The 144,179-nt window shown below is 48.0% G+C and overlaps 2 protein-coding genes across 3 annotated transcripts; both read right to left on the reverse strand.

Moving 5' to 3' along the window:
* Nucleotides 1-30,178: 30,178 nt before the first annotated feature.
* LOC147119698 (targeting protein for Xklp2-like) lies at nt 30,179-78,299 on the reverse strand. The gene is made up of 7 exons (XM_085984136.1): nt 78,292-78,299; nt 74,536-74,610; nt 41,967-42,062; nt 39,401-39,540; nt 36,020-36,171; nt 32,398-32,575; nt 30,179-31,562 (listed from the first exon to the last, which is right to left on the reverse strand). The coding sequence occupies exons 1-7, from the start codon at nt 78,297-78,299 to the stop codon at nt 31,510-31,512; spliced, it is 702 nt and encodes a 233-aa protein (XP_085840262.1). The 3' UTR covers nt 30,179-31,509.
* A 14,904-nt stretch (nt 78,300-93,203) lies between these two features.
* LOC147119699 (targeting protein for Xklp2-like) lies at nt 93,204-112,695 on the reverse strand. 2 transcript variants are annotated; one of them, XM_085985201.1, is made up of 7 exons: nt 112,605-112,695; nt 111,968-112,112; nt 109,731-109,836; nt 101,718-101,857; nt 98,396-98,547; nt 94,754-94,931; nt 93,204-93,907 (listed from the first exon to the last, which is right to left on the reverse strand). In XM_085985201.1, exons 2-7 carry the CDS (start codon nt 112,071-112,073, stop codon nt 93,855-93,857), a joined length of 735 nt encoding a protein of 244 aa, XP_085841327.1. In that variant the 5' UTR covers nt 112,074-112,112; nt 112,605-112,695; the 3' UTR covers nt 93,204-93,854. The 2 variants fall into 2 exon arrangements, with proteins under 2 accessions (XP_085841327.1, XP_085841326.1); XM_085985200.1 differs by lacking the exon at nt 112,605-112,695 and adding an exon at nt 112,530-112,592.
* Nucleotides 112,696-144,179: the final 31,484 nt, after the last annotated feature.

Consider the following 144,179-nt stretch of genomic DNA (forward strand, 5'->3'; position numbering starts at 1 on the left):
GGAAATGCATCTCTGTTTCAACCTCGCTGGCCAGACATTGATCGCATATTCTATTCTCTCTAGGCTGCCAGGATTTCTTGTATCTGCCTTTTTCAATTTCCAGTTGGTGGTCGCTTAGTCTGTACCTGGTGAGGGTCTGTCTCTGTTTTGTGTCTCTGATGGTCGTGAGGTAGTCTGCCAGTTTATATTCTCTTTTTAGGGCCCGGTAACATTCTAATCTGCTTTGGCTTTCGGTTATTTTGTTCCAATGTTCCAGGTAGGTTTCTTTGCATTTTTTAATGATTTGGTTCACTCGGATTGGTGTTTGGACGGCTGTGTTGGTCTGGGGCTGGTCAGGGTCCGGCTGAGTACTTAGTTTCAGTAGCAGCTGACTCAGGAGACTTTTTTCTGGGTTTAGCTCTTGGGTCTGAAAGGCTTTGAAATGAAGGGTGTCTGGGGAGCTAGATTTGAGGTGATTTAGGAAGTTTAGTGCTCGTTTTTGGATGTTTATTATCAGTGGGTATCTGCCTAGTTCGGCTCTGCATGCATTTGTTGGCGTTTTTCTTTGGGTGCGAAGGATGCTTCGGCAGAATTCTGCATGTAGGGCTTCTATTGTGTGTTTTTCCCATTTAGTGTAGCTTTGGTGATTTAGCGGGCCCCATACTTCACTACCGTACAGTGCAATGGGCAGGATTATGCTGTCAAATATTTTGAGCCAGATTTTGATTGGGATTTGGATGTTGTAGAATTTTCTTTTTATTGCATATAGGGCTCTTCGGGCTTTTTCTTTTAGTGCATTCACTGCTATGCTGAAGCTCCCTAATGCTGTAATAGTTAGACCAAGGTAGGTGTAGCTCATAGTGTGTCCTATAGTGGTATCACTGAGGGTAAACTGGTATTTGTTTTCCTGACATCTGGGTCTTTTTTGAAAAATCATGATGTTGGTTTTCTTTAGATTTACTGTTAGAGCCCAATTTTGGCAGTATTTGTCGAGTAGGTCCAGTTGTTGCTGTAATCCCTCTCTCTCTCACACTCCCAATCTCTCTCTCTCACAACCCCAATCTCTCTCTCTCTCACTCCCAGTCTCTCTCTCTCTCACTCCCAATCTCTCTCTCCCTCACACTCCCAATCTCTCTGTCACACTCCCAATCTCTCTCTCTCACACTCCCAATCTCTCTCTCTCTGACACACCCAATCTCTCTCTCTCTCACACTCCCAATCTCTCTCTCTCACTCCCAGTCTCTCTCCCTCACACTCCCAATATCTCTCTCTCACACTCCCAATCTCTCTCTCACACGCCCAGTCTCTCTCTCTCACACTCCCAATCTCTCTCTCTCACACTCCCAATCTCGCTCTCTCACACCCCCAATCTCTCTGTCTCTCTCTCACTCCCATTCTCTCTCTCTCTCACACTCCCAATCTCTCTCTCTGACACTCCCAATCTGTCTCCCTCTCACACTCCCAATCTCTCTCTCTGACACTCAAATCACTCTCTCTCTCTCACACTCCCAATCTCTCTCTCTCACACTCCCAATCTCTCTCTCTCACACTCCCAATCTCTCTCTCTCACACTCCCAATCACTCTCTCTCTCACACTCCCAATTTCTAACTCTCTCACACTCACAATCTCTCTCTCTCACACTCCCAATCTCTCTCTCTCTCACTCCCAGTCTCTCTCCCTCACACTCCCAATCTCTCTCTCTCTCTCTAACTCCCAATCTCTCTCTCTCTCACACTCCCAATCTCTCTCTCTCTCACACTCCCAACCTCTCTCTCTCTCACACTCCCAATCTCTCTCTCTCTCACACTCCCAATTTCTCTCTCTCTCACACTCCCAGTCTCTCTCTCTCACACTCCCAGTCTCTCTCTCTCTCACACTCCCAATCTCTCTCTCACACTCCCAATCTCTCTCACACTCCAAATCTCTCTGTCTCTCACACTCCCTCTCCCTCTCTCTCTCTCACACTTGCAATCTCTCTCTCTCTCACACTCCCAATCTCTCCCTCTCTCACACTCCCAATCCCTCTCTCTCTCACACTCCCAATCTCTCTCTCTCTCACACTCGCAATCTATCTCTCTCTCTCACACTCCCAATCTCTCTCTCTCTCACACTCCCAATCTCTCTCTCTCTCACACTCCCAACCTTTCTCTCTCACACTCCCAATCTCTCTCTCTCTCATACTCCCAATCTCTCTCTCTCTCACATTCCCAATCTCTCTCTCTCTCACACTCCCAATCTCTCTCTCTCTCATACTCCCAATCTCTCTCTCTCTCTCTCACTCCCAGTCTCTCTCTCTCACACTCCCAATCTCTCTCTCTCACTCCCAATCTCTCTCTCTCTTACACTCCCAATCTCTCTCTCTCTCACTCCCAGTCTCTCTCTCTCTCACACTCCCAATCTCTCTCTCTCACTCCCAGTCTCACTCTCTCTCACACTCCCAATCTCTCTCTCTCTCACTCCAAAACTCTCTCTCTCTCACACTCCCAATCTCTCGCTCGCTCACACTCCCAATCTCTCTCTCTCACACTCCCAATCTCTCTCTCTCTCACACTCCCATTCTCTCTCTCTCTCTCACACTCCCAATCACTCTCTCTCTCTCACACTCCCAATCTCTTTCGCTCTCACTCCCAGTCTCTCTCTCTCTCACACTCCCAGTCTCTCTCTCACACTCCCAATCTCTCTCTCTCACACCCCCAATCTCTCTCTCATTCATTCCCAGCCTCTCTCTCTCTCACTCCCAGGGTTATAATCCCCATGTTCAGTCCCAGGGTTAGAATCCCCATATACAGTCCCAGGGTCGGAATCCCCATGTACAGTCCCAGGGCTGGAATCCCCATGTATTGTCCCAGGGTTAGATTCCCCATGTACAGTCCCAACGTTAGAATTCCAATGTACAGTCCCAGGGTTGGAATCCCCATGTACAGTCCCAGAGTTAGAATCTCCATGTGCAGTCCCATGTTTGGAATCCCCATGTACAGTCCCAGGGTTGGAATCCCCATATACAGTCCCAGGTTTGGAATCCCCATGTACAGTCCCAGGGTTAGAATCCCCATGTACAGTCCCAGGGTTAGAATCCCCATGTACAGTCCCAGGTTTAGAATCCCCATGTACAGTCCCAGGGTTAGAATCCCCATGTACAGTCCCAGGGCTGGAATCCCCATGTACAATCCCAGGGCTGGAATCCCCATGTACAATCCCAGGGTTAGAATCCCCATGTACAGTCCCAGGGTTGGAATCCCCATGTACAGTCCCAGGGTTGGAATCCCTCAGCAACACTGATTGTGGTTCTCAGGCCCCGAGTCAGAGCCAGCGAACGTGTGCCCAGGATACTGGCACCATTAACCCCAGGGTGCAGCGCCTCCCCCAGACAAGAAACACGCCAACTTGCATTTATACAGCAGAGGGAGCAACTCAGAGCCAGTTAGCATCACGGTGGGTGGTGGATGTGGAACTCGGTCCCTGGCCTCCTGTGTGGGGCTTTCTTGTTGCAGCAGTTTGAGCTGGAGTGGAGAGGGGGGAGAATCTGCTGGGTTTAACCCCCAGTACCTCTGAGCCCAGTGGGACCCAACAATTTCCAATGTGAGACTGTAAAGGGAGTTGGATTCTAGGGGAGATTAATTTGCTAAACAGACATTGTCTGTACAGTGTAAAAGATTATCGTTTTAGGAACAAGTATTTCTGTAGAGGCCTTCAATCCATTTTATATGTACAGATTTTTAAAACTAATTCGATATGGGTGTCACTAGCAGGGCCAGCAGATATTGCCAGTCCCCAGTTGCCTGTTGAGAAGGTGATGCTGGGCCTTCTTCTTGAACCTCTGCAGTCCATGTGGTGAAGGTACTCTCAGAATGCTGTTCGGTGAGGAGTTCCAGTATTTTCACCCAGCGACGATGTAGGAACGGCGATATATGCCCAAATCAGGACAGTGTGTGACTTGGAGTGGAACTGGGAGATGATGATGTTCTCATGCAGCTGCTGCCCTTGTCCTTCTAGGTGGTGGAGGTCACGTGTTTGGGCGGGTCTGTCAAAGTTCTAGTCGAGTTGCAGATGGATAAAGTTACTCTCCTTCACCCCACCCCCTCCCACCTCGCTCTCTCTCCTCCCATAGAGGCCAGAGTCTTGTGTAGGCCCAGACCGGGTGACGGGTTCCCTTCCCTGAAGGACATTAGTGAACCAGTTGGGTTTTTACGACAATCCGGCAGCTTTCATGGTCACTTTTTTCTAATGCCGGACCCACAAATTCCCAGATGCATTGAGCTCAATTTCACAACCTGCTTTTGTGTTTTTGTGGATTCTCTCTCACCCTCCGTTTTTCCTCTTTGAAATTAATTCTACAGGGTATTAGAAGAGGTGGCTTTTCAGACGGAAAACTCAAACCAAACTTCATTTCAAGATCTGACAGAGTCGCTTAATTCATCAGGACCTTTGAGCATGGAAGCAGAAAGCACCGTTCAGAGCAGGGAGAAACTGTACACGTGTTCTGTGTGTGGACGAGGCTTCAGCCGATCCTCCGGCCTGTCGAGACACAAGCGCAGTCACACCGGGGAGAAACCATATAAATGTGGTTCCATGGGAAGCAATTCAACTACCCGTCTGAGCTGAATACACCAGGGAGAGGCCATTCACCTGCACTGAGTGTGGGAAGGGATTCACTAATTCATCCCACCTGCTGCACCACTGGCGAGTTCACATTGACGAGAGACCTTTTAAATGCCCGGACTGCGGGAAGTGCTATAAAAGTTCCGGGGAACTGATGTGCCATCAACATGTTCACACTGACGAGAGACCGTTCAGGTGCTCTCATTGCGGAACTGGGTTCAGGCGATCATCTGACCTCACTGTACACCAGCGCACTCATACTGGGGAGAGACCGTTCACCTGCTCCGAGTGTGGAAAGGGATTCACTCAGTCATCCTCCCTGGTGACACACCAGCGAGTTCACATTGGGGAGAGGCCGTTCACCTGCACTGATGTGGGAAGGGATTCACTCCGTCATCCAACCTGCTGCAGCACTGGTGAGTTCACACTGACGAGAGACCTTTTAAATGCCCGGACTGCGGGAAGTGCTATAAACGTTCCAGGGAACTGACGTCCTATCAACATGTTCACACTGACGAGAGACCATTCAGGTGCTCTCCCTGAGGGACTGGGTTCAGGCGATCATCTCACCTCACTGTACACCAGCGCACTCACACTGGGGAGAGGCCATTCACCTGCTCTGAATGTGGGAAGGGATTCACTCAGTCAGCCACCCTGCTGACACACCAGTGAGTTCACAGTCGGGAGAGGCTGTTCACCTGCTCTGAATGTGGGAAGGGATTCACTCAGTCATCCAACCTGCTGAAACACCAGCGAGTTCACAAGTGACTGCAGGGGTTGGATTCTGATGTTTTTGCAGCTGTTAATCACATCCAGGACTGAACCATGTTCATTCTGACAGTTGGGGTTTGTTTCTGCTGATATTAAACTCCAGCCCAGTTACAGGGGTTATTAATATTCTGGAATATGTCAAATAAATCAGCTTTGCTTTAAAGACATTTTTGTAGATTTTTGTCATTCCCACCTGAGTGTTTAGCATCACCTGGCTGGAGCTCAGAAAGGACAATCTGGGGGGAGGATCTTACGGCGGGAACAGAACTACAGCTTGGACACAGTCCTTCAGGGCCACACTGAGAGGGGCAAACGGCACTTTGGTCTTTCTCGTCTCTCTTCACTGACAGCAATGTCCCTGTGTGGGTTAATCTTGAGGCCTGTAATGAATGTGTCATTGTTCCATTACTGTTTTGCTGCTAATCTTTGATTGCAGTTTACCCAGGCCAGATCCGTTCTCATCCCACTGAAATAGGTCTTCCCCCAGTTAAACATTTTTACTCTAGATTGCTCCCTATCCTTTTCAATAGCTAATCTAAACCTTATGATACTCTGATCACTGTTCCCTAAATGTTCACCTACTGACACTTGCTCCACTTGACCCACCTCATTCCCCAGAACCAGATCCAGCAATGCCTCCTCCCTCATTGGGCCAGAAACATACTGATCAAGAAAGTTCTCCTGAACACACTTCAGAAATTCTTCCCCTTCTCTGCCCTTAACACTATTATGATCCCAGTCTATATTAGGATAGTTGAAGTCCCCCATTATCACTACTCTATAGTTGTTGCACCTCTCTGTAATTTCTCTGCAAATTTGCTCCTACATATCTTTCCCACTATTTGGTGGTCTATAGAATACACCTAGTAGTGTAATGGCACCTCTATTTCTTCTTAACTCCAGCCATATAGATTATGTCCTTGACCCCTCCAGGACATCCTCCCTCTCCAGCACTGTAACATTCTCCTTAACCAATACTGCCACACCAGCAAACCTTCCCACGAGGATATTGGTCCCGGCTCTGTTGAGCTGCATCCTGTCCGGCCTGTACAGATCCCACCTCCTCCAGAATCGGCCGCAATTCCTCAGGAATCTGAAGCCCTCCATCCTGCACTGTCTCTCCAGCCACATATTCATCTGCTCTATCCTCCTATTTCTATACTCACTCACGCGTGGCACTGGGAGTGATCCAGAGATTACTACCTTTGAGATTCTGCTTTTTAATCTCTTTCCCAGCTCCCTAAAATCTATTTGCAGGACCTCATCCCTCTTTCTACCTACGTTGTTGGTACTGATATGGACAACAACCTCTGGGTGTTCACACTCCCCCCCTCAGAGTGTCCTGCATCCACTCAGTGACATCTTTAACCCTGGCACCAGGGAGGCAACATACCATACTGGAGTCAGGTCTGCAGCTGCAGAAACGCCTGTCTGCTCCGCTAACTATTGAATCCCCTCCCACTATTGCTTTCCCTGTCTTCCTCCTCCACCCCTTTGCAGCTGAGACACCTGTGGTGCCATGGACTTGGCTCTGGCTGTACTCCACAGAGGAACCATCGCCCTCAACAGTTCTCAGCACAGAATACTGGTTGGAGAGCGAGATGCACTCCAGGGACTCCTGCACTACCTGCCTGGTCCTCCTCTTCTGTTTAGCAGTCACCCATTCCCTCTCTGCCTGCAGACTCATTAGCTGCGGGGTGACCACCTGCTGAAACATGCTATCCACACAGCTCTCAGCCTCATGGATGCACCGCAGTGACACCAGCTGCTGCTCATGCTCCGAAACCCAGAGCTCGATCTCCTCCAGCTGATGACACCTCCTGCACACGTGGTTGTCCAGGACATGGGAAGCATCCTGGAGTTCCCACTATTTTGTTTTATTCGTTCATAAGATGTGGGCTGCGCTTGCAAGGCCAGCATTTATTGCTCATCCCTAGTTGTCCTTGAGAAGGTGGTGGTGAGCCACCTTCTTGAACCGCTGCAGTCCGTGTGGTGAAGGTACTCCCACAGTGCTGTTAGGGAGGGAGTTCCAGGATTTTGAAACAGTGACGATGAAGGAACGGCCGATATACTTCTAAATCAGGATGGTGTGTGACTTGGAGGGTAACTTGGAGGTGGTGGTATTCCCATGCACCTGCTGCCCTTGTCCTTCTAGGTGGAAGCGGTCGCGGGTTTGGGAGGTACTGCCAAAGAAGCCTTGGCGAGTTGCTGCAGTGCATCTTGTAGATGGTACACACTGCAGCTACGGTACGCCAGTGGTGGAGGGAGTGAATGTTTAAGGTGGTGGATAGGGTGCCAATCAAGTGGGCTGCTTTGGTGTCGAGCTTCTTGAGTGTTGTTGGAGCTGCACTCATCCAGGCAAGTGGAGAGTATTCCAGCACACTCCTGAATTGTGCCTTTTAGATGGTGGAAAGGCACAGGATGTGCATCCGCTGGACCAAGTTACTCTGCCGTGCCTTTAATTATTCGACTATTAACTAACTTTTTTTAAATAACTTAACAGTGGAAAGGGTTAACTCCTTTGCAGGCTTTTGAAGGTGGAGCAAAACATTATCAGCCTTACGCATTTGCGTCACTTCACGTAAATAAAAAAAAAACTTTCCCGATCGAATAAGACAGTTGTGTTTTCACACTTTAACTAAACACGAACACCTGGGCTTCATTGGTCAGATTCCCTTTCTCAGCTGCCCGCTTGGCTGCCTCGTCTGCCCATGCATTGCCCTGTTTCTTGGATTGCTTTAATGTACGGTTCATGCGTTCCACCATGCCCGAACTTTGCGGACGATAGGGTATGTTGAACTTTTGTTTAATTCCCATTAGTTTACATATATCCTTCAGTATTTTGCCCGTGAAGTGCGTTCCTTGGTCGGAATCTATTTGTAAGGGCATCCCCCTTTTATCAAATCCTGTATAGTCGGGCCATTTCTGCATATTCTACTTGACCCCCCTCCCCTCTCTGGCGCGGTCCCTTCCTGCTGCCATCTCTAGCTGCTTGTAAGTACGGGATATTAATTGTACCATGGAGGCCTTAGAGGCGGATTTAAAACCCGGAAAGGGTGAATATTGCGTTACAACTAATTTGAAAATGTTTAAATATGCCAATCTAACTTGTGATATTCCAAGTTCAGAGTTCTGCTCCACTCCGGAAATCCCGGTACGGATTGGACACGAGGAATTGGTGGAGATACACCAGCATAACCTCACCACCTTACAAGTTTCTGAAGATATCAAGAAAGACTTAAAAGACTATCAGAACACATTTGGGTATCCGTTACCCTGTTGCCCGAACACTTGAAAGTATTGAAAATGGAGATATGCCTCTCCCAGAAGGTTTATTATAACCTACAACAGAACAATAAAAACATTAAGCATGACATTGATCAAATTAAAGTCACCGCTTGGTGGGATGACCTTTGGAGTTGGGGGCTGAATATACAGATCCATCCTTGGATTAGATTAATCTCACATGTATTAGTAGTAGTGCAGTTTGTTATAATGTGCTTCTTGATTTTCATGGCCTGTAATAAATGTCATAGGCAGAGGATGAAAAGGTTGGCTAAGGCACTAAAGCAGAGACTGGGTGAGAATGTCCCCAGTGCCTCTTTGATCTCAACAAAGGACACGTCTGAGTGGTACCGGGAGTAGTATATACCGGGGTAAGGTGCATATAAAAGGGGAGACAATCATAGTTTGATAGGACTTTCAGATGTTCTGTCTCTCTTCCACCCGGACTGGTGGCCACCATGAAGGGAACCTGGTTAAGATGAGGTACAGCATCCTGCATATAGGTGACAGATAGGGGTTGGCTACCTTGGGCTTAGCCAAGGGCCAAAAGAGGGGATTGTTCGGATAAAATTTGGTTTAAAAGATATAAAGGGGTCCTCAATATTCAACCGGTATAAAACTGTCTGAAAGGTACCATTTAGTCTTGTTAGCTGGAAAACAAAATGCAAAGCACCATGGGATACTTGGCTATATTAATTCTTTTTAAACTAACAAGTAGATGACCAAGGACATTCCAAAGCTCCGCTCGTAAATTACTCCGAGTACATGTTTGGAGGAGGCCTCTTGAAAGAGATAAGGCACAAAGGCACATTGATGAGACCTTTGCAGACAGGTCTTAGAGAATAGTCAGCTGGCCCTATTTGACGAGGGCTTTGTTCAGCAAGGCCATGTCGTGCTGAAGATGCCTGCCTCCCTATTTTGATAACAAGAATAAGAGATAAGCTAATGAATGCGAAGTTAGAATGATGCCTTTGCAGCCCATAAGCTTTTTACTGATGTATTCAGGGGGTACTCGAGTTCGAAGGACAGGCTTAGTAGTTGATTGATTAACCATGTAAACCAATGAAGTATCAATATTCCCATGTATACGCCCCCCATTAGTAATAAGTGGGTGTTGTCTAAGAAACTGTATAAACTAAGCTGTATTGTCACTTTTCCTCTGAGAACGGAGCCTCCAGCTGGGGTTGGCTGAGGTGGTTCTCCCATGTGCACTCGTAATAAACTGGGTAACACCTGAGTCTGTTAGTTCTGTTTTACCATCCAGATTTTCCTCACTTACACTAGGGTAAAGGGAAAGGATGGGGAGGGGATTTCTGAAATGTGTTCATGAGAATTTCCTGGAACAGTATGTTCTTGGCCCAACTAGGAAGGAGGCATCGCTGGATCTGGTGCTGGGGAATGAGGTGGGCCAGGTCGATCAAGTGTCTGTGGGAGAACACTTGGGTACGAGTGATCATCCTATCATAAGATTTAGATTAGCAATGGAGAGGAGCAAGGAACAATCTAGTGGAATAGGGCTAACTTTAATGGGATGCGAAAGGATCTAGCCAGGGTAAAATGGAACTAAAGAGTGACAGGAAAAACTGTAATGGAACAATGGGTGGTCTTTAATGAGGAGATGTTCCAAGTACAATTTCAAAATGCACATCATTATAAAATACATTTCCTGATTCAATTACTTCTAGTCCATATAATCAATTTTAATTTCACAAACAAATTATGCCCAGACTATGTGATTTTACAAAGAAGTCAAAAGTAACAATTGTGTTTGGATGCGAGTCATTTATCCTCCCCTTCGAGCAATGTGTCTTGGAAAATAGGATTACACAGGATATACGGCACAGAAACACACCATTCGGCCCAACCAGTCCATGCCGGCGTTTATGCTCCACTCGAGCCTCCTCCCGTCTTTCCCCATCTAACTCTATCAGCATAACCCTCTATTCCCTTCTCCCTCATATACTTGTCTCGCCTCCCCTTAAATGCATCGAAACTATTCGCCTCAACCACTCCCTGTGATAGCGAGTTCCACATTCTCCCCACTCTCTGGGTAAAGAAGTTTCTCCTGAATTCCCTATTTGATTTCTTGGTGACTATCTTATATTGATGGCCTCTAGTTATGCTCTTCCCCACAAGTGGAAACACTCTCTCTCTATCTACTCTAGCAAAACCTTTCATAATTTTAAAGACCTTTCATGAAATTAGGTCACCCCTCAGTCTTTTTTCAAGAGAAAAGAGACCCAGCCTGTCCATCCTTTCCTGACAGGTATACCCTCTCATTTCTGGTATTACCCTTGTAAATCCTCTCTGCACCCTCTCCAGTGCCTCTATATCCTTTTTATAATATGGCGACCAGAATTGTACGCAGTGCTCCAAGTGTGGTCTAACCAAGGTTCGATACAAGTTTAGCATAACTTCACTACTTTTCCATTCTATAACAATTCAATTCTATAACAATCGATCCCAATAATTTAACCCAATAGGTTAAAGTCTTAAGTCCAATTTTGTCAGCACGCTGCGACATTCGATGTCTGCAGATGACGGGAGATAAATTCTTAAAACTGCTGGATCTCTTGCTCTGCCATCAACCTCTTATCAAACTGGAGCTGGCATTGCCTAATATGGTCGTCTCTGGCTACTGCACAGTCCAGAGACACAAGTCTGCATTTTCTTCAACACACATCAACAACGTTAGAAGCAGTAAAAACACTGGCCTTCCTGGGGCAGCACAAACCACTAGTCTCCAGACTTTTCTTATCCCAACATCATATTTCTGATCGAAACATTCGATGATGAAAATATCCAAGGCCAGTTGGTTGCAAACACCAGCTGTTGCTCAGTGAAATCTCTCTCTCTCTCTAATGATACCAACCACATTTTCCCCAATATCAAATGAACTAAACATGAACACCTTCCAGAAGCTGAATTAACCGAGGTCCATATGTCAACACCCCTCTCATCTTCCATTCACTTCAATTGAAAGGAAACCGACGGATTGGACCAGTCAGGATTTGAAAGATATTTACAACAGATTCTAGATGTTCTTAGAGTCGGGATCTTTCTCTATTCTGTCCACTCGAGGAGTTAGATAACAGACTTTCTCCTGTGAATATAGAGCTGGGGTTTTGGGCCATGATGTGTTCACTTGTTCATCTTGTTGACTCTAAATCTTTGCCAATTATTTGATGTGATCTGTTTAATTGTACGTAATTTTAAAAAATACACTTACTGAGAGGATTCAAATTTAAATTGAAAGCAGGTTTGCAGGCGTGATGCTCTATTCACACATCAAAGGTGAGAGAGATGCTGTTGGACACACGCTAAGTCCAGTAGCTGAACGTGATTAACAGACTGGGTTTTGTGTTTAGTGATCCCGGGCGTGTTACCGAGACCTTCCCTGGATACCAAGGCTAGGAGAGGCACTCTGGAAGGTATGGGGAGCTGGGACTTGTCCATGAGAGTAACCGAAGGTAGGAGAACTGAAATAATCTCGAGTTAGAAAGGAGAAAAGGTCCAAAAATGGAGCAGTTGGTAACAGGACATCAATTAGTCTGCTCTTGGAGACATCAAATATCGCCACACTGTGTTATTTGAAATATCAAAATACTAAACTCCAGCCCAGTTATAGGGGTTATTAACATCAGCAGAAACAAACTCCAACTGTCAGAATGGACATGATTCAGTCGGGATGTGATTGAAAGCAGCAATAACAGCAGAATCCAACCCCGGTCACTTGTGAACTCGCTGGTGTCTCAGTAGGTGGGATGAAGTAGTGAATCCTTTCCCACAGTTGGAGCAGGTGAACGGCCTCTCCCCAGCGTGACTGCGCCGATGAATTTCCAGATTAGACGACAAATGAATTCCTTCCCACAGTGCCCACATTTCCACGGTTTCTCCGTCGTGCGGGTGTCCTTGTGTCTCTCCAGGTTGGACCATCAATTGAAGTCTCGTCCACACACAGAACGTGTGAACGGTTTCTCCCCGCTGTGAATGGTGCGATGTTTTTCCAGGCTGTGTAACTGGTTAAAGCTCTTTCTACAGTCAGTGCACTGGAACACTCTCACTCGGGTGTGTGTGTGTCTCGGTGCTTTTCCAGTCACATTGATGTTTGAAATCTTTTCCCAGACAGAACAGACAAACAATTCTCCTTCCAAATTCAAAGGCCGACGATATTCAGGTCCTGATGAATCGAGTGACTGACAGATCTTGACATGATGTTTGGTTCAAGATTCCGTCTGCAAATCCTCCCCTTCTAATACCCTGTAAAAGGAGTTTACAACACTCATCACTGTAAGTACAGGACAGAAATTCAGAACAGACAATTCTAGTTTCTATGGAACATTCTTTCCTCTCTTGTTCCCCCAAAGCTGTAAATCACGGTCCCACAAATTGTCCCGCCTCCCTGTGCTAAAATACAAAACAATCACACATCTCAGGACAGTTTGTCTTTTGCTCCACTCTCTCTACTCGCCTGAAGGTGCTTACTCTGGCTGGGTTCAGTTCTACACTCACTGGTTCCCCTCCCTCTCCTCCCCTGAAGGTGCTGACTCTGGCTGGGTTCAGTTCTTCACTCACTGGTTCCCCTCCCTCTCCTGCCCTGAAGGTGCTGACTCTGGCTGGGTTCAGTTCTTCACTCACTGGTTCCCCTCCCTCTCCTGCCCTGAAGGTGCTGACTCTGGCTGGGTTCGGTTCTACACTCACTGGTTCCCTTCCCTCTCCTCCCCTGAAGGTGCTGACTCTGGCTGGGTTCAGTTCTACAGTCACTGAGTCCCCTCTCTCCCTCTGGTTAACAAAATGGAGGCTCGTGGAACAGGTTGGTTAGTGGCAGCTTGGATAAGGAATTGGCTTAAGGACAGAAAACAGCGAGTTGTGGTAAATGGCTGTTTTTCAGCCTGGAGGATGGTAGACAGTGATGTTCCCCAATGGTCATTACTATATATAAATTACCTGGATATTGGAATACAAAGTAGAATTTCTAAATTTGCCAATGACACCAAACATGGGGGGTCTGGCAAACAGTGAGGATGATACCAATCGACTGCAACGGACATACATAGAAAGGGTAACAGAATGGGCAGACAAGTGGCAGATGGAATTTAATACAGAGAAGTGCGAGGTGATGCACTTTGGTAGCAGGAACAGGGAGAGGCAATATACACTTAATGGCACAATTTTAACGAGTGTGCAGGGACAGAGGGACCTGGGAGTTAATGTGCATAGGTCCCTGAAGGTGACAGGACACATTCAGAGAGTGGTTAACAAAGCATATGGGATCTTGGGTTTCATAAATAGAGGTATTGAGTACAAAAGTAGAGAAGTTATGGTGAATCTGTATCTTTATAAAGTGCTGGTTAGGCCACAACTGGAGTATTGCATTCAGTTCTGGTCACCACACTTTAGGAAGGATGTGAAGGCCCTTGAGAGGGTGCAGACGAGATTTACCAGAATGGTTCCGGGGATGGGGTATGTTAGCTACAAGGACAGGTTGGAGAAGCTGGATTTGTTTTAACTGGAGCAAAGGAAGTTGAGGGGTGATTTGATAGAGGTGTACAAGATTATGACGGGTTTGGATAGGCTAGACGGGGTAAGGCTGTTCCCACTAGTTGATGGTACAAGGACTAGGGAAGCCAGATTTAAGGTTTTGGGCAAGAGATACAGGGGGGATGTGAGGAAAAACTTTTTACGCAGCAAGTGGTGATGATCTGGAACTCGCTGCCAATGAAAGTGGTGGAAGCAGACACACTGAATGTTTTCAAGGGGTGACTGGATAGGCACTTGAGGGAAATAAACTTGCAGGGCTACGGGGATAGAGCAGGGCAATTGGACTGCTCTACAGAGAGCCGGCACGGACTCAATGGGCCGAATGGCCTCCTTCTGTGCCGTTATAACATTACTCCTCCCCTGAAGGTGCTGGCTCTGGCTGGGTTCAGTTCTACACTCACTGGTTCTCCTCCCTCTCCTCCCCTGAAGGTGCTGACGCTGGCTGGGTTCAGTTCTGCACTCACTGGTTCCCCCCCTCACCTCCCCGAAGGCAGATTTTATCTGAACGGCAATAGATTGGGGGAAGGGGAAGTGCAACGAGACCTGGGTGTCCTTGTGCACCAGTCATTGAAGGGAAGCATGCAGGTGCAGCAGGCGGTTAAGAAGGCAAATGGTATGTTGGCCTTCGTAGCGAGAGGGTTCGAGTACAGGAACAAGGAAGTCTTGCTGCAGTTGTACAGGGCCTTGGTGAGACCACATCTTGAGTATTGTGTGCAGTTTTGGTCACCTTATCTGAGGAAGGAAGTTCTTGCCATGGAGGGAGTGCAGTGAAGATTCACCAGGCTGATACCTGCGATGGCAGGGATGACGTATGACGAGAGATTGGGTCGATTGGGCTTATACTAGCTGGAGTTTAGAAGCATGACAAGGGATCTCATTGAAACTTATAAAATTCTAACAGGACTAGACAGACTAGATGCAGGAAGGATGTTCCCGATGGTCGGGGAGTCCAGAACCAGGGGTCACAGTCTAAGGATAAGGGGTTAGCCATTTAGGACAGAGATGAGGAGGAATTTCTTCACCCAGAGAGTGGTGAACCTGTGGAATTCTCTACTACAGAAGGCAGTAGAGGCCAATGCATTAAATATATTCAAGAAGGAGTTGGATATATTTCTTAAGGCTAAAGGGATCAAGGGATATGGAGAGAAGGCAGGAACGGGGTACTGAATTTGGTCAGCCATGATCTCATTGAATGGCGGAGCAGGCTCGAGGGGCCGAATGGCCTACTCCTGCTCCTATCTTCTATGTTTCTATGAAGGTTATGACTCTGGCTGGGTTCAGTTCCATACTCACTGGTTCCCCTCCCTCTCCTCCCCTGAAGGTGCTGCCTCTGGCTGGGTTCAGTTCACTCAGTGGGATGCTGAAGCCCCGTCCACTAATGGGTCCTTTACAAAAATGGCCGGGCACGCGCTCTACCGCTTGATGAAGCAAGTCTGTGACAAACATACCTGCAGCTTTCCTTTACAAAGATGGCCGCAATCAGCCTCGGCTTATTAGCAGGAAAAAGCCCCGGAGTTGCAAACGCGGAAACTGTAAGTTCTCATTCGAGACTTGCCGCCTACACCAGGTGTTTATGAAGCCCGCCCACCGACTGCGTTACCTCCCTGCGCCCCGCTGAATCATAATCGACGCAAAAATCGCATCTCCCGCCTTTGTCCACTTCTGGTACCCGCACAGCTCGTCTCAGTGACACTGCGCATGCGCCGAATATTGTCGGGAAGTGCGCCTGCGCACTGTGCTCTTCCAGTTGTTATCGGGCACATTCTCCCCCGGGGGGCATGCTGGGGACAAGCCCCGCCATTGAAAGTACCAATTCGTGAATGGAGAATGAGTTTCCGTGATCCGACAGAGAGAAAATTAATCAGTAATTCACACAGAAACCCACTTTGCCATGGTTCTGTCCTGGATGTGATTAAGAACAGAATCCAAACCCCTGCAGTCACCTGTGAACTCACTGGAGTCTCAGCAGGTGGGGTGAATTTCTTCCCACACACAGGATATTGAAACCGCCTCTCTCCAGCATCAATGCGCTGATCGTGCATCAACTTCTTGGAACTTTGAAAGCTTTTCTCACATTCAGAGTATTTACAGCAACAGTTCTCAATGTGGACACTCTGGAGTGTCAACAGGTGGGACAACGGAGTGAATCCCTTCCCACACGTGACATATCTAAACGGTTTCTCTCAGGTGTGACTGTGCTGGCGTGTCAGTAAATGGGATGGTCGATTGAATCACTTTCCACATACAGAGCAGTGAATAGATTCTCCCCCTTATGAACATGTTAGTGTTGGAATGGATGAGATAAGTGAATGACTAAAGATGCTGAGAAGAAAAGACAAGGAAGCAGTGCAGGAAAGTGATTGGGGTAAGGATAACCAGATTGTGTCAGGAAGGGACAGTGCGTACAGACAAAGGAGTGCATTAACAAATAGGGTCCGGGTAAGAAAAAATACTAATAAGACAAATAGGGCCACAGTACAAAAAAATGTTAAGATGTCTAAAAATGTTAAAAGGACAAATCTAAAGGCACTATATCTGAATGCACGAAGCATTCGTAATAAGGTAGACGAATTAACAGCGCAAACAGATGTAAACAGATACAGTATAATTGCGATTAATGAGACATAGCTGCAGGGTTACCAAGGCTGGGAGCTGAATATCCAAGGATATTCGATATTTAGGAAGGATAGGCGAAAAGGAAAAGGAGGTGGGGTGGCCTTGTTAGTAAAGGATGAATTCAGAGCAATAGTGAGAAAGGATATTGGCACAGAAAAATCAAGATGCAGAATCAGTCTGGGTGGAGCTAAGCAGCAGCAAGGGACAGAAAACATTGGTGGGAGTTGTCTATAGGCCTCCAAACAGTAGTGGTAATGTAGGGGATGGCATAAAACAGGAAATTAGAGATGCATGTAACAAGGGTACTACAGTAATCAGCGTGACTTTAATCTACATCGAGACTGGCCAAACCAAATTAGCAATACTACTGTAGAGGATGAATTCCTGGAGTGTGTACGAGATGTTTTTTTCGACCAGTACATTGAGGAGCCAACTAGGGAACAGGCAATCCAAGATTGGGTATTGTGCAATGAGAAGGGGTTGATTAATAATCTTGTTGTGCGGGGTCCTTTAGGGAAGAGTGACCATAACATGATAGAATTCTTCATTAAGATGGAAAGTGAAGAAGTCCAATCCGAAACTAGGGTCCTAAATCTAAACAAAGGAAACTACGAAGGTATGAGGAGTGAGTTGGCTATGATAGATTGGGGAGCTTCATTAAAAAGCATGATGGTGGATAGGCAATTGGTAACATTTAGGAACGAATGCATGAATTGCAACAGTTATACATTCCTTTCTGGCGCAAAAATCACAATAGGAAAAGTGGCCCAACCATGGCTAACAAAAGAAATTAAGGATGGTATTAGATCCAAAGAGAAGTCATATAAAGCTGCCAGAAAAAGTATCAAGCCTGAGGATTGGGGACAGTTTAGAGTTCAGCAAAAAAGGAACAAGAGATTGACTGAGAGGGGAAAGATAGAGTATAAGAGTAAACTTGCAAGGAACATAAAAGCAGACTGTAAAAGCTTCTACACGTATGTAAAAAGAGAAAGATTAGTGAAGACAAATGTAGGCCCCTTACAGTCAGAAACTGGAGAATTTATAATGGGGAACAAGGAAATGCAAGTGCAATTAAACAACTACGTTGGTTCTGTCTTCACAGAAGAGGACACAAATAACTTCCCAGAAATGCTAGGGAACCAAGGGTTTAGTGAAAAGGAGGAATTAAAGGAAATTAGTATTCGTAAAAAAAGTGTGCTGGAGAAATTAATGGGACTGAAAGCTGATAAATCCCCAGGGCATGATAATCCACATCCCAGAGTACCAAAAGAGGTAGCCATGGAAATAGTGGATACATTGGTTGTCCTCTTCCAAAATTCCATAGATTATGGAACAGTTCCTGCAGTTTGGAGGGTGGCAAATGTAACCCCACTATTTAAAAAAGGAAGAGAGTAAACAGGGAACTACAGACTGGTTAGCCTAACATCAGTAGTAGGCAATGGCTAGAGTCTATTATAAAGCATGTGATAACAGTACACTTAGAAAATATCAGCAGGATTAGACAAAGTCAACATGGATTTATGAAAGGGAAATCTTGTTTGTCAAACCTACTGGAGTTTTTTGAAGATGTAACTGGTAGAATAGATAAGGGAGAACCAGTGGATGTGGTGTATTTGGATTTTCAGAAGGCCTTTGATAAAGTCCCACATAAGAAGTTAGTGTGCAAAACTAAAGCACCTCGGATTGGGGGTAATATACTGGTATGGATTGAAAATTGGTCAACAGACAGGAAAGAGAGAGTAGGAATAAATGGGTCTTTTTCAGGGTGGCAGGCGGTGACTAGTGGGGTACCGCAGGGATCAGTGCTTGGGCCCCAGCTATTCACAATACATATCAATGATTTGGATGAGGGAAACAAATGTAATATTTCCAAGTTTGCTGATGACACGAAAATAGGTGGGATTAAAAGTTGTGAGGAGGTTGAAGAGAGGCTGCAATGTGATTTAGACAAGTTGAGTGAGTGGGAAATTACAAGGCAAATGCAGTATAACGTGGATAAATGTGAAGTTATCCACTTCGGTAGGAAAAACAGAAAGGCAGAGTTTTATTTAAATGGTGCTAGATTGGGAAATGCTGATGTACAAAGGGACCTGGGTGTCTTTGTACACCAGTCACTGAAAGCAAACATACAGGTTCAGCAAGCAGTTAGGAAGGCAAATGGTATGTTAGCCTTCATTACAAGAGGATGAGAGTACAGGAGCAAGGATGTCTTACTACAGTTATACAGGGCCTTGGTAAGACTACACCTGGAGTACTGTGTGCAGTTTTGGTCTCCTGACCTAAGAAAGGATATACTTGCCATAGAGAGAGTGCAGCGAAGGTTCACCAGACTGATTCCTGGGATGGCAGGACTGTCGTATGAGGAGAGATTGGGTCGACTAGGCCTGTATTCACTAGAGTTTAGAAGAATGAAAGGGGATCTCACTGAAACGTATACAATTCTGACAGGGCTAGACAGACAGGATGCTTCTCCTGGCTGGGGGGTCTAGAACGAGGGGTCACGGTCTCAGGATACGGGGTAGGACATTTAGGACTGAGATGAGGAGAAATTTCTTCACGCAGAGGTGGTGAACCTGTGGAATTCTCTACCACAGAAGGGTGTGGAGGCCAAGTCACTGAATATATTTCAGAAGGAGATAGATAGATTTCTAGACACAAAAGGCATCAAGGGGTATGGGGAGAGAGCCGGAACATGGTATTAGATAGAGGATCAGCCATGATCATATTGAATGGCAGAGCAGGCTCGAAGGACCGAATGGCCTACTCCTGCTCCTAATTTTCTATGTTACATGTCAAGCTTTAATTTGAGGGTCTATTTACCAAATACACTAACCATGGTGACAGACGGCTATTAGAAAATTGACAAATGCGTTTCTTTCACCCATTCCAGGACTCCCCAGATGAGCCATGGGGGATTTCCTGCTCTTTATTACAGGGGGTCACGGCTGCTAGCTGCCGGTGCAAAGATGAGGTCAAGACCCACCTTGATATTCGGCTCCCTTGTGCACATGACAATCCATCCTCCCGCAAGAAGCGAGACTCCCTCCTTAGCCAACCCCCGAAGGGATATTGTAAACGATTGAAAATTGACTACACAGGCGAGCTGCCTCAGACGGCATGGGCAAATAAATATCTTCTAGTTACTGTTGATTATTTCATTTCGTGGGTCGAAGCTATTCCTTTTCGTCACTGTACTGCTTTAGCGACTACGAAAGCACTTCTTGAACAAGCTCTTTCGCGGTGATGTATAACACAGGCAACAGACAGCGACTGAAATAAAACTGTGAGCCTCGCCATCTTCTGGAAGGACCTGTAAATGACTTGTAGGGACACGTACACCTAAAAGATTTATAGGGTGGATTGAAACTCCCGATTATTCCTACTGTTAAGCTTTTCTTCTGTATCTTTGCCTTTCTATTTATGTACTTGAATGTGTGTTGAATTTGTAGTCTGCGGTGCTAAGAGAAATGATACACGATTTTACTAATCACAAGTCAGGTGATTTAGATGAATTAACAGCGACAGTGCGTGAAGATGAAACAGTGCGTGAAGATGAAGAAACAGTGCTCTAACAATTACAGGGCTGGCCTAAAAGAATAAACAGGCAGACAGGGGATGGTGCTACAGAACAAGCAGGGTCAGTGACTGAACTGGCAGAAGGGGTCGGGCAGATTAGCAATAAAATTAATACAGTAATCATTCAGAACAACAAAGATTACAAGGAGCAACTGGTCTCACGGGCAATCACGTGCCGCATGTATGGAGGGTTTGCGCTGAATCAGGTTCAGAAAGAGGTGGATGTTGTAGAACACGATAGGATCCAAAATGTTATATTTGCCAAAGATATGAATATCTGGAAATCAGATGGGGATATGGATCGGGTAATTTGTGCGAAGATTCAGATCGGTGTATGATACCATGGAGCCTTGCAAGAGGAATGACATTATTTTGGGACTGAATCCTGGGACAACAGCAATACATAGAATTAGATAGAACAGAAACAGACCATTCGGCCGAACTAGTCTGTGCTGCTGTTTATGATTCACACCAGTCTCCTCCCATTGCATCGACCTCATCTCAACCTCTCAGCATATCTTTTTATTCCTGTTTCGCTCGTGTACTCGTCTCTTTCCCTTTGAAAGCATTTAAGCTATTTGTCTCAACTTCTTCCTGTGGCAGCGAGTTCCTCTTTCTAACCACTCAGTAAAGATATTTCTCCTTATTTCCCTATTTGATTTTATTAGTAGCTATCTTTTATTTATGGCCCCTTGTTTTGGATTCTCCCACAAGTGGAAACGTTCTCTCCACCTCTCACCAAGCCATTCATAATTTAAAGACGTCAATCAGGTCTCTTTTGAAGAGAAAACCACAACCTGTTCATTCTTTCCAATAGCTAATCTCAGTTCTGGTGCCATCCTTGCAAATCTTTTTGGCACTTCCTGAAGCGAGGACCATAAGAAATAGGAGCAGGAGTTGGTCATTTGACCCTTGGAGCCTGGTCCGCCATTCAAGAAGGTCATGGCTGATCTTCTACCTCATCTCCACTTTCCTTCACTATCCGCATATCCCTCGATTCCATTAATACTCAAAAATCTATCGATCTCGGTCTTGAATCTACTCAATGATGAGCCTCCACAGCCCTCTGGGCTAGAGATTCCCAAAGATTCACCACCCTGAGTGAAGACATTTCTCCGCATCTCAGTCTCCGAATAAGGGGTCAGCCATTTAGGACTGTGACCCCTGGTTCTAGAGTCCCCAGCCAGGGGAAATATCCTCCTGCATCTACCCTGTCAGACTTCAATGAGATCACCTGTGATTACAGCTTATGAGAAACTCTACACGCACGGGGCCCTTCATGTGGTCAACATTCTCGCTTACACCAACCAGAATGACTAAAATTGGAGATTAGATATTGCTGCCTGCAAGGGCCCACAATGTCACAGAAATTCAAGTAAACATTGCCCCCGACTGAAGCAGACTGTTGTAAGTGACGGGAATGTTAGCACGGACAGGAAAGTAGGCTTCGAGGATGCAACCAGGTTATTTCGGAGCCTCAAGTTGGGAAATGCAAGTATAGGTGTAGAAAGTAGAAAACCCATGGTAAGCTTTGTAAATATGTCCACATATTAACACGCATCAGCTACCGGTTATACAGGGACAGGCCTGGAAAAGGTGGAAACATTCTCATTAGCCATCCAATAGAAAATATAGCAAATCAGTCAGAGATAGGAGAACTTATAATGGGGAATGAGGAAATGGCAGAGAAATTAAATACTTTGTTTGTCTTCATCGAGGAAGACAAAAAAAAACTCCCAGAAATACGAGAAAACCACAGGTATAGCAAGAATGAAGAAATTAGTAAAAAAATATAGTACTAGCAAAATTAATGGGACTAAAAGTCGATAAATCCCAAAGGACCAGATGACCGACATCCTAGGGTTTTGAAAGAGGTGGCCGTCAGTATAGTGGACGCATTAGTTGTCATCTTCCAAAATTCTATCGATACTGGAACAATTCCTGCAGATTGGAGGATAGCAAATGTAACCCCGCTATTTACAAAAGGAGGGAGAGAAAACGGGGGAACTACAGACCTGTTAGCCTCACATCAGTAGTTGGGAAAATGCTGGAATCTGTCATAAAGGATGCAATAACTGTGCACTTAGAAACTAATAGTAAGATTGGGCAGAGTCAACATGGATTTATGAAAGGGAAGTCCTGTTTGGCAAACCTATTGGAGGATGTAACTAGTGGAGTAGACAAAGGGGAACCGGTAGATGTGGCGTATTTGGATTTTCAAAAGGCCTTCGATAAAGTCACAAGAGGTTGGTGAACAACATTAGGGCACATGGATTTGGGGGTAATATACTAGCATGGATTGAAAATTGGTTAACAGACAAAACAAAGTAGGGATAAATGGGTCTTTCAGGATGGCAGGCTGTGACTAGTGGGGTACCGCATGGAGCGGTGCTTGGGCCCCAGCTATTACAATCTATATCAATGATTTGGATGAGGGGGACAATCTATATCAATGATTTGGATGAGGGGGACTAAGTGTAACAATTCCAAATTTGCTGCTGATGAAGTTAGGTGGCAGTGTCAGTTGAGGATGTGAAGAGGCGTCAAGGGGATCTCGACAGGCTCAGTGAGTGGGCAAAAACATGGCAGATGGAATATAATGTGGATAAACCTTGGTAGAAAAAAAAGGCACAGTATTTCCTAAATGGCAAAAGATTGGGAAATGCAGATGCTCAAAAGGGACCTGGCTGTCCTTGTACATGAGTCACTGAAAGTGAATGTGCAGGTGCAGCAAGCCATTAGGAAGGCAAATTATATGTTGGCCTTCATTACAAGAGGATTTGAGTACAGGAGTAAAGAAGTCTTACTCCAATTATATAGGGCCTTGGTGAGACCACACCTGGAGTACTGTCTATAATTTTGGTCTCCTTACCCAAGGAAGGATATACTTGCCAGAGGAAGTGCAACGAAGGTTCACGAGATTGATTCCTGGGATGGTGGGACTGTCGTATGAGAAGAGATTGAGTAAACTAAGCTTGTATTCTCTTGAATTCAGAAGAATGAGGTGGGGTCTCATTGAAGCGTACAAAATTATTACAGGGCTTGATAGGGTGGATGCTGGGAGAATGTTTCCATTGGCTGGAGAGTCTAGAACCAGGGGCCACTCAGGACTGACATGAGAAAACATTTCTTCAGAGGGTGGTGAATCTTTGGAATTCTCGGGAGGCTCAGTCATGGGTATATTCAAAACAGAAGTCGATAGATTTCTGACTAGTAAGAGCATCAAGGGATATGGCGATAGGGCCGGTGAATGGAATTGAGGCAGATCAGCCATGATCTCATTGAATGGCAGAGCAGGCTCGAAGGGCTGAATAGCCTACTCCTGCTCCTATTTCTTCTCTTAAGTGACTGTGATGTGGGATGAATACGCTTGTTTTAGGAATTTACTGGGAAGAGATAAAATGGACATAACCGATCCACGGTTTCTCGTTAGTGATTAAACAGAGGTTACTGTGCAGGCGACATTGCATTTCCTACATTACAACAGTGACTAGACTTCAAAAAGTGTTTCATTGGCTGCGAAATTCTTTAGGACGTCCCGCGGTCGTGAAAGGCGCGATACAAGTGCAAGTCTTTAGGCCTGTTGGAGAGAAAGTACACTGACATAATAGCGTTAACCCAGGACCAAATTAACCATATACAAAAGGTAGAGCTCCTGGGGGGACTGTGTTAGTCTTAGCAGTTTATGACGACACACTGTCTAGCTGTTGACGGGAGTCACTGGTATGTGATTTATAATGTTAGAACTGGTATTTACCTCATACACGGCGTATAATGGGTTAGGTTATTATCTCAGTGACGATTTAATATACGGTGCTCACTAGAGTTTCAATGTTTCCTATTAGAGGTAAAGTATGTATAGCAATACTCCCCCCAATATCTCCCATAGTGACATTTTATCTGGAGGAAGTAAGTGGGAAGGAGAGTGGTTGGGCTGCTGATCAACCTGGAGACAAATGGATGTGGAGAGGGACTGTACGGTCTGACACCGCTCTCATTTACAGACGCTCCCTGAACCATAATTTCTGCTTTCCAAGTATTTATCTTAAAAAAAACTGCATTGAAAGCCATTGCGCTGTTCGGCAGTGTCGTGGTCATGTCACTAATAATCCAGATAACGGGTTTAAAATCGCACTAGGCTTGTGAATTTGAGTCCAGTTTATAATAAAATTTGACATCCGAAAAAAACTGACCACGATGCTGTCAGATTGTCGTAACTACCCAAATTGTTCGCTAATGTCTTTTAGGGAAAGGAAGCTGCCGTCCTTACCTGGTCTGGCCTATGTGATTCCAGTCTCACCAACACGGCTGGTCTCGGAAGTGCCCCAGCAAGCCATTCAGTTGCATCACATCGCGGCAAATACCACCGTCACTGGGTCAAACAGCGCTGTGGGAGCACCTTCACCACAGGGACTGCAGCGGTTCAAGGCGGCGGCCTATCACCACCTGCTCAGGGCAACATTTACCAGCCTTGCTTGTGACATCCTTATCCCGAGAATGACACGAACATAAGAAATAAGGGCAGGAATAGGCCATTCGGCCCCCGAGCCTGCTCCGTCATTCAATAAGATCATGGCTGATCTGATCTTGGCCTCAACTCCACCTCCCGGCCTCAACTCCCCATAACCCTCGACTCCCTTCCCATTCAGAAATCTGTATCTCCACCTGAAAAGAAATGCACCGACTCCACCACCACAGCTCTCTGGGGTAGAGAATGCCAATGATTCGCGACCCTCAGAAATTCCTCCTCAGTTTTAAATGGGCGACTCCTTATTCTGAAACTATGCCCCCTAGTTCTAGATTCCCCACGAGGGGAGCATCCTCGCTGTATCTACCTTGTCAAGCCCTCCATCTTAGATTTTAATAAGATCATGTAGGAACGGGCGTTCCTATCTGAATAAGGTGTTCGACTCGATGAATCAAATCAACAGTTTTTAATGAACGAAGTTAACAGGGAAACTACAGAAGAAACGGTACACAGGTCTATTCAGCTTGCTGGGCACTCGACGACTACTGGAAGCTGACGTCATGAGGTCATCGCATTCTTTGCGCCACTGGTGGTCATGTGATCGGCGTCATGACGTCATCACAGAGTGCAGGAAAACAATACAGTAGTTAACAGGCAGTTTAAAAAGGTGCAATCCGCGGCTGCAGTAGACTGTAGTTAAAGGGATTATTACTAATTGTAACAGGCGCCCCCCCCAGAATTCACTTTAACGGACATTGTCAACCGAGTAGGAGGCTTAATGATCCTGGCTGAACGGCGATGAAACTCCGGCAGCGGAAACGGGACGTTAGTAGAAGAAGCAGTGCCGGATTGCGGCAGAAACAGCGTTTCGGGCGGGGCAGAAATGGTAGGCAGAGGTGCAGCTGTGTCTGATGCCAGATCGGGCTATTCGACAGCGGGCTGGTGCACGGCTGGTCTGGCGGCCGGCCGGGGCGAGGTGGTTGGGCAGCCACGAGAGGCTCACTCCGATCCAGGTGGGCTGGTTTGAGCTGGTCGATAGAGACGGTATCAGACTTTCCACCGACTTCAACTGAAAAACTTTTCCCCCGATGAGATGACATGAAAAGGTCCGGTATATGGTGGCTTGAGTGGGTCTCTGTGACCGTCCTGTCGAATAAAGACATAGTCTGAACTCATGAGCTCTGTCGGGATGCGAGGCCTCTGCCCGTCATGCTGTGAGGTTGGGATGGGCAGGAAATTCCTAGCCGCCTCCTGATGAAGTAGGAGCTGTGGACCACGATTCGGTGTGCGGAGGGAGAAAATCACCTGGCACCCTGAGTGTCTGGCCATAAACCAGTTCAGCCGATGAAGACGAAAGATCCTCCTTTGGTGCTGTCCGGAGGCCTAGCATCACCCATGGGAGCCTGTCCACCCAGTTGGGTCTCCTCAAGTTGGCCGGATTTACAATAAGGCCGTGTTGGCTGAGTCGGGCGAAAAGTGTACGTAAATGTGCCATGTTAGCTGTCGTATCCTTGCTGGCTATTAGGATGTCGGCCAAATATACAAAAATGAAGGGCAGGTCCCGTAATAGAGTCCATCAAACGCTGGAATGCTTGCGCTGCGTTTTTCAGATCGAATGGCATGCGGAGAAACTCAAAAAGGCCGAACAGAGTGATGACTGCTGTTTTGGGGACGTCTGGAGGGTGCACCGGAACTTGGCGATATCCACGAACGAGATCCACTTTAGAAAATAGTGTTGCCAGCCAGATGTGCCGAAAAATCTTGGATGTGGGGAATAGGGTACTTGTCTGGTGTTGTGGCGTCGTTTAAGAGTCTGTAATCCCCGCAAGGCCGCCATCCGCCGCCTGGTTTGGGTACAATATGCAGTAGGGAGGACCAAGGACTGTCCGAACGCTGGATGATTCCCAGGCGCTCCATGGTCTGGAACTCAGCCTTTGCAGCTTCTAATCGCCGTGCCCGAGCATAAACGGGTGCTCCGGTCATGGAAATATGGTGCTCCACCCCGTGCCTTGTGCTTGCAGCCAAAAAAGTGGGCCTGGTGAGCTCCAGGAATTCGCCGAGCAGGCGCGTAAACCCGTCTTGCGACAGAACCGCACAGGCCATGGCGGTGCTGCGGTGGCAGTGCACTGCGTGGAAAGTGGACGCATTAATGAGTCAGCAGTGTTGGACGTCGACCAGCAGACCATTGGCGCAGGAAAAAAAAATCAGCCCCCAGGATGGCCTGCGAGACATTAGCTGTAATAAAGTCAGACAAAACGCTGACCGGCGAAGGTTAAGTTTACCGTCTGTTTCCCGAATGTACGCATGGCAGTGCCATTTATTGCCACGAGGGAAGGCCCCTGGCCGCCGGATAGTGGGTCCAGCTTTGAAGCTAGGAGGATGCTGCACTGTGAACTAGTGTTGCACAGGAATCGTTGGCCCATAACGGAATCCGTAACATAAATGAGTTTGCCCGCTGAGCCCGGCGCCATAGCTAACTTGCTATGCTTTTTAGACCTTGTTGTCCGTCCGGGAGGACGCAGGCTTGTTGGAGTGTTTTTTTTCCCCTTGAGGGAAACTGCAAGGAGGCCGGCAGCAGCGAGCTTTGGTGCCAAAACGGGCATGGTACGCGCACCATCCTGCTGGGGGAGGGCAGGGATTCACTCGCGTGGGGGGGACAGGCGCCTCGTGGCTCCACAACATTGCTGAGTAACAGTAAATATCTTGTCTGCCTGTGCAGCGAGTTCAGCACCGTCTGTGATGGCAGTGTGGGCCAAGGCCACCTGAACAGATTCGGGAAGCTGGCAGAGGAAAAGCTCACAGAATACAAAAATTGGGGTTCCGCGCCCAACAGCGTGAGCATTTGACTCATCAGCTCCGACGGTTTTGAGTCTGAGGCCGGGCATGGAAATAAGCTTGCGTGCCCGCTCCGACTTAAGATCAAATACCTGTAGCAAACGGGCTTAAAGTGCTTCGTACTTGCCCTCCTCCGGTTGGCTTCTAAGGATGCTGACGACCCCCGAGGCCGTGGCACTGTCGAGAGCGGCAACCACATAATAACGGGTCACGTCTGCTGTGACCTCCCGGAGAGCGCACTGCTTCTGCCTGGAAAAACCATGCTGTTGGATGCTGTTCCCAGAACTGCGGCAGTTTAAGGGCGACGGCGTTTGTGTTCATCCTCGAATGAAGTTATCTGCCAAGATCGGGCTCACCAATGTAGGAACAGAGGTTCCTATCTGAATAAAAGGTATTCAACTCGATGAATCAAATCAACAGGTTTTAATGAACAACAAAGTTAACAGGGAAACTACAAAGAGGAACGGTACACAGGTCTAGTCAGCTTGCTGGGTATTCGACGACTACTGGAAGATTCTGGAAGCTGACGTCATGACGTTCTTCACGGCACTGGTGGTCACGTGATTGGCGTCATGACATCGAGTGCAGGAAAACACAATACAGTAGTTAACAGGCAGTTTAAAAGGTGCAGTCCACGGCTGCACTACACTAGTTGAAGGGATTATTACTAATTGTTCTGAGACCCTTGGTGGCTCCGCCACAATCACATCTTTCTTGTAAAATCCAACGATTATAGACCCAAACTGCTGAAATTTATCAAGACAACCCCCTCAACTCAGGAATTAACCTAAAGAACCTTCTCCGAACTGCCTCCAATGCAAATATATCCCTCCTTAAATAAAGAGAGACCCAAATGCCATTAAAGTCAAACAATTTGCCTTTATATAGCGCCCATAACAGTCAAACGTCCCAAGGCGCTTCACAGGAGTGGCATCAAACAATTTGACTTCGAGCCACAGAAATATTAGGACACGTGACAATAGCTTGGTCAAAGAGGTAGGTTTTACAGAGCCGCTTAATCAATGAGAAATAACCAGAAAGGTGGAGGGGATTAGGGAGGGTGTTCCAGAGCTTAGGGCCTAGGCAACTGAAGGCACGTCCGCCAATTGTGGAAGGATAAAAATTGGGTGTACAAGAGCGCACAGATCTCAGTAGCAGAGAGGGGTTTTAATAAACAAGGGTGAGAATTTTAAATCGAGGCGTTGCCAGACCGGGAGCCAATGTAGATCAGAGGTCACAGGGGTGATGAGTGAAGGGGACTTGCTGCGAGTTAGGATAGTCAAAAGATTGTGGGTTCAAATCTAGGCTGATACTCCAGTGCAGGACTGAGGCATTGCTGCACTGTTGGAGGTGCTGTTAAACTGAGGCCAGGCCCGCTCTCAGATGGACGTAAATGATCCCATGGCACCATTTTGAAGAACGAGGGAGTAATCCGCGGTGTCCTGGTCAATATTTATCTCAGTCAAGATCACTTACGGATTATCTTGTAAATTATCACATTGCGGTGCGCAAATTGACTGCCGCATTTTCTACAATACAACAGCTCAAAAGCGCTTTTAGACTGTCCCGAGGTAGCGGAAGGCGCTATATAAAATGAAAGTCAAATAAGGCGCCGAGATTGCGAATGGTCTGGTTCCGCCTCATCCAAAGCCGTCAGGGGGAGTGATGGAGTGGGTTGGCAACCGCAGATTGGGGATTCAGTCTGGCCAGTATTACAGGAAAAATGTTTGAGCATATGCTTGATGTCAGACAAGCAGCGTGACAGCTCAGTCAGGAAGGTTCGAGGGGTACCGCTGCGTATCGTCAGGGTAAATGCGATACCGGCACATTTGACTGGGAATTGAATCTGGCGGTGCTGGGCCGGCAGGTGTCCACCTGTATAAAGGCCCACGCACACCAGGGGGCGCAGGCGGTTCGCAAGCGTCTCTGGGATCACCTGGGCCAGGCCAACCAATGACAAAGGGGGATTCCCATTGTGCTCATGGGGATTCCATTTACGTAGGGAACCCTCCACAAGCAGAAAAGAAATCCTCAAAAATAATTAAACACTGAAGTAAAAGTAAATCAGGTTCAAAATTTATTACCATGTAAACAAAAAAAACTTTAACCAGGAAAAAAAATTGACCTAATTTTAAATGTAAGCCAATGTAAATAGTTATAAAATTTGTATTTAACAATTATTTAAAGCCTTATGCAGTTGCAAGGCGGCGCAAGGGTTTGGTGGGTATGGGCTGGGCAGTTGTTGGGCGAATCAGAAAGTTACAGCACGGAAGGAGGCCATTTCAGCCCATCGTGTCCGTGCCGGCCAACAAAGCTATCCAGCCTAATCCCACTTCCCAGCTCTTGGTCCGTAGCCCTGCAGGTTCCAGCATCCCAAGTGCACATCCAAGTACTTATTAAATGTGGCTAGTGTTCCTGCCTCTACCGCCCTTTCAGGCAGTGAGTTCCAGACCCCCACGACCCTCTGGGCGAAGACATTTCCCCTCAAATCCCCTCTAAACCTTCCCCCAATTACTTTAAATCTGTCTCCCCTGGTTTTTGACCCCTCTTCTATCCACTTTTAGGCCCCTCAATTTTATACACCTCAATAAATGCCCAACCCTGTGCCAGCAGAAGTGAATTTCTAGCGGATGGGCACCATTGCATGTGGAAAGCTGGAACTTGTGGGGCGCTTATGACTCCATACGCACGCTGCCAGCCCTGTGAAATCCTGCAACATGTCGATGAGAAGGAGCGGGGGGCAAGGAGGTCCAGCACTCGAGGTAATAATGCTTCGTTATTAAAGGTTAAAGGCAGGTGGCAGCAGCGGTTCAGACTGATGATTGAATATGGAACACTGACCGTGCTGGGACTGGGGACCCGAGTCCTGAGTTAGCCCATTAAACTCGGTGAATCGGCTGGGCCTCCATTGCCAGCGGGGCGAGTCCGTGAACAGGAGGAGCGGCCTAATGAGGCCAGGTCCGCAGGAAAAGAGGGAGGGGGGCAGGAAAAAAAAGTCACATTATTCCAAAACTGGACATTCCCGAAATCTGTTAATGCACCACGGGATATTCGCAATACAACACGATCTAACCTAGAGTTTAACGAGCTCCGGCCCAGTCTCATTTGCTATTCCTGCGACAGCGAATTTCACTTCACCCGGAATAAGCTAGGCTGTTCAAGATCCAAACACCGGAGACCAGGACCTTACGTGGAAGGTCTTTATTAAGTACAAACAAGTATTAAACATTAAAACCAGATCCATACATGTACCGAGTTTGACAATCCCTGGCCACTTACTGCCCGGCTCCCCTGGGACCACAGTCCCGCAGTAACGGCCATCAGCATCTTCGAAACCAGATACAGGGAAAGGAGATTTGGATTGGGGAAGATTCCCCTCTGGGGGTCAGGAAGAGCAAATCTTGCAGATTAGAGACTCGTGCATCACTATTCAAACAAAGTTAAACATTTCTGATCCAATAAGGTCAGCGACTGATCGAATCGGCCGGGTGAGCGCCAGCGGAGGGCGGATCGGTCTGAAGAATGAATAAAATTTCACTGACCCGCTGAGACCCCGCGTGACCTTGGAGCAGTGAAATAAACCCCGGTCTTAAAATGTTACATCGCGGGCGCTGCCCCGTTTTCAAAATTTCAGCTTAGAAAACAGTTCCGCTGCCTGGTTGGGTTTTGACGAGACACTAAACCGTACCGGAATCATTCACTGACCGCATGATGAGGATTATACCGGCGGCAGTAGTAAAACTAAAACATGGAAGAGTTTTCACAAAGGAGGCCCTTGGATAAGACCGGACTGAGCAACGACAAACGGACACTGATCAGGAAATTCCGGCTCGACTGCTCACTGATCCCGGTTTCCACAGTCTCCCTTTAGCCTCAACCCGCCTTGTTCATCTGTAAAGTGCAGAGGGAAAGAGAAACGCGGAATTCAGTCTCAAGACAGTGACTTCTGACTAGCTGGACTCACCCCGGCCCCGCTCTAATAGTTTGTGTCCCGGACAGCCCGCGATAGACCGAGTCAGTCAGCAGGACCCGAGATCTTCCCGTTCATGTCGCAACCCGCTGGGAGAAGGGATATAAATCCAGGGTTTGATGGTTACCCGCGCCCACCGTTATTTCAGTCCAGTTTAAACAAGCTTCCCTTCACCCCGTTCTTTGTACGTTAATAGCACAAAGAGAGCAGATTGACAATGAGGAAGAGTGCGGGCCCGTTCATCCCCGACCTCCCTCCAATTACCCGTCAGGGAACGAGACTCCAATCCCCAGGGTCCTGTTGGGAAACAAACGGACGATTCCTGGGTCTCAATGTCCAGAGCCGGGAGCCATTAGTTGGCAGAGTCTCACAGCTCAGACGCTGTCAGTTTAGCTCTGGGGTCAGATTCAAATCCAGCCCGGAGTTGGCGAGGCCTCTCCCGGCTCGAAAAATACTTGGGCCTCAAGCCATTTCTCAACAGGCACAGCCCCGCCGGAGGCCCTGGTCAGAGCGGCAGATTCCGATACTAGCTCGGGCACCGCGTTGTTCGGGTCGGGCAGTAAGAGCTGGGCGTGTCCAGAGATGCTCGAACAGGCCAGTGTTTGGGGGATCAACGTTCAAATCGGTTCTCATTTCAAGGTTTATGAATTGAAGACTATGGGCAGAGAGCGCGGAGAAGGCGGGGGGGGCGGGCGCGGGTGGAGGAGAAGAGAGAGGGCCTCCGAGAATGGTCGGGAGAAGAGCCGACTATAGTACCTGGTGTCTCCTGGCGCCTGGCCCGCTTGCCGCCTCTCGCTTGTGTGCGATGTTCAAACACGTCAATGTACTCTGCCATCGAGATATACTGCCCGAGAGCCGCATCGTTGCACTCCCTTTTCCTGGGGCAAGACAAGTTGAACGGCCTTGGCACGGTGCATCCTCTGGTTGTGTGTGTCTGGAATGACAGTAGCGTTAGTGCAGAATCTCAATCTACTCTGCCAATCCCAGGATTGATATCAATGCATACAATGTCTTGCACCTTCTCCAAGCCCAATACATCCTTCCCGAGGCGCGTTGCCCAGAACTGAACCAAGTTCTCCAGAGGTGGTCCAAACAGAGCTCTGTACAACCAAGGACTTCCACTGATGGCCTTCACTCGAGGAAGCCCAACATCCCATAGCCTTGTAAAGTTATTTTGTACCTGTCCACTAGTTTAATGATCTGCTCATGTGCCTCAATCTCTACTCCTTCAGTTCCTAGCTGACCATTTATAAAAATACTCGGATCCAAGTTCCTCAGGGTCTAAAGTGGATGACCTCACTTCCCTACATTAAACTCCAGCTGGCCAGTTTTGCTCGATCAGCGACCTTTTGAAAATTGCTGCTCCCACCTACACTACTAACTGCACCATTAAACTTGCTCTCGTCAACAAACCTGGATATACGGATCTCTATTCCTTCATCCAACTCATTGAAAGCGAGAAGCTGACGCCCCAGTACGGATTCCCTAGGGCAACCGCCAATTTGAGTACATGTCCAGTAGCCCTACTGTCTCCTTTTCCATGTGCTTTCATTTATGCCAACAGTCTATTTCGTGAAACCGTAAACCAACGCCTTCTGAAGTCCATATAAATAACATCCGTAGAATTACAGAATCCCCAACGCAGGAACAGGCCGCTCGGTCCTACTGCTGTAAGCTACACAAGAGCTTCCTTCCAACCCTAGTTCATCAACTCCATGGGTAGAACCTTGTATTCCTTTCTCCCTCGTTAATGTAGCTGCTCCTTAAATGCATCTATACTATTTGCATCAACTACCCTCGTGATATCCAGTTCCACATTCTATCAAGTAGTTCTTGAAATCTTAGGGACGATCTTATGATCTAGTTTTGGGTTCTCTCCAAGCAGACACATCTGTCTAGTTGTTTCCCCCAAAGCCCCGCATAACTGGAGACTTCCATCAGGTCACCTCAACCCCAGCCAGTTAGTCTTTCCTGATGGTGCAAGAAATTGCATGGATGAGCCTTCTCTAGTGCCTCATTTTTCAATAGAGATCACGTGTACAGTACAGAAAGTCCTATACAAATTAACCAGAACTTCTGCTCTTCAATTATTTGCTTCTAGTGAAACCCAGAGTTTGGTTTGTATGCGCTCTTAAACCAACCGTGCTGTTGGTACTTCTGATTTGAGAATCTGTTCGAGAAATTCTCCTCTACTCCATTTCAATTCTTGTTTACCAAGGATTGCGGACTCATTTCCTTACCAAGAGGCACCAACTCATTTAAAATTAATTTCCATTCAAATACATTTACAACGTGACCAAGAAAAATAGGCAAGCCAATTACCCTTTACAACGCTATGGTGGCTCCGTTGTCCAAGTGCTCAGTCAATCTACCACTCATGTCGTAGAGATTTGTCAATCTTCAGCCTCCATTAGCATTCTTAGATTTAAAGGCAATTAATTCTACAGTTTCCTCTTATTATTTCGCAAGTCTGCCATTTCCTTATACTCAATTACAGCATGGGCTTCATCTGCTCAGATTATGGCACCAATCAATTATTTACGTTTATATTAGGAAAAAGCAGGTGGTCATGAGTGACGTGCGCCCCCTTGAAAATCGGTAAGTGAAAATACGGAAATAGTGGCCATGTTGAATAACGCCAGACATCAACGAAATGTGGACTCAATGAAAGCAAACACAACAGTACTGGGGAAATGAATGGCACTAAGTGACAAATTCCAGGACCCAATGGCTCCCATCCCAGGGATTTAAAGGGAGCAGATAAGAACATGCCAGATGCGCCAACTATGATGTTCCAAATTGTTCTCGATTCAACAACTATTCCTTTAGTGGGAAAACTGCATGATACTCGCTATTCAAGGAGTGTGAAACCAGGAATTAGAGCAGTTAGCCTAACACCTGTTGTGAAATTACTAGAATCCAAGGATGCAGAGACTAAACATTTGAAAAGTGGCAGCTGATCAGAAAGCCTACATGGATCTGTGAAAGGCAGGTCAAGCCTGACGGAGGTGGAGTCGGAGGAGGGTCTATGGAATGCCAAAAGGCATTCGATAAATTCCTCAAGACTGTTTGCTAAAAGTTCAAGCTCATGGAATTAAAGGCAAATCATTAACCTTGTTAGGAAATTGGATGAGTGGCAGGAGACAGTAGGGATCATTGGCAGGATGTAACTAGTGGTGTCCCACAGGAATGTGTTGGGCCTCAACTATTCACTATTTATTAACTAAATGGGATAGAAAGGCGCATGGGCAAATCTGTGGCAAATGGATTTCAAAGCAAGTGTGAGGTCGTCCACTTTTGAATGCAGGATAGATCAGAGTACTTTCCAAATGGTGAAAAGCTAGTAACAGTAGAGGTCTAAAAAAGGCCTCCCGCCATGTACATAGATCGTTAAAATTTCAGACAGCTACAGAAAATCAAAAATAGCTAATGAATGCTGGTCTTATATCTCGAGGATTAACCAAGGGGGAAAGAGGTAGAAGTTATGCTACTGTTAGACAAAGCCCTGGTTAGACTACACCTTTAGAACTGAGCACAGTTCTGGGCACCACACCTTAAGGATATCAAATCAACTTTTATTGTCATTGTTAGTGCACAAGTGCAGTACAACGAAATATAGGCTTGCGGTTCCTGAGTGTACATTTAGATTAAGACATTTAAGCATTCAACATACATTTGGCTTGTAATACATTAACAACCATAATAAAGTGCATTGGCAGATGTGCAGGCTTTAGAGTTTATTTGTGGAGTTCAGTAGGATGACAGCCCTGGGAAAGAAGCTGTTCCTAAATCTGGTACGTACGGGTACGTATATTGGCTTGGCCTTGGAGGGAGTGCAGTGTAGGTTTACCAGAATACCTGACTGCCAAGGGTTAACTTACGCGGAGAAATTATACAAACAGGAGTGGTATTAGCTGGCATTTAAGGTTAAGTGGATTTGGTCGAAGTTAGATATTAAAGCGAACTGAAGGTAAAGAGAAACTATTACTCCTGGTTGGAGTCTAGGACTAGGGGACATAGCCTGTTGGAACCATACCTTTCAGGGGTGAAGTTAGTAAACGCTTCAACATAAAATAGTGTTAGAAGTTTGGAACTTCTGTAAACGGCAATTAATGCTGGGATCAATTGTTAATTTTAAATCTACGATGGATAGATCGTTAGCCAAAGGTACTAAGGGATATGGGGCAAAAGCGAGTATATGCAGTTAGGTCAAAGATCAGCCATGATCTCAGAGCAGAACAGGTTCGAGGGGCTAAATAGTCTGCTCCTGTTTATGTAGGCATCAGGGCTTTGAATGAGAAACGGCTCAAGGTATCTTGGAATTCCTCAGCATTAAATGGATGGTGAAATGTTACCGTGGTTCTCGGTGTTCACTCACCGAGGGCGGGTACTTGCGGAGATCCTTGATGAAGTGCGACAGTTTGTACTCTTGGTCTGATCCGAACTCCCGGTGACCTTCGGCTGGCCTGTTTGTGTGGAGCTGTATATTGATCGGCCTGGTGAGCGGGATGGAATTCCTCATGTTCTGACCTGAGGAGATCACAAGATTGAAGGCGGCATCGGATAGCTCAGTCCGCTTAAAAACCCAACACGCATTTGCCATTTCCACACTACCGATAGGTACTTAACAGACACTGCTCCATCCAAATTCCCTCCGGTTTTTCCCCCCCCCCACACAAGCACCTCTTTACCCGGTCCCAGGTATAGCTACAAATTTGCCATTTTTACATTGAATTGATGAATCCAATGTCTTCCTGTAGATTAACCCAAGATGGGAAAGGCATCAGGCCTTCCCCAGTCTGCCCACAAGACCCGATACTCACCTTGGACCCTCAGCCTGACTAGCAAGTGCCCACTGTATCCTTCACCCAAGCTCGCATTCTCGAGATTCTGCTAAAAACAAACTGAACACTAATATGAGACATCATGGATGATTAAAGCCACAAGGGAAAAATGAGGGTAAGGAAAGAGGCATACATTACGTGGACAGCAAGGAGAGAGCATAAGGGAGAATACGGCGAGATTAGGAGAGAAGTCAACAATTAGGAAGGCAAAGAGGGACTATGAAATTAAATCAAGGCACATGTAGTAAAATATTTTAGACAAGCTAAAAAAGGGAGGTGGGAATGGGAATAGGGCCACTAAGATGGACAGGATAATACCACAGGCAGCGATAGAGAGATGGCAGAAATTAAATAATTACTTGGCTTCTATGTTTACCAGGGAGATAGAACAGGTGGACATGATGCTGGAAGGCAAAATTAGAAATGTGCATTGAGATATTAAATAAACTAATCAAACTAAGGAAAAACCTGGTTCAGATGGGTTACATCTGCACATTTTAAAATAATCTAGGGAAGAGATAGGCTCATACTACATATTTAGTAATTCGTTAAAAATGGTGGTGCCAGAGGACTGGTGGTTAGCTAATATACCTATATAGGAGAGATAGAACATGTCCAGGGAACTATAGACCAGTCAGCTTAATGGTGGTAGGAAATATAAATGGAATACCTACTAAAGGAGAAAGCAGAAAATCTAGAAACGCCAAAAAAAGTCAACATTGATTTCAAAAGGGAAAGCTTGTTTGTTCAACCTCTGAATTTTTTTGAAGAGGCAACAGGGAGAGCAGACAAGGGTGATGCAGTAGGTGTAATTTATCTAGATTTGCAAAAGGCCTTCAAATAAGGTACTACATAAGAGACTGATGAACAAAGTCAGAGAATGCAGAACAAGGCCAGAGAATGCAGTGTCAGGGGACAAGTAGCAAAATGGATAACTAGCTGGCTTGAGGAAAGGATGGACAGGCTGGGTCTCCTTTCTCTTGAAAAAGAGACAGCTGAGTAGTGACCCAAGAAGTCTTTAAAATTATGAAATGTTTGCTAGTGTAGATAGAGTGTTTCCACTTGTGGGGAAAGAGCATAACTTAGAGGCCATCAATATAAGAGTCAAGAAATCAAATAGGGAATTCAGGAGAAACTTCTTCACTCAGTGGTGAGAATGTGGAACTCGCTACCACAGGGAGTGGTTGAAGCAAATAGTATGGATGTACTTAAGGGAGAAGGGAACATAGGGCTACAGATGGAGTTAGATGACAAAAGACAGGGGGAGGCTCAAGTGGAGCATAAATGGACTGGTTGGGCCGAATAGCCTGTTTGCACCACAGCCTATAATGTAATCTCTGAACCTTTTAGTCAACCTACAGTTTGTCATGTGGAATCTTCGATGCATATTGGAAATCTGGGTGTCTCTCCTCATGGATATCCCTGCTTCCCACTTGCGATATCACTTCTCCAGTCACCGCCAAAATTTAAAAGTTGCGGGATTTTCACTTTCTGAACCCTTAACAGAAAGTCCACAGCAGGAGCTGAAGAGGTTGCTGTAGTGCAAGTGAAGACGAACAGCAAGAAACATTCTATAAAACTGGATACATCAGCAGAGCAAGGGGACCATTTCAGAATTAACAGGAGGGCGTTTGAAGTGACGCAGCTCAGGAGGGCACAAGGTCAATATTCAAGTTCTCCCAGAACTTGAGAAACGGGCCACCGATGTGGTGCTGATTAAGGCCCAGGACAGTCTCACGCCTTGGGGCAGAGTTGCTGGACTCTGGCAGAGCATCAACGACAGCAATTCACTGGCCATCATCCATCTCGGAAGAGGGCAACACGAGGGACACCACTTGACATGTCAGCAGCTCTACATTGGAATATGGCAATGATCAGGCTCAGTGATGTGCCCGCTCCTTCATAGAACCATCTCACAAACAACCACTTGGGCAAGATCCTGGAGGCCATTGATAGTGGGAGCCCCCACCCAATGTTTTCTCGTGGACGATCATTTATCCTAATAGATTTACGGTGATCCGGTGGCCCAAGTGTACTGCATGCCACTAGCCAGAAGATGGACCTGGATTGATTATATTCTGTGTTCCTGACAAAGATCCTAAACAAATGTGGAGCTGGACGCAACCCAACAGGGATGCAGCTGAAGTGAACTTGAAAGGATGAGCTGGAGTTAAAAGCCCAAGACAGAATGGAGCGGTGTCGTTTGGCTACTGCCTTATGTATCGGCACAGGAAGAATGATCCAGGGCCCCAGAAGGAATTGAGGCCACTCTGAAGTCACTCCGTGCCAGTGAAAGCATTCAGCGCTATCCATCCCCGGGATGCTCAGCAGGGATGTGGTGCCACGCCATCCTGCTGGGAAGAAACTTCCGAGTGGAAGAGACAATACAGATACAGACGACTGGTGACTCCAAACTCAGATTCAAGAAGCCGATCTTCAAACGGACCCAATTATTAGCCTCTGCCGCTGTGTTAAATACTAACCATCAGCCTCTGATCAACTAACTGATGGAATTGGCTAATGGTCCGGGATTCTTTCCCTTGTAGAACAGACTTTCAGATGAAACTGCTGACAGTGGCAATCATGAAAAATGAGCTTTTAGAATGGACAATGTTTGGAATCAAATTGAACTCTATAGATGATCGCAGGTAGCTCAAATCGAGATCATCGCAGGTAGAGCTCCAGTTGTAGAAACAGAATCTGAATTACTTAGAAGGCAATGCAACCTACGCACCAGCCTTCTCCCCATAGTTCAGTGGGTTACAAATAGCCTGTGGACTATCTAAGGCCAGCCTCACGAAATAGCATTAATGAACCTTGCATTTCATCTCTCCAACACTGGCTATAGACACCTCCCTACAAAAGGTACACCTGGAATCTCTTCCAAATCAGCCACGCGCAACCAACCAGTTTACTTGTGCCAGCAATCGCGAGATGCATCATTGCTTCGTTGAGCCGCCTGTGCTCTGCCGTCTCCCTTTGTAATCGAGCGATTGTCGACATTTCCCGCTCCTCCGAGCTCATTGGCCTCCAGTATACATGGCTCCTGGACCGCCTAGGGGGTAAAGGGAAGCACAGATGTGGTTAGTTCACCCAGAAAAGCGGAGTTGGCAGTTAGTTCACGCAGGCTGGCCAACACTACAAATTAGACAGTCTATTCTTCATGAACTTGATTCGCACCAACAATTCAAGCTCTCCAAAGAGAAAGAAAGTTTATTTTAAGACCTGTTTTATAAAGCTCACGTCCCAAAATGCTTTAAAACTCGGAAGTGTAGTCACTGTCGTAATGTAGGAAACGTGCCAGCCAATCTGAACACAAGCTCCCACAAATAGACGAGATAATGTTTAATCTGATACTTTGTTTAACTTGTCCCATTACCACCTCCTTTTGCCTTGAATATCTGAACCTCTCCTGCCTTGTATCCCATCACAGACCTTCCCCTTTGTTCTTTCATCCCCTCCCCACTTTCCCAGCCCCTGCAGTTGCTTAAAAGTCTTTTCCATTTCCTGCTTTTTTCCAGTACTGACGGAAGGTCATCGACATGAAACGTTAAATCTGTTTCTCAGATGCCACCTGACCTCCAGCATGGTTTTTATTTTATATTTCCAGCATCTGCAGTATTTTTAGATATCTGTTTCACTGACGTTGATTGATGGAATATTGGCCAGCACACCGCGGATAACTCCTGCTGTTTTAGTGCCATGGGAGATTTTACGTCCATCTGAGAACAGACAGAGCCTGGGTTTAATGTCTCATCTGAAAAGGTGAGCACCAGCAACAGTGCAGCACTCCCTCAGTACTGCACTGGTGTGTCAGCCTAGATTATTGTACAGGTTTTTGCAGTGAGACTTGAAACCACAACCTCCTCACTCAGGCGAGGTTGCTCCCAACTGAGCAGCAGCTGTCTCCTCCCTGCCTCACTCCCACAAAAGTGGCGAATTCCTAAGAAAATCCAGGTTCAATTAGCACCCCAACACCAGTAATTTACAATGTGCGCAGGAATTGGGACAGGTGCCAGGACCTGAACTATAGGGGGCTTCACTGGAGTCATGAGTCAGCTGGTGATCATCCTCTAGCCAGGTCTCGGGCTGTTTAACTTCAGGGTTATTCGGAGGGAAAATGTCCTCCAGCATCGAGTGAAGGCTCAAACCTTCGGGGTGAGCGAGACCAGCTCGGAGTCCTGTAGACTTCCTTAGCACAGGTCACCCATTAGCGGGGCTGCGATAGCTAATCTGGCTCTGAACTTCAAAAATCACCAGGTCGGCAATGGTCACTTCTATTCCCAGTCCTACTTCCCCCTCGGCCCCAGAGTCACTGGAAGGTCGCTAGTTCCTGGTTAGATAATTGAACTGCGCAGGTTTGAGCCTCACGCACAACAGACAGGGAGCCAACGCCTCAGAATCAGATTTACCAGACCAGAGGTGACACTACACTGGAGCCATTCCCCATCTCCACTTATTCTAAATGGATAGTGGGGACACCTGATGGTCCAACACTCCGCTGAAGCGGTAGAAATCAGGTCCAGACTAAGGAATTAAGCTTCGATCGGTTTTAATTATTAAGTGGTGCGTTTAACCCAGGGAATGACTGCAAGAAGCAGCGTGAATTTAGAAGCAGCATGAATTTAGAATTTACACAGGTCTCAAAAGGCAATATCCGGACACTGACTTTTGGGCGGCATGACTTCACTTAACTAATCCTGATGAATCCGAAACTCGAGGTTTGATTTGACAGGAGAGCAGTTAGCACGGGTGACAACAGCAGATAGAGGCTCAATGTGGTGAATCGGGATTGATGGAAATCACAATCCGAAGTTTACGGTACAGAAGGATGCCATTCGTCCCATCATGTAATGTCGAAATAGCCATCTAGTCTAATCCCACTTTACATCTTTTGGTTCGTATCGTTACAGGTTACTACACTTTGTGCATATCCAAGTACTATGTAATTCGATGAGGGGCTCTGCCTCTACCACCCTCAGGTAGCGAGTTCTAGGCCCCCCCACCCCACCACCCTCGGTGAACATTTCTAAACACCTCTAAAGACGACTTTCAATCTGTTCTAGTTATTGACCTCCAACTGCAATAGGTCCGTCCTATCCACTATCTAGACCCCAGTTTATACACCTCAATGCAAACCACCCCAGCCCATCCAATCATTCCTCATTGCTAAAGTTCTCCAGTCCTGTCAACATCCTGGTAAATCCCCTTGTACCTTCTCTAGTGCAATCACATTTCCTTTAATGGCGACCCCAAAGCTGTATGCAGGGCTCTAGCCCAACTATTAGCAAGGGAAACAAGGCAATCTTTCCCTGGCCCCCATCAGACCCGGGACCGCGAGAAAGAACAGTTGCAACAGGAGCCATGCATTTATCCCACTGATTCTCGGTTAAAATGCACCGCCTTAAAAAAGTCAAATCATTGGGGAAGCTGGACACTGAAGGAACAAGCCCAGTTCGGACCGACGTGTTCGCAACTTACTTGAGAACTGTGGGAGTTCGAGGTAGAGTCAGCTTGGGTCTCCGGGGGATCACCACGTGACCTCGAGCACCTCCCGATTGTTGGGCTGCAGCAAGCCTGCCGGGAGAGAAGGCGATTCATTTAACATCCAATTATCTATCAGAGGGAGACCATCTTCAGGCTGAAATAAGGAAGCGTTATATGGAACCAAGTGAAACCTGTTGGTTATTAATACCACATTCAGTTAGTCCTGACTGTGGGAGTTAACTACCTGGTGAATCGGCCACTGTTCTGGAAAGGAACTCGAGCTTAATTTACCGGACAAATTACTGGTGAAGTCTAGATATGAGCAACTGGCGGTGGGAGAAATTACGACCAAGACCAGCCAGTTCTCAAAAGGAGACCAAATTGGGCAGGTGGGAGAAGTCAGCCGATTTCTGGCCACAGTTTAAAGAGGCTCAATGAACCACAGCCCCGGCTCCCGGGATGTAACCAGGCTGAATTAACAAGGCGAGTCTTCAAACAGCATTCGAGCTGACTGTTCCACTTGCAGCCAGTGAACTGTGAAGTGAGGAGCCGCCAGAGCAAGGCCGACAGTCACGATATCCAGAGAGTAGTGAGAGTCTGCGCCTGTGCCTGTTCTTTCGGCGTGCAATCCATGCACTTTTATCCCTGCAAGCATTTATCCAGTTCCCTTTAAGGCTACTGTTCAGTCGGCATCCACCATCCCAGCAGGCAGTGCATGCCAAAGACTAACCACTCGTAAAGTTTCTCATGTCGCCTTTGGTTCTTTTGCCAATCACCTTAAATCTGTGCCCTCGTGAGCTACCCTTCAGCCATTGTAAGAAGTTTTCTAAACCCTTTGATTTTAAACACTATTAAACAGCCGATTAGCCTCCTCGGCTCCAAGGAGAACCGCCCCAGCTTCGCTATGCACGTAACTGCAATTACTCATCCCTGGAACCATTCTGGTAAATCTCGTCTGTACCCGCAAGGACTTTCATATCCTTCCTAAAAGGTGGTGACCAGAACGGGATGAAATACTCCCGTTGTGGCCTAACCAGCGCTTTATAAAGGTTGAGCATAACTTCTTTACTGAATACCTCTATTTATTAAGCCCAAGATCTCATATGTCCTGCCACCTTCAGGGGCCTATGCACATTAACTCCCAGGTCACTCTGTCCCTACACAAGTTGCGCCCTTAAGTGTATATTGCCGCTCCCTGTTCCTTCTGCCAAAATGCATCACCTCACTTAAATTCCATCTGCCACTTGCCTTCCTATTCTGCTAGCCTTTCTATCTCTTGTTGCAGTCGATTGGTTCCACCCTCATGGTTTGTCATGTCTGACATCAAGTCTTGCAACTCCATTTTACCCGGGCCAGATCCTAATCAATTCACTGAAAATAGCCCTCCATAGCTAGACTAAATCTTACCATACTATGATAAATATTCGAGATGCTCGCCAAATGTTACATTCGCCAATTGATCGAGTTAGTTCCAGGACTACATCCAGCAATGCCTCCTTTCCTCTTTGGCTAATAAACCTGAAATAAATTTCTCTTGAGCACACCTGAATTCCCTCCTTGAAAAAAAATCATTGCCCCATTCCGTAGAGGGAGTTAAAGTGTCCCATTATCACTACTATCGTTCATGCATCTCTAGTTTTTGAAAAATCTGCCCATGGAACTCCTTCACTATTTAATGGCCTATAAAATACACCAGGTAGCCCAATATCTCCACACTGTTTCTCAACTACAATCAAGGATTCTGCCTTTGCTCCTAAAGGACATTTAGAATAATTTCCTCAATCAAAACTGCTACCCTTCGTGCTTGGTCCCCTCCCCATCTCTCCTGAAGACTTGGGAATCACCATATGAAGCATCCAATCCTCACATTTGAGCCAGTTCTCATTAGTGCCACATATTCGTGGTTTTTAGCGCCTGCAGCTCACCAACCTGTGCACACATGTACTCCAAACCTAACTTGGACTTTATTTTCTATGATCCCACCCAATTCTGTATTTCTAACTAGAACTCCGTAGTGTACATCTTATTTCTACTTTATAAATACTACATATTGGTGCCCAACCATACTGCCGAATTAGTTTAAACCCTCCCAACATTTACAAACTTGTCCAGAAGTATTGGTCCCAGCTTTGTTCTGGTGCAAGCCGGCCTTCTTGAACAGGCCCCTCCCGCTACAGAACTGCTCCCAATGTGTCAGGGTTCTGAAGCCCTCCCTCCTGCACAATGTCTCTAGCCATTCATTCACCTCCCATTTCTACTCACAGGATGTGGCACTGGGAATAATCCAGAGATTGCTACCTTGGAGGGTCTGCTTTTTAAATTAATGCTATGTTACATTTCTGGCAGCAACAATCCCCCCTAAAATCCATGCTAAACCAGTTCGAACCCCAACTCAACGAAGCAAATCACCAATCCTTCGGTAGTCACCGGGCGGCGCAGGGGGAGTACAGACAAGCCAGATCGTATCAGGCAGGGTCTTCAGAGATCCTGGATAATTCCTGGAAACCCGAACTCATTCTTCACATTGAGCCTGGTCTTCACGGCCAGCGCGGAGACTGAATGGTGACACGGCTAATCTAAAGGACTCCGCCGCTGGAGGTTGAGGGAGACTCGGCATTACTTACCCGAGGCTGGGCCGGATCCTCAGCAGCGAAAAGTCGGCCGTCGGTGGACCGTCTCCTAGCCGCCAGCGAATTTACCGTGTTCGGGGGAGTGGTGGGGATTCCAGCGCTCGACGCTCCGCCCTCTGCACAGACAGGAGGAGAGAGGCAGGAGTTTAGGGGATGGTATATACAAGAGCTCTGACCGCCCCGTGATACTGAGGCCAAGCCGGTATTCTAAGCAGTCTACAGCCATTTTCACAAACTCCAGGATCCGAGTCGGGATTGAGCCCTCGATCCCACAAAAGACACGCCCCGGAGTAGGAATTCGCAGCCCTTCCTTGTACAGAGGGTGAGCGGTTAATAAAGGAACGGGGTAAATCCTCGGCCCCCAAACCTTCAAAATCACTCGCTCGGGTTCGCTTGATTTTAGGAGCATATATACAAGCACCAAACAGACCCATTCGTAACTCGTTATTAGGTTTAAACGGCGGGCGCTCACGGGGCATCGCAGGTTGTCGTCACAAAAGCAAGTTGCGCTGTAAGAGGATTCTACGATAGACACATCTTGCATCACAAGCCTTGAAAAGGGATCCCAGCCCAGCGTTAGAGAGACAATAACCCGAGTCAGAACAGTTCTTCATTCTCTCCCAATCCACTTCAGCAAAGGATGACGACATGTCATTCTAACCCAGCCGGTTATAATCCTCCGGGAACTTCCAGCCCAGAGACTATGCGGCAGGCAATGGGTTCGGTCCCAGTGAGAAGTTGAACAGTCTCCGGGCTCGGTCTGTTCACGGCAGTAATTTGAACCCAGCCTGGTCTGTGGGTTGTGAGCCCAGACTCCCGAGAGCCTGGATTGGAAAGATCACTCGAGTGGCCCACGTGAATAACCGGGTAGGTCACCGAGACAGAGGCGGGGAAAAGTTTGAAAAGTAAACGTCACATCGAAAGTGTCTAACCCGGCAGTACCAGGTTCGGTGCAGAAAGTGAAACATTATTCGGAGAGATGACAGTACACAGGGCGGTAGAATTTGGGAACTCATCCGCAAACAATTGATAGCACAAATGTTAAATTGAACTCAAAGATGTGTTAACCAAAGGTATTCGGGGATAAGGGGCAAAGGCCGGAATGAGTTAGGTCACAGATCAGCCATGATCTCATTGAACGGCAGAATATTGCTCGAGGGGCTAAATTGCCGCCTCCTCTTCCTGTTGTCCTATAGCATCGGTTCTGGTCAAAGTTCAGATTTTCTTCGGAAATAAAGACTTGCATCAGTATAGCGCCTCTTCGACCGCCAAGCGTCTCAAAGCGCTTTACAGCCAAAGCAGTACTTTTGAAGTGGAGTCACTGTCGTAGTGTGGGACACGCAGCAGCCAATTTGCACACAGCAAGCTCGCACAATGATAGTGCCCAAATAATTTGCTTTAGTGATACTGATTGAGGATAAATATTGGCCAGGACATCAGGAAGAACTCCCTGCTCTTCAACCACTGTTAGAATCTTTTAAATCTCCGAGAGCAGACAGGGCCTCGGTTCAACATCTCACCCTCCAGCCAATGCAGCACTCAGTCCTGCGCTGGAGTCTCAGCCTAGATTTTTTTATGCTCAAGTGTCTGTAACGGGAATTAACCCATAACCTTCAGGTGTGGGCGGTACCAGCAGAACCACAGCTCGACACAAGTTGATCAGTAAAGTGGGCATTAAACTCCGCTCATCATGACCGAGTTGCAGATGGACCGGGTTTAATTTGTTTTCTAATTAATTGACCCAGTTTGATTACAAATTAAATGGTACAATACCTTGATATATTTCTCACAGAAGTTTGCAAAGTATTTTCCAAATTTACCAAACCGTTAAGGCCCAGCAAGTGAACTAGTGCCCCGTCACAGCTCTTGAGAGCAAGGGCCCCTCCAACACCCAACTGGCAAGGTAAAAATTCTACTCACATCTAGTTCCTCTCTACAAACCCAGAGTAAGATTAGAGAGTGGAAAGATGTGGGGCAAGCCATTAGATCTGGACTGAGATTAAACTCCACGCTCACATCACAACTTAAGTGACTACACTTAATGTGTTATTGGGCACAAGGTGCTTTGGGACATCGAGGTCATGAAAGACGCTACATGAATGAAAGTTTAAGATTCTTAACACCATTAGAAAAGAGATCATTCTAATAGCCAGGAGACATTAAACATCCAGGACACCGAGTGAACCTTCTCCAGACTCGGCCGCTAAACCAGGGATCTCCCAAACATCTGGATTTCAGAGACCGAGTGAGTAGAAAGAAAAAGCAACTTACCGGAATCGCAGAGTTCTTCCCGTTCAATCAGAGGGCTCACCACAGCCTTTGGAACGCCACATCTCCAAGGTATACAAGGTAAATTGATTTTGGCACCACTCTCCATATCTGCTAGTTTTACACCGAATGACATTTAATCGGATCTGCATCAGAAGGAGACAATCAGCTCAGTTAGGAATGGCCATTAACATATCTTGAAGACACGGTAATGTGGCAGCAAATAGAGGAAGGTGAAGGAGGTTCAGAAATGATGGCGGAGCAGGCTCGAGGGGCCAAGTGGCCTATTTATGTTCTTCTGATTGCAGCGCTGCACTCCCGGCCGTACTTCAAGCAGCCGAGACCAGGAGACCACCCCAAGACCTGGAAAACCAAACACGCCGGTTAACCAGCGGCTTATAAATAATTAAATAAGAGATTACAGCAACTATCTCAAACATCATCAGCACAGAAACTGCTCCAACTTCAACCCGAAACTTTTGGGTCCCAACTAAACACAGAAGGAAAACAAACAGAGCAGGGAGAGAAACAATCGCCCGCTCACTAAAACTTGCTCTGCTGTAACTCCAGAAACTACTTCCAGAGAATATCAGGTCAAACCTCGCTGGGCGTCTCTCACCTCTGTGTTTACCTCTCTTCAGCCCACAGCTCTGCTTTATACGGGACTCTAACCGTGCGTTGACCAATCAAACCGCAGCTTTAATCAAATCCTTGTGACCAGTGACGTCGGCATTTTTCTCGTCCAATGGGTGTCCGTGCTGATTGAGAGACAGCATCTTGTCAGGTCGCATGGGATTGAGTGGAAAAGGCGCTGCGAATCGAAACCGATCCTCAGTCATTGGGTCTTTTTGATGGACCAATAAGGGTGAGACTGGGTTGCCCCCCACAGTTATCAAACAACAATCATCGCAACAAGTGCCTGTTGGGAAGCTAGCCGCAGATTTAATAACTTTTCGGTCCTTCGGGACGGGAAGTATGCGGTGTGCTTCCTGCAAGAAACCCACACCGTTCCGGGAGACGAGGCCACGTGGCTCCTGGAGTGGCAAGGAGGGGTCAGCATGAGTCACCTCTCCACTGTTTCCAGCGGGGTGGCTATCTTGCTGGCCCCGCATTTTCAGCCGGAGATCTTGGGGGTCAAGGAGCTCGTGCCGGGCCGCTTGCTTCAGGTCACTGTTCGCCTGGGGGGCGTGCCACTCCATTTAGTGAACGTGTACGCCCCTGGGGCCGGTGCGCAGCAAGCGCGCTTCTTTCAAGAAGTGTCCACTCTTCTGGGCTCCATCGACGCGGGCGAGTGCGTCGTCCTCGGGGGGGATTTTAATTGCACCCTCAATGCAAGGGACAGCACCGGTGGCCTGCAAAGCCCGGCGGCGATGGAGAAGTTGAAGGACCTGGTCGGGTCCCTCGACTTGGTGGATGTCTGGCGTAATCTCCATCCCGACTCCAGTGCCTTCACTTGCGTGAGGCCTGGGAGAGGAGCGTCCAGAATCGACGGCCTCTACATTTCCCGGGCATACGTCTCCTGCGTTCCGGCGGCTTCCATGCGGCCGGTGCTGTGCATGGACCACCACCTGGTGTGGGTGGAGCTCGTTCCGCTGCGCGCGCGGGGGGGGTCCGCTTACTGGCACTTTAACAGCCTGCTGCTGGAGGACGTACGGTTCCGGGATTCGTTTTGTCGGTTCTGGGCTGGCTGGAGAAGAAAGCAGGGGGGCTTCCCCTCCTTCAGGCTATGGTGGGACGTGGGCAAGGCTCACGTCCATCTCTTCTGTCAGGAGTATGCGAGGGGGTCGACCAAGAGGCGGGAGGCCTGGGTCGGGCGATTGGAGAAGGAGGTGCTCGACCTGGAGTCCCGTCTCGGTCAAGTCGGCGAGGACCCGGCCCTGCGGTTGGTGTACGAAGAGAAGAAGGGCGTGCTGAAGGACCTGCAGCTCGTCGGGTCCCGAGGCGCGTTCGTGAGGTCACGGATCCAGTTCCTGCGGGACCTGGACCGCGGCTCCCCCTTCTTCTACTCGCTGGCAAAAAGACGGGGGGTCCGTAAGCAGCTCTTGGAGCTGCTGGCCGACGACGGATCTCTGGTCTCGGATCCGGAGGGAATCCGCGTGGAGACCCGTGCCTATTACGGGGCTCTGTTCTCTCCGGATCCATCCAGCGAGGATGCGCGCAGAGTTTTGTGGGAGGACCTGCCGAAGGTCGGCCTGGAGGGCGCCGAAAAATTGGACGCTCCTCTGAGTCTGGAGGAGCTGTCCGGCGCCCTCCGCCAGCTCTCCAGGGGGAAGTCCCCGGGGCTGGACGGGCTGACCGTGGAGTTCCACAGGGCGTTCTGGGGCGTCCTGGGGGGCGACTACGTGCGGGTCCTGGGGGAATGTCTGGCGACCAGGGAGATGCCCCTCTCGTGGCGCAGGGCGGTGATCGTCCTGCTGCCTAAGAAGGGTGATCTCCGCCTCCTCAAGAACTGGCGCCCGGTCTCCCTCCTCAGCACGGATTACAAAATCTTCGCCAGGGCCATGTCTGTTCGCCTTGGCGCCGTGCTGGCCCGCATGATCCATCCCGACCAGTCCTACACGGTCCCGGGCCGGACCATTCACGATAACATCCATCTGGTCCGGGACCTGGTCCACCATTCCCAGAGGGCTGGTCTGTCGGTCGCCTTCCTTTCCCTGGATCAGGAGAAGGCGTTCGACAGGGTGGATCACGAGTATCTTTTCGGGACTCTGCGCGCTTTCGGTTTCGGGACGCATTTCGTCGCCCGGATCCGACTTCTGTACGCTGCCGCGGAGTGTCTGATTAAAGTTAACGGGTCCTTGACGGCGCCCCTTCGCTTCGGGAGGGGGGTGCGTCAGGGATGCCCCATGTCCGGCCAGTTATATGCCATTTGCGTGGAGCCTTTCCTGCGCCTCTTGCGGAAGAGTTTGGCGGGATTGGCTCTGCGAGGGCCGGGCGTGGAGGTGGTCCTCTCGGCTTACGCCGATGACGTGCTCCTCGTGGTCACGGATCCCGTTGACTTGCGGAGGATGCGGGAATGCCAGCAGATTTACTCGGACGCATCCTCCGCCAGGATCAACTGGGGGAAATGTTCTGGACTCCTGGTGGGTCAGTGGCAGGTGGACTCTCTGCCGGAGGAGTTCGGGCCCTTCGCCTGGAGTACCACGCACCTCCTCTACTTGGGAGTCTACCTCAGCCCGGCCGAGGACGCCTGGCCGGCGAACTGGCACGAGCTGGAGGCCAAAGTCACCGCTCGCTTAGGACGCTGGACAGGATTGCTCCGAGTGTTGTCCTACAGGGGTCGGGCGTTGGTCATAAACCAACTGGTGGCCGCCATGTTGTGGTACCGGTTGGTTACTCTGATCCCCCCCCCTGCGTTTGTCGCCAAGATACAGAAGAAGCTCGTCGACTTCTTCTGGAACAACAGGATACACTGGGTCGCTGCCGCGGTTCTGAGTCTCCCGCTTAGGGAGGGCGGTCAGGCGTTGGTGTGCCTCCGCACCCAGGCTGCGACTTTCCGTCTTCGGACGCTGCAGAGATACCTGTACGTCGAGAATCCTCCAAGATGGTGTGCGCTGGCGACGTATTTTTTCCGCCAGCTGCACGGCCTCAATTACGACACGCAGCTCCTGTTTTTGGAGGTGAGCGGCAGGCGTGAGAGCCTGCGGGAGCTGCCTGTCTTTTACCAGGAACTACTATGGGTTTGGAACTCCGTCGCCTCCAGGCGGAGCTCTCCCCCGTCAGGAGCGGCGGCTGTCCTCCGGGAGCCGCTGTTCAGGAATCCGCACCTCCACGTCCGCGAGTTCGGGTGGCTGGCGGAGCGCAGGGCTGTGCCTGGCAGGGTGACTAGAGTCGGGGACCTACTCGATGGCGGAGGAGCGGGCTGGATGGCGCCAGAGGAGCTGGCACGACGCATGTCGTGGGTCGACGTCCGGCTCGCGGTCGATGCCATCGGGGCGGTGAAAGCGATGTTGCCCCCCGGCGCCACGAGGTGCGTCGAGGCAGCTCGGGCATGTGGGGAGATCCCGTCCGAGCTTACTCCCGTTCGGATGGAATTCCTTATCGGCGCCTTGCCCCGAGACTCCCCTCGGGGATCGGCGCCTCACAACTTGAGCCGTCTCGAGGAAATACCCTCCGTGCTTTTTCATTCTGCGCGGAGGGGTTTCCTGTACGGGCTGCTCTTGCACACCTTCCACTTTGCCATCTTCGCCTGCCGTCCGGACACGCCGCGGCGTGCCGTTTTACCTCCGGACGGAGGCGGAGGTCCCCAATGGGGGGCTCTCCATGCGGGAGTCCTCCCCTGTTCTATCGGGGATTTGGCCTGGAGGGTGTTGCACAGAGCAGTTCCGTGCAATAGATTTTTAAGTAGGTTTACGGACTCCCAGACCGCTTGTTTGTTTTGCGGTCTGGAGGAGTCCGTTTTTCACGTGTACACGGGGTGTGAGAGGTTGCAGCCCCTCTTTCACTATTTGAAGGGGCTGCTCCTTAAATTTTGGTTGCACTTCAGTCCCACGCTCTTGATCTACGGTCACCCGGTGCGGAGGGGAGCGGCCAGGTCGGAGGACCTCCTCGTGGGCCTGCTCCTGGGCCTGGCCAAGAAAGCCATCAATTGGTCCAGGCAGCGGGCGGCCGAGGGGGTCGTCCGGCCGGATTGCCTCCCTCTCTTCCGCGGCCATGTTCGCGGCCGGGTGGCCCTGGAGATGGAGCACGCGGTGTCCGCCGGCGAGCTCGAGCTCTTTCGTGACCGGTGGGCGCCGCGGGGGCTGGAGTGCGTAATCGACCTAAGAGGCCAAATTTTAATTTGATTAATCGGGTTATTTAAAGGGTTTATTTGTTTAAGGGTTTATTTTTTTTTGGGTGTATACAAAAAAGAGGTGAGTGGAAAAGGCGCTGCGAATCGAAACCGATCCTCAGTCATTGGGTCTTTTTGATGGACCAATAAGGGTGAGACTGGGTTGCCCCCCACAGTTATCAAACAACAATCATCGCAACAAGTGCCTGTTGGGAAGCTAGCCGCAGATTTAATAACTTTTCGGTCCTTCGGGACGGGAAGTATGCGGTGTGCTTCCTGCAAGAAACCCACACCGTTCCGGGAGACGAGGCCACGTGGCTCCTGGAGTGGCAAGGAGGGGTCAGCATGAGTCACCTCTCCACTGTTTCCAGCGGGGTGGCTATCTTGCTGGCCCCGCATTTTCAGCCGGAGATCTTGGGGGTCAAGGAGCTCGTGCCGGGCCGCTTGCTTCAGGTCACTGTTCGCCTGGGGGGCGTGCCACTCCATTTAGTGAACGTGTACGCCCCTGGGGCCGGTGCGCAGCAAGCGCGCTTCTTTGAAGAAGTGTCCACTCTTCTGGGCTCCATCGACGCGGGCGAGTGCGTCGTCCTCGGGGGGGATTTTAATTGCACCCTCAATGCAAGGGACAGCACCGGTGGCCTGCAAAGCCCGGCGGCGATGGAGAAGTTGAAGGACCTGGTCGGGTCCCTCGACTTGGTGGATGTCTGGCGTAATCTCCATCCCGACTCCAGTGCCTTCACTTGCGTGAGGCCTGGGAGAGGAGCGTCCAGAATCGACGGCCTCTACATTTCCCGGGCATACGTCTCCTGCGTTCCGGCGGCTTCCATGCGGCCGGTGCTGTGCATGGACCACCACCTGGTGTGGGTGGAGCTCGTTCCGCTGCGCGCGCGGGGGGGGTCCGCTTACTGGCACTTTAACAGCCTGCTGCTGGAGGACGTACGGTTCCGGGATTCGTTTTGTCGGTTCTGGGCTGGCTGGAGAAGAAAGCAGGGGGGCTTCCCCTCCTTCAGGCTATGGTGGGACGTGGGCAAGGCTCACGTCCATCTCTTCTGTCAGGAGTATGCGAGGGGGTCGACCAAGAGGCGGGAGGCCTGGGTCGGGCGATTGGAGAAGGAGGTGCTCGACCTGGAGTCCCGTCTCGGTCAAGTCGGCGAGGACCCGGCCCTGCGGTTGGTGTACGAAGAGAAGAAGGGCGTGCTGAAGGACCTGCAGCTCGTCGGGTCCCGAGGCGCGTTCGTGAGGTCACGGATCCAGTTCCTGCGGGACCTGGACCGCGGCTCCCCCTTCTTCTACTCGCTGGCAAAAAGACGGGGGGTCCGTAAGCAGCTCTTGGAGCTGCTGGCCGACGACGGATCTCTGGTCTCGGATCCGGAGGGAATCCGCGTGGAGACCCGCGCCTATTACGGGGCTCTGTTCTCTCCGGATCCATCCAGCGAGGATGCGCGCAGAGTTTTGTGGGAGGACCTGCCGAAGGTCGGCCTGGAGGGCGCCGAAAAATTGGACGCTCCTCTGAGTCTGGAGGAGCTGACCGGCGCCCTCCGCCTGCTCTCTAGGGGGAAGTCCCCGGGGCTGGACGGGCTGACCGTGGAGTTCCAACGGGTGTTCTGGGACGTCCTGGGGAGCGACTACCCGTGGGTCCTGGGGGAATGTTTGGCGACCGGGGAGATGCCCCTCTCTTGCCACAGGGCGGTGATTGTCCTGCTGCCAAAAAGGGCGATCTCCGCCTCCTTAAGAACTGGCGCCCGGTCTCCCTCCTCAGCATGGATTACAAAATTTTTGCCAGGGCCATGTCTGCTCGCCTTGGCGCCGTGCTGGCCCACATGATCCACCCCGACCAGTCCTACACGGTCCCGGGCCGGTCTATCCATGATAACATCCATCTGGTCCGGGACCTGGTCCACCATTCCCAGAGGGCTGGTCTGTCGGTCGCCTTCCTTTCCCTGGATCAGGAGAAGGCGTTTGACAGGGTGGATCACGAGTGTCTTTTCGGGACTCTGCGCGCATTCGGGTTCGGGACGCATTTTGTCGCCCGGATCCGACTTCTGTACGCTGCCGCGGAGTGTCTGATTAAAGTTAACGGGTCCTTGACGGCGCCCCTTTGCTTCGGGAGGGGGTTGCGTCAGGGATGCCCCATGTCCGGCCAGTTATATGCCATTTGCGTAGAGCCTTTCCTGCGCCTCTTGCGGAAGAGGTTGACGGGACTGGCTCTGCAAGGGCCGGGCGTGGAGGTGGTCCTTTCGGCTTATGCCGATGATGTGCTCCTCATGGCCACGGATCCCGTTGACTTGCGGAGGATGCGGGAATGCCAGCAGATTTACTCGGACGCATCCTCCGCCAGGATCAACTGGGGGAAATGTTCTGGACTCCTGGTGGGTCAGTGGCAGGTGGACTCCCTGCCGGAGGAGTTCAGGCCCTTCGCCTGGAGCACTACGCACCTTCTCTACTTGGGAGTCTATCTCTGCCCGGCCGAGGACGCCTGGCCGGCGAACTGTCACGAGTTGGAGGCCAAAGTCGTCACTCGCTTAGGACGCTGGACAGGATTGCTCCGAGTGTTGTCCTACAGGGGTCGGGCGTTGGTCATATACCAACTGGTGGCCGCCATGTTGTGGTACCGGTTGGTTACTCTGATCCTTCCCCTGCGTTTGTCGACAAGATACAGAAGAAGCTCGTCGATTTCTTCTGGAACAACAGGATGCACTGGGTCACTGCCGCGGTTCTGTGTCTCCCGCTTAGGGAGGGCGGTCAGGCGCTGGTTTGCCTTCGCACCCAGGCTGCGACTTTCCTTCTTCAGACGCTGCAGAGATACTTGTACGTTGAGAATCCTCCAAGATGGTGTGCGCTGGCGACGTATTTTTTCCGCCAGCTGCGCGGCCTCAATTATGACACGCAGCTCCTGTTTGTGAAAGTGGGTGGCACGCGTGCCAGCCTGCGAGAGCTGCCTGTCCTTTACCAGGAACTGCTATGGGTTTGGAACCTGGTCGCTTCCAGGTGCAGCTCTCCCCCGACAGGAATGGTGGCTGTCCTTCGGGAGCCACTGTTCAGGAATCCGCACCTCCATGTCCGCAGGTTCGGGTGGCTGGCGGAGGGCAGAGCTGTGGCTGGCAAGGTGACTCGAGTCGGGGACCTGCTCGATGGCGGAGGAGCGGGCTGGATGGCGCCGGAGGAGTTGGCGAGGTGCATGTCTTGGGCCAACGTCCGGTTCGCGGCCAATGCCATCGAGTCGAAAAAGGCGAAAGTGCGCCCCGGCACGACTAGGCGTATCGAGGCAGGTCAGGCATGAGCGGCGATCCCGTCTGAGCTTTCCCCCATTCGGACGGAATTCCTTGTCGGCGCCCAGCCCCGAACCCCCCGTCGGGAACCGGCAACTCACAACTTGATCCGTCTCGAGGAAATACCCTCCGGGCCTTTTCATTCCGCACGGAGGGGTTTCCTGTACGGGCTGCTCCTGCACACCTTCCACTTTGCCATCTTCGCCTGCCGTCCGGACACGCCGTGGCGTGCCGTTTTACCTTCCGACGGAGGCGGAGCTCCCCAATGGGGGGCTCTCTATGCGGGAGTCCTCCCTTGTTCTATTGGGGACTTGGCCTGGAGGGTGTTGCACAGGGCAGTCCCGTGCAATAGGTACTGAAGTAGGTGGACTCCCAGACCGCATGTTTGTTCTGCGGTCTGGAGGAGTCCGTATTTCATATTTATATCGAATGTGAGAGGTTGCAGCCCCTCTTCCATTATTTGAAGGGGCTGCTCCTCAAGTTTTGGTTGCACTTCAGTCCCACGCTCTTGATCTACGGTCACCCGGTGAGGAGGGGAGCGGGCAGGTTGGAGGACCTCCTCGTGGGTCTGCTCCTGGGCCTGGCTAAGAAGGCCATTAATTGGTCCAGGCAGCGGGCGATCGAGGGGGTCGTCCGGCCGGATTGCCTCCCTCTCTTCGGTGGCCATGTTCGCGCCCGGGTGGCCCTGGAGATGAAGCAAGCGGTTTCCGCCGGCACGCTCGATCATTTCCGTGACTGGTGGGCGCCGCGGGGACTGGGGTGCATTATATGGTTGGATAACCAAATTTTGATTTGCTTCTTAGGATTTAATTGAAGTTTTGATGGTTTATTTACAGTTTTTATTTGTCTAAATTATGTTTTCACAAAAAGAGGATCAAACAACAATCATCGCAACAAGTGCCCGTTGGGAAGCTAGCCGCAGATTTAATAACTTTTTGGTCCTTCGGGACGGGAAGTATGCGGTGTGCTTCCTGCAAGAAACCCACACCGTTCCGGGAGACGAGGCCACGTGGCTCCTGGAGTGGCAAGGAGGGGTCAGCATGAGTCACCTCTCCAGTGTTTCCAGTGGGGTGGCTATCTTGCTGGCCCCGCATTTTCAGCCGGAGATCTTGGGGGTCAAGGAGCTCATGCCGGGCTGCTTGCTCCAGGTCAGTGTTCGCCTGGGGGGCGTGCCGCTCCATCTAGTGAACGTGTACGCCCCTCAGACCGGTGCGCAGCAAGTGCGCTTCTTTGAAGAAGTGTCCACTCTTCTGGGCTCCAACGATGCGGGCGAGTGCGTCATCCTCGGGGGGGATTTTAACTGCTCCCTCGAGGCAGAGGACCGCACGGGCGGCCTGCGGAGCCCGGCGGCAATGGAGAAGTTGAGGGACCTGGTCGGGTCCCTCGACTTGGTGGATGTCAGGCGAAATCTCCATCCCGACTCCAGCGCCTTCACTTGCGTGAGGTCTGGGAGAGGAGCGTCAAGAATTGACCGCCTCTACATTTCCCGGGCATACGCCTCCTACGTTCCAGCGGCTTCCATGCGGCCGGTGCCGTGCATGGACCACCACCTGGTGTGGGCGGAGCTCGTTCCGCTGCGCACGTGGGGGGGGCCGCGTACTGGCTCTTTAACAACCTGCTGCTGGAGAACGCACGGTTCCGGGATTCGTTTAGTCGGTTCTGGGCCGGCTGGAGAAGGAAGCAGGGGGGCTTCCCCTCCTTGAGGCTATGGTGGGACGTGGGCAAGGCTCACGTCCATCTCTTCTGTCAGGAGTATGCGAGGGGGTCGACCAAGAGGCGGGAGGCCCGGGTCGGACGGTTGGAGAAGGAGGTGCTCAACCTGGAGTCCCGTCTCGGTCAAGGCGCTGAGGACCCGGCCCTGCGGTTGGTGTACGAAGATAAGAAGGGTGCGCTGAAGGACCTGCAGCTCGTCGGGGCCTGAGGCGTGTACGTGAGGTCGCGGATCCAGTTCCTGCGGGACCTGGACCGCGGCTCCCCCTTCTTCTACTCGCTGGAAAAAAGACGGGGGGTCTGTAAGCAGCTCTTGGAGCAGCTGGCCGACGACGGATCTCTGGTCTCGGATCCGGAGGGAATCCGCGCGGAGACCCACGCCTATTACGGGGCTCTGTTCTCTCTGGATCCGTCCAGCGAGGATGCGCTCACAGTTTTGTGGGAGGACCTGCCGAAGGTCGGCCTGGAGGGCGCCGAAAAATTGGACGCTCCTCTGAATCTGGAGGAGCTGACCGGCGCCCTCCGTCAGCTCTCTAGGGGGAAGTCCCCGGGGCTGGACGGGCTGACCGTGGGGTTCCACAGGTTCTTCTGGGACGTCTTGGTGGGCGACTACGCGTGGGTCCTGGGGGAAAGTTTGGCGACCGGGGAGATGCCCCTCTCTTGGCGCAGCGTGCTGATTGTCCTGCTGCCTAAGAAGGGCGATCTCCACCTCCTTAAGAACTGGCGCCCGGTCTCCCTCCTCAGCACGGCTTATATTTTTTTTGCCAGGGCCATGTCTGCTCGCCTTGGCGCCGTGCTAGCCCATATGATCCACCCCGACCAGTCCTACATGGTCCCGTGCCGGTCTATCCATGATAACATCCATCTGGTCCGGGACCTGGTCCACCATTCCCAGAGGGCTGGTCTGTCCGTCGCCTTCCTTTCCCTGGATCAGGAGAAGGCGTTCGACAGGCTGGATCACGAGTATCTTTTCGGGACTCTGCGCGCATTTGGGTTCGGGACGCATTTTGTCACCCGGATCCGAGTTCTGTACGCTGCCGCGTAGTGTCTGATTAAAGTTAACGGGTCCTTGATGGCGCCCCTTCGCTTCAGGAGGGGGGTGCATCAGGGATGCCCCATGTTCGGCCAGTTATATACCATTTGCGTAGAGCCTTTCCTGCGCCTCTTGCGGAAGAGGTTGGAGGGACTGGCTCTGCAAGGGCCGGGCGTGGAGGTGGTCCTCTCGGCTTACGCCGATGACGTGCTCCTCATGGTCACGGATCCCGTTGACTTGCGGAGGATGCGGGAATGCCAGCAGATTTACTCGGACGCATCCTCCGCCAGGATCAACTGGGGGAAATGTTCCGGACTCCTGGTGGGTCAGTGGCGGGTGGACGCCCTGCCAGAGGAGTTCAGGCCCTTCGCCTGGAGCACTACGCACCTCCTCTACTTGGGAGTCTAACTCAGCCCGGCCGAGGAGGCCTGGCCGGCGAACTGGCATGAGTTGGATGCCAAATTCGCCACTCGCTTAGGACGCTGGACAGGATTGCTCCGAGTGTTGTCCGACAGGGGTCGGGCGTTGGTCATAAACCAACTGGTGGCCGCCATGTTGTGGTACCGGTTGGTTACTCTGATCCCTCCCCCTGCGTTTGTCGCCAAGATACAGAAGAAACTCGTCGACTTCTTCTGGAACAACAGGATGCACTGGGTCTCTGCCGCGGTTCTCAGTCTCCCGCTTAGGGAGGGCGGTCAGGCGCTGGTGTGCCTTCGCACCCAGGCTGTGACTTTCCATCTTCAGATGCTGCAGAGATACCTGTACGTTGAGATTCCTCCAAGAAGGTGTGCGCTGGCGACGTATTTCTTCCGCCAGCTGCGCGGCCTCAATTATGACACGCAGCTCCTGTTTGTGAATGTGGGTGGCATGCATGCCAGCCTGCGAGAGCTGCCTGTCTTCTACCAGGAACTGCTATGGGTTTGGAATCAGGTCGCTTCCAGGCGCAGCTCTCCCCCGACAGGAATGGTGGCTGTCCTTCGGGAGCCACTGTTCAGGAATCCGCACCTCCACGTCCGCAGGTTCGGGTGGCTGGCGGAGCACAGAGCTGTGGCTGGCAAGGTGACTCGAGTCGGGGACCTGCTCGATGGCGGAGGAGCGGGCTGGATGGCGCCGGAGGAGTTGGCGAGGCGCATGTCTTGGGTCAACGTTCAGCTCGCGGCCGATGCCATCGACTCGATAAAGGCGAAAGTGCGCCCCGGCACCACTAGGCGTATCGAGGTGGCTCAGGCGTGTGGGGTGATCCCGTCTGAGCTTTCCCCCGTTCGGACGGAATTCCTTGTCGGCGCCCAGCCCCGAACCCCCCTCGGGAGCCGACGCCTCACAACTTGAGCCGTCTCGAGGAAAAACACTCCGTGCCTTTACATTCCGCACGGAGGGGTTTCCTGTATGGGCTGCTCCTGCACACCTTCCATTTTGCCATCTTCGCCTGCCGTCCGGACACGCCGTTGCGTGCCGTTTTACCTTCCGACGGAGGCGGAGGTCCCCAATGGGGGGCTCTCTATGCGGGAGTCCTCCCTCGTTCTATTGGGGACTTGGACTGGAGGGTGTTGCACAGGGCAGTCCCGTGCAATAGGTTCTTAAGTAGGTTTACGGACTCCCAGACCGCCTGTTTGTTCTGCGGTCTGGATGAGTCCGTATTTCATATATATATCGAGTGTGATAGGTTGCAGCCTCTCTTCCATTATTTGAAGGGGCTGCTCCTCAAGTTTTGGTTGCACTTCAGTCCCACGCTCTTGATCTACGGTCACCCGGTGAGGAGGGGAGCGGGCAGGTTGGAGGACCTCCTCGTGGGTCTGCTCCTGGGCCTGGCAAAGAAAGCCATTAATTGGTCCAGGCAGCGGGCGGTCGAGGGGGTCGTCCGGCCGGATTGCCTCCCTCTCTTCCGTAGCCATGTTCGCGCCCGGGTGGCCCTGGAGATGGAGCACGCGGTGTCCGCCGGCGCGCTCAATCACTTTCATGACCGGTGGGCGCCGCGGGGACTGGAGTGCATAATTGGGTTGGAAAACCAAATTTGAATTTGATTCTTAAGGTTTATTTGAAGTTTTAATGGTTTATTTACTGTTTTTATTTGTCTAAATTTACGTTTTCACATAAAGAGGATCAAACAACAATCATCGCAAAAAGTGTCCGTTGGGAAGCTAGCCGCAGATTTAATAACTTTTCGGTCCTTCAGGACGGGAAGTATGCGGTGTGCTTCCTGCAAGAAACCCACACCATTCCGGGAGACGAGGCCACGTGGCTCCTGGAGTGGCAAGGAGGGGTCAGCATGAGTCACCTCTCCAGTGTTTCCAGTGGGGTGGCTATCTTGCTGGCCCCGCATTTTCAGCCGGAGATCTTGGGGGTCAAGGAGCTCGTGCCGGGCCGCTTGCTCCAGGCCACTGTTCACCTGGGGGGCGTGCCGCTCCATCTAGTGAACATGTACGCCCCTCAGACCGGTGCGCAGCAAGCGTGCTTCTTTGAAGAAGTGTCCACTCTTCTGGGCTCCATCGACGCGGGCGAGTGCGTCATCCTCGGGGGGGATTTTAACTGCATCCTCGAGGCAAAGGACCGCACGGGCTGCCTGCGAAGCCCGGCGGCGATGGAGAAGTTGAGGGACCTGGTCGGGTCCCTCGACTTGGTGGACGTCTGGCGAAATCTCCATCCCGACTCCAGCGCCTTCACTTGCGTGAGGTCTGGGAGAGGAGCGTCCAGAATCGACCGCCTCTACATTTCCTGAGCATACGTCTCCTGCGTTCCGGCGGCTTCCATGCGGCCAGTGCCGTGCACGGACCACCACCTGGTGTGGGCGGAGCCCGTTCCGCTGCGCACGCGGGGGGGGTCCACGTACTGGCACTTTAACAACCTGCTGCTGGAGGACGCACGGTTCCGGGATTCATTTAGTTGGTTCTGGGCCTGCTGGTGAAGGAAGCAGGGGGGCTTCCCCTCCTTGAGGCTATGGTGGGACGTGGGCAAGGCTAACTTCCGTCTCTTCTGTCAGGAGTATGCGAGGGGGTCGACCAAGAGTCGGGAGGCCCGGGTCGGGCGGTTGGAGAAGGAGTTGCTCGACCTGGAGTCCCGTCTCGGTCAAGGCGTCGAGGACCCGGCCCTGCTGTTGGTGTACGAGGAGAAGAAGGGCGCGCTGAAGGACCTGCAGCTCGTCGGGTCCCGAGGCGCGTACTTGAGGTTGCGGATCCAGTTCCTGCGGTACCTGGACCGCGGCTCCCCCTTCTTCTACTCGCTGGAAAAAAGACTGGGGGTCCGTAAGCAGCTCTTGGAGCTGCTGGCCGATGACGGATCTCTGGTCTCGGATCCGGAGGGAATCCGCGCGGAAACCCGCGCCTATTATGGGGCTCTGTTCTCTCCGGATCCGTCCAGCGAGGTTGCGCGCAGAGTTTTGTGGGAGGACCTGCCGAAGGTCGGCCTGGAGGGCGCCGAAAAATTGGACGCTCCTCTGACTCTGGAGGAGCTGACCAGCGCCCTCCGCCAGCTCTCGAGGGGGAAGTCCCCGGGGCTGGACGGGCTGACCGTGGAGTTCCACAGGGTGTTCTGGGACGTCTTGGGGGGCGACTACGCGCGGGTCCTGGGGGAATGTTTTGCGACCGGGGAGATGCCCCTCTCTTGGCGCAGGGCGGTGATTGTCCTGCTGCCTAAGAAGGGCGATCTCCGCCTCCTGAAGAACTGGCGCCCGGTCTCCCTCATCAGCACGGATTACAAAATTTTTGCCAGGGCCATGTCTGCTCGCCTTGGTGCCGTGCTGGCCCACATGATCCACCCCGACCAGTCCTACACGGTCCCGGGCCGGTCTATCCATGATAACATCCATCTGGTCCGGGACCTGGTCCACCATTCCCAGAGGTCTGGTCTATCGGTCACCTTCCTTTCCCTGGATCAGGAGAAGGCGTTCGACAGGGTGGATCACAAGTATCTTTTCGGGACTCTGCGCGCATTCCAGTTCGGGACGCATTTTGTCGCCCGGATCCGACTTCTGTCCGCTGCCGCGGAGTGTCTGATTAAAGCTAATGGGTCCTTGACGGCGCCCCTTCGCTTCAGGAGGGGGGTGCATCAGGGATGCCCCATGTCCGGCCAGTTATATGCCATTTGCATAGAGCCTTTCCTGCGCCTCTTGCGGAAGAGGTTGGCGGGACTGGCTCTGCAAGGGCCGGGCGTGGAGATGGTCCTCTAGGCTTACGCCGATGACATGCTCCTCATGGTCACAGATCCCGTTGACTTGCGGAGGATGCGGGAATGCCAGCAGATTTACTCGGACGCATCCTCCGCCAGTATCAACTGGAGGAAATGTTCCAGACTCCTGGTGGGTCAGTGGCGGGTGGACTCCCTGCCGGAGGAGTTCAGGCCCTTCGCCTGGCGCACTACGCACCTCCTCTACTTGGGAGTCTACCTCAGCCCGGCCGAGGACGCCTGGCTGGCGAACTGGCATGAGTTGGAAGCCAAAGTCGCCACTCGCTTAGGACGCTGGACAGGATTGCTCCGAGTGTTGTCCTACAGGGGTCGGGCGTTGGTCATAAACCAACTGGTGGCCGCCATGTTGTGGTACCGGTTGGTTACTCTGATCCCTCACCCTGCGTTTGTCGCCAAGATACAGAAAAATCTCGTCGACTTTTTCTGGAACAACAGGATGCACTGGGTCTCTGCCGCAGTTCTGAGCCTCCCGCTTAGGGAGGGCGGTCAGGCGCTGGTGTGCCTTCGCACCCAGGCTGCGACTTTCCATCTTCAGACGCTGCAGAGATACCTGTACGTTGAGATTCCTCCAAGATGGTGTGCGCTGGCGACTTATTTCTTCCGCCAGCTGCGCGGCCTCAATTATGACACGCAGCTCCTGTTTGTGAATGTGGGTGGCATGCGTGCCAGCCTGCGAGAGCTGCCTGTCTTCTACCAGGAACTGCTATGGGTTTGGAATCAGGCTGCTTCCAGGCGCAGCTCTCCCACGACAGGAATGGTGGCTGTCCTTCGGGAGCCACTGTTCAGGAATTCGCACCTCCACGTCCGCAGGTTTGGGTGGCTGGTGGAGCGCAGAGCTGTGGCTGGCAAGGTGACTCGAATCGGGGACCTGCTCGATGGCGGAGGAGCGGGCTGGATGGCGCCGGAGGAGTTGGCGAGGCGCATGTCTTGGGTCAACGTCCAGCTCGCGGCCGATGCCATCGACTCGATAAAGGCGAAAGTGCGCCCCGGCACCACTAGGCGTATCGAGGTGGCTCAGGCATGTGGGGCGATCATGTCTGAGCTTTCCCCAGTTCGGACGGAATTCCTTGTCGGCGCCCAGCCCCGAACCCCCCTCGGGAGCCGGCGCCTCACAACTTGAGCCATCTCGAGGAAATACCCTCCGTGCCTTTTCATTCCGCACGGAGGGGTTTCCTGTACGGGCTGCTCCTGCACACCTTCCACTTTGCCATCTTCGCCTGCCGTCCGGACACGCCGTGGCGTGCCGTTTTACCTTCCGACGGAGGCGGAGGTCCCCAATGGGGGGGTTTCTATGCGGGAATCCTCCCTTGTTCTATTTGGGACTTGGCCTGGAGGGTGTTGCACAGGGCAGTCCCGTGCAATAGGTTCTTAAGTAGGTTCACGGACTCCCAGACCACCCGGTGTGGAGGGGAGCGGGCAGGTTGGAGGACCTCCTCGTGGATCTGCTCCTGGGCCTGGCTAAGAAAGTCATTAATTGGTCCAGGCAGCGGGCGGTCGAGGGGGTAGTCCGGCCGGATTGCCTCCCTTTCTTCCGCGGCTATGTTTGCGCCTGGGTGGCCCTGGAGATGGAGCACGCGGTGTCCGCCGGTGCGCTCGATCACTTCCGTGACCGGTCGGCGCCGCGGGGACTGGAGTGCATAATTGGGCTGGAGAACCAAATTTTAATTTGATTTCCAAGGGTTTAGTTGAAGTTTTTATTTAACGGTTTATTTACAGTTTTATTGTTGATATTACTTGGTTCTTTAAAAAGAGGAAAAAATGCCCGTTTTAGGGCACTCTTTTAGTTTGGACCAAAAAAAACCCAAATTGGACTGTAAATGAACAAAAGTTCAACTAAAACTTAACAAATCAAATTAAAATTTGGTTTGTCCGTTTTAGGGCAACACTTATATTTTGTTTAATTTGTTTATGGGATGCGGGCATCACCGACAAGGCCAGCATTTATTGCCCATCCCTAGTTGCTATTGAGAAGGTGGTAGTGAGCCGCCTGCTTGAACCGCTGCAGTCTGTGTGGTGAAGGTACTCCCACAGTGCTGTTCCTCTTTTGATTGGACCAAGCAAAATAAACTGTAACTAATAAAACTTTAAATAAACCTTAACAAATCAAATTACAATTTGGTTGTCCAAATCAATTATGCACTCCAGTCCCCGTGGCGCCCACCGGTCGCGGAAGCCCACAGTGCTGTTAGGGAGGGAGTTCCAGGATTTTAACCCAGCAACGATAAAGGATCGGCGATATAATTCTCTGCCTGTTTAAAGGGGCAGTGTCTCTGTGCCTGTTTAAAGGGGGAGTGTCTCTGTGTCTGTTTAAAGGGGCAGTGTCTCTGTGTCTGTTTAAAGGGAAAGTGTCTCTGTGTCTGTTTAAAGGGGCAGTGTCTCTGTGTCTGTTTAAAGGGGCAGTGTCTCTGTGTCTGTTTAAAGGGTCAGTGTCTCTGTGTCTGTTTAAAGGGGCAGTGTCTCTGTGTCTGTTTAAAGGGGCAGTATCTCTGTGTCTGTTTAAAGGGGCAGTGTCTCTGTGTCTGTTTAAAGGGGTAGTGTCTCTGTGTCTGTTTAAAGGGGCAGTGTCTCTGTGTCTGTTTAAAGGGGCAGTGTCTCTGTGTCTCTTTAAAGGGACAATGTCATAGGGCCATAGAGACATAATGGCACAGAAAGAGGCCATTCGGCCCATCGAGTCCATGCCGGCTCTCTGTACAGCTGTCCAGTCAGTCCCATTCCCCCGCTCTATCACCGTATCCCTGCAAGTTTATTTCCCACAAGTGCCTATCCAGTCCCCCCTTGAAAACATTGGGTGTCTCCGCTTCCACCACTTCCGTTGGCAGCGAGTTCCAGGATCTCATCACTCGCTGCATAAAAAAGTTTTTCCTCACATCCCGACTGTAACTCTTGCCAAAACCTTAAATCTGTGTCCCCTAGTCTTTGTACCATCAGCTAGTGGGAACAGCCTATCCAAACCCATCATAATCTTGTACACCTCTATCAAATCACCCCTCAACCTCCTTTGCTCTAATGAAAACAAATCCCGCTTTTCCGACCTGTCCTTGTAGCTAACATCCCCATCCCCGGAACCATTCTGGTAAATCTCCTCTGCACCCTCTCAAGTGCATTCATGTCCTCCCGAAATTGTGGTGACCAGAACTGGACACAATACTCCAGTTGTTGCCTAACCAGCGTTTTATAAAGATTCAGCATAACTTCTCTACTTTTCTACTCAATACCTCTATTTATTAAGCCCAAGGTCCCATATGCTTTGTTAACCACTCTATCAATATGTCCTGCCACCTTCAGGGGCCTATGCACATTAAGTCCCAGGTCCCTCTGTCCCTGCACACACTTTATAACTGTGCCATTAAGTGTATACTGCCAAAATGCATCACCTCACACTTCTCTGTATTAAATTCCATCTGCCACGTGTCTGCCCATTCTGCTAGCCTTTCTATGTCCTGATGCAGTCGATTGTTATTATCCTCACTGTTTGCCACACCCCCAAGTTTGGTGTCATCAGCAAATTTAGAAATTCTACTCTGTATTCCAATATCCAGATCATTTATTTATATCATGAAAGCAGTGGTCCCAGTTCTGACCCTTGGGGAACACCACTGTCTACCATCCTCCAGTCTGAAAGACAGCTATTTACCACAACTCGCTGTTTTCTGTCCTTAAGCCAATTCCTTATGCAAGCTGCCACTGACCTACCTATTCCATGAGCCTCAATTTTGTTAACCAGCCTTCTATTTGGTACTTTGTCAAACGCCTTCCGAAAATCCATGTAGACAACTTCCAATGCATTCCCTTCAACGATCCTCCCTGTTACTTCATCAAAAAATTCAATTAGTGTAGTCAAACACGATCTTCCTTTTACAAACCCGTGTTGACTCTCCTTAAGCAGCTTAAACCTCTCCAAGTGCCCGTTAATATTTTCCTTGATTATTGTTTCTAAAACTTTACCCACTACTGATGTTAAACTGACTGGCCTGCAGTTACTAGGATTGTTCTTACACCCTTTCTTGAAGAATGGTGTCACATTTGCCAGGTTCCAATCCTCAGGCACCTCCCCCACATCCAGGGAAGATTGGAAAATTATAGCAAGCACTTCCGTTCTCCCCTCCCCCAATTCCCTTAGCATTCTGAGATGCAAGCCATCTGGACCAGGCGACTTATCCACTCTAAGCATAACCAGCCCTTCTAGTACATCCTGTCTGTCAATTTTCACAATTATAAGGCACAGAAACAAGCCATTCTATCCAACGAGTCCATTTCATTGTTTGTGCTCCACTAGAGCCTCCTCCCGCCTTTCCTCATCTAAATCTATCTGCATAATCCTCTGCTCCCCTCTCACTCATATATATGTCTGCTTCACTATCTGAGGAGTTGTGAATGGAGCTGAGTACGACAACTATTAGCGAACAGGCCCATTCCTGACGTTATGATGGAGGGAACATAGGAGCCGGAGCAGGCTGCTTAGCCCCACGAGCCTGTTCCTCCATTCAATGAGATCATGGCTGACCTGTGACCTAACGCTATAGACCTGCCTTTACCCCATAGCCCTTAATAGCTTTGGTTAACAAAAATATATCAATCTCAGTTTAAACTTAACAAATAACCTAGTAACAATTGCTGATTGTGGAAGGGAGTTCCTAATTCCTACAACCTTTGCATGTAGAAATGTTTCCTAACTTCCCACCTTGAAAGGCTTGGCTTTAATTTTTATGCTATAACCTTTTTCTATGACCGAGAACCTTAACAAATTAAATTAAAATTTCATTGGCCGGGGTGATAATGCACTCAACTGGTCCAGGCAGCGGGTGGTCGAGTGGGCCCGACTGCCTGCCTCTCTCTTCCGCAGCCATGTTCGCGCCCGGGTGGCCTTGGAGATGGAGCACGTGGTGTCCACCGGCATGCTTGAGGCCTTCCACGACCAGTGGGTGCCACGGGGACTGGAGTGCAACATCCCCTCGGCCAATTAAATTTTAATTTAATTTGTTAAGGTTCTTTTAAAGTTTTATTAGTTACAGTCTATTGGTTTTAATGTACCCATCAGAAGAGTACACACACCTCAGACACATCTCACAGCTCCTCAACCATGTGAGGCATCACACACACACACACACACACACACACACACACACACACACACACACAAAAACACGCCTGCCAATACACTCCTTCACAATCGCCAGTCTTTTTCTGTTCCAGGAAAAACAAGCACATGGCAAGCAACAGCAGGAGCCGACCGGGAGAGGGGAAGCAAGACTCCAGAGATCATTCCCTTTGAGGAGGCAGTGCTGGACGTGATCGGGAGGGGCTTGGCAGGCATTGGGGCCAGAGGCAGAGCAGAGGGCATCTCGCAGAGATGTAGGTGGCCACTGCAGCTTCCTTGCAGATGCAAGCCTATTCCTTATCTCCAATCGCCCAAAAGAGATCCTCGCTTCCCGCTTTACATTGTAGATTCCCAGGAATCTCACACCCCCAATCTCTCTCTCTCACTCCCAGTCTCTCTCTCTCTCACTCCCAATCCCTCTCTCTCTCACACTCCCAATCTCTCTGTCACACTCCCAATCTCTCTCTCTGATACTCCCAATCTCTCTCTCTCTCTCACACTCCCAATCACTCTCTCTCACACTCCCAATCTCTCTCTCTCACAATCCCAATCTTTCTCTCTCTCACACTCCCAATCTCTAACTCACTCACACTCCCAATCTCTCTCTCTCACACTCCCAATCTTTCTCTCTCTCACTCCCAGTCTCTCTCTCTCACACTCCCAATCTCTCTCTCTCACTCCCAATCTCTCTCTCTCTCTCACTCCCAATCTCTCTCTCTCTCACACTCCCAATCTCTCTCTCTCTCACACTCCCTATCTCTCTCTCTCTCACACTCCCAATCTCTCTCTCTCTCACACTCCCAGTCTCTCTCTCTCTCACACTCCCAATCTCTCTCTCACACTCCCATTCTCTTTCTCTCTCTCACACTCCCAATCTCTCTCTCTCTCTCATACTCCCAGTCTCTCTCTCTCTCTCACTCCCAGCCTCTCTCTCTCTCACTCCCAGTCTCTCTCTCTCTCACTCCCAATCTCTCTCTCTCTCACACTCCCAATCTCTCTGTCACACTCCCAATCTCTCTCTCTCACACTCCCAATCTCTCTCCCTCTCACACACCCAATCTCTCTCTCTCTCACACTCCCAATCTCTCTCTCTAACTCCCAGTCTCTCTCCCTCACACTCCCAATCTCTCTCTCTCTCACACTCCCAATCCCTCTCTCACACTCCCAGTCTCTCTCTCTCACACTCCCAATCTCTCTCTCTCACACTCCCAATTTCTCTCTCTCACCCCCAATCTCACTCTCTCTCTCTCAATCCCAATCTCTCTCTCTCTCACACTCCCAATCTCTCTCTCTGACACTCCCAATCTCTCTCTCTCTCACACTCCCAATCTGTCTCTCTGACACTCCCAATGCCTCTCTCTCTCTCACACTCCCAATCTCTCTCTCTCACACTCCCAATCTCTAACTCTCTTACACTCCCAATCTCTCTCTCACACTCCCAATCCCTCTCTCTCTCACTCCCAGTCTCTTTCACTCACACTCCCAATCTCTCTCTCTCACTCCCAATCTCTCTCTCTCTCACACTCCGAATCTCTCTCTCTCTCTCTCACTCCCAATCTCTCTCTCTCTCACACTCCCAATCTCTCTCTCTCTCATACTCCCAATCTCTCTCTCTCTCTCACTCCCAGTCTCTCTCTCTCAGACTCCCAATCTCTCTCTCTCACTCCCATTCTCTCTCTCTCTCACACTCCCAGCCTCTCTCTCTCTCACACTCCCAATGTCTCTCTCTCACACTCCCAAACTCTCTCTCTCACACTCCCATTCTCTCTCTCTCTCACACTCCCATTCTCTCTCTCTCACACTCCCAATCTCTCTCTCTCTCACACTCCCAATCTCTCTGTCACACTCCCAATCTCTCTCTCTCATACTCCAAATCTCTCTCTCTCTCACACACCCAATCTCTCTCTCTCTCACACTCCCAATCTCTCTCTCTCACTCCCAGTCTCTCTCCCTCACACTCCCAATCTCTCTCTCTCACACTCCCAATCTCTCTCTCTCACACTCCCAATCTCGCTCTCTCACACCCCCAATCTCTCTGTCTCTCTCTCACTCCCATTCTCTCTCTCTCTCACATTCCCAATCTCTCTCTCTGACACTCCTAATCTCTCTCCCTCTCACACTCCCAATCTCTCTCTGACACTCAAATCACTCTCTCTCTCTCACACTCCCAATCTCTCTCTCTCACACTCCCAATCTCTCTCTCTCACACTCCCAATCACTCTCTCTCTCACTCTCCCAATTTCTAACTCTCTCACACTCCCAATCTCTCTCTCTCACACTCCCAATCTCTCTCTCTCTCACTCCCAGTCTCTCTCCGTCACACTCCCAATCTCTCTCTCTCTCTCTCACTCCCAATCTCTCTCTCTCTCACACTCCCAATCTCTCTCTCTCACACTCCCAACCTCTCTCTCTCTCTCACACTCCCAATCTCTCTCTCTCACACACTCCCAATTTCTCTCTCTCTCACACTCCCAGTCTCTCTCTCTCTCACACTCCCAGTCTCTCTCTCTCTCACACTCCCAATCTCTCTCTGACACTCCCAATCTCTCTCTCTCTCACACTCCCAATCTCTCTCTCTGACACTCCCAATGCCTCTCTCTCTCTCACTCCCAATCTCTCTCTCTCTCACACTCCCAATCTCTCTCTCTCTCACACTCCGAATCTCTCTCTCTCTCTCTCACTCCCAATCTCTCTCTCTCTCACACTCCCAATCTCTCTCTCTCACACCCCCAATCTCTCTCTCTCTCACTCCCAGTCTCTCTCTCTCTCACTCCCAATCTCTCTCTCTCTCACACTCCCAATCTCTCTGTCACACTCCCAATCTCTCTCTCTCATACTCCAAATCTCTCTCTCTCTCACACACCCAATCTCTCTCTCTCTCACACTCCCAATCTCTCTCTCTCACTCCCAGTCTCTCTCCCTCACACTCCCAATCTCTCTCTCTCACACTCCCAATCTCTCTCTCACACGCCCAGTCTCTCTCTCTCACACTCCCAATCTCTGTCTCTCACACTCCCAATCTCGCTCTCTCACACCCCCAATCTCTCTGTCTCTCTCTCACTCCCATTCTCTCTCTCTCTCACATTCCCAATCTCTCTCTCTGACACTCCTAATCTCTCTCCCTCTCACACTCCCAATCTCTCTCTCTGACACTCAAATCACTCTCTCTCTCTCACACTCCCAATCTCTCTCTCTCACACTCCCAATCTCTCTCTCTCACACTCCCAATCTCTCTCTCTCACACTCCCAATCACTCTCTCTCTCACACTCCCAATTTCTAACTCTCTCACACTCCCAATCTCTCTCTCTCACACTCCCAATCTCTCTCTCTCTCACTCCCAGTCTCTCTCCCTCACACTCCCAATCTCTCTCTCTCTCTCTCACTCCCAATCTCTCTCTCTCTCACACTCCCAATCTCTCTCTCTCACACTCCCAACCTCTCTCTCTCTCACACTCCCAATCTCTCTCTCTCTCACACTCCCAATTTCTCTCTCTCTCACACTCCCAGTCTCTCTCTCTCTCACACTCCCAGTCTCTCTCTCTCACACTCCCAGTCTCTCTCTCTCACACACTCCCAGTCTCTCTCTCTCTCACACTCCCAATCTCTCTCTCACACTCCCAATGTCTCTCTCTCACACTCCCAAACTCTCTCTCTCACACTCCCATTCTCTCTCTCTCTCACACTCCCATTCTCTCTCTCTCACACTCCCAATCTCTCTCTCTCACACCCCCAATCTCTCTCTCTCTCACTCCCAGTCTCTCTCTCTCTCACTCCCAATCTCTCTCTCTCTCACACTCCCAATCTCTCTGTCACACTCCCAATCTCTCTCTCTCATACTCCAAATCTCTCTCTCTCTCACACACCCAATCTCTCTCTCTCTCACACTCCCAATCTCTCTCTCTCACTCCCAGTCTCTCTCCCTCACACTCCCAATCTCTCTCTCTCACACTCCCAATCTCTCTCTCACACGCCCAGTCTCTCTCTCTCACACTCCCAATCTCTGTCTCTCACACTCCCAATCTCGCTCTCTCACACCCCCAATCTCTCTGTCTCTCTCTCACTCCCATTCTCTCTCTCTCTCACATTCCCAATCTCTCTCTCTGACACTCCTAATCTCTCTCCCTCTCACACTCCCAATCTCTCTCTCTGACACTCAAATCACTCTCTCTCTCTCACACTCCCAATCTCTCTCTCTCACACTCCCAATCTCTCTCTCTCACACTCCCAATCTCTCTCTCTCACACTCCCAATCACTCTCTCTCTCACACTCCCAATTTCTAACTCTCTCACACTCCCAATCTCTCTCTCTCACACTCCCAATCTCTCTCTCTCTCACTCCCAGTCTCTCTCCCTCACACTCCCAATCTCTCTCTCTCTCTCTCACTCCCAATCTCTCTCTCTCTCACACTCCCAATCTCTCTCTCTCACACTCCCAACCTCTCTCTCTCTCACACTCCCAATCTCTCTCTCTCTCACACTCCCAATTTCTCTCTCTCTCACACTCCCAGTCTCTCTCTCTCTCACACTCCCAGTCTCTCTCTCTCACACTCCCAGTCTCTCTCTCTCACACACTCCCAGTCTCTCTCTCTCTCACACTCCCATTCTCTCTCTCACACTCCCAATCTCTCCCACACTCCAAATCTCTCTGTCTCTCACACTCCCAATCTCTCTCTCTCTCACACTTGCAATCTCTCTCTCTCTCACACTCCCAATCTCTCTCTCTCTCACACTCCCAATCCCTCTCTCTCTCACACTCCCAATCTCTCTCTCTCTCACACTCCCAATCTATCTCTCTCTCTCACACTCCCAATCTCTCTCTCTCTCACTCTCCCAATCTCTCTCTCTCTCACACTCCCAACCTCTCTCTCTCACACTCCCAATCTCTCTCTCTCTCATACTCTCAATCTCTCTCTCTCTCACACTCCCAATCTCTCTCTCTCTCACACTCCCAATCTCTCTCTCTCTCATACTCCCAATCTCTCTCTCTCTCTCTCACTCCCAGTCTCTCTCTCTCACACTCCCATTCTCTCTCTCTCACTCCCAATCTCTCTCTCTCTTACACTCCCAATCTCTCTCTCTCTCACTCCCAGTCTCTCTCTCTCTCACACTCCCAATCTCTCTCTCTCACTCCCAGTCTCTCTCTCGCTCACACTCCCAATCTCTCTCTCTCACACTCCCAATCTCTCTCTCTCTCACACTACCATTCTCTCTCTCTCTCTCACACTCCCAATCACTCTCTTTCTCTCACACTCCCATTCTCTTTCGCTCTCACTCCCAGTCTCTCTCTCTCTCACACTCCCAGTCTCTCTCTCACACTCCCAATCTCTCTCGCTAACACCCCCAATCTCTCTCTCATTCATTCCCAGTCTCTCTCTCTCTCACTCCCAGGGTTATAATCCCCATGTACAGACCCAGGGTTAGAATCCCCATGTACAGTCCCAGATTTAGAATCCCCATATACAGTCCCAAGTATGGAATCCCCATATACAGTCCCAGGGCTGGAATCCCCATGTATTGTCCCAGGGTTAGAATCCCCATGTACAGTCCCAACGTTAGAATTCCAATGTACAATCCCAGGGTTGGAATCCCCATGTACAGTCCCAGAGTTAGAATCTCCATGTGCAGTCCCATGTTTGGAATCCCCATGTACAGTCCCAGGGTTGGAATCCCCATGTACAGTCCCAGGTTTGGAATCCCCATGTACAGTCCCAGGGTTAGAATCCCCATGTACAGTCCCAGGGTTAGAATCCCCATGTACAATCCCAGGGTTAGAATCCCCATGTACAGTCCCAGGGCTGGAATCCCCATGTACAGTCCCAGGGCTGGAATCCCCCTGTACAATGCCAGGGTTAGAATCCCCATGTACAGTCCCAGGGTTGGAAACCCCATGTACAGTCCCAGGGTTGGAATCCCTCAGCAACACTGAAGTTTCTCCTGAATTCCCTATTTGATTTCTTGGTGACTATCTTATATTGATGGCCTCTAGTTGTGCTCTTCCCCACAAGTGGAAACACTCTCTCTCTATCTACTCTAGCAAAACCTTTCATAATTTTAAAGACCTTTCATGAAATTAGGTCACCCCTCAGTCTTTTTTCAAGAGAAAAGAGACCCAGCCTGTCCATCCTTTCCTGACAGATATACCCTCTCATTTCTGGTATTATCCTTGTAAATCCTCTCTGCACCCTCTCCAGTGCCTCTATATCCTTTTTTATAATATGGCGACCAGAATTGTACGCAGTGCTCCAAGTGTGGACTAACCAAGGTTCGATACAAGTTTAGCATAACTTCACTACTTTTCCATTCTATAACAATTCAATTCTATAACAATCGATCCCAATAATTTAACCCAATAGGTTAAAGTCTTAAGTCCAATTTTGTCAGCATGCTGCAACATTCGATGTCTGCAGATAACGGGAGATAAATTCTTAAAACTGCTGGATCTCTTGCTCTGCCATCAACCTCTTATCAAGCTGGAGCTGGCATTGCCTAATATCGTTGTCTCTGGCTATTGCACAGTCCAGAGACACACATCTGCATTTTCTTCAACACACATCAACAACATTAGAAGCAGGTAAAAACACTGGCCTTCCTGGGGCAGCACAAACCACTCGTCTCCAGACTTTTCTTATCCCAACATCATATTTCTGATTGAAATATTCTGTGATGAAAATATCCAAGGCCAGTTGGTTGCAAACACCAGCTGTTGCTCAGTGAAATCTCTCTCTCTCTCTAATGATACCAAACACATTTTCCCCAATATCAAATGAACTAAACATGAACACCTTCCAGAAGTTGAATTAACTGAGGTCCATATGCCAACACCCCTCTCATCTTCCATTCACTTCAATTGAAAGGAAACTGACGGATTGGACCAGTCAGGATTTGAAAGATATTTACAACAGATTCTAGATGTTCTTAGAGTTGGGATCTTTCTCTATTCTGTCCACTCGAGGAGTTAGATAACAGACTTTCTCCTGTGAATATAGAGCTGGGGTATTGGGCCATGATGTGTTCACTTGTTCATCTTGTTGACTCTAAATCTTTGCCAATTATTTGATGTGATCTGTTTAATTGTACGTAATTTTTAAAAATACACTTACTGAGAGGATTCAAATTTAAATTGAAAGCAGGTTTGCAGGCGTGATGCTCTATTCACACATCAAAGGTGAGAGAGATGCTGTTGGACACACGCTAAGTCCAGTAGCTGAACGTGATTAACAGACTGGGTTTTGTGTTTAGTAATCTCGGGCGTGTTACCGAGACCTTCCCTGGATACCAAGGCTAGGAGAGGCACTCTGGAAGGTATGGGGAGCTGGGACTTGTCCATGAGAGTAACCGAAGGTAGGAGAACTGAAATAATCTCGTGTTAGAAAGGAGAAAAGGCCCAAAAATGGAACAGTTGGTAACAGGACATCAATTAGTCTCCTCTTGGAGACATCAAATATCGCCACACTGTGTTATTTGAAATATCAAAATACTAAACTCCAGCCCAGTTATAGGGGTTATTAACATCAGCAGAAACAAACTCCAACTGTCAGAATGGACATGATTCAGTCGGGATGTGATTGAAAGCAGCAATAAAAGCAGAATCCAACCCCGGTCACTTGTGAACTCGCTGGTGTCTCAGTAGGTGGGATGAAGTAGTGATTCGTTTCCCACAGTTGGAGCAGGTGAACGGCCTCTCCCCAGCGTGACTGCGCCGATGAATTTCCAGATTAGATGACAAATGAATTCCTTCCCACAGTGCCCACATTTCCACGGTTTCTCCGTGGTGCGGGTGTCCTTGTGTCTCTCCAGGTTGGACTATCAATTCAAGTCTCGTCCACACACAGAACATGTGAACGGTTTCTCCCCGCTGTGAATGGTGCGATGTTTTTCCAGGCTGTGTAACTGGTTAAAGCTCTTTCTACAATCAGTGCACTGGAACACTCTCACTCGGGTGTGTGTGTGTCTCGGTGCTTTTCCAGTCACATTGATGTTTGAAATCTTTTCCCAGACAGAACAGACAAACAATTCTCCTTCCAAATTCAAAGGCCGACGATATTCAGGTCCTGATGAATCGAGTGACTGACAGATCTTGACATGATGTTTGGTTCAAGATTCCGTCTGCAAATCCTCCCCTTCTAATACCCTGTAAAAGGAGTTTACAACACTCATCACTGTAAGTACAGGACAGAAATTCAGAACAGACAATTCTAGTTTCTATGGAACATTCTTTCTTCTCTTGTTCCCCCAAAGCTGTAAATCCCCGTCCCACACATTGTCCCTCCTCCCTGTGCTAAAACACAAAACAATCACACATCTCAGGACAGTTTGTCTTTTGCTCCCCTCTCTCTCCTCGCCTGAAGGTGCTGACTCTGGCTGGGTTCAGTTCTACACTCACTGGTTCCCCTCCCTCTCCTCCCCTGAAGGTGCTGACTCTGGCTGGGTTCAGTTCTTCACTCACTGGTTCCCCTCCCTCTCCTGCCCTGAAGGTGCTGACTCTGGCTGGGTTCAGTTCTTCACTCACTGGTTCCCCTCCCTCTCCTGCCCTGAAGGTGCTGACTGTGGCTGGTTCAGTTCTACACTCACTGGTTCCCCTCCCTCTCCTGCCGTCTAGGTACTAACTCTGGCTGGGTTCAGTTCTACAGTCACTGAGTCCCCTCTCTCCCTCTGGTTAACAAAATGGAGGCTCGTAGAACAGGTTGGTTAGTGGCAGCTTGGATAAGGAATTGGCTTAAGGACAGAAAACAGCACGTTGTGGTAAATGGCTGTTCTTCAGCCTGGAGGATAGTAGACAGTGATGTTCCCCAATGGTCAGTACTATATATAAATGACCTGGATATTGGAATACAAAGTAGTATTTCTAAATTTGCCAATGACACCAAACATGGGGGGTCTGGCAAACAGTGTGGATGATACCAATCGACTGCAACGGACATACATAGAAAGGGTAACAGAATGGGCAGACAAGTGGCAGATGGAATTTAATACAGAGAAGTGCGAGGTGATGCACTTTGGTAGCAGGAACAGGGAGAGGCAATATACACTTAATGGCACAATTTTAACGAGTGTGCAGGGACAGAGGGACCTGGGAGTTAATGTGGATAGATCCCTGAAGGTGACAGGACATATTCAGAGAGTGGTTAACAAAGCATATGGGATCTTGGGTTTCATAAGTAGAGGTATTGAGTACAAAAGTAGAGAAGTTATGGTGAATATGTATCTTTATAAAGTGCTGGTTAGGCCACAACTGGAGTATTGCATTCAGTTCTGGTCACCGCACTTTAGGAAGGATGTGAAGGCCCTTGAGAGGGTGCAGACGAGATTTACCAGAATGGTTCCGGGGATGGGGTATGTTAGCTACAAGGACAGGTTGGAGAAGCTGGATTTGTTTTAACTGGAGCAAAGGAAGTTGAGTGGTGATTTGATAGAGGTGTACAAGATTATGACGGGTTTGGATAGGCTAGACGGGGTAAGGCTGTTCCCACTAGTTGATGGTACAAGGACTAGGGAAGCCAGATTTAAGGTTTTGGGCAAGAGATACAGGGGGGATGTGAGGAAAAACTTTTTACGCAGCAAGTGGTGATGATCTGGAACTCGCTGCCAATGAAAGTGGTGGAAGCAGACACACTCAATGTTTTCAAGGGGTGACTGGATAGACACTTGAGGGAAATACACTTGCAGGGCTACGGGGATAGAGCAGGGCAATGGGACTGCTCTACAGAGAGCTGGCACGGACTCGATGGGCCGAATGGCCTCCTTCTGTGCCGTTATAACATTGCTCCTCCGCTGAAGGTGCTGGCTCTGGCTGGGTTCAGTTCTACACTCACTGGTTCCCCTCCCTCTCCTCCCCTGAAAGTGCTGACGCTGGCTGGGTTCAGTTCTACACTCACTGGTTCCCTTCCCTCTCCTCCCCTGAAGGTGCTGACTTTGGCTGGGTTCAGTTCTGCACTCACTGCTTCCACCCCTCACCTCCCCGAAGGCAGATTATTATCTGAATGGCAATAGATTGGGGGAAGGGGAAGTGCAACGAGACCTGGGTGTCCTTGTGCACCAGTCGTTGAAGGGAAGCATGCAGGTGCAGCAGGCGGTTAAGAAGGCAAATGGTATGTTGGCCTTCGTAGCGAGAGGGTTCGAGTACAGGAACAAGGATGTCTTGCTGCAGTTGTACAGGGCCTTGGTGAGACCACATCTTGAGTATTGTGTGCTGTTTTGGTCGCCTTATCTGAGGAAGGAAGTTCTTGCCATGGAGGGAGTGCAGTGAAGATTCACCAGGCTGATACCTGCGATGGCAGGGATGACGTATGAGGAGAGATTGGGTCGATTGGGCTTATACTCGCTGGAGTTTAGAAGAATGACAAGGGATCTCATTGAAATTTATAAAATTCTAACAGGACTAGACAGACTAGATGGAGGAAGGATGTTCCCGATGGTCGGGGAGTCCAGAACCAGGGGTCACAGTCTAAGGATAAGGGGTTAGCCATTTAGGACAGAGATGAGGAGGAATTTCTTCACCCAAAGAGTGGTGAACCTGTGGAATTCTCTACTACAGAAGGCAGTAGAGGCCAATGCATTAAATATATTCAAGAAGGAGTTGGATATATTTCTTAAGGCTAAAGGGATCAAGGGATATGGAGAGAAGGCAGGAACGGGGTACTGAATTTGGTCAGCCATGATCTCATTGAATGGCGGAGCAGGCTCGAGGGGCCGAATGGCCTACTCCTGTTCCTATCTTCTATGTTTCTATGAAGGTTATGACTCTGGCTGGGTTCAGTTCTACACTCACTGGTTCCCCTCCCTCTCCTCCCCTGAATGTGCTGCCTCTGGCTGGGTTCAGTTCACTCAGTGGGATGCTGAAGCCCCGTCCACTAATGGGTCCTTTACAAAAATGGCCCCGCACGCGCTCTACCGCTTGATGAAGCAAGTCTGCGACAAACACACCTGCAGCTTTCCTTTACAAAGATGGCCGAAATCAGCCTCGGCCTATTAGCAGGAAAAAGCCCCGGAGTTGCAAACGCGGAAACTGTAAGTTCTCATTCGGGACTTGCCGCCTACACCAGGTGTTTATGAAGCTCGCCCACCGAGTGCGTTACCTCCCTGCGCCCCACTGAATTGTAATCGACGCAAAAATCGCATCTCCCACCTTTGTCCACTTCTGGTACCCACACAGCACGTCTCAGTGACACTGCGCATGCGCCGAATGTTGTCGCGAAGTGCGCCTGCGCACTGTGCTCTTCCAGTTGTTATCGGGCACATTCTCCCCCGGGGGGCATGCTGGGGACAAGCTCCGCCATTGAAAGTGCCAATTCGTGAATGGCGAATGAGTTTCCGTGATCCGAGAGAGAGAAAATTAATCAGTAATTCACACAGAAACCCACTTTGCCATGGTTCGGTCCTGGATGTGATTAATAACAGAATCCAAACCCCTGCAGGCACCTGTGAACTCACTGGAGTCTCAGCAGCTGGGGTGAATTTCCTCCCACACACAGGATATTGAAACCGCCTCTCTCCAGCATCAATGCGCTGATCGTGCATCAGCTTCTTGCAACTTTGAAATCTTTTCTCACATTCAGAGTATTTACAGCAACAGTTCTCAATGTGGACACTCTGGAGTGTCAACAGGTGGGACAACGGAGTGAATCCCTTCCCACACGTGACATATCTAAACGGTCTCTCTCAGGTGTGACTGTGCTGGTGTGTCAGTAAATGGGATGGTCGATGGAATCACTTTCCACATACAGAGCAGTGAATAGATTCTCCCCCTTATGAACATGTTAGTGTTGGAATGGATGAGATAAGTGAATGACTAAAGATGCTGAGGAGAAAAGACAAGGAAGCAGTGCAGGAAAGTGATTGGGGTAAGGATAACCAGATTGTGTCAGGAAGGGACAGTGCGTACAGACAAAGGAGTGCATTAACAAATCGGGTCCGGGTAAGAAAAAATACTAATAAGACAAATAGGGGCATAGTACAAAAAAATGTTAAGATGTCTAAAAATGTTTAAAGGACAAATCTAAAGGCACTATATCTGAATGCACGAAGCATTCGGAATAAGGTAGACGACTTAACAGCGCAAACAGATACAATATAATTGCGATTATGGAGACATAGCTGCAGGGTTACCAAGGCTGGGAGCTGACTATCCAAGGATATTCGATATTTAGGAAGGATAGGCGAAAAGGAAAAGGAGGTGGGGTGGCCTTGTTAGTAAAGGATGAATTCAGAGCAATAGTGAGAAAGGATATTGGCACAGAAAATCAAGATGTAGAATCAGTCTGGGTGGAGCTAAGAAGCAGCAAGGGGCAGAAAACATTGGTGGGAGTTGTCTATAGGCCTCCAAACAGTAGTGGTAATGTAGGGGATGGCATAAAACAGGAAATTAGAGATGCATGTAACAAGGGTACTACAGTAATCAGCGTGACTTTAATCTACATCGAGACTGGCCAAACCAAATTAGCAATACTACTGTAGAGGATGAATTCCTGGAGTGTGTACGAGATGTTTTTTTAGACTAGTACATTGAGGAGCCAACTGGGGAACAGGCAATCCAAGATTGGGTATTGTGCAATGAAAAGGGGTTGATTAATAATCTTGTTGCGCGGGGTCCTTTCGGGAAGAGTCACCATAACATGATAGAATTCTTCATTAAGATGGAAAGTGAAGAAGTCCAATCCGAAAGTAGGGTCCTAAGTCTAAACAAAGGAAACTATGAAGGTATGAGGAGTAAGTTGGCTATGATAGATTGGGGAGCTTCATTAAAAAGCATGATGGTGGACAGGCAATGGCTAACATTTAGGAACGAATGCATGAATTGCAACAGTTATACATTCCTTTCTGGCGCAAAATCACAAAAGGAAAAGTGGACCAACCATGGCTAACAAAAGAAATTAAGGATGGTATTAGACCCAAAGAGAAGTCATATAAAGCTGCCAGAAAAAGTAGCAAGCCTGAGGATTGGGGGCAGTTTAGAGTTCAGCAAAAAAGGAACAAGAGATTGACTGAGAGGGGAAAGATAGAGTATAAGAGTAAACTTGCAAGGAACATTAAAGCAGACTGTAAAAGCTTCTACACGTATGTAAAAAGAGAAAGATTAGTGAAGACAAATGTAGGCCCCTTACAGTCAGAAACTGGAGAATTTATAATGGGGAACAAGGAAATGGAGGAGCAATTAAACAAATACTTTGGTTCGGTCTTCACAGAAGAGGACACAAATAACTTCCCAGAAATGCTAGGGAACCAAGGGTTTAGTGAAAAGGAGGAATTAAAGGAAATTAGTATTAGTAAAAAAAGTGTGCTGGAGAAATTAACGGGACTGAAAGCTGATAAATCCCCAGGGCTTGATAATCCACACCCCAGAGTACCAAAAGAGGTAGCCTTGGAAACAGTGGATACATTGGTTGTCCTCTTCCAAAATTCCATAGATTATGGAACAGTTCCTGCAGGTTGAAGGGTGGCAAATCTAACCCCACTATTTAAAAAAGGAAGAGAGAAAACAGGGAACTACAGACCGGTTAGCCTAACATCAGTAGTAGGGAATGGCTAGAGTCTATTATAAAGCATGTGATAACAGTACACTTAAAAAATATCAGCAGGATTAGACAAAGTCAACATGGATATATGAAAGGGAAATCTTGTTTGACAAACCTACTGGAGTTTTTTGAAGATGTAACTGGTAGAATAGATAAGGGAGAACCAGTGGATGTGGTGTATTTGGATTTTCAGAAGGCCTTTGATAAAGTCCCACATAAGAAGTTAGTGTGCAAAACTAAAGCACCTCGGATTGGGGGTAATATACTGGCATGGATTGAAAATTGGTTAACAGACAGGAAACAGAGAGTAGGAATAAATGGGTCTTTTTCAGGGTGGCAGGCGGTGACTAGTGGGGTGCCGCAGGGATCAGTGCTTGTTCCCCAGCTATTCACAATATATATCAATGATTTGGATGAGGGAACCAAATGTAATATTTCCAAGTTTGCTGATGACACGAAACTAGGTGGGATTATAAGTTGTGAGGAGGTTGAAGAGAGGCTGCAATGTGATTTAGACAAGTTGAGTGAGTGGGAAATTACAAGGCAAATGCAGTATAACGTGGATAAATGTGAAGTTATCCACTTCGGACGGAAAAACAGAAAGGCAGAGTTTTATTTAAATGGTGCTAGATTGGGAAATGCTGATGTACAAAGGGACCTGGGTGTCTTTGTACACCAGTCACTGAAAGCAAACACAGGTTCAGCAAGCAGTTAGGAAGGCAAATGGTATGTTGGCCTTCATTACAAGAGAATGAGAGTACAGGAGCAAGGATGTCTTACTACAGTTATACAGGGCCTTGGTAAGACCACACCTGGAGTACTGTGTGCAGTTTTGGTCTCCTGACCTAAGAAAGGATACACTTGCCATAGAGAGAGTGCAGCGAAGGTTCACCAGACTGATTCCTGGGATGGCAGGACTGTCGCTTGAGGAGAGATTGTGTCGACTAGGACTGTATTCACTAGAGTTTAGAAGAATGAAAGGGGATCTCACTGAAACGTATACAATTCTGACAGGGCTAGACAGACAGGATGCAGGGAGGATGTTTCTCCTGGCTGGGGGGTCTAGAACGAGGGGTCACGGTCTCAGGATACGGGGTAGGACATTTAGGACATGAGATGAGGAGAAATGTCTTCACTCAGAGGTGGTGAACCTGTGGAATTCTCTACCACAGAAGGGTGTGGAGGCCAAGTCACTGAATATATTTCAGAAGGAGATAGATAGATTTCTAGACACAAAAGGCATCAAGGGGTATGAGGAGTGAGCGGGAATATGGTATTAGACAGAGGATCAGCCATGATCATATTGAATGGCGGAGCAGGCTCGAAGGACCGAATGGCCTACTCCTGCTCCTAATTTTCTATGTTACATGTCAAGCTTTAATTTGAGGGTCTATTTACCAAATACAACAACCATGATGACAGAAGGCTATTAGAAAATGGACAAATGCGTTTCTTTCACCCATTCCAGGACTCCCCAGATGAGCCATGGGGGATTTCCTGCTCTTTATTACAGGGGGTCACGGCTGCTAGCTGCCGGTGCAAAGATGAGGTCAAGACCCACCTTGATATTCGGCTCCCTTGTGCACATGACAATCCATCCTCCCGCAAGAAGCGAGACTCCCTCCTTAGCCAACCCCCGAAGGGATATTGTAAACGATTGAAAATTGACTACACAGGCGAGCTGCCTCAGACGGCATGGGCAAATAAATATTTTCTAGTTACTGTTGATTATTTCCTTTCGTGGGTCGAAGCTATTCCTTTTCGTCACTGTACTGCTTTAGCGACTACGAAAGCACTTCTTGAACAAGCTCTTTCGCGGTGATGTATAACACAGGCAACAGACAGCGACTGAAATAAAACTGAGAGCTGGGAGACTCGCCATCTTCTGGAAGGGCCTGTAAATGAATTGTAGGGACACGTACACCTAAAAGATTTATAGGGTGGATTGAAACTCCCGATTATTCCTACTGTTAAGTTTTTCTTCTGTATCTCTGCCTTTCTATTTATGTACTTGAATGTGTGTTGAATTTGTAGCCTGCGGTGCTAAGAGAAATGAGACACGATTTTACTCATCACAAGTCAGGTTATTTCGATGAATTAACAGCGACAGTGAGGGAAGATGATGGGACGGTGCGGGAAGATGATGGGACGGTGCGGGAAGATGATGGGACGGTGCGGGAAGATGATGGGACGGTGCGGGAAGATGATGGGACAGTGCTCCAACAATTACAAGGCTGGCCTAAAAGAATAAACAGGCAGACAGGGGATGGTGCTACAGAACAAGCAGGGTCAGTGACTGAACTGGCAGAAGGGGTCGGGCAGATTAGCAATAAAATTAATACAGTAATCATTCAGAACAACAAAGATTACAAGGAGCAACTGGTCTCACGGGCAATCACGTGCCGCATGTATGGAGGGTTTGCGCTGAATCAGGTTCAGAAAGAGGTGGATGTTGTAGAACACGATAGGATCCAAAATGTTATATTTGCCAAAAAGATATGAATATCTGGAAATCAGATGGGGATATGGATCGGGGCAATGTGCGAAGATTCAGATCGGTGTATGATACCATGGAGCCTTGCAAGAGGAATGACATTATTTTGGGACTGAATCCTGGGACAACAGCAATACATAGAATTAGATAGAACAGAAACAGACCATTCGGCCCAACTAGTCTGTGCTGCTGTTTATGATTCACGCCAGTCTCCTCCCATTGCATCGACCTCATCTCAACCTCTCAGCATATCTTTCTATTCCTGTTTCGCTTGTGTACTCGTCTCTTTCCCTTTGAAAGCATTTAAGCTATTTGTCTCAACTTCTTCCTGTGGCAGCGAGTTCCACTTTCTAACCACTCAGTAAAGATATTTCTCCTTATTTCCCTATTTGATTTATTAGTAGCTCTCTTTTATTTATGGCCCCTTGTTTTGGATTCTCCCACAAGTGGAAACGTTCTCTCCACCTCTCACCAAGCCATTCATAATTTAAAGACGTCGATCAGGTCTCTTCTGAAGAGAAAACCACAACCTGTTCATTCTTTCCAATAGCTAATCTCAGTTCTGGTGCCAACCTTGCAAATCTTTTTGGCACTTCCTGAAGCGAGGAACATAAGAAATAGGAGCAGGAGTTGGTCATTTGACCCTTGGAGCCTGGTCCGCCATTCAATAAGGTCATGGCTGATCTTCTACCTCATCGCCACTTTCCTTCACTATCCGCATATCCCTCGATTCCATTAATACTCAAAAATCTATCGATCTCGGTCTTGAATCTACTCAATGATGAGCCTCCACAGCCCTCTGGGTTAGAGATTCCCAAAGATTCACCACCCTGAGTGAAGACATTTCTCCGCATCTCAGTCTCCGAATAAAGGGTCAGCCATTTAGGACTGTGACCCCTGGTTCTAGAGTCCCCAGCCAGGGGAAAGATCCTCCTGCATCTACACAGTCAGACTTCAATGAGATCACCTGTGATTACAGCTTATGAGAAACTCTACACGCACGGGGCCCTTCATGTGGTCAACATTCTCGCTTACACCAACCAGAATTACTAAAATTGGAGATTAGATATTGCTGCCTGCAAGGGCCCACAATGTCACAGAAATTCAAGTAAACATTGCCCCCGACAGAAGCAGACTGTTGTAAGTGACGGGAATGTTAGCACGGACAGGAAAGTAGGCTTCGAGGATGCAACCAGGTTATTTTGGAGCCTCAAGTTGGGAAATGCAAGTATAGGTGTAGAAAGTAGAAAACCCATGGTGAGCTTTGTAAATATGTCCACATATTAACACGAATCAGCTACCGGTTATACAGGGACAGGCCTGGAAAAGGTGGAAACATTCTCATTAGCCATCCAATAGAAAATATAGCAAATCAGTCAGAGACAGGAGAACTTATAATGGGGAATGAGGAAATGGCAGAGAAATTAAATACTTTGTTTGTCTTCAGTGGAAGACAAAAAAAACTCCCAGAAATACGAGAAAACCACAGGTATAGCAAGAATGAAGAAGTTAAAGAAATTAGTAAAAAAAAAAAAAGTACTAGCAAAATTAATGGGACTAAAAAATCGACAAATCCCAAGGACCGGATGACCTACATCCTAGGGTTTTGAAAGAGGTGGCCTTTAGTATAGTGGTCGCATTAGTTGTCATCTTCCAAAATTCTATAGATACTGGAACGATTCCTGCAGATTGGAGGATAGCAAATGTAACCCCGCTACTTACAAAAGGAGGGAGAGAGAAAACGGGGGAACTACAGACCTGTTAGCCTCACATCAGTAGTTGTGAAAATGCTGGAATCGGTCATAAAGGATGCAATATCTGTGCACTTAGAAACTAATAGTAAGATTGGGCAGAGTCAACATGGATTTATGAAAGGGAAGTCCTGTTTGACAAACCTATTGGAGGATGTAACTAGTGGAGTAGACAAAGGGGAACCGGTAGATGTGGCATATTTGGATTTTCAAAAGGCCTTCGATAAGGTCACAAGAGGTTGGTGAACAACATTAGGGCACATGGATTTGGGGGTAATATACTAGCATGGATTGAAAATTGGTTAACAGACAAAACAAAGTAGGGATAAATGGGTCTTTCAGGATGGCAGGCTGTGACTAGTGGGGTACCGCATGGAGCGGTGCTTGGGCCCCAGTTATTACAATCAATCAATGATTTGGATGAGGGGGACAATCTGTATCAATGATTTGGATGAGGGGGACTAAGTGTAACAATTCCAAATTTGCTGCTGATAAAGTTAGGTGGCAGTGTCAGTTGAGGATGTGAAGAGGCTTCAAGGGGATCTCGACAGGCTCAGTGAGTGGGCAAAAACATGGCAGATGGAATAAAATGTGGATAAACCTTGGTAGAAAAAAAAAGGCACAGTATTTCCTAAATGGCAAAAGATTGGGAAATGCAGATGCTCAAAAGGGACCTGGCTGTCCTTGTACATGAGTCACTGAAAGTGAATGTGCAGGTGCAGCAAGCCATTAGGAAGGCAAATGATATGTTGTCCTTCATTACAAGAGGATTTGAGTACAGGAGTAAAGAAGTCTTACTCCAATTATATAGGGCCTTGGTGAGACCACACCTGGAGTACTGTCTATAATTTTGGTCTCCTTACCCAAGGAAGGATATACTTGCCAGAGGAAGTGCAACGAAGGTTCACGAGACTGAATCCTGGGATGGTGGGACTGTCGTATGAGAAGAGATTGAGTAAACAAGGCTTGTATTCTCTTGAATTCAGAAGAATGAGGGGGGATCTCATTGAAGCGTACAAAATTATTACAGGGCTTGATAGGGTGGATGCTGGGAGAATGTTTCCCTTGGCTGGAGAGTCTAGAACCAGGGGCCACTCAGGACTGAGATGAGAAAACATTTCTTCAGAGGGTGGTGAATCTTTGGAATTCTCGGGAGGCTCAGTCATGGGTATATTCAAAAAACAGAAGTCGATAGATTTCTGACGAGTAAGAGCATCAAGGGATATGGCGATAGTGCCGGTGAATGGAATTATGTCAGATCAGACATGATCTCATTGAATGGCAGAGCAGGCTCGAAGGGCTGAGTAACCTACTCCTGCTCCCATTTCTTCTCTTAAGTGACTGTGATGTGGGATGAATAGGCTTGTTTTAGGAATTTACTGGGAAGAGATAAAATGGACATAACCGATCCACGGTTTCTCGTTAGTGATTAAACAGAGGTCACTGTGCAGGCGACATTGTATTTCCTACATTGCAACAGTGACTAGACTTCAAAGTGTTTCATTGGCTGTGAAATTCTTTAGGACGTCCCCCGGTCGTGAAAGGCGCGATACAAGTGCAAGCCTTTAGGCCTGTTGGAGAGAAAGTACACTGACATAATAGCGTTAACCCAGGACCAAATTAACCATATACAAAAGGTAGAGCTCCTGGGGGGGACTGTGTTAGTCTTAGCAGTTAATGACGACACACTGTCTAGCTGCTGACAGGAGTCACTGGTATGTGATTTATAATGTTAGAACTGGTATTTACCTCATACACGGCGTATAATGGGTTAGGTTATTATCTCAGTGACGATTTAATATACGGTGCTCACTAGAGTTTCAATATTTCCTATTAGAGGTAAAGTATGTATAGCAATACTCCCCCCAATATCTCCCATAGTGACATTTTATTTGGAGGAAGTAAGTGGGAAGGAGAGTGGTTGGGCTGCTGATCAACCTGGAGACAAATGGATGTGGAGAGGGACTGTACGTTCTGACACCGCTCTCATTTACAGATGCTCCCTGAACCATAATTTCTGCTTTCCAAGTATTTATCTTAAAAAAACTGCATTGAAAGCCAGTGTGCTGTTCGGCAGTGTCGTGGTCATGTCACTAATAATCCAGATAACGGGTTTAAAATCGCACTAGGCTTGTGAATTTGAGTCCAGTTTATAATAAAAGTTGACATCCGAAAAAAACTGACCACGATGCTGTCAGATTGTCGTAACTACCCAAATGTTTCGCTAATGTCTTTTAGGGAAAGGAAGCTGCCGCCCTTACCTGGTCTGGCCTATGTGACTCCAGTCTCAGCAACACGGCTGGTCTCGGAAGTGCCCCAGCAAGCCATTCAGTTGCATCACATCGCGGCAAATACCACCGTCACTGGGTCAAACAGCGCTGTGGAAGCACCTTCACCACAGGGACTGCAGCGGTTCAAGGCGGCAGCCCATCACCACCTGCTCAGGGCAACAATTACCTGCCTTGCTTATGACACCCTTATCCCGAGAATGACACGAACATAAGAAATAAGTGTAGGAATAGGCCATTCGGCCCCCGAGCCTGCTCCGCCATTCAATAAGATCATGGCTGATCTGATCTTAGCCTCAACTCCACTTCCCAGCCCCAACTCCCCATAACCCTCGACTCCCTTCCTATTCAGAAATCTGTATCTCCACTTGAAAAGAAATCCACTGGCTCCACTGCCACAGCTCCCTTGGGTAGAGAATGCCAAAGATTTGTGACCCTCAGAAATTCCTCCTCAGTTTTAAATGGGCGACTCCTTATTCTGAAACTATGCCCCCTAGTTCTGGATTCCCCACGAGGGGAGCATCCTCGCTGCATCTACCTTGTCAAGCCCTCAGAATCTTACGTTTTAATAAGATCATGTAGGAACGGGTGTTCCTATCTGAATAAGGTATTCGACTCGATGAATCAAATCAACAGTTTTTAATGAATGAGGTTAACAGGGAAACTACAGAAGAAACGGTACACAGGTCTATTCAGCTTGCTGGGCACTCGACGACTACTGGAAGATTCTGGAAGCTGACGTCGTCGCGTTCTTCGCGCCACTGGTGGTCACGTGATCAGCGTCATGACGTCATCACGGAGTGCAGGAAAACAATACAGTAGTTAACAGGCAGTTTGAAGGTGCAGTCCGCGGCTGCAGTACACTGTAGTTAAAGGGATTATTACTCATTGTAACAGGCGCCCCCCCCAGAATCCACTTTAACGGACATTGTCAACCGACTAGGAGGCTTAATGATCCTGGCTGAACGGCGATGAAACTCCGGCAGCGAAAACGGGACGTTAGTAGAAGCAGTGCCGGATTGCGGCAGAAACGGTTTCTCGGGCGGGGCAGAAATGGTAGGCTGGGGTGCAGCTGCATCTGAGGCCGGATCAGGCTGTCAGACGGCGGGCTGGTGCACGGCTGGTCTGGCGGCCGGCCGCGGTGAGGCAGCCACGACAGGCTCACTCCGATCCAAGTGGGCTGGTTTGAGCTGATCGATAGAGATGGTATCAGACTTTCACTGAAAAACTTTCCCCCCGATGAGATGACACGAAAAGGTCCGGTATACTGTGGCTTGAGTGGGTCTCTGTGACCGTCCTGTCGAATAAAGACAGACATAGTCCGAACTCATGAGCTCTGTGGGGATGCGAGGCCTCTGTGTGTCAGGCTGCGAGGTTGGGATGGGCAGGAAATTCCTAGCCACCGCCTGATGAAGTAGGAGCTGTTGAGCTGCGGACCATGGTTCGGTGTGCGGAGGGAGAAAATCACCTGGCACCCAGAGTGTCTGGCCATAAACCAGTTCAGCCGATGAAGACTGAAGATCCTCCTTTGGTGCTGTCCGGAGGCCTAGCATCACCCATGGGAGCCTGTCCACCCAGTTGGGTCCCCTCAAGTTGGCTGGATTGACAAGGCGGCCGTGTTGGCTGAGTCGGGCGAAAAGTGTACGTAAATGTGCCATGTGAGCCGTCGCATCCTTGCTGGCTATTAGGATGTCATCCAAATATACAAAAATGAAGGGCAGGTCCCGTAATAGAGTCCATCAAACGCTGGAATGCTTGCGCTGCGTTTTTCAGACCAAATGGCATGCGGAGGAACTCAAAAAGGCCGAACAGAGTGATGACTGCTGTTTTGGGGACGTCTGGAGGGTGCACCGGAACTTGGTGATATCCACGAACGAGATCCACTTTAGAAAATAGTGTTATCAGCCAGATGTGCTGAAAATCTTGGATGTGGGGAATAGGGTACCTGTCCGGTGTCGTGGCGTCATTTATGAGTCTGTAATCCCTGCAAGGTCGCCATCCGCCACCTGGTTTGGGTACAATATGCAGTGGGGAGGACCAAGGGCTGTCCGAACGCTGGATGATCCCGAGGTGCTCCATGGTCTGGAACTCAGCCTTTGCAGCTGCCAGCTTCTAATCACTATGCTTGAGCATAAACGGGTGCTCCGGTCGTGGAGATATGGTGCTCCACCCTGTGCCGTGTGCTTGCAGCCAAAAAAGTGGGCCTGGTGAGCTCCGGTTTTCGCCGAGCAGGCGCGTAAACCTGTCTTGCGATAGAACCGCACAGGCCATGGCGGTGCTGCGGTGGCAGGGCACTGCGTGGAAAGTGGATGCATTAATGATTTGGCAGTGTTGGACGTCGACCAGCAGACCGTTGGCGCAGAAAAAAAATCAGCCCCCAGGATGGCCTGCGAGACCTTAGCTGTAATAAAGTCGCAGACAAAACGCTGACCGGCGAAGGTTAAGTTTACCGTCCGTTTCCCGAACGTACGCATGGCAGCGCCATTTATTACCACGAGGGAAGGCCCCTGGCCACCGGATAGTAGGTCCAGCTTTGAAGCTGGGAGGATGCTGCACTGCGAACCAGTGTTGCACAGGAATTGTTGGCCCATAACGGAATCCATAACATAAATGAGTTTGCCCGCTGAGCCCACCCCCATAGCTAACTTGCTGTGCTTTAGACCTTGTCGTCCATCCGGGAGGACGCGGGCTTGTTGGAGTGTTTTTTTTTTTTCTTGAGGGAAACTGCAAGGAGGCCGGCAGCATCGAGCATTGGCGCCAAAACGGGCGTGGTACGCGCACCATCCTGCTGGGGGAGGGCTGGGCTTCGCTCGCATGGGGGACAGGCACCTCGTGGCTCCACAACATTGCTGAGTAACAGTAAATATCTTGTCTGCCTCTGCAGCGAGTTCAGCACCGTCTGTGATGGCAGTGTTGGCCAAGGCCACCTGAACCGGTTCGGGAAGCTGGCAGAGGAAAAGCTCACGGAATAAAAAACATTGGAGTTCCACACCCAACAGCGTGAGCATTTGACTCATCAGCTCTGACGGTTTTGAGTCCGAGGCCGGGCATGGAAATAAGCTTGCGTGCCCGCTCCGACTCAAGATCAAATACCTGTAGCAAACGGGCTTAAAGCACTTCGTACTTGCCCTCCTCCGGTGGGCTTCCAAGGATGCTGATGACCCGCGAGGCCGTGGCACTGTCGAGAGCGGCAACCACATAACGGGTCACATCCGCTGTGACCTCCCGGAGAGCGCACGGTGCTTCTGCCTGGAAAAACCATGCTGTTGGGTGCTGTTCCCAGAACTGCGGCAATTTAAGGGCCACGGCGTTCGTGTTCATCCTCGACTAAAGTTGTCCGCCGAGATCAGGGTCACCAATGTAGGAATGGAGGTTCCTATCTGAATAAAGGTATTCGACTCGATGAATCAAATCAACAGGTTTTAATGAACAGCGAAGTTAACAGGGAAACTACAGGAGAAACAGTACACAGGTCTAGTCAGCTTGCTGGGTACTCGACGACTACTGGAAGATTCTGGAAGCTGACGTCATGACGTTCTTCACGCCACTGGCGGTCACGTGATTGGCGTCATGACGTCATCACGTGGAGTGCAGGAAAACACAATATAGTTAACAGGCAGTTTAAAGGTGCAGTCCGCAGCTGCACTACACTAGTTAAAGGGATTATTACTAATTGTTCTGAGACCCTTGGTGGCTCCGCCACAATCACATCTTTCTTGTCAACTCCAACGATTATAGGCCCAAACTGCTCAAATTTCTCAAGACAACCCCTTCAACTCAGGAATTAACCTAAAGAACCTTCTCTGAACTGCCTCCAATGCAAATATATCCCTCCTTAAACAAAGAGACCCAAATACCACTAAAGTCAAAACAATTTGCCTTTATATAGCGCCCATAACAGTCAAACGTCCCAAGGCGCTTCACATGAGTGGCATCAAACAATTTGACTTCGAGCCACAGAAATATTAGGACACGTGAGAAAAGCTTGGTCAAAGAGGTAGGTTTTACGGAGCCGCTTAATCAATGAGCAATAACCAGAAAGGTGGAGGGGATTAGGGAGGGTGTTCCAAAGCTTAGGGCCTAGGCAACTGAAGGCACGTCCGCCAATTGCGGAAGGATAAAAATTGGGTGTACAAGAGCGCACAGATCTCAGGGTAGCAGAGGGGTTTTAATAAACAAGGGTGAGAATTTTAAATCGAGGCTTTGCCAGACCGGGAGCCAATGTAGATCAGAGGTCACAGGGGTGATGAGTGAAGGGGACTTGCTGAGAATTAGGATAGTCAAAAGATTGTGGGTTCAAATCTAGGCTGACACTACAGTGCAGGACTGAGGCATTGCTGCACTGTTGGAGGTGCTGTTAAACTGAGGCCAGGCCCGGTCTCAGATGGACGTAAAATGATGCTATGGCACCATTTTGAAGAACGAGGGAGTAATCCGCGGTGTCCTGGTCAATATTTATCTCAGTCAAGATCACTTACGGATTATCTTGTAAATTATCACATTGCGGTGCGCAAATTGACTGCGGCATTTTCTACAATACAACAGCTCAAAAGCGCTTTTAGACTGTCCCGAGGTAGCGGAAGGCGCTATATAAAATGAAAGTCAAATAAGGCGCCGAGATTGCGAACGGTCTGGTTCCGCCTCATTCAAAGCCGTCAGGGGGAGTGATGGAGTGGGTTGGCAACCGCAGATTGGGGATTCAGTCTGGCCAGTATTACAGGAAAAATGTTTGAGCTTATGCTTGATGTCAGACAAGTAGCGTGACAGCTCAGTCAGGAAGGTTCAAGGGGGACCACTGCGTATCGTCAGGGTAAATGCGATACCGGCACATTTGACTGGGAATTGAATCTGGCGGTGCTGGGCCGGCAGGAGTCCACCTGCATAAAGGCCCACGCACACCAGGGGGCGCAGGAGGTTCGCAAGCGTCCCTGGGATCACCTGGGCCAGGCCAACCAATGACAAAGGGGGATTCCCATTGCGCTCATGGGATCCCATTTACAGAGGGAACCCTCCAAAAGCAGAATAGAAATCCGCAAAAATAATTAAACACTGAAATAAAAGTAAATCGGGTTCAAAATGTATTACCATGTAAACAGAAAAAAACTAACCAGGAAAAAATTGACCTAATTTTAAATGTAAGCAAATGTAAATAGTTATAAAATTTGTATTTAACAATTATTTAAAGCCTTATGCAGTTGCAAGAAGGCGCAAGGGTTTTGTGGGTATTGGCTGGGCCGTTGTTGGGCGAATCAGGAAGTTACAGCACGGAAAGAGGCCATTTCAGCCCATCGTATCCGTGCCGGCCAACAAAGCTATCCAGCCTAATCCCACTTCCCAGCTCTTGGTCCGTAGCCCTGCAGGTTACAGCATTCCAAGTGCACATCCAAGTACTTTTTAAAGTGTGTTTAGTGTTCCTGTCTCTACCACCCTTTCAGGCAGTGAGTTCCAGACCCCCACGACCCTCTGGGCGAAGACATTTCCCCTCAAATCCCCTCTAAACCTTCCCCCAATTACTTTAAAACTGTCTCCCCTGGTTTCTGACCCCTCTTCTATCCACTTTTAGGCCCCTCAATTTTATACACCTCAATAAATGCCCAACCCTGTCCCAGCTTAAGTGAATTTCTAGCTGATGGGCACCATTGCATGTGGAAAGCTGGAACTTGTGGGGCGCTTATGACTCCATACGCACGCTGCCAGCCCTGTGAAATCCTGCAACATGATGAGAAGGAGCGGGGGGCCGGGGGGGGGGTGTGTGGGGGTGGAGAAGGAGGTCCAGCACTCGAGGTAATAATGCTTTGTTATTAAAGGTTAAAGGCAGGTGGCAGCAGCGGTTCAGACTGATGATTGAATATGGAACACTGACCGTGCTGGGACTGGGGACACGAGTCCTGAGTTAGCCCATTAAACTCGGTGAATCGGCTGGGCCTCCATTGCCAGCGGGGCGAGTCCGTGAACAGGAGGAGCGGCCTAATAAGGCCAGGTCCGCAGGAAAGGAGGGAGGGGGTGGGGGGGGGGGGCAGGAAAAAAAAAAAAAGAAGTCACATTATTCCAAAACTGGACATTCCCGAAATCTGTTAATGCACCACCGGATATTCGCAATACAACACGATCTAACCCAGAGTTTAACCAGCTCCGGCCCAGTCTAATTTGCTATTCCTGCGACAGCGAATTTCACTTCACCCGGAATAAGCTCGGCTGTTCAAGATCCAAACACCGGAGACCAGAACCGTACGTGGAAGGTCTTTATTAAGTACAAACAAGTATTAAACATTAAAACCACATCCATACATGTACCGAGTTTGACAATCCCTGGCCACTTACTGCCCGGCTCCCCTGGGACCACAGTCCCGCAGTAACGGCCATCAGCATCTTCGAAACCAGATACAGGGAAAGGAGATTTGGATTGGGGAAGATTCCCCTCTGGGGGTCAGGAAGAGCAAATCTTGCAGATTAGAGACTCGTGCATCACTATTCAAACAAAGTTAAACATTTCTGATCCAATAAGGTCAGCGACTGACGAATCGGCCGGGTGAGCGCCAGCGGAGGGCGGATCGGTCTGAAGAATGAATAAAATTTCACTGACCCGCTGAGACCCCGCGTGACCGTGGAGCAGTGAAATAAACCCCGGTCTTAAAATGTTACCTCTCGGGCGCTGCCCCGTTTTCAAAATTTCAGCTTAGAAAACAGTTCCGCTGCCTGGTTGGGTTTTGACGAGACACTAAACCGGACCGGAATCATTCACTGACCGCAAGATGAGGATTATACCGGCGGCAGTAGTAAAACTAAAACATGGAAGAGTTTTCACAAAGGAGGCCCTTGGATAAGACCGGACTGAGCAACGACAAACGGACACTGATCAGGAAATTCCGGCTCGACTGCTCACTGATCCCGGTTTCCACAGTCTCCCTTTAGCCTCAACCCGCCTTGTTCATCTGTAAAGTGCAGAGGGAAAGAGAAACGCGGAATTCAGTCTCAAGACAGTGACTTCTGACTAGCTGGACTCACCCCGGCCCCGCTCTAATAGTTTGTGTCCCGGACAGCCCGCGATAGACCGAGTCAGTCAGCAGGACCCGAGATCTTCCCGTTCATGTCGCAACTCGCTGGGAGAAGGGATATAAATCCAGGGTTTGATGGTTACCCGCGGCCACCCAGTTATTTCAGTCCAGTTTAAACAAGCTTCCCTTTACCCCGTTCTTTGTACGTTAATAGCACAAAGAGAGCAGATTGACAATGAGGAAGAGTGCGGGCCCGTTCATTCCCGACCTCCCTCCAATAACCCGTCAGGGAACGAAACTCCAATCCCCCAGTCCTGTTGGGAAACAAACGGATGATTCCTGGGTCTCAATGTCCAGAGCCGGGAGCCATTAGTTGGCAGAGTCTCACAGCTCAGACGCTGTCAGTTTACCTCTGGGGTCAGATTCAAATCCAGCCCGGAGCTGGCGAGGCCCCTCCCGGCTCGAAAAATACTTGGGCCTCAAGCCATTTCTCAACAGGCACAGCCCCGCCGTGGGCCTTGGTCAGAGCGGCAGATTCCGATACTAGCTCGGGCACCGCGTTGTTCGGGTCGGGCAGCAAGAGCTGGGCGTGTCCAGAGATGATCGAACAGGCCAGTGTTTTGGGGGGGGGGGGGGGATCAACGTTTAAATCGGTTCTCAAGGTTTCTGAATTGAAGACTATGGGCAGAGAGCGCGGAGAAGGCATTGTGTGCGCGGGCGGGGGGGTGGAGGCGAAGATAGAGGGCCTCCGAGAATGGTCGGGAGAAGAGCCGACTATAGTACCTGGTGTCTCCTGGCGCCTGGCCCGCTTGCCGCCTCTCGCTTGTGTGCGATGTTCAAACACGTCAATGTGCTCTGCCATCGAGATATACTGCCCGAGAGCCGCATCGTTGCACTCCCTTTTCCTGGGGCAAGACAAGTTGAACGGCCTTGGCACGGTGCATCCTCTGGTTGTGTGTGTCTGGAATGACAGTAGCGTTAGTGCAGAATCTCAATCTACTCTGCCAATCCCAGGATTGATATCAATGCATACAATGTCTTGCACCTTCTCCAAGCCCAATACATCCTTCCCGAGGCGCGTTGCCCAGAACTGAACCAAGTTCTCCAGAGGTGGTCCAAACAGATCTCTGTACAACCAAGTACTTCCACTGATGGCCTTTACTCGAGGATGCCCAACATCCCATAGCCTTGTAAAGTTATTTTGTACCTGTCCACTAGTTTAATGATCTGCTCATGTGCCTCAATCTCTACTCCTTCAGTTCCTAGCTGACCATTGATAAAAATACTCGGATCCAAGTTCCTCAGGGTCTAAAGTGGATGACCTCACTTCCCTACATTAAACTCCAGCTGGCCACAGTTTTGCTCGATCAGCGGCCTTTTGAAAATTGCTGCTAACACCTACACTACTAACTGCACCATTAAACTTGCTCTCGTCAACAAACTTGGATATGCGGATCTCTATTCCTTCATCCAACTCATTGAAAGTGAAAAGCTGACGCCCCAGTACGGATTCCCTAGGGGAACCGCCAGTCACAACCTGCCAATTGGAGTACATGTCCAGTAGCCCTACTGTCTCCTGCCTGCTAACCAATGTTAAAATGGCTGCCTCCTTTTCCATGTGCTTTCATTTATGCCAACGGTCTATTTCGTGAAACCGTAAACCAACGCCTTCTGAAGTCCATATAAATAACATCCGTAGAATTACATAGAATCCCCAACACAGGAACAGGCCGCTCGGTCCTACTGCTGTAAGCTCCACAAGAGCTTCCTTCCAACCCTAGTTCATCAACTCCATGGGTACAACCTTGTATTCCTTTCTCCCTCGTTAATGTAGCTGCTCCTTAAATGCATCTATACTATTTGCCTCAACTACCGTCGTGGTATCCAGTTCCACATTCTATCAAGTAGTTCTTGAAATCTTAGGGACGATCTTATGATCTAGTTTTGGGTTCTCTACAAGCAGACACATCTGTCTAGTTGTTTCCCCCAAAGCCCCGCATAACTGGAGACTTCCATCAGGTCACCTCAGCCCCAGCCAGTTAGTTAGTCTTTCCTGATCCGTGCAATTTCTTGCACCATGAGCCTTCTCCAGTGCCTCATTTTTCAATAGAGATCACGTGTACAGTACAATAAGTCCTAAAGAAATTAACCAGAACGTCTGCTCTTCAATTCTTTGCTTCTAGTAAAACCCAGTGTTCGGTTTGTATGCGCTCTTAAACCGACCCTGCTGTTGCTACTTTTGATTTGAGAATCTGTTCGAGAAATTCTCCTCTACTGCATTTCAATTCTAGTTTACCAAGGATTGTGGACTCATTTCCTTACCAAGATGCACCAACTCCTTTAAATTAATTTCCATTTAAATACATCTACAACGTGACCAAGAAAAATAGGCAAATCAATTACCCTTTACAACGCTATGCTGGCTCCGTTGTCCAAGTGCTCAGTCAATCTACCACTAATGTCGTAGAGATTTGTCAATCTTCAGCCCCCATTACCATTCTTAGATTTAAAGCCAATTAATTCTACAGTTTCCTCATTATTTTGCAAGTCTGCCATTTCCTTATACTCAATTACAGCATGGGCTTCATCTGCTCCGAGTATGGCACCAATCAATTATTTACGTTTATTTTAGGAAAAAGCAGGTGTTCGTGATTGACATGCGCCCCCTTGAAAATCGATAAGTGAAAATACGGAAATGGTGGCCATGTTGAATAATGCCAGACATCAACGAAATGTGGACTCAATGAAAGCAAACAGTAATGGCACTAAGTGACCCAATGGCTCCCATCCCAGGGATTTAAAGGGAGCAGATAAGAACATGCCAGATGCGCCAACTATGATGTTCCAAATTGTTCTCGATTCAACAACTATTCCTTTAGTGGGAAAACTGCATGATACTCGCTATTCAAGGAGTGTGAAACCAGGAATTAGAGCAGTTAGCCTAACACCTGTTGTGAAATTACTAGAGTCCAAGGATGTAGAGACTAAACATTTGAAAAGTGGCAGCTGATCAGAAAGCCTACATGGATCTGTGAAAGGCAGGTCATGCCTGACGGAGGTGGAGTCGGAGGAGGGTCTATGGAATTCCAAAAGGCATTCGATAAATTCCTCAAGACTGTTAGCTAAAAGTTCAAGCTCATGGAATTGAAGGCAAATCATTAACCTTGTTAGGAAATTGGATGAGTGGCAGGAGACAGTAGGGATAATTGGTAGGATGTAACTAGTGGTGTCCCACAGGAATGTGTTGGGCCTCAACTATTCATTAACTAAATGGGATAGAAAGGCACATGGGCAAAACTGTGGCAAATGGATTTCAAAGCAAGTGAGGTCATCCACTTTTGAATGCAGGATAGATCAGAGTACTTTCCAAATGGTGAAAAGCTAGTAAAAGTAGAAGTTAAATAAAGGCCTCCCGCCATGTACATAGATCATTCAAATTTCACAGACAGCTACAGAAAATCAAAAATAGCTAATGAATGCTCGTCTTATATCTCGAGGATTAACCAAGGGGGAAGAGGTAGAAGTTACGCTACTGTTAGACAAAGCCCTGGTTAGACTACACCTGGAGAACTGAGCACAGTTCTGGGCACCACACCTTAAGGATATCAAATCAACTTTTATTGTCATTGTTAGAGCACAAGTGCAGTACAAAGAAATATAGGCTTGCGGTTCCCGAGAGAGTGTACATTTATATTAAGACATTTAAACATTCAACATACATTTGGCTTGTAATACATTATCAGCATAATCATAATAAAGTGCATTGGCAGATGTGCAGGCTTTAGAGTTTATTTGTGGAGTTCAGTCGGATGACAGCCCTGGGAAAGAAGCTGTTCCTAAATCTGGTACGTACGGGTACGGATATTGGCTTGGCCTTGGAGGGAGTGCAGTGTAGGTTTACTAGAATACCTGACTGCCAAGGGTTAACTTACGCGGAGAAATTATACAAACAGGAGTGGTATTAGCTGGCATTTAAGGTTAAGTGGATTTGGTCGAAGTTAAAAGCGAACTGAAGGTAAAGAGAAACTATTACTCCTGGTTGGAGTCTAGGACTAGGGGACATAGCCTATTGGAACCATACCTTTCAGGGGTGAAGTTAGTAAACGCTTCGAAATAAAATAGTGTTAGAAGTTTGAAACTTCTGTAAACGGCAATTAATGCTGGGATCAATTGTTAATTTTAAATCTAAGATGGATAGATCGTTAGCCAAAGGTACTAAGGAATATGGGGCAAAAGCGAGTATATGCAGTTAGGTCAGAGATCAGCCATGATCTCATAGCAGAACAGGTTCGAGGGGCTAAATAGCCTGCTCCTGTTTATGTAGGCATCAGGGCTTTTAATGAGAAACGGCTCAAGGTATCTTGGGATTCCTCTCAGCGTTAAATGGATGGTGAAATGTTACCGTGGTTCTCGGTGTTCACTCACCGAGGCCGGGTACTTGCGGAGATCCTTGATGAAGTGCGACAGTTTGTACTCTTGGTCTGATCCGAACTCCCGGTGACCTTCGGCTGGCCTGTTTGTGTGGAGCTGTATGTTGATCGGCCTGGTGAGCGGGATGGAATTCCTCATGTTCTGACCTGAGGAGATCACAAGATTGAAGGCGGCATCGGATAGCTCAGTCCGCTTAAAGACCCAACACGCATTTGCCATTTCCACACTACCGATAGGTACTTAACAGACACTGCTCCATCCAAATTCCCTCCGGTTTATCCCCACACAAGCACCTCTTTACCCGGTCCCAGCTTTAGCTACAAATTTGCCATTTTTACATTGAATTGATGAATCCAATGTCTTCCTGTAGATTAACTCAAGATGGGAAAGGCATCAGGCCTTCCCCAGTCTGCCCACAAGACCCGATGCTCACCTTTGACCCTCAGCCTGACTAGCAAGTGCCCACTGTATCCTTCACCCAAGCTCGCATTCTCGAGATTCTGCTAAAAAACAAACTGAACACTAATGAGATATCATGGATGATTAAAGCCACAAGGGAAAAATGAGGGTAAGGAAAGAGGCATACATTACGTGGACCGCAAGGGGAGAGCATAAGGGAGAATACGACGAGATTAGGAGAGAAGTCAACAATTAGGAAGGCAAAGAGGGACTATGAAATTAAATCAAGGCACATGTAGTAAAATATTTTAGACAAGCTAAAAAAGGGAGGTCGGAATGGGAATAGGGCCACTAAGATGGACAGGATAATACCACAGGCAGCGATAGAGAGATGGCAGAAATTAAATAATTACTTGGCTTCTATATTTACCAGGGAGATAGAACAGGTGGACATGATGCTGGAAGGCAAAATTAGAAATGTGCATTGAGATATTAAATAAACTAATCAAACTAAGGAAAAACCTGGTTCAGATGGGTTACATCTGCACATTTTAAAATAATCTAGGGAAGAGATAGGCTCATACTACATATATAGTAATTCGTTAAAAATGGTGGTGCCAGAGGACTGGTGGTTAGCTAATATACCTATATTTAAAGGAGAGATAGAACATGTCCAGGGAACTATAGACCAGTCAGCTTAATGGTGGTAGGAAATATAAATGGAATACCTACTAAAGGAGAAAACAGAAAATCTAGAAACGCCAAAAAAGGAATAGTCAACATTGATTTCAAAAGGGAAAGCTTGTTTGTTCAACCTCAATTTTTTTTGAAGAGGTAACAGGTAGAGCAGACAAGGGTGATGCAGTAGGTGTAATTTATCTAGATTTGCAGAAGGCCTTCAAATAAGGTACTACAAAAGAGAATGAACAAAGTCAGAGAATGCAGAACAAGGCCAGAGAATGCAGAGTCAGGGGACAAGTAGCAAAATGGATAACTAGCTGGCTTGAGGAAAGGATGGACAGGCTGGGTCTCCTTTCTCTTGAAAAAGAGACAGCTGAGTAGTGACCCAAGAAGTCTTTAAAATTAAAGGCCATCAATATAAGAGAGAGTCACCAAGAAATCAAATAGGGAATTCAGGAGAAACTTCACCACTCAGTGGTGAGAATGTGGAACTCGCTACCACAGGGAGTGGTTGAAGCAAATAGTATGGATGTACTTAAGGGAGAAGGGAATAGAGGGCTACAGATACAGTTAGATGACAAAAGACAGGGGGAGGCTCAAGTGGAGCATAAATGCCAGCATGGACTGGTTGGGCCGAATAGCCTGTTTGCACCACTGCCTATAATGCAATCTCTGAACCCTTTAGTCAACCTATAGTTTGTCATGTGAAATCTTCGATGCATATTGGAAATCTGGGTGTCTCGCCTCTTGGATCTCCCTGCTTCCCACTTGGGATATCACTTCCCCAGTCACCCCCAAAATTTAAAAGTTGCGGGATTATCACTTTCTGAGCCCTTAACGGAAAGTCCACAGCAGGAGCTGAAGAGGTTGCTGTAGTGCAAGCGAAGGCGAACAGCAAGAAAGATTCTATAAAACTGGATACATCAGCAGAGCAAGGGAACCATTTCAGAATTAACAGGAGGGCGTTTGAAGTGACGCAGCTCAGGAGGGCACAAGGTCAATATTCAAGTTCTCCCAGAACTTGAGAAACGGGCCACCTATGTGGTGCTGATTAAGGCCCAGGACAGTCTCACGCCTTGGGGCAGAGTTGCTGGACTCTGGCAGAGCATCAACGACAGCAATTCACTGGCCATCATCCATCTCGGAAGAGGGAAACACGAGGGACACCACTTGACATGTCAGCAGCTCTACATTGGAATATGGCAATGATCAGGCTCAGTGATGTGCCCGCTCCTGCATAGAACCATCTCAAACATAACCACTTGGGCAAGATCCTGGAGGCCATTGATAGTGGGAGCCCCCACCCAATGTTTTCTTGTCGACGATCATTTATCCTAATAGATTTACCATGATCCGATGGTCCAAGTGTACTGCATGCCACTAGCCAGAAGAAGATGGACCTGGATTATCATATTCTGTATTCCTGACAAAGATCCTAAACAAATGTGGAGCTGGACGCAACCCAACAGGGATGCAGCTGAAGTGAACTTGAAAGGATGAGCTGGAGTTAAAAGCCCAAGACAAAATGGAGCGGTGTCGTTTGGCTACTGCCTTATGTATCGGCACAGGAAGAATGATCCAGGGCCCCAGAAGGAATTGAGGCCACTCTGAAGTCACTCAGTGCCAGTGAAAGCATTCAGCGCTATCCATCCCCGGGATGCTCAGTAGGGATGTGATGCCACGCCATCCTGCTGGGAAGAAACTTCCGAGTGGAAGAGACAATACAGATACAGACGACTGGTGACTCCAAACTCAGATTAAAGAAGCCGATCTTCAAACGGACCCAATTATTAGCCTCTGCCGCTGTGTTAAATACTGACCATCAGCCTCTGATCAACTAACTGATGGAATTGGCTAATGGTCCGGGATTCTTTCCCTTGTAGAACAGACTCAGATGAAACTGGTGACAGTGGCAATCATGAAAAATGAGCTTTTAGAATGGACAATGTTGGGAATCAAATTGAACTCTGTACATGATCGCAGGTAGAGCTCCAGTTGTAGAAACATAATCTGAATTACTTGGAAGGCAATACAACCTACGCACCCCATACACACCAGCCTTCTCCCCATAGTTCAGTGGGTTACAAATAGCCTGTGGGCTATCTAAAGCCAGCCTCACGAAATAGCATTAATGAACCTTGCATTTCATCGCTCCAACACTGGCTATAGACACCTCCCTACAAAAGGGACACCTGGAATCTCTTCCAAATCAGCCACGCGCAGTCAACCAGTTTACTTGTGCCAGCAATCGCGAGATGCATCATTGCTTCGTTGAGCCGCCTGTGCTCTGCCGTCTCCCTTTGTAATCGAGCGATTGTCGACATTTCCCGCTCCTCCGAGCTCATTGGCCTCCAGTATACATGGCTCCTGGACCGCCTAGGGGGTAAAGGAAAGCACAGATGTGGCTAGTTCACCCAGAAAAGCGGAGTTGGCAGTTAGTTCACGCAGTCTGGCCAACACTACAAATTAGACAGTCTATTCTTCATGAACTTGATTCGCACCAACAATTCAAGCTCTCCAAAGAGAAAGAAAGCAAGTTTATTTTAAGACCTGTTTTATATAGCTCACGTCCCAAAATGCTTTAAAACTTGGAAGTGTAGTCACTGTCGTAATGTAGGAAACGTGCCAGCCAATCTGAACACAGGCTCCCACAAATAGGCAAGATAATGTTTAATCTGATACTTTTTGTTTAACTTGTCCCATTACCACCTCCTTTTGCCTTGAATATCTGAACCTCTCCTGCCTTGTATCCCATCACAGACCTTCCCCTTTGTTCTTTCATCCCCGCCCCACTTTCCCAGCCCCTGCAGTTGCTTAAAAATCTTTTCCATTTGCTGCTTTTTTCCAGTACTGACGGAAGGTCATCGACATGAAACGTTAAATCTGTTTCTCAGATGCTACCGGACCTCCAGCATTGTTTTTATTTTAGATTTCCAGCATCTGCAGTATTTTTAGATATCTGTTTCACTGACGTTGATTGATGGAATATTGGCCAGCACACCGCAGATAACTCCTGCTGTTTTAGTGCCATGGGAGATTTTACGTCCATCTGAGAACAGACAGAGCCTGGGTTTAATGTCTCATCTGAAAGGTGAGCACCAGCAACAGTGCAGCACTCCCTCAGTACTGCACTGGAGTGTCAGCCTCGATTATTGTACAGGTTTTTGCAGTGAGACCTGAAACCACAACCTCCTCACTCAGGCGAGGTTGCTCCCAACTGAGCAGCAGCTGTCTCCTCCCTGCCTCACTCCCACAAAGGTGGCGAATTCCTAAGAAAATCCAGGTTCAATTTGCAACCCAACCCCAGTAATTTACAAGGTGAGCAGGAATTGGGACAGGTGCCAGGACCTGAACTATAGGGGGCTTCACTGGAGTCATGAGTCAGCTGGTGATCATCCTCTAGCCAGGTCTCGGGCTGTTTAAGTTCAGGGTTATTCGGAGGGAAAATGCCCTCCAGCATCGAGTGAAGGCTCAAACCTTCGGGGTGAGCGAGACCAGCTCGGAGTCCTGTCGGCTTCCTTAGCACAAGTCACCCATTAGCGTGGCTGCGATAGCTAATCTGGCTCTGAACTTCAAAAATCACCAGGTCTGCAATGGTCACTTCTATTCCCAGTCCTACTTCCCCTCGGCCCCAGAGTCACTGGAGGGTCGCTAGTTCCTGGTTAGATAATTGAACTGCGCGGGTTTGAGCCTCACGCACGGACAACAGACAGGGAGCCAACGCCTCAGATTTAGATTTACAAGACCAGAGGTGACACTACACTGCAGCCATTCCCCATCCCCACCTCTTATTCTAAATGGATAGTGGGGACACCTGATGGTCCAACACTCCGCTGAAGCGGTAGAAATCAGGTCCAGACTACGGAATTAAACTTCGATCGGTTTTAATTATTAAGTGGTGCGTTTAACCCAGGGAATCACTGCAAGAAGCAGCGTGAATTTAGAAGCAGCGTGAATTTAGAATTCACAGGTCTCAAAAGGCGATATCCGGACACTGACTTTTGGGCGGCATGACTTCACTTAACTAATCCTGATGAATCCGAGGCAAATCCGAAACTCGAGGTTTGATTTGACAGGAGAGCAGTTAGTACGGGTGACAACAGCAGATAGAGGCTCAATGTGGTGAATCGGGATTGATGGAAATCACAATCGGAAGTTTACGGTACAGAAGGATGCCATTCGTCCCATCATGTAATGTCGAAATAGCCATCTAGTCTAATCCCACTTTCCATCTTTTGGTTCGTATCGTTACAGGTTACTACACTTTGTGCATATCCAAGTACTAAGTAATGCGATGAGGGTCTCTGCCTCTACCACCCTCAGGTAGCGAGTCCTAGGCCCCCCCACCCCGCCACCCTCGGTGAACATTTCTAAACACCTCTAAAGACGACTTTCAATCTGTTCTAGTTATTGACCTCCAACTGAAATAGGTCCGTCCTATCCACTACCTAGACCCCAGTTTATACACCTCAATGCAAACCACCCCAGCCCATCCAATCATTCCTCATTGCTAAAGTTCTCCAGTCCTGTCAACATCCTGGTAAATCCCCTTGTACCTTCTCTAGTGCAATCACATTTCCTTTAATGGCGACCCCAAAGCTGTGTGCAGGGCTCTAGCCCAACTATTAGCAAGGGAAACAAGGCAATCTTTCCCTGGCCCCCATCAAACCCGCGACCGTGAGAAAGAACAGTTGCAACAGGAGCTATGCATTTATCCCACTGATTCGGATTCTCGGTTAAAAGGCACCGCCCTAAAAAGTCAAGTCATGGGGAAGCTGGACACTGAAGGAACAAGCCCAGTTCGGACCGACGTGTGTTTGCAACTTAATTGAGAACTGTGGGAGTTCGAGGCAGAGTCAGCTTGGGTCTCCGGGGGACCACCACGTGACCTCGAGCACCTCCCGATTGTTGGGCTGCAGCAAGCCTGCCGGAAGAGAAGGCGATTCATTTAACATCCAATTATCTTTATCAGAGGGAGACCATCTTCAGGCTGAAATAAGGAAGCGTTATATGGAACCAAGTGAAACCTGTTGGTTATTAATACCACATTCAGTTAGTCCTGACTGTGGGAGTTAACTACCTGGTGAATCGGCCACTGTTCTGGAAAGGAACTCGAGCTTAAATTTACCGGACAATTTGCTGGTGAAGTCTAGATATGAGCAACTGGCGGTGGGAGAAATTACGACCAAGACCAGCCAGTTCTCAAAGGAGACCAAATTGGGCAGGTGGGAGAAGCCAGCCGATTTCTGGCCACAGTTTAAAGAGGCTCAATGAACCGCAGCCCCGGCTCCCGGGATGTAACCAGGCTGAATTAACAAGGCGAGTCTTCAAACAGCATTCGAGCTGACTGTTCCACTTGCAGCCAGTGAACTGTGAAGTGAGGAGCCGCCAGAGCAAGGCCGACAGTCACGATATCCAGAGAGTAGTGAGAGTCTGCGCCTGTTCTTTCGGCGTGCAATCCATGCACTTTTATCCCCTGCAAGCATTTATCCAGTTGCCTTTAAGGCTACTGTTCAGTCGGCATCCACCATCCCAGCAGGCAGTGCATGCCAAAGACTAACCACTCGTAAAGTTTCTCATGTCGCCTTTGGTTCTTTTGCCAATCACCTTAAATCTGTGCCCTCGTGAGCTACCCTTCAGCCATTGTAAGAAGTTTTCTAAACCCTTTGATTTTAAACACTATTAAACAGCCGATTAGCCTCCTCGGCTCCAAGGAGAACCGCCCCAGCTTCGCTATCCACGTAACTGCAATTACTCATCCCGGTAAATCTCGTCTGTACATAACATAAGAAATAAGAGCAGGAGTAGGCCAATCAGCCCCACGAGCCTGCTCCGCCATTCAATAAGATCATGGCTGATCTTATCCTAACCACCAATCCACTATCACAGAACCATCTCCTGAATCGTACAGAATTAGACACGAAATAGGAGCAGGATCAGGCTACACGGCCCCCGGGCCCGCTCCGATACCCACAGGGCCATGACCGATCCGAACATAGACTATGTCCAAATTCTTGCCCGCTCCCCGTAACCCTTAATTCTCTTTACTTCTAGGAAACTATTTCTGTTTTTATTTATGTAATGTAGCTTCTACAGCTTTTTGGGGCAGCATATTCCACAGACCTACCACCCTGAGTGAAGTAGTTCCTCCTCAGTTTTGAAAGAGCAGCCCCTTCTTCTAAGACTATGCCCCCTAGTTCTAGTTTCACCCATCGGGAACATCTTCCCTGCATCCACCCGATCCAACCCCTTCACAATCTGATATGTTTCAATAAGATCGCCTCTCCTTCTGAACTCCAATGAGTAGAGTCCCAATCTACTCAACCTCTCCTCATGTGACCACCCCCTCATCCCCGGGATTAACCGAGTGAACCTTCTTTGTACTGACTCGAGAGCAAGTATGTCCTTTCTTAAGTATGGACACCAAAACTGTACGCAGTATTCCAGGTGCGGTCTCACCAATACCTTGTACAACTGAAGCAATACCTCCCTATTTTTATATTCTATCCCCCTAGCAATGAAAGCCAACATTCCATTGGCCGCCTTAATCACTTGCTGCACCTGCATACTAACCTTTTGAGTTTCGTGCACCAGGACCCCCAGATCCCTTTGTACTACAGTACTTTCCAGTTTCTTGCCATTAAGATAATAACTTGCTCTATGATTTTTCTTGCCAAAGTGCATAACCTCACACTTTGCAGTATTGTATTCCATCTGCCAAATCTCTGCCCACTTAGCCTGTCGATGTCCCCTTGCAGGTTTTTTATGTCCTCCTCACACTACTTTCCCTCCCATCTTAGTATCATCTGCAAACTTTGATATGTTACACTCGGTCCCCTCCTCCAAATCGTTAATATAGATTGTAAAGAGTTGGGGACCCAGCACTGACCCCTGTGGAACACCACTAGTTACTGATTGCCAGTCTGAGAATGAACCATTTATCCAACTCTGCCTTCTGTTAGATAGCCAATCCTCTATCCATGCCAGAATATTACCCCCAATCCCGTGATTTTTTATCTTAAGCAATAATCTTGTGTGGCACCTTGTCAAATGCCTTTGAAGTCTAAATACACTACGTCCACTGGTTGCCCTTTATCCACCCTATACGTTACTTCCTCAATGAACTCCAGCAAATTTGTCAAACATGACTTCCCCTTCATAAAACCATGCTGACTTTGTCCTATTAAATGATGATTATCCAAATGTCCTGTTACTGTCCCCTTAATAATGGACTCCAAAATTTTACCTACCACAGATGTTAGGCTAACCAGTCTATAATTTCCAGCCTTCTGTCTACTGCCCTTTTTAAATAAGGGTGTTACATTAGCAGTTTTCCAGTCTGCCGGGACCTTTGCCGAGTCCAAGGAGTTTGGAAAATTATTACCAATGCATCCACAATCCCTACCGCCACTTCCCTCAAGACCCTAGGATGTAAGCCATCAGGTCCAGGTGATTTATCCGCCTTGAGTCCCATTATTTTACCGAGTACCACTTCCTTAGTGATTTTGATCGTGTTTAGCTCCTCCCCCCCCCCCTTTAGCCCCCTGTTTGTCCAGTGTTAGAATATTCTTAGTGTCTTCTACTGTAAAGACTGATGTAAAATATTCATTGTGTTTTTGCCATCTCCATATTTCCCACCATTAATTTCCTGGTCTCATCCTCTAAGGGACCAACATTTACTTCAGCCACCCTTTTTCTTTTTATATAACTATAAAAACTCTTACTATCTGTTTATATTTTTTGCTAAATTACTTTCATAATCTATCTTCCCTTTCTTAATCAGTGTTATTTTTTGCTGTCTTTTAAAGTATTCCCAATCCTCCCACTAGATTTGGCTATGTTATATGCCCTTGTTTTTTTGTCGACTATCCTTAATTTCTTTACTTAGCCACGGATGGCTGTCTTTTCTTTTACACCCTTTTCTTCAGTGGAATATATATTTTTTGGAAGTTGTAAAATAACTCCTTAAATGTAAACCACTGATCATGTATCCTCTTACCCTTTAATCAATTTTCCCAATCCACTCTACTCAATTCCGCTCTCATACCTTCATAGTCTCCTTTATTCAAGCTTAGCACGCTTGTTTGAGATCCAACCTTCTCACCCTCTAATTGAATATGGAATTCAACCATGTTATGGTCACTCATTCCAAGGGGATCCTTTACTAGGACATTTTTAATTAAGCCTGTCTCGTTACACAGGACCAGATCTAAGGTTGCTTGCCCCCTAGTCGGTTCAGTTACATACTGCTCAAGAAACCCATTCCTAATACACACAATGAACTCATCCTCAAGGCAGCCCTGCCCAATTTGATTTGTCCAATTAATATGATAGTTAAAATCCCCCATAATTAAAGATGTTCCCTTATTACAACCCTCAACTATTTCCTGATTGATACTCCATCCAACAGAGTTGCCATTGTTCGGAGGCCTATAGACTACACCCACTAATGTTTTTTCCCCCCCTTATTATTCCTTACCTCCACCCAAACTGTTTCATTATCCTGATCTTTTGACCCAATATCATTTCTCTATTAGTGATTCCTTCCTTTATTAACAGCCACCCCACCTCCCCTTCCTTCAATACTTTCATATCCTTCCTAAAATGTGGTGACCAGAACTGGATGCAATACTCCCGTTGTGGCCTAACCAGTGCTTTATAAAGGCCGAGCATAACTTCTTCACTTCTGTACTGAATACCTCTATTAAGCCCAAGATCTCATGTGTCCTGCCACCTGCACGGACCTATGCACATTAACTCCCAGGTCACCCTGTCCCTGCACGCTTTAAAGTTGCGCCCTTAAGTGTATATTGCCGCTCCCTGTTCCTTCTGCCAAAATGCATCACCTCACTTAAATTCCATCTGCCACTTGCCAGCCTATTCTGCTAGCCTTTCTATCTCTTGTTGCAGTCGATTGGTTTCACCCTCATGGTTTGTCATGTCTGACATCAAGTCTTGCAACTCCAATTTACCCGGGCCAGATCCTAATCAATTCACTGAAAATAGCCCTCCATAACTGGACTAAATCTTACCATACTATGATAAATATTCGAGATGCTCTCCAAATGTTACATTCGCCAATTGATCGAGTTAGTTCCAGGACTACATCCAGCAATGCCTCCTTTCCTCTTTGGCTAATAACCTACTGATCAATAAATTTCTCTTGAGCACACCCGAATTCCCTCCTTGAAAAATCACAGCCCCATTTCATAGAGGGAGTTAATGTCTCCCATTATCACTACTAAAGTTCATGCATCTCTAGTTTTTGAAAAATCTGCCCATGTATCTCCTTCACTATTTAATGGCCTATAAAATACCCCAAGTAGCCCAATATCTCCACACTTTCTCAACTACAAAATCAAAGATTCTGCCTTTGATCCTCAAGGACATTTAGAATATTTCCCTCGATCAAAACCGCTACCCCTCGGGCTTGGTCCCCTCCCCATCTCCTGAAGACTTTGGAACCACCATATGAAGCATCCAATCCTCATTGAGCCAGTTCTCGTTAGTGCCACATCATATTCGCGGTTTTTTGCGCCTGCAGCTCACCAACCTGTGCACACATGCACTCCAAATCGAACTTGGACTTTATTGTCTATGATCCCACCCAATTCTGTATTTCTAACTAGAACTCAGTCGTGTACATCTTATTTCTACTTTATAAATACTACATATTGGTACCCAACCATCCTGCCGAATTAGTTTAAACCTTCCCAACATTGACTAACTTGTCCAGAAGTATTGGTCCCAGCTTTGTTCTGGTGCAAGCCGGCCTTCTTGAACAGGCCCCTCCCGCTACAGAACTGCTCCCAATGTCCCAGGGATCTGAAGCCCTCCCTCCTGCACCATGTCGCTAGCCATTCATTCACTTCCCATTTCTGCTCACTAGGACGTGGCACTGGGAATAATCCAGAGATTACTACCTTGGAGGGTCTGCTTTTTAAATTAATGCTATGTTACATTTCTGGCAGCAACAATCCCCCTAAAATCTATGTTGAAACTAGTTCGAACCCCAATTCAACGAAGCTAATCACCAATCCTTCGGTAGTCACCGGTCAGCGGAGAGGGAGCACAGACAAGCCGGATCGTATCAGGCAGGGTCTTCAGAGATCCTGGATAATTCCTGGAAACCCGAACTCATTCCTCACATTGAGCCTGGTCTTCACGGCCAACGCGGAGCCTGAATGGTGACACAGCCAATCTAAAGGACTCCGCCACTGGAGGTTGAGGGAGACTCGGCATTACTTACCCCAGAGGCTGGGCCAGACCCTCAGCAGCGGACCGTCTCCTGGCCGCCAGCGAATTTACCGTGTTCGGGGGATTGGTGGAGATTCCAGCGCTCGACGCTCCGCCCTCTGCAGAGACAGGAGGAGAAAGGCAGGAGTTTAGGAGGTGGGGCGGTCAGAGCTCTTAAATTGTGATACTGAGGCCAAGCCGGTATTCTAAGCAGTCTACAACCATTTTCACACAAACTCCAGGATCCGAGTCTGGATTGAGCCCTCGATCCCACAAGAGACACTCCCCGGAGTAGGAATTCGCAGCCCTTCCTTGTACAGAGGGTGAGCGGTTAATAAAGGAACGGGGTAAATCCTCGGCCCCCAAACCTTGAAAATCACTCCCTCGGGTTCGCTTGATTTTAGGAGCATATATACAAGCACCAAACAGACCCATTCCTAACTCGTTATTAGGTTTAAACGGCGGGCGCTCACGGGGCATCTCAGGTTGTCGGTCACTAGAGCAGAAGTTGCGCTGTAAGAGGATTCTACGATAGACACATCCTGCATCACAAGCCTTGAAAGGGATCCCAGCCCAGCGTCAGAGAGACAATAACCCGAGTCAGAACAGTTCCTCATTCTCTCCCAAACCACTTCAGCAAAGGATGACATTTCATTCTAACCCAGCCGGTTATAATCCTCCGGGAACTTCCAGCCCAGAGACTGCGGCAGGCAGTGGGTTAGGTCCCAGTGAGAAGTTGAACACTCTCCGGGCTCGGTCTGTTCACGGCAGTAATTTGAACCCAGCCTGGCGGTTGTGAGCCCAGACTCCCGAGAGCCTGGATTGGAAAAATCACTCGAGTGGCCCACGTGAATAGCCGGGTCGGACGGGTCGGTCACCGACACAGAGGCGGGGCAAAGTTTGAAAAGTAAACTTCACATCGAAAGTGTCTAACCCGGCAGTACCAGATTCGGTGCAAAAAGTGAAACATTATTCGGAGAGATGACAGTACACAGGGCGGTAGAATTTGGGAACTCATCCGCAAACAATTGATAGCTCAAATGTTAAATTTAACTCAGATGTGTTAACCAAAGGTATGAGGGGCAAAGGCGGGAATGAGTTAGGTCACAGATCAGCCATGATCTCATTGAACGGCAGAATATTGCTCGAGGGGCTAAATTGCCTCCTCCTCTTCCTGTTGTCCTATAGCATCGGTTCTGGTCAAAGTTCAGATTTTCTTCTGAAATAAAGACTTGCATCAGTATAGCGCCTCTTCGACCGCCAAACGTCTCAAAGCGCTTTACAGCCAAAGCAGTACTTTTGAAGTGGAGTCACTGTCGTAGTGTGGGAAACGCAGCAGCCAATTTGCACACAGCAAGCTCCCACAATGATAGTGCCCAAATAATCTGCTTTAGTGATACTGATTGAGGATAAATATTGGCCAGGACATCAGGGAGAACTCCCTGCTCTTCAACCACTGTTAGAATCTTTTAAATCTCCGAGCAGACAGGGCCTCGGTTCAACATCTCACCCTCCAGCCAATGCAGCACTCAGTCCTGCGCTGGAGTCTCAGCCTAGATTTTTTTATGCTCAAGTGTCTGACGGGAATTAACCCATAACCTTCAGCTGTGGGCGGTTCCAGCAGAACCACAGCTCGACACAAGTTGATCAGTAAAGTGGGCATTAAACTCCACCCATCATGACCGAGTTGCAGATGGACCGGGTTTAATTTGTTTTCTAATTCCTCTGACCCAGTTTGATTAAAAATTAAATGGTACAATACCTTGATATATTTCAGAAGTTTGCAAAGTATTTTCCAAATTTAACAAACCGTTAAGGCCCAGCAAGTGAACTAGTGCCCCGTCACAGCTCGAGAGCAAGGGCCACTCCAACACCCAACTGGCAAGGTAAAAATTCTACTCACATCTAGTTCATCTCTACAAACCCAGAGTAAGATTAGAGAGTGGAAAGATGTGGGGCAAGCCATTAGATCTGGACAGATTAATCTCCACGCTCACATCTCAACTTAAGTGACTACACTTAATGTCTTATTGGGCACAAGGTGCTTTGGGACGTCGAGGTCATGAAAGACGCTACATGAATGAAAGTTTAAGATTCTTAACACCATTACAAAAGAGATCATTTTAATAGTCGAGACATGAAACATCCAGGAAACCGAGTGAACCTTCTCCAGACTCGGCCGCTAAACCAGGGATCTCCCAAACATCTGGATTTCAGAGACCGAGTGAGTAGAAAGAAAAAGCAACTTACCGGAATCGCAGAGTTCTTCCCGTTCAATCAGCGGGCTCACCACAGCCTTTGGAACGCCACATCTCCAAGGTTTACAAGGTAAATTGATTTTGGCACCACTCTCCATATCTGCTAGTTTTACACCGAATGACAGATTTAATCGGATCTGCATCAGAAGGAGACAATCAGCTGAGTTAGGAATGGCCATTAACATATCTTGAAGACACGGTAATGTGGCAGCAAATAGGAGGAAAGTGTGAAGGAGGTTCAGAAATGGCAGAGGAGGCTCGAGGGGCCAAGTGACCTATTTATGTTCTTCTGATTGCAGCGCTGAACTCCCGGCCGCGTAGCTTGCAAAAGAGGCTTAGCCTAAATCAGAAGGAATCAAGCAGCCGAGACCAGGAAAACCAAACACGCCGGTTAACCAGCGGCTTATAAATAATTAAATAAGAGATTACAGCAACTATCTCAAACATCATCAGCACAGAAACTGCTCCAGCTTCAACCCGAAACTTTTTGGTTCCCAACTAAAGACAGAAGGAAAACAAACAGAGCAGGGAGAGAGAAACAATCGCCCGCTCACTAAAACTTGCTCTTCTGTAACCCCAGAAACTACTTCCAGAGAACATCAAATCAAACCTTGCTGAGCATCTCTTACCTCTCTTCAGCCCACAGCTCTGCTTTATACGGGACTCTAACCGTGCGTTGACCAATCAAACCTCAGCTTTAATCAAATCCTTGTGAGCAGTGACGTCAGCATTTTTCTCGTCCAATGGGTGTCCTTGCTGATTGAGAGACAGCATCTTGTCACCTCTTTTATATAAACCCAAAAATAAACCCTTAAACAAATAAACCCTTTAAATAACCCGATTAATCAAATTAAAATTTGGCCTCTTAAATCGACTACGCAGTCCAGTCCCCGTGGTGCCCACCGGTCGCGGAAGCCCACAGTGCTGTTAGGGAGGGAGTTCCAGGATTTTAACCCAGCAACGATAAAGGATCGGCGATATAATTCTCTGCCTGTTTAAAGGGGCAGTGTCTCTGTGCCTGTTTAAAGGGGCAGTGTCTCTGTGTCTGTTTAAAGGGAAAGTGTCTCTGTGTCTGTTTAAAGGGGCAGTGTCTCTGTGTCTGTTTAAAGGGGCAGTGTCTCTGTGTCTGTTTAAAGGGGCAGTGTCTCTGTGTCTGTTTAAAGGGGCAGTGTCTCTGTGTCTGTTTAAAGGGGCAGTATCTCTGTGTCTGTTTAAAGGGGCAGTGTCTCTGTGTCTGTTTAAAGGGGCAGTGTCTCTGTGTCTGTTTAAAGGGGCGGTGTCTCTGTGTCTGTTTAAAGGGGCAGTGTCTCTGTGTCTCTTTAAAGGGACAATGTCATAGGGCCATAGAGACAAAATGGCACAGAAAGAGGACATTCGGCCCATCGAGTCCATGCCGGCTCTCTGTACAGCAGTCCAGTCAGTCCCATTCCCCCGCTCTATCACCGTAGCCCTGCAAGTTTATTTCCCTCAAGTGCCTATCCAGCCCCCCCTTGAAAACATTCGGTGTCTCCGCTTCCACCACTTCCGTTGGCAGCGAGTTCCAGGATCTCATCACTCGCTGCATAAAAAAGTTTTTCCTCACATCCCGACTGTAACTCTTGCCAAAACCTTAAATCTGTGTCCCCTAGTCTTTGTACCATCAGCTAGTGGGAACAGCCTATCCAAACCCATCATAATCTTGTACACCTCTATCAAATCACCCCTCAACCTCCTTTGCTCTAATGAAAACAAATCCCGCTTTTCCGACCTGTCCTTGTAGCTAACATCCCCATCCCCGGAACCATTCTGGTAAATCTCCTCTGCACCCTCTCAAGTGCATTCATGTCCTCCCGAAATTGTGGTGACCAGAACTGGACACAATACTCCAGTTGTGGCCTAACCAGCGTTTTATAAAGATTCAGCATAACTTCTCTACTTTTCTACTCAATACCTCTATTTATTAAGCCCAAGATCCCATATGCTTTGTTAACCACTCTCTCAATATGTCCTGCCACCTTCAGGGGCCTATGCACATTAACTCCCAGGTCCCTCTGTCCCTGCACACTCTTTAAAACTGTGCCATTAAGTGTATATTGCCTCTCCCTGTTCATTCTGCCAAAATGCATCACCTCACACTTCTCTGTATTAAATTCCATCTGCCACGTGTCTGCCCATTCTGCTAGCCTTTCTATGTCCTGATGCAGTCGATTGTTATTATCCTCACTGTTTGCCACACCCCCAAGTTTGGTGTCATCAGCAAATTTAGAAATTCTACTCTGTATTCCAATATCCAGATCATTTATTTATATCAAGAAGGCAGTGGCCCCAGTTCTGACCCTTAGGGAACACCACTGACTACCCTCCTCCAGTCTGAAAGACAGCTATTTACCACAACTAGCTATTTTCTGTCCTTAAGCCAATTCCTTATGCAAGCTGCCACTGACCTACCTATTCCATGAGCCTCAATTTTGTTAACCAGCCTTCTATTCGGTACTTTGTCAAACGCCTTCCGAAAATCCATGTAGACAACTTCCAATGCATTCCCTTCAACGATCCTCCCTGTTACTTCATCAAAAAATTCAATTAGTGTAGTCAAACACGATCTTCCTTTTACAAACCCGTGTTGACTCTCCTTAAGTAGCTTAAACCTCTCCAAGTGCCCGTTAATATTTTCCTTGATTATTGTTTCTAAAACTTTACCCACTACTGATGTTAAACTGACTGGCCTGCAGTTACTAGGATTGTCCTTACACCCTTTCTTGAAGAATGGTGTCACATTTGCCAGGTTCCAATCCTCAGGCACCTCCCCCACATCCAGGGAAGATTGGAAAATTAAAGCAAGCACTTCCATTCTCCACTCCCCCAATTCCCTTAGCATTCTGAGATGCAAGCCATCTGGACCAGGCGACTTATCCACTCTAAGCATACCCAGCCCTTCTAGTACATCCTGTCTGTCAGTTTTCACAATTATAAGGCACAGAAACAGGCCATTCGATCCAACCAGTCCATTTCATTGTTCGTGCTCCACAAGAGCCTCCCCCCGCTTTTCCTCATCTAAATCTATCTGCATAATCCTCTGCTCCCCTCTCACTCATATATATGTCTGCTTCACTATCTGAGGAGTTGCGAATGGAGCTGAGTACTACAACTATTAGCGAAGAGGCCCATTCCTGACGTTATGATGGAAGGAACATAGGAGCCGGAGCAGGCTGCTTAGCCCCACGAGCCTGTTCCTCCATTCAATGAGATCATGGCTGACCTGTGACCTAACGCTATAGACCTGCCTTTACCCCATACCCCTTAATAGCTTTGGTTAACAGAAATATATCAATCTCAGTTTAAACTTAACAAATAACCTAGTATCAATTGCTGATTGTGGAAGGGAGTTCCTAATTCCTACAACCTTTGCATGTAGAAATGTTTCCTAACTTCTCCCTTGAAAGGCTTGGCTTTAATTTTTAGGCTATAACCTTTTTCTATTACCTAGAACCTTAACAAATTAAATTAAAATTTCATTGGCCGGGGTGATAATGCACTCAACTGGTCCAGACAGTGGGCGGTCGAGGGGGCCCGACTGCCTGCCTCTCTCTTCCACAGCCATGTTCGTGCCCGGGTGGCCTTGGAGATGGAGCACGTGGTGTCCACCGGCATGCTTGAGGCCTTCCACGACCGATGGGTGCCACGGGGACTGGAGTGCAAAATCCCCTCGGCCAATTAAATTTTAATTTAATTTGTTAAGGTTCTTTTAAAGTTTTATTAGTTACAGTCTATTGGTTTTAGTGTACCCATCAGAAGAGTACACACACCTCAGACACATCTCACAGCTCCTCAACCATGTGAGGCATCTCACACACACACACACACACACACACAAACACGCCTGCCAATACACTCCTTCACAATCGCCCCTCTTTTTTCTGTTCCAGGAAAAACAAGCACATGGCAAGCAACAGCAGCAGCCGACCGGGAGAGGGGAAGCAAGACTCCAGAGATCACTACCTTTGAGGAGGCAGTGCTGGACGCGATCAGGAGGGGCTTGGCAGGCATTGGGGCCAGAGGCAGAGCAGAGGGCATCTCGCAGAGAGATAGGTGGCCACTGCAGCTTCCTTGCAGATGCAAGCCTATTCCTTATCTCTAATCGCCCAAAAGAGATCCTCGCTTCCCGCTTTACAGTGTAGATTACCAGGAGCAAGATGCACCTTGCCCCGTGGAGCAGGTTCAGCAAGAGCAACAGCCAGCTCACTCCCTGGAGGAAGAGGAAACATAGAAACATAGAAGATAGGAGCAGGAGTAGGCCATTCTGCCCTTCGAGCCTGCTCCGCCATTCAATGAGATCATGGCTAATCATTCAAATTCAGTACCCTGTCCCTGCCTTCTCCCTATATCCCTTGATCCCTTTAGCCTCAAGAAATATATCCAACTCTTTCTTGAATATATTTAATGAACTGGCCTCCACCACCCACTGTGGCAGAGAGTTCCACAGGTTCACCACTCTCTGGGTGAAGAAATTCCTCCTCATTTCAGTCCTAAATGTCCTACCCCTTATCCTTAGACTATGACCCCTGGTTCTGGACTCCCCGACCATCGGGAACATCCTTCCAGCATCTAGTCTGTCCAGTTCTGACAGAATTTTATAGGTTTCGATGAGATCCCCTCTCAATCTTCTAAACTCCAGTGAGTATAAGCCCAATCGACACAATCTCTCCTCATACGTCATTCCTGCCATCCCAGGTATCAGCCTGGTGAAGCCAGGAGAGCAAGGATGAATGCACTGTATCACTGGCTACCACTGTTGCAGGCATCCGCTCAGAGGCCGGCACCACGAGCAAATTAGAAGCTGGCTTAGAAGAGGAATCCTCACCGAGGGATGCACCAGGCAATAGCGGGCAGCAGCCACGCTGGGTGGACGGAACACAGATGCCACATTTCCGGGAGGCGAGGTCTCGCAGTAGTTCTACTGGAGAGGAGTCGGATGAGGACCTCACAGGGCCAAGCTTCAGAAGAAGGCTGATGGATACGACAAACCAAATGCTTGTTGCAATGGAGAGCCTGCCTGACAGCCTACTGGTCGTGGCGAGAGGGATGGTGGAGTCCGCCTCCACCTTGGTCCGGGGCTGGACCCAGAGCCTGGAACCCATCTTCTCCAGCGTGGAGAGGCTGGTGACTTCCAGCCAGCGACCTGCGGAGCCCGACATCATGCAGCGTCTGATGACTGAGGTCGCAGCTTCCACTGCAGTCATTGCAGCTCCCATGGAAGCTCAGGCAGCTGCCCTGGTGGCTCTGGGCTCCTCGGCAGAAACGGGCTTGCAGAGTGTCTCCGATGCAGATCTGTCCTCTACCAGATCATTGGGTGGGCTGAAAAGAGGCCCCCAGGTCGTGGCGTGGGAATCGTGGAGCAGGAACCTATGGGCCTCTCTCCGGATACCAGCTTTCCTGCTCCCTCCCCCGCCACTCCACCATTGCTCTTGCCGTTGCCTGTCAGCCAGGTGGCCCAGACTGCTGAAGCCCATGCTGGGATGATGCAATCTAAGTCGGGGCCATCACGGCCCTCAGCCTCTCGAGGGCGTCCCAGGAGGACATCTGAACCTCCCTCTCTAGATTCTGAGCAGCCTCCACCTCGCCTGCTGCTGACAGTGGGGTTGCACTTTGTAGAAGCACCAGATTACCCAACAGCACTTATCGATAGCCACTGAGGGTAAACCCCAGGGTGAACCGTTTAATGTTTTTAAGTGATGTTGTTTCTGTCATATTTACATATTTTGTTTGTGATGTGTATAAAACATTGATTATGGTAATTGGGTAGTGGTGGAATCGGTGGTCTCTTACTGTGATCTTCAGGGGGAAGGGGTGACCGGATTGAGTGCAGATGATGGACTCTCTGGTGGAAGGTACCTCGTGTGGCCACAGTTCTCTGGGGTCTGGTGGAGCTGGTCTCTAAAGCCCTGTTCAATTAGCTTGCGACGAGCGTCCCTCCCAGGGGTGGCTTGTCTAGCTGGAAGTCTCTGGTGCTTCCCCCATTCCTCCTCCACCTCCTGTGATTGACCCTCTGGCACATATGCTGATGGTAACAGCTGGTCTCATGGTCGCCAGATTTTGAAACAGGCGCCCATTTGGTACAGCACCCATTTAGCGCCTGTTATCACCCTTTGGCCAAAATAACCCCCAGGTATGGTCTAACCATGGATTTGTACAGCTGTAGCACAACTTCTACCCCCTTGTACTCCAGTCCTCTAGATATAAAGTGCAGCATTCCATTAGCCTCTTTAATTATTTTCTGTTCCTCTCCGTGAAAGTTTAATGATCTATGCACATGGACCCCCTAAGTCTCTTTGGACCTCCACTGCTTCGATATTTTCACTATTTAAAATGTATTCTGATCTATCCTTTTTAGGTCCTAGTGGATGACCTCACACGTTTGAAACCCATTTGCCTCAGGTTTGCCATTCACTTAATCTATTAAGATCTCTGTAATTTTATGCTTCCATCTACACTGCTTACATGCCACCTATCTTTGTGTCATCGGAAAACTTGGACATGTAGCTCTCTTTCCCATCATCTAAGTCATTAATAAATGCGGTGAATAGTTGAGGCCCCAACACAGATCCCTACGGGACACCACTAGTCATATCCTGCCAATTAGACAACCTGCCCATTACCCCCACTCTGTCTCCTAGCGCTCAGCTAATATCCTAACCAGGTCAATAATTTGCCTTCGAATCCATGAGCTTCACCTTTAGCTAACAATCTCTTCTGAGGGGCTTTGTCGAATGCCTTTTGGAAGTCCCTATAAGTAACATCCATAGACATTTCTCTGGCCACTACTTTAGTCACCTCTTCAAAAATTGAAAAAGATTCGTCAGGCATGACCTACCCTTTACAAACCCTTTACAAATCCATGCTGGCTCTCTCTGGTTAGCTGAGAATTTAAGAATTTCAGTCACTCTATCCTTAATGATAGATTCTAGTAGTTTCCCGACAACAGATGTTAAGCTAACTGCTCTATAATTCCCTGGTTTCGCTCTCACCTTTCTTAAATAGCAGAGTGACATGTTCAATTTTCCAAACTGAAAGAACGTGCCCAAATCAAGAGAACTTTGTAAGATTATAGATAGCACATCAGCAATGTGCTCACCGACTTCCTTTAAAAAGCTGGGATGGAAACCATCTGGCCCTGGGGATTTGTTAATCTTTCATGCCTTTATTTTCTTCATTAATGTTATTTTGGTGAGTCCTGTCCCTGTTTCAATATTAGTTTCCTTGGGATTTCCGACATGCTATCCTCTTCCTCTACTGTAAATACTGATGTAAAATAATTATTCAGTATGTCTGCCATTTCCTTATTTTCATTTGCAATATCACGTTGTAGCCCACATTGCTCCTGACCACGCTTTTTTCCCTAACTTAATTCATATTCCCAAACTCTTACTATCTGTTTTGTCACCTTTTGTTCTTACCTCTCCCAGTCGTCAGGACCCGTGCTACTTTTTGCATGCTTATTGCTTAGTTTTATGTAGTTCCTTACCTATTTTGTCGTCCATGGCGGTTTACTTTTTTTTGGCAAGCAGAGGTCTTGCCCTTTGGGGTATAAATTGGTTCTGTATCACGATTAATTACTTTTTGTACACCTCTCACTGATCTATGGCCGTTTGACCCATGAAAAGATTTGCCCAGAACACTGGACAGTCTCTGTCTCATCCCTGTCTTGCCTCAATCTAGAATCTTAGAAATTCATTGAAGTAGATGGTTGGGCCTAGGATACTGCCCTGAAGAACTCCTGCAGTAATGTTCTGGGGTTGAGATGATTGGCTTTCAACAACCATCTTCCTTTCTGCGAGGATTGACTTCAACCACTGGTGAATTTACCCCTGATCTCCATTGGCTTCAGTTTTACTCGGGCTTAGTAAGTTGAAAAAGGACATGGCCTAGGAGGATTGGAAATAAAGATTAGCAGGTAAACAGTACATGCACAATGAGAGGCCTTCAAAGAGGAGATGGTTTGGACACAGAATAGGCACATTCCCACGAGGGGGAGCGGCAGGACATCCAAAGCTAGAGCTCGCTGGCTGCCTGAAGAAATAGAGTAAAATGAAGTCGAAAAAGCAGACTTACGTCAGGTTCTTCATACAGTAAAGCATCAGGCTGAGCGGTGGTTTAAAAAGGGTGCCAGAGTTCAGGTGAGGTGTACCAGCCTCCAGTCTCCGAGCTCAGCGGGAGGGAGAGAAGTAAAAAGTAATTGAAGTGTGACATCACCAGAAAGCAGGTAGGTGATTGGTTGGTGAGTATTTCTCTATTTTTAAACTTAAACTCTGTGGTTTAAAGTTACTAAGGTCTCTGTGGTGTAGCGGGGACTGTTGGTAAACCATTTAACTGTAGTGTAATTGGTGGGATTGAATGATATAATTTAATTTCAATTAATTAAAGGGGAAATCATGGCAGGACAGCCCAGTGCCATCGTATGCTCCTCCTGCGCTATGTGGGAACTCGGTAACACTTCGTGTGTCCATAACAACTACATGTGCAGGAAGTGCATCCAGCTGTAGCTACTGAGAGACCACATTGTGGCGCTGGAGCTGCGACTGGATGCATACTGGAGCATTTGCGATGCTCAGGATATCGTGAATAGCATGTTTACAGAGTTGGACACACTGCAGCTAGAGGTTGGACAGGCAGAAAGGGAAGGGGTGACCAACAGGCAGAGTACTAGGCGCAGGCAGGTAGTGCAGGGGTCCCCTGTGGACATCCCCCTCTCAGATACACCACTTTGAGAACTGTTGGGAGGGATGGCTTATCAGAGGAAGGCAGCAGCAGCCAACTTCCTAGCAACAGGGGTGGCTCTGCTGCACAGGACGGGAGGACAAAGAGGGGTAGAGCTATAGTAATAGGGGATTCTATTGTAAGGGGAATAGATAGGCATTCCTGCGGCCACAAACGAGACTCCAGGATGGTGTGTTGCCTCCCTGGTGCAAGGGTCAAGGATGTCTTGGAGCGGCTGCAGAACATCTTGGAAGGGGAGGCTGAACAGCCAGTTGTCGTGGTGCATATAGGTACCAACGATATAGGTAAAAACTGGGATGAGGTCCTAAAAGCTGAATATAGGGAGTTAGGAGATAAATTAAAAATAGGACCTCAAAGTTAGTAATCTCAGGATTGCTACCAGTGCTACTTGCTAGTCAGAGTAGAAATAGAAGGATATTTCAGATGAATATGTGGCTAGAGGAATGGTGCAATGGGGAGGAATTCAAATTCCTGGGACATTAGAACCGGTTCTGGGGGAGGTGGGCCCAGTTCAATCCAGACGGTTTACACCTGGGCAGGGCTGGAACCGATGTCCTAGGGGCAGTGTTTGCCAGTGCTCTGGGGGAGGGTTTAAACTAAAATGGCAGGGGGTTGGGAACCTGAGCAGGGAGGCAGAGGAAAGGGAAACAATGATAAAAGCAAAAGATAGGAAGGAGAAAAACACAAGTGGCAGTCAGAGAAATCAATGGTTTAAATCAAACGTGGCCACAGTAAATAATAATTCTAATAGCTGTAAGAGCGTTAAAAAAACAAGCCTGAAGGCTTTGTGTCTTAACGTGAGGAACATTTGTAATAAGGTGGATGAATGGGCTGCGCAAATAGAGGTAAAGGAATATGATTTGGTTGGGATTAAGGAAACGTGGCTCAAGGATGGCCAAGGCTGGGAACTCAACATCCAGGGGTATTCGATATTCAGGAAAGATAGCCAAAAAGGAAAGGGAGGTGGGGTAGCATTACTGGTTAAATAAGGAATTAACGCAAGTGTAAGGAAGGACATTAGCTCTGATGATGTGGAATCCGTATGTGTAGAATTGAGAAATACCAAGGGGCAGAAAGCTTTAGTGGGAGTGGTATATAGACCTCCAAACAGTAAGGCGGAGATTGGGATTGGCATTAAAAGGGAAATTGAAGAAGCATGCAATAAGGGCACAGCAGTCATCATGGGTGACTTTAATCTACATATAGATTGGGCTAACCAAATTAGTAACAATACTGTGGAGGAGGAATACCTGGAGTGTTTACGGGATGGTTTCCTGGACCAATATGTCGAGGAACCAACCAGAGATCAAGCCATCTTAGACTGGGTATTATGTAATGAGAAAGGATTAATTAGCAATCTTGTTGTACAAGGCCCCTTGGGTCGGAGCGATCACAATATGATCGAATTCTTCATTAAGATGGAGAATGAATTAGTTGACTCAGAGACTAGGGTCCTAAATTTAAATAAAGGAAACTAACAATGGTCTGAGGCGCGAGTTGGGCAGGATTGATTGGGGAATGTCACTCAAAGGGTTGACGGTGGATAGGCAATGGCAAACATTCAAAGACCGCATGGATGAACTACAGAATTTGTTCATCCCAGTTTGTCATAAAAATGAAACAAAAAAGGTGACTCAACTGTGTGGCTAACAAGGGAAATTAGGGATACCATAAGATCCAAGGAGAGGATATATAAATTGGCCAGAAAAAGCAATAATCCTGAGGATTGGGAGCAGTTTATGATTCAGCAAAGGAGGACAAAGGGTTTAATTAATAAGGGGAAAATAGGTTATGAGAGTAAGCTTGCAGTGAACATTAAAACAGACTGTAAAAGCTTTTATAGATACGTGAACAGGAAATGATTGGTGAAGTGAAGCGTAGGTCCCTTGCAGTCAGAATCAGGGGAATTTATAATGGGGAAAAAAGAAATGGCAGACTAACTAAATCCATATTTTGGTTCTGTCTTCACAAAGGGGGACACAAATAACCTCCCAGCGATGCTGCGGAACATGAACGGGTGGAACTGAAAGAAATCAGTATTTGTAGGGAAATGGTGTTCGGGAAATTGATGGGACTGAAGGCCGATATATCCCCAGGGCCTGATAATCTACATCCTAGGGTACTTAAGGAAGTGGCCCTAGAAATAGTAGATGCATTGCTGATCATCTTCCAACATTTGATGGAATCTGGAACAGTACCCATGGATTGGAGGGTAGCTAATGTTACCCCACTATTGAAAAGAGGTGGTAGAGAGAAAACGGGGAATTACAGACCGGTAAGCCTGACATCGGTATTGGGGAAAATGCTAGAGTCCATTATAAAAGATGTAATAGCAGAGCACTTGGAAAACAGTGACAGGATCGGACAAAGTCAACATGGATTCACAAAAGGTGAATCGTGCTTGACTAATCTACTGGAATTTTTTGAGGATGAAACTGGTAAAATAGATAAGGGAGAACCAGTGGATGTGGTGTATCTGGACTTTCAGAAGGCCTTCGATAAGGTCCCGCATAAGAGATTAGCGTGTAAATTTAAGGCACATGGGATGGGGGGCAAGGAATTGACTTGGATAGAGGAACTGGTTGGCAGACAGAAAGCAAAGTGTTGGAATTAACGGGTCTTCTTTGGAATGGCGGGCACTGACTAGTGGGGTACCACAGGGATCGGTCCTTGGAACCCAGCTTTTCACAATATATATAAAAGATCTGGACAATGGAACTAGATATAATACCTCCAAATTTGCAGACGACACAAAGCTGGGTGGGCGTGTGTGCTGTGAGGAGGATGTCGAGAAACTCCAGGATGATTTGGACATGTTGGGTGATTGGGCAGAAACATGGCAGATGCAATATAACGTGGATAAATGTGAGGTTTTCCACTTTGGTGGCAAAAACAGGAAGGCAGATTATTATCTAAATGGCAATAGATTGGGAGAAGGGGAAGTGCAACGAGACCTGGGTGTCCTTGTGCACAACTCGCTGAAGATAAGCATGCAGGTGCAGCAGGCAGTTAAGAAGACAAATGGTATGTTGGCCTTCGTAGCGAGAGGGTTTGAGTACAGGAACAAGGATGTCTTGCTGCAGTTGTACAGGGCCTTGGTGAGACCACATCTTGAGTATTGTGTGCAGTTTTGGTCGCCTTATCTGAGGAAGAATGCTCTTGCCATGGAAGGAGTTCGGCGAAGATTCACCAGGCTGATACCTGGGATGGCAGGAATCACGTATGAGGAGAGATTGGGTCGATTGGCCTTGTACTCTCTGGAGTTTAGAGGAATGAGAGGTGATCTCATTGAAACTTGCAAAATTCTGACAGGACTGGACAGACAAGATACAGGAAGGATGTTCCCAATGGTCGGGGAGTCCAGAACCAGGGGACACAGTCTAAAGTTAAAGGGTAGGCCATTTAGGATAGAAATGAGGAGGAATTGCTTCACCCAGAGTGTGGTGAACCTGTGGAATTCTCTACCACAGAAGGCGTTGGGGGCCAGTTCATTAAATATATTCAAGAAGGAGTTGGATATATTTCTTAAGGGTAAAGGGATCAAGGGGTATGGGGAGGAAGCAGGTACCGGGTACTGAATTTGGATGATCAGCCATGATCGCATTGAATGGCGGAGCAGGCTCGAGGGGCCAAATGGCCTACTCCTGCTCCTATCTTCTATGTTTCTATGTTTCTAAGCTGAATACAGAGATGGCAGAGAATTAATGAATAAGGAAATATGACAGGCAAAGGGACTGTATGGGGAAAGCTTAGTGAGTAACAAAGTATTTTATTAATATATAAAGAGGAAAAGGAAAGTCATGGGAAGCGCGGAGTCGATTAAGTGCCTAAAAGGAAATCTTCTTGTGGAGGCAGAGGGTATGGCTGAGGTACTGAGTGAATACTTTGCATCTGTCTTCACTAAAGTGGAGGATGCTGCCATTGTCACAATAATTGAGGAGGTAGTAGAGAAATTGGACGGGATAAAAATAGATGAAGAGGAGCTACTAAAACAGTTGGCTGTAAACAAAGTCGAAAAGTCACCTGGTCTGGGTGAGGACATAGGAGCAGGAGTAGACCATTTGGCCCCTCGAGCCTGCTCCACTATTTAATGAGATCATGGCTGATCTGATCTTGGGCTCAGCACCTTTTCCCTGCCCGCTCCCCATAAACCTTCACTCCCTTATTGTTAAAAAATCTGTCTATCTTCACCTTAAATATATTCAATGACCCAGCCTCCACAGCTCTCTGAGGCAGAGACTAACACAGATTTACGACGCTCTGAGAAGAAATTCCACCTCATCTCAGCTTTAAATGGGCGACCCCTTATTCTGATACTATGCCCCTTAGTTCTAGAATCCCAAATGGGGGGAAACATCTTCTCTGCATCTACCTTGTCGAACCCTCTAAGTATCTTATATATTTAAGCTGTGTTCTAGACTGCTGATGGGCGTAAGGATGGGAATCGCGGAGGGTCTGGCCATAATATTTCAATCCTCCTATGATACTGGAGTGGTGCCAGACTGGACTATTGCAGATGTTACTGCAGCTGCTGAGCGGAAGGTGAGGACAGCACTTGGTAGCTGAGAAGTGAATCCCGCGTATGTTGGTATTATAAGAAGATTCTAGTTGTGTTTCTGTTGTGCTGCTGCTTGCCCATCCCTAGCTACCTTGAGAAGGTCATGGCGGGCTGTCTTCTTGACCCGCTGCTCTCTGTGTGATGATATCTCCTGCAGTGCTGTTCTTTGTAGCGAATTGAGAGAACTGGGTGTCGTGCTGGGTCACTTCATACTTAAAAATCAGCCAGGTTGTTGTGGGGTTAGAGTCACATTATAGGGCCAGACCGGGCAATCACAGCGGGTTTCCTTCCTAAAGGAATCAGTTGGATTTTAACAACAATCTGAAAGATTCATGGTTAATTTTACTGGTGTCTGTGTAGGAAAGACTGATATTAAGCAGTCCGCAGTAGCTGAGAACCATATAAATATATATATAAATTCAAGTGTAGCCATTGACCAACTAATCTTACCCAGAATTACTCCTGGGTATGAGCCATAATACCTTGTAACTAAAATGCTCAGGCTTGTTCAAAATGTAACCTCAACTACAGTAAGAAACAGTCTTGACTAGTTCTGATAACAGACAGTTATGCAGCTTACACAGCTTACGAGGTCTTGTACTGCTCATACCAGGGAAGCTAGAATGAGAGAGTTAAGGTAAATTCAATGGGGTGAAGAACTATAAACAAGATAACGATGAACAGGGTAAAGTTGTCGGAATAATACTGGAAAGGAGGGGCCAAGATGCTCCCCTTAGTCTGAGTGACAATGGTATTTTTACCATTAGAACCAATTAAAAAAAGGTGATTTGTTTAAAGCCCATATATGGACACTGGCCAAAGGAACTTTTGCTAAGAAAAGGGTTAAAACCTCGATACTCAAAGAACAACTTTACACAGACGTACTGCAAGAGCAAAGGAACAGACTGAAGTCCATGTCACCTGTGTCCGAGAGGTTCCAGAGACCAAGAGCAGCGAACTACTCCTTAAACTATCGCCTGTTGTTGAGTATATTATGCTGTAAGCTTAATAAATCTTGATCTATTGCCCAAGCACTACTGGTTGCTACGTATTTTGGTTGTCTCATCCAAGAACTCTGAGAGATCATTAAGATCTTACACCAGATTATAAAAAAAACTGAATTGAAATACTCAAAGTGCCGCAGTGGGATTTAAACTCAACTCGTTAAACTCAAGCTATACTTGTCCAGTAACATATCCACTTCACTCCATTAACCCAGCAATATATTGTTGTAAAAGGTCAATTTATGTAACTGTGATACTTATTCTCTTGATGACATTGACTGCATCATTGTAAGTATAGTTAAATGAAATGTTAAAGGAGAAAACAGAAGAACATCTAGAAATGAAAAATATAATAAAGAATTGTCAGCATGGATTTCAAAAATGAAAGTCTTGCTTGACCAAACTCATTGAATTTTTTGAATACATTACAGAGAGTGTAGACAAGGATAATGTAGCAGATGTAATTTATCTAGATTTTCAAAAGGCCTCCAATAAGGTACCCCATAATAGACTGATGAATAATGGGAGCGTATGCGGAGCCAGGGAATAAGTAGCAGATTGGATAACTAGCTGGCTTCAAGACAGAGAGTAGAGAGTAGTGGTAAAGGGTAGCTATTCAGAGTGGCAGAAGGTGGGATGTGGGGTCCCACAAGAATCAGTGCTGGGACCACTGCTGTTCACAATTCATTATTAATGATTTAGACTTTGGAATCAACAATAGGGAGGTCACATATTACTTGGAAAATACGAATCAAAGTGGGGGAGAGGAACAAAGGGATCTAGGAGTATAAATACACAAATCACTGTAAGTAGCAACACAGGTTGACAAAGCCATAAAAAGCAAACCGAGTACTAGGGTTTATTTCTAGAGGGATAGAATTGAAAAGTAGTGAAGTTATGCTAAACTTATATCAAAACTTGGTTAGACCACACTTGGAGTACTGCGTACAATTCTGGTCGGCATATTATAAAACGGATATCGAGGCACTGGAGAGGCTGCATAAAAGATTTACAAGGATGATAGCAGAAATGCGAGAGGATACCTATCAGGAAAGGATGGACAGGCTGGATCTCTTTTCTCTTGAGAAGAGCAGGCTGAGGGCTGAGAGCTCTTTAAAATGATGAAAGGTTTTGATAGAGTAGATAGAGAGAGAGTGTTTCCACTTGTGAGGAAGAGCAAAACTAGAGGCAATCAATAAAGGAAAGTCAGCAAGAAATCCAATAGGGAATTCAGAAAAAAACTTATATTCCCAAAGAGTGGTGAGAATGTGGAACTCGCTACCACAGAGTGTGGTTGAAGCAAATGGTGTTGATGCATTTAAGGGGAGGCTAGACAAGCATATGAGGGAGAAGGGAATAGAGGGTTATGCTGATAGTTAGATTGGGAAAGACGGGAGGAGACTTGAGTGGAGCATAAAGAGCAGCATGGGCTGGTTGGGCCGAATGGCCTGGTACTGTGCCGGATATCCTGTGTAATCCTATGTTATCCTATGTACGTAAGATGGGTGCACATGGGAAACGGAGGCAGCATGTCCCTCCAGAAAGGCTGATTGACTCGCAGGGCGAAGCAAGTTTGGCTTTTCCGTTTTTCAATGGACCTTATTTTCTGATCCCTACGGGTGCGTACGAGCTGTGTACACACCCACAGGGACTTCGCAAGTTCCGGTTTCAGGCATGCGAAGCGCATGCGCTGAAAACCGGCTGTTCCGATCCGTCAACAATCCTCTTGACAGATCGGATGCCTGCCCTGGAGAAGGGCCTCTGCTGATGGAGAGTTCCGCTTTCTGCACAACCTCCGCCCACTGAAAACACTTAAAAATCTTACGCCTGGTAAAAGCAGGTAAATGGCCAGCGTTTACCAGCATAAGAGTTTAAAAAAGTAACACATTTTTTTTAAAAATTTCACTCATTTATAATTTAAAAATACTTTAAAAAAAATGAAAATTTAATTTTCGCTCCGTAAAAAAGGTTAATTTTTTTTCAAAACGTTAAATTTTTTTTAAAAATATTAAATTTGATATAATTTTAACTAATTTTAAAAATGTGCTTTAAAAAAAGTTATTTAATGTTTTGATGTGTTTTTTCAGTGATCCCCATTCATACTTTTGACAGGTCTAAGCTGTCAAAAGCATGAAGGGGAATCCCTTCTCCCATTGGCTCCCCATGGCCCACGTGGTCCCAGAGACACCTGGGAACCGCATGCGCCCCTGGGAAACCTGGACCCTGCGCATTTCGGAGAGCAGAGGCCCAGGAGCGGAAATGGCCGGAACTCTGGAGCACTCAGGTAAGGGCGTAGATTTTTTCCAGATCGGAGGCCTCCGCACGCAGGAAGCAGCCGATCGGAAAATACAGGCTGTTCTTTTTCGTAGCATCTGCTGTATTTTGTGTGTGTTATTCGGACGTTTTGTTAGGACACAGCTCCGTGTCTGCCTGAACTGCTAGGTCATTGGATAATAAGATTAAGGTTTGAGTTAATCGCCGCTGCTACTCAAGCAGACAGAAACACTTTTATGCTTAGTTCACCAAGGAAAGAAACTGCATTCTTATAGCGCCTTATACATCTTCACGACTTGCCAAAGTGCTTCAAAACCATCGAATTACGTCGCAATCCAAGCACTGATGCTAAAAACATGGACTATAGAACCAGAGAGGTTCACAGCACAAAAGGAGACGGTTTGTGTTTTATGTGTCTGCACAGTGCCAGAGCAATCCAGAACTAATCCCACTGTCTCAACCAAGTCCTGTATAAATCCAAAACTAAACCCACTGCCCCACTGTCTCAACCTAGCTCTGAATCAATCCAAAACTAATCCCACTGGCCCACTGTCTCAACCAAGCCCTGTATCAATCCAAAACTAATCCCACTGACCCACTGTCTCAACCAAGCCCTGTATCAATCCAAAACTAATCCCACTGCCCCACTCTCTCAACCTAGCCCTGTATCAATCCAAAACTAAACCCACTGCCCCACTTTCTCAACCAAGCACTGTATCAATCCAAAACTAAACCCACTGCCCCATTGTCTCAACCTAGCCCTGTACCAATCCAAAACTAAACCCACATCCCCACTGTCTGAACCAAGCCCTGTATCAATCCAAAACGAAACCCACTGCCCCACTGTCTCAACCGAACCCTGTATGAATCCAAAACTAATCCCACTGCCCCACTGGCTCAGCCTAGCCCCGTATCAATCCAAAACTAAAGCCACTGCCCCATTGTCTCATCCTAGCCCTGTATCAATAAAAACTAATCTCACTGACACATTGTCTCAACCTAGCACTGTATCAATCAAAAACTCATTCCACTGCCGCATTGTCTCAACCTAGACCTGCATCAGTGCAAAACTAATCTCACTGCCCCATTATCTCAACCTAGCCTGTACCAATCCACAACTAAACCTACTGCCCCACTGTCTGAACCAAGCGCTGTATCAATCCAAAACTTAACCCACTGCCCAACTGTCTAATCCTAGCCCTTTATCAATCCAAAAATAAACCCACTGTCTCAACCTAGCACTGTATCAATCCTAAACTAATCCCACTGCCTCAACCAAGTCCTCTATTGATACAAAACTAAACCCACTTCCCCACAGTTCCAACCAAACCCTCTATCATTCCAAAACTAATCCCACCTCCCCACTGTCTAAACCAAGACTTCTATCAATCCAAAACTAAACCCACTGACCCACTGTCTCAACCAGCCCTCTAACAATCTGAAACTAAACCCAGTGCCTCTGTCTCAACCAAGCCCTGTATCAATCTGAAATTAACCCATTGTCCCACCCAAGCCCTTTATCAATCCAAAACTAAAGCCACTGCCCCACTGTGTCAACCTAGCCCTGTAACAATCCAAAACTAAAATCACTGTCCCACTGTATCAACCTAGCCCTGTACCAATCCACAACTAAACCTACTGACCCACTGTCTGAGCCAAGCGCTGTATCAATCCAAAACTTAACCCACTGCCCAACTGTCTAATCCTAGCCCTCTATCAATCCAGAACAAATCCTACCTCCCCATTGTCTGAAGCCAGATTTCTATCAAACAAAAATGAAACCCTCTGACCCACTGTCTCAACCAAGCCCTCTATCAATCCGAAACTAAAGCCACTGGCTCTGTCTCAAACTAGCCCTGTATCAATCCAAAACTAAACCCACTGCCCCACTGTCTCAGCCTAGCCCTGTATCAATCCAAAACTAAACCCACTGCCCCACTTTCTCAACCAAGCACCGTGTCAATCCAAAACTAAACCCACTGCCCCACTCTCTGAACATAGCCCTGTATCAATCCAAAACTAAACCCACTGTCCAAACCGAACCCTGTATCAATCCAAAACTAAACCTACATCCCCACTGTCTCAACCAATACCTCTATCAATCCAAAACTAAATCCATTGTCACAACCTAGCCTTGCATCAATCCAAAACAAAGCCCACTGCCCCATTGTCTCAACCTAGCCCCGTATCAGTCCAAAACTATACCCACTGCCTTAACCTAGCCCTTTATCAATCCAAAAATAAACCCACTCTCTCAACCTAGCACTGTATCAATTCTAAACTAATCCCACTGCCCCACTGTCTCAACCAAGCCCTCTATTGATACAAAACTAAACCCACTTCCCCACAGTTCCAACCAAACCCTCTATCAATCCAAGACTAATCCCACCTCCCCACTGTCTAAACCAAGCCTTCTATCAATCCAAAACTAAACCCACTGACCCACTGTCTCAACCAGCCCTCTAACAATCTGAAACTAAACCCACTGCCTCTGTCTCAACCAAGCCCTGTATCAATCTGTAACTAAACCCATTGTCCCACCCAAGCCCTTTATCAATCCAAAACTAAAGCCAATGCCCCACTGTATCAAACTAGCCCTGTAACAATCCAAAACTAAAATCACTGCCCCACTGTCTCAACCTAACCACGTATCAATCCAAAACTAAACCCACTGTCCCACAGTCTCAACCAAGCTCTGTATCAATCTAAAACGAAACCCACTGTCTCAAACTGGCACTGTACCAATCCAACACTAATGCCACCACTCCACTGTCTCAACAAAGCCCTCTATCAATAGTAAACTAAACCCATTGCCCCACAATTCCAACTAAGCCCTCTGCCCCACATTTCCAACTAAGCCCTCTATCAATACAAATCTAATCCCACCACCTCATTATCTGAACCAAGCCTTCTATCAATCCAAAACTAAACCCATTGACCCACTGTCCCAACCAAGCCCTCTACCAATCAGAAACTAAATCCACTGCCTCTGCCTCAACCAAGCCTTGTATCACTCCAAAATTAAACCCACTGCCTCACTGTCTCCCCGTAGCCCTGTATCAATCCAAAACTAAACCCATTTTCTCAGCCTAGCCCTATATCAATCCAAAACTAAAGCCACTTCCCCATTGTCTCCAGCAAGCCATATATCAATCCAAAAGTAAACCACTGCCCCACTGTCTCAAGCAAGCACTGTATCAATCCAAAAGTAAACTCACTGTCACAACCTTGCCCTTTATCAATTCAAAACTAAACACATTGCACCACTGTCTCAACCTAGCACTGTATCAATCCAAAACTAAACCCACTGCCCTATTCTCTCAACCTAGCCCTGTATCAATTCAATACTAAACCCATTGCCCCACTGACTCAGCCTAGCACTGTATCAATCCAAAATTAATCCCACTGCCCCAAACTCTCACCCAAGCTCTGTATGAATCCCAAACTAAACCCACTGTCTGAACCTAGCCCCGTACCAATCCAAAACTAAACACACTGCCCCACTGTCTCAACCTAGCCCTGTATCAATCTAAAACTAAACACATTGCCCCACTGTCTCAGCCTAGCCCTGTATTAATCCAAAACTAAACCCAAAGCCACATTGTCTCAACCTAGCCCTGTACCCATCCAAAACTAAACCTACTGCCCCACTGTCTCAACCTAGCCCTGTATCCATCCAAAATTAATCCCACCTCCCCACTGTCTGAACCAAGCCTTCTATCAATCCAAAACTAAACCCACTGTCTCAACCAGCCCTCTAACAATCTGAAACTAAACCCACTGCCTCTGTCTCAACCAAGCCCTGTACCAATCTGAAACTAAACCCATTGTCCCACCCAAGCCCTTTATCAATCCAAAACTAAACCCACTGCCCCACTGTCTCAACCTAACTCTATATCAGCCCAAAACTATTCCCACTGCCCCACTGTCTCAGCGAAACCCTCTATCGATACAAAACTAAACCCACTGCCCCGTAGTTCCTACTAAGCCCTCTATCAATCCAAATCTAATCACACCTCCCCACTGTCTGAACCAAACGTTCTATCAAACTAAAAATAAACCCACTGACCCACTGTCTCAACCTAGCCCCACATTAATCCAAAACTACACAACTGCCCCACTCTCTTAACATAGCCCTGTATCAATTGAAAAATAATCCCATTGCCCCAAAGTCTCAACCTAGCCTTGTATCAATCAAAACTAAACCCACTGCCCCATTTCTCTCAACCTAGCCCTGTATCAATCCAAAACTAAACCCACTGCCCCACTGTCTCAACCAAGCCCTCTATTAATACAAAACTAAACACACAGCCCCACAGTTCAAACCAAATCCTCTATCAATCCAGAACTAATCCCAACTTCCCCACTGTCTGAACCAAGCCTTCTATCAATCCAGAACTAAACCCACTGACCCATTGTCTCAACCAAGCTATGTTACAATCTGAAACTAAACCCACTGCCTCTGTCTCAACCAAGCCCTGTATCAATCTGAAACTAAACCCATTGTCCCACCCAAGCCCTTTATCGATCGAAAACTAAAGCCACTGCTCCACTGTGTCAACCTAGCTCTGTATCAATCCAAAACTAAACCCAGCGCCCCACTCTTTCAACCTAGCACTATCAATTAAAAACTGGACCCACTGCCACATTGTCTCAACCTAGCTCTGTATCAATCCAAAACGAAACCTACTGTCTCAACATAGCCCTGTAATAATCCAAAACTAAAACCACTGCCCCACTGTCTGAGCCAATCCCTCTATCAATCCAAAACTAAACCCACTGTCTCAACCTAGCCCTGTATCAATTCCAAACTAAGCCCACTGCTCCATTGTCTCAACCTTGCCCTGTTTCAATTCAAAACAAAACTCACTGCCCCGCTGCATTAAACTAGCCCTGTATCAATCCAAAATAAACCCACTGCCCCACTGTCTCAACCTTGCACTGTATCAATCCTAAATTAATCCCACTGTCTCAACCTAGCCCTGTATCAATCCTAAACTAATCCCAATGCCCCACTCTCAACCAAGCCGTCTATTGATACAAAACTAAACCCACTTCCCCACAGTTCCAACCAAACCCTCTATCAATCCAAAACTAATCCCACCTCCCCACTGTCTGCACCAAGCCTTCTATTAATCCAAAAATGAACCCACTGTCTCAACCAAGCCCTCTATCAATCCGAAACTAAATCCACTGACCCACAGTCTCTGCCTAGCCCTGTATCAAACCAAAACTAAAGCCACTGCCCCATAGTCTCAACCTAACCCTGTTTCAATCCAAAACTAAACCCACTGCCCCACTCTCTCACCCAAGCTCTGTATGAACCCCAAACTAAACCCACTGCCCCACTGTCTGAACCTAGCCCCGTATCAATCCAAAACTAAACCCACTGCCACACTGTCTGTACATAGCCCTGTATCAAACCAAATCTAAACCCACATCCCCACTTTCTGAACCAAGCCTTCTATCAATCCAGAACTAAACCCACTGACACATTGTCTCAACCAAGCCCTCTAACAATCTGAAACTAAACCCACTGCCTCTGTCTCAACCAAGCCATGTATCGATCGAAAACTAAGCCACTGCCCCACTGTGTCAACCTAGCTCTGTATCAATCCAAAACTAAACCCACCGCCCCACTCTTTCAACCTGGCACTCTCAATTAAAAACTGGGCCCACTGCCACATTGTCTCAACCTAGCCCTGTATCAATCAAAAACTAAACCCACTGTCTCAACATAGCCCTGTAATAATCCAAAACTTAAACCACTGCCCCACTGTCTCAACCTAGCCCTGTTTCAAACCAGACCTAAACACGCTTCTCCACTGTCTCAACCTAGCCTTGTATCAATCCAAAACTAAACCCACTGCCATACTATCTTCCCATAGTCCTGTATCAATCCAAAACTAAACCCATTGCCCCATTGTCACAGCCTAGCCCTGTATCAATTCAAAAATAAACCCACTTCCCTATTGTCTCCAACAAGCCATATATCAATCCAAAACTAAATCCACCGCCCCACTGTCTCAACCAAGCCCTCTCTCAATCGAAAAGTAAACCCACTGTCTCAACCTTGCCCGCTATAAATTCAAAAATAATCCCATTGCCCCATGTCTCAACCTAGCCCTGTATGAATCCAAAACTAAACCGAGTACCCACCGTCTCTATCTAGCCCTGTATCAACCAAAACTAAACCCACTGCCCCATTTCTCTCAACCTAGCCCTGTATCAATCCAAAACTAAACCCACTGCCCCACTCTCTCAACGAAGCTCTGTATGAATCCAAAACTAAACCCAATGTCTGAACCTAGCCCTGTATCAATCCAAAACTAAACCCACTGCCACACTATCTGAACCAAGCCCTGTATCAATGCAAAACTAAACCCACTGCCCCACTCTCTCAACCTAGCCCTGTATCAATCCAAAACTAAACCCACTGCCCCATTCTCTCAACCTAGCCCTGTACCAACACAAAACTAAACCCACTGCCCCACTGTCTCAACCTAGCCCTGTTTCAACAAAAAACTAAACCCACTGCCCAACTGTCTCAACCTAGCCCTGTACCAACACAAAACTAAATCCAATGCCTCACTGTCTCCACCTAGCCCTTTATCAAACCAAAACTAAACCCACTGCCCCATTGTCTCAATCTAGCACTGTATCAATCAAAAACTAAACCCACTGCCCCACTGTCTGAACCAATCCCTGTATCAATCCAAAACTAAACCCACTGCCCCACTGTCTCAACATAGCCATCTATCAATCCAAAACTAAAAACACTGCCCCACTGTCTCAACCTAACCCTATATCAGTCTAAAACTATTCCCACTGCCCCATAGTCTCAAGCAATCCCTCTATCAATCCAAAACTAAACCCACTGACCCACTGTCTCAACCTAGCACTGTACCAGTCCAAAACTGATGCCACCACCCCACTGTCTCAGCGAAGATTTCCATCAATACAAAACTAAACCCACTGCCCCACAGTTCCTACTAAGTCCTCTATCAATCCAAATCTAATCGCACCTCCCCACTGTCTGAAGCAAACGATCTATCAATCTAAAAATAAACACACTGACCCACTGTCTCAACCAAGCCCTCTATTAATCCGAAACTAAACCCACTGCGTCTGTCTCAACCAAGCCCTGTATCAATCCAAAACTAAACCCACTGACCCACAGTCTCAGCCTAGCACTGTATCAAACCAAAAGTAAAGCCACTGCCCCATTGTTTCAATCTAGCCCTGTGTCAATCCAAAACTAAACCCACTGCCCCACTCTCTCAACCTAGCCCTGTATCAATCCAAAACTAAACCCACTGCCCCACTGTCTGAACCTAGCCCTGTTTCAATCCAAAACTAATCCCACTGGCACACTCTCTGAACCAATTACTCTATCAATCCAAATCTAAACCCACTGTCTCAATCTAGCCCTGTATCAATTCCAAACTAAGCCCAATGCTGCACTGTCTCAACCTCGCCCTGTATCAACACAAAACTAAACCCACTGCCCCACTGTCTCAACCTAGCCCTGTATCAATCCAAATCTAAACCCACTGCCCCACTGTCTCAACCTAGACCTGTATCAACACAAAACTAAACCCACTGCCCATACTTTCTCAACCTAGCCCTGTATCGATCCTAAACTAATCCCACTGCCCCACTGTCTCAACCAAGCCGTCTATTGATACAAAACTAAACCCACTTCCCCACAGTTCCAACCAAACCCTCTATCAATCCAAAACTAAACCCACTCTCAATCTGAAACTAAACCCACTGCCTCTGTCTCAACCAAGCCCTGTATCAATCTGAAACTAAACCCATTGTCCCACCCAAGCCCTTTATCAATCCAAAACTAAAGCCACTGCCCCACTGTGTCAACGTAGCCCTGTATTATTCCAAAACTAAACCCACTGCAACACTTTCTCAACCTAACCACATATCAATCGAAAACTAATCCCACTGCCCCACAGTCTCAACCAAGATCTGTATCAATTTAAAACGAAACCCACTGCCCCACTGTCTCAAACTGGCACTGTACCAATCCAAAGCTAATGCCACCACTCCACTGTCTCAGCAATGCCCTCTATCAATACTAAATTAAACCCACTGCCCCACCGTTCCAACTAAGCCCTCCGCCCCAAAGTTCCAACTAAGCCCTCTATCAATCCAAATCTAATCCCACCTCCTCATTGTCTGAACCAAGCCTGCTGTCAATCCAAAACTAAAGCCATTGACCCACTGTCCCAAACAAGCCTTCTATAAATCTGAAACATAACCCATTGCCCCATTATCTCAGGCTAGCCCTATATCAATCCAAAACTAAACCCACTGCCTCACTGTCTCAACCGAGCCCTGTATCAATTCAAAACTAAACCCGCTGCCTCACTGTCTCCCCGTAGCCCTGTATCAATTCAACACTAAAGCCACTTCCCCATTGTCTCCGGCAAGCCATATATCAATCCAAAAGTAAACCACTGCCCCACCGTCACAACCAAGAACTGTATCAATCCAAAAGTAAATCCAAATTCTCAACCTTGCCCTGTATCAATTCAAAACTAAACCCATTGCCCGACTGACTCAGCCTAGCCCTGTATCAATCCAAAACTAAACCCAATGCACTATTCTCTCAACCTAGCCCTGTACCAACACAAAACTGAACCCACTGCCCCACTGTCTCAACCTAGCCCTTTATCAAACCAAAACTAAACCCACTGCCCCACTGTCTCAACCTAGCCCTGCACCAACACAAAACTGAACCCACTGCCCCACTGTCTCAACCTAGCCCTTTATCAAACCAAAACTAAACCCACTGCCCCATTGCCTCAACCTAGCCCTGTATCAACACAAAACTAAACACACTGCCCATACTGTCTCAACCTAGCCCTGTACCAACACAAATCTAAACACACTGCCCCACTGTCTCAACCTAGCCTTGTACCAACACAAAACTAAACCCACTGCCCCATTGTCTCAACCTAGCCCTGTATCAACACAAAACTAAACCCATTGTCTCAACCTAGCCCTTTACCAACACAAAACTAAACCCACTGCCCCACTGTCTGAACCAAGCCCTGTATCAATCCAAAACTAAACCCACTGCCCCATTGTCTCATCCTAGCCCTGTATCAATCCAAAACGAAACCCACTGCCCCATAGTCTCAAGCAATCCCTCTATCAATCCAAAACTAAACCCACTGCCCCACTTTCTCAACCTAGCACTGTACCAGTCCAAAACTGATGCCACCACCCCACTGTCTCAGCGAAGACCTCCATCAATACAAAACTAAACCCACTGCCCCACAGTTCCTACTAAGTCCTCTATCAGTCCGAATCTAATCGCACCTCCCCACTGTCTGAACCAAACGTTCTATCAATCTAAAAGTAACCCACTGACCCACTGTCTCAACCAAGCCCTCTATCAATCCGAAACTAAACCCACTGCGTCTGTCTCAACCAAGCCCTGTATCAATCCAAAACGAAACCCACTGACCCACAGTCTCAGCCTAGCCCTGTATCAAACCAAAAGTAAAGCCACTGCCCCATTGTTTCAACCTAGCCCTGTGTCAATCCAATAAAAAACCCACTGCCCCATTATCTCAACCTAGCCCTATATCAATCCAAAACTAAACCCACTGCCCCACTCTCTCACCCAAGCTCTGTATGAATCCCAAATTAACCCACTGTCTGAACTTAGCCCCGTACCAATCCAAAACTAAACACACTGCCCCACTGTCTCAACCTAGCCCTGTATCAATCTAAAACTAAACATATTGCCCCACTGTCTCAGCCTAGCCCTGTATTAATCCAAAACTAAACCCAAAGCCACATTGTCTCAACCTAGCCCTGTACCCATCCAAAACTAAAACCCACTGCCCCACTGTCTCAACCTAGCCCTGTATCCATCCAAAATTAATCCCACCTCCCCACAGTCTGAACCAAGCCTTCTATCAATCCAAAACTAAACCCACTGTCTCAACCAGCCCTCTAACAAACTGAAACTAAACCCACTGCCTCTGTCTCAACCAAGCCCTGTATCAATCTGAAACTAAACCCATTGTCCCACCCAAGCCCTTTATCAATCGAAAACTAAAGCCACTGCCCCACTGTGTCAACTTAGCCCTGTATTAATCCAAAACGAAACCCACTGCACCACTCTCTCAACCTAGCACTGTATCAATTAAAAACTGGACCCACTGCCCCATTGTCTCAACCTAGCCCTGTATCAATCCCAAACTACTCCCACTGCCCCACTGTCTCAACATAGCCATGTATCAACACAAAACTAAACCCGCTGCCTATACTGTCTCAACCTAGCCATCTATCAATCCAAAACTAAAACCGCTGCCCACTGCCTCAAGCAAGCCCTCTATCAATGTAAAACTAATTTCACTGCCCCGCGGTCACAACCAAGCCCTGCATCAATCGAGAACTCAACCCACTGTCTCAAATTAGCCCTGACTCAATGCAAAACTAATCCCACTGTCTCGACCAAGCCCCGTATCAATCCAAATCTAAGCCCACTGTTCCATTATCTCAACCTAGCCCTGTATCAATCCAAAACCAAACCCACTGCCCCACTGTCTTACTCTAGCCCTGTGTCAATCCAAAAATAAACCCACTTCCCCACTGTCTCAACCTTGCACTGTATCAATCCAAAACTAAACCCACTGCCGCATTGTCTCAACCTAGCCCTGTATCAATCCAAAACTATGCCCACTGCCCCACTCTCTCAAACTAGCCCTGTATTAATTCCAAACTAAGCGCTTTGCCCCACTGTCTTTACCTAACCCTGTATCAAACCTAAACAAATCCCACTACCACTGTCTCAACCAAGCCTTCTATTAATACAGAACTAATCCCACTGCCCCACAGTTCCAACCAATCCCTCTATCAATCCAAAACTAATCCCAACTCCTCACTATCTGAACCAAGCCTTCCCTCATTCCAGAACTAAACCCACTGTCTCATCCAAGCCCTCCAACAATCCGAAACTAAACCCACTGCCTGTGTCTCAAGCAAGCTCTGTATCAATCTGAAACTAAACCTAATGCACCACTGTCCCACCCAAGCCCTTTATCAATTCAAAACTAACCCCAATGTCTCAACATAGCCCTGTTTAAATCCAAAACTAAACCCACTGCCCCACTGTGTCAACCTAGCCCTGTGTCAATCCAAAACTAACACCACTGCCGCACTCTCTCAACCTAGCACTGTATCAATTAAAAACTAACCCCATTTTCTCAACCTAGCACTCTATTAATCCAAAACTAAACACACTGCACCACTGTCTGAACCTAGCACTGTATCAATCCAAAACCAGTGCCACTGCCCCACTGTCTCAATCAAGCCCTCTATCAATACAAAACTAAACCCACTGCCCCACAATTCCAAACAAGCCGCTATCAATCCAAAACTAATCCCACCTTCCCACTGTCTCAACCAAGCCTTCTATCAATCCAAAACAAATCCCACCTCCCCACTGTCTCAACCAAGCCCTCTATCAATCCGAAACTAAACCAACTGTCTCTGTCTCAACGAAGCCCTGTATCAAACTGAAACAGACGACACAAAGCTGGATGGACGTGTGTGCTGTGAGGAGGATGCTGAGAAACTCCAGTATGATTTGGACAGGTTGGGTGATTGGGCAGGAACATGGCAGATGGAGTATAATGTGGATAAATACGAGGTTATCCACTTTGGTGGCAAAAACAGGAAGGCAGTTTATTATATGAATGGCAATCGATTGGGAGAAGAGGAAGTGCAACAAGACCTGGGTGTCCTTGTGCACCAGTCGCTGAAGGTAAGCATGCAGGTGCAGCATGCGGTTAAGAAGGCAAATGTTATGTTGGTCTTCGTAGTGAGAGGGGTCGAGTACAAGAACAAGAATGTCTTGCTACAGGGCCTTTGTGAGACCACACCTTGAGTATTGTGTGCAGTTTTGGTCGCCTTATCTGAGGACGGATGTTCTTGCCATGGAGGGAGTGCAGCGAAGATTCACCAGGCTGATACCTGGGATGGCAGGAATGATGTATCAGGAGAGATTACATCGATTGGGCTTATTGCTGCTGGAATTTAGAAGAATGAGAGGGGATCTCATTGAAACTTATAAAATTCTAAGGACTGGACAGACTGGATGCAGGAAGGATGTTCCCGATGGCATGGGAGTCCAGAACCAGGGGTCACAGACTAAAGATAAGGGGTAAGCCATTTAGGACAGAGATGAGGAGGAATTTCTTCAACCATGGAGTGGTGAACCTGTGGAATTCTCTACCACAGAAGGCAGTGGAGGCCAATGCATTAAATATATTCAAGAAGTAGTTGGATATATTCCTTAAGGCTAAAGGGATCAAGGGATATGGGGAGAAGGCAGGGACAGGGTACTGAATTTGGATGATCAGCCATGATTTCATTGAATGGCGGAGCAGGATCGAGGGGCCGAATGGTCTACTCCTGCTCGTATCTTCCATGTTTCTATGTAAACCCCCTGCGCCACTGTTCCACCCAAGCTCTGTATCAATCTAAAACTAACCCCATTGTCTCAACCAAGCCCTGTATCAATCCAAAACTATACCCACTGACCCACTGTCTCAACCTAGCCCTGTATCAATCCAAAACTGAACCCACTGACCCACTGTCTCAACCTAGTCCTGTATCAATCCAAAACTAAACCCACTGCCCCACTGTCTGAACCTAGCACTGTATCAATCCAAAACTAAACCCACGGCCACACTGTCTAGACCAAGCCCTGTATCAATCCAAAATTAATCCCATTGTCCCACTGTCTCAACCTGGCCCTGTATCAATCGAAAACTAATCCCACTATCTCAACCAAGCCCTGTTTCAATCCAAAACTAAACCCACTGCCCCACTGTCTCAACCAAGCCTTGTATCAATCCAAAACGAATCCCTCTGTCCCAACCTAGCCCTGTATCAACCCAAAACTAAACCCACTACCCCACTTTCTCAACCTGGCCCTGTATCAATCCAAATCTAATCCCACTGCCTCAACCTAGCCCTATATCAATACAAAACTAAAAGCAATGCCCATACTGTCTCAACCTAGCCATCTATCAATCCAAAATTAAAACCACTGCCCACTGTCTCAAGCAAGCCCTCAATCAATCTAAAACTAATCCCACTGCCCCACTGCCACAACCAAGCCCAGAGATGTCAGAGAACATAGGGTCTAATGAGAGGGAGGAACTGAAAGAAATCTGTATTTGTAGGGAAATGGTGTTAGGGAAATTGACCGAATTGAAGGCAGATAAATCCCCAGGGCCTGATAATCTACATCCTATGGTACTTCAGGAAGTGGCCCTAGAAATAGTAGACATTGCTGGTCATCTTCCAAAATTCTATAGACTCTGGAACAGTTCCCATGGACTGGAGGCTAGCTAATGTTACCCCACTGTTCAAAAAAGGTGGTAGAGAGAAAACAGGGAAATATAGACTGGTAAGGCTGACATCGGTAGTGGGGAAAATGCTAGAGTCCATTAAAAAAGATGTAATAACAGAGCACTTGGAAAACAGTGACAGGATCGGACAAAGTCAACATGGATTTACAAAAGGTAAATCGTGCTTGACTAAACTACTGGAATTTTTTGAGGATGTAACTGGTAGAATAGATAAGGGAGAACCAGTAGATGTGATGTATTTGGACTTTCAGAAGGCCTTCGATAAGGTCCCACATAAGAGATTAGCATGTAAAGCTAAGGCACATGGGATTTGGGGCAAGGTACTGACTTGGATAGAGAACTGGTTGGGAGACAGAAAGATTTGGAATAAACGGGTCTTTTTCCGAGTGGCAGGCAGTGACTAGTGGGGTACCGCAGGGATCAGTGCTAGGACCCCAGCTATTCACTATATATATAAATGATCTAGACGAGGGAACTAGATGTAATATCTCCAAGTTTGCAGACGACACAAAGCTGGGTGGGCATGTGTGCTGTGAGGAGGATGCTGAGAAACTTCAATATGATTTGGACAGGTTGGGTGATTGAGCAGAACCATGGCAGATGCAGTATAATGTGGATAAATGTGAGGTTATCCACTTTGGTGGCAAAAACACAGGAAGGCAGATTATTATCTGAACGGCAATAGATTGGGAGAAGGGGGAGTGCAACGAGACCTGGGTGCCCTTGTGCACCAGTCGCTGAAGATAAGCATGCAGGTGCAGCAGGCGGTTAAGAAGGCAAATGGTATGTTGGCCTTTTTAGCAAGAGGGTTTGAGTACAGGGACAAGAATGTCTTGCTGTAGTTGTACAGGGCCTTGGTGAGACCACACCTTGAGTATTGTGTGCAGTTTTGCTGGCCTTATCTGAGGAAGGATGTTCTTGCCATGGAGGGAGTACAGCAAAGATTCACCAGACTGATACCTGGGATGATAGGAATGACGTATGAGGAGAGATAGAGTCGATTGGGCTTATACTCGCTGGGATTTTGAAGAATGAGAGGGGATCTCATTGAAACTTATACAATTCTAACAGGACTAGACCGACTAGATGCAGGATGGATGTTCCTGATGGCGGTGGAGTCCAGAACCAAGGGTCACAGTATAAGGATAAGGGGTAAGCCATTTAGGACAGAGATGAGGAAGAATTTCTTCACCCAGAGAGTTGTGAACCTATGGAATTCTCCAACACAGAAGGCAGTGGAGGCCAATTCATTAATTATATTCAAAAAGGAGTTGGATATATTTCTGAAGGCCAAAGGGATCAAGGGATATGGGGAGAAGGCAGGGAAAGGGTACTGAATTTGGATGATCAGCGATGATCTCATTGAATGGCAGAGCAGGCTCGAAGGACCAAATGGATTACTCCTTCTATGTTTCTATGTATCAATCGATAACGTATCCCACTGCCCCACTGTCTCAAGCTAGCCCTGTATCAATCCAAAACTAATCCCACTGCCTCACTCTCTCAACATAGACATGTATCAATCCAAAACTAAATCCACTGTCTCAACCTAGCCCTGCAGCAATGCACAACTAATCCCAATGTCTCAACCAAGCCCCGTATCAATCTCAAACTAAACCCACTGCCCCACTGCCTCTACCTAGCGCTGTATCAATTCAAAACTAATCCCACTGCCCCTCTGTCTCAACCAGGCCCTCTAGCAATCCAAAGCTAATACCACTGCCGACAGTTCCAATCAAGTCCCCTCTCTATCCAAAACTAATCCCACCTCCCCACTGTCTGAACCAAGCCCTGTATCAATCCAAAACAAAACCCACTGCCCAACTGACTAACCCTAACCCTATATCAATCCAAAACTAATCCTACATGCCCCACTGTCTGAGTCAATCCCTCTTTCAATCCAAAACTAAACCCACTGCCCCACTCTCTCAACCTAGCACTGTATTAATTAAAAACTGGACCCACTTTCCCATTGTCTCAACCTAGCTCTGTATCAATCCAAAACTAAAACCACTGTCCCACTGTCTCAACATAGCCCTGTATCAATCCAGTACTAAACCCGCTTCTCCACTGTCTCAACCTAGCCCTGTATCAATCCAGAACTAAACCCGCTTCTCCACTGTCTCAACCTAGCCCTGTATCAATCCAGAACTAAACCCGCTTCTCCACTGTCTCAACCTAGCCCTGTATCCATCCAAA

This window comes from Somniosus microcephalus, chromosome 4, assembly GCF_052327205.1.
Source record: "Somniosus microcephalus isolate GS21.2 chromosome 4, FLI_Smic_1.0, whole genome shotgun sequence".
NCBI classification, from domain to species: Eukaryota; Metazoa; Chordata; class Chondrichthyes; order Squaliformes; family Somniosidae; genus Somniosus; species Somniosus microcephalus.

Bases quoted from the DNA above. Each gene is read 5' to 3' on its own strand.
- LOC147119699 (XM_085985201.1), bottom strand. From the start codon at position 112,073: ATGGAGAGTGGTGCCAAAATCAATTTACCTTGTAAACCTTGGAGATGT. The intron at 94,932-98,395 runs GTGAGTGAACAC...CTGTCATTCCAG, and splicing joins TCCGCAAGTACCCGGCCTCG to ACACACACAACCAGAGGATG. The intron at 93,908-94,753 runs GTACTATAGTCG...TGCACTTTACAG, and splicing joins CAGGCGCCAGGAGACACCAG to ATGAACAAGGCGGGTTGAGG.
- LOC147119698 (XM_085984136.1), bottom strand. The intron at 39,541-41,966 runs GTAAGTTGCGAA...TTTACCCCCTAG, and splicing joins CGAACTCCCACAGTTCTCAA to GCGGTCCAGGAGCCATGTAT. The intron at 32,576-36,019 runs GTGAGTGAACAC...CTGTCATTCCAG, and splicing joins TCCGCAAGTACCCGCCCTCG to ACACACACAACCAGAGGATG.